Raw genomic sequence first — 144,179 nt, 5'->3', positions numbered from 1 at the left:
CGCAGAAAAACTGAGTGTCATCCCTGGCATTTCCATTGGAGATTTTGAGCTGGAAGCTGCTGAACTGAAGGCGTCAGATATGTGGCTGTCAAAATTTTTAACTTTGAATTCCGAACTGGAAAGCCTTGCTCGTCAGAGGGCAGAACTGGCAAAGCAGCATAAGTGGGCAGATATGAGAAAACTCCAACGTGAAGACAATCTCATCCTGAAAACTTGGAACGAACTCCCAGCCACTTTCAGCACAATGCATCGTGTCAGTGTTGCTGTGCTTACAATGTTTGGCTCAACATACACATGTGAGCAGTCCTTCTCACATCTAAACAACATTAAAACCAACCTGCGCTCAAGGTTAACGGATGAAAGCCTGAATGCCTGCATGAAGTTGAATCTCACCAGTTACGACCCCAACTTCAAAGCACTCAGCAAAATGATGCAGCAACAAAAATCTCATTAATGCAAGTATAAGGTACAATACTTCTTGTTAATCGCTTGTTTATGCTGCCCGTTTCTCTTTTTTTTTTTGTAAGAAATCAGCACAATGTCAGTGAACAAAATATAGTGCTTTGTATATATTGTGTAATCGTTTGTTTGGGTTACTGAAAAAAACCCTGCATTTTTGCCACCTACTGGTGTTCTATACAACTACCAGAACTACTAACATTGCAAGTGGTATGTTAATGCTGTTGTTATTACATTAAAATGCATAAAAATGTGCAAATATTTCTAATAAACAAGTGTAAATTTTGCTGTGGCTCTTTTGAAAAATGTCTCAGTTTTTTTTTTTTTTTTGGCTCTTCTTGGTAAAAAGGTTCCCGACCCCTGGTCTAAGAGGAGTTCTAAAAAGTAGGTTTTTAAAGAAATTCAAAATGGTGGACAGGAAGTTTGGCTGACTATGGCAAATTTGTTATCTTTGTTCTCGGCATGACTCAAGGAATCTATTAAAACCATCATTTCAATAGGCTGATACAATCAAAAGTTATTAGCATTGGAAATGTCATTATAATTTTTGAACACAAGGTGGCGCTGCACCAAAGACACATACCGAGTTTTGTAACGATACGCCAATGCGTTCATAAAATACAGCATTTTATGACAAAATTCAAAATGGCCGATATGGGAAAATTGGGTATTGTATGACTCGGCATGATGCACCGAATCTAAAGAGACCATTTCTTATACCGTTCAGAAGTTATAAGGAAAATGTTTAATTTTTCATATCTTCTGACCACTAGGTGGCGCTGCACCAAAACTGTACAGGTGACTTCAAGTCATGGTTGTTATAACACACACCAAGTTTGGTCAGAATACGCTAAAGCATTGTGGAGATATAGCCTCACGTTCATTTTGGCGGACACTTCGTTGAATTTGTTTGCACGTTATTCGAGAACGGTTTGACAAATTTGACATAACTTTTTGTCGCTATGGTCTGAAGATGATCTGGTTCAATTTTTGTGTAAATCAGAGCAACGGCCGAGGGAAAAAGTATTTTTTTGGGAAAATTCTAAATGGTGGAAAAATTTTCATGATGGAAAAACATTTCTAGCCCTTACGGTTCAACAGTTATTAGCACAAACGTGAGTCAAACTTTGGACATGTGGTGGCGCTAGAGCGATTGAGTTAGAGACTCCAAATTTGCTCTGGTGACAGTTCAGACTGTCCTCTACCAGTGTACCAAATTTCATAACTTTCCCGCAAGCGGATCTATGGGCGGCCATGACTTCTAAAGCAGATGATTTATTTGAAAATTAAATATTTTGTAATATTATAAATGTCTTTAATGTCCCTTTTGATCAATTTAATGCATCCTTGCTGAATGGAAGTATACATTTCTTTTAAAAACAACACCTTTTGAACGGTAGTGCATTCATGAATAAGACTTTCATTTTATAATTCAGTTTAAATTTATGCATAAAGCCTGACAGACATTTCACAACGCTCTCAGAGTGAGCACATCCCAAAGGAATATTGCTCTTAATTTAATCTCATATATATGAGTTTATATATATATATATATATATATTAGGGGTGAACGGTACACAAAACTGACGGTTCGGTACCTCGGTTTTGAAGTCACGGTTCGGTACGAGTTTGGTACAGCAGTTTTACAAAATTGCTTTTTATTTATTTTTATTAAACAGTGGTTTACTGAAGAAGAAAAAGTGTCTGTCCTTAAATTAATTAAATTATATCTAAAAGTTTATTGAAGGTATTTCTGTAAATTATTTAGGGAGCCCTTACTTGCACATTAATATTAAAGGTTAACAACAGAGCCCAAACTATTAGCCTAAATCCAGCTGCTATTTATTTGTAGGTATAATAATCAACACTCAAATAACACACAGTACGCAAACATGTAAACTTCACATTAGGCAGTTTTTGCATTAACTTCTAAATCTAATTATAAAATAGTTGTTTCTCCAATTCGTTGTTGAAATATAATCATTTATACACAGTGTGTGACATTTTCATGACAGACATGAAATAATCAAGACATCACTAACAGGTTAAGTAGAATATAATGAATATAACGGCTAATATAGAGCATATATTTAGTGAAAGAGTTCATCTCTCTAGTGAACTCACAGCTGTGGACACTGAATGACTGCCTGAGGTAAATGTGATGCTACATTGTTTAGTTTACAGCAGTTATATTGACGTCTTTCCGCCGTTGAAACACTGATTGAGCGATTACACCACATGTGAGATGTGACAGTAAGTTGTAATGTATCCTCAGCATACCTTCAGATGTTCATTCATGTTTATTCTTTAGGAAGAGATGATCGATCGCCTTCACAGATGAAGAGCGTCAAAACGGCATTTATGGTTTGAATTTCGTGATAAAATGGACTGAATACTTAATGTGTTTGTGTGGGAACTCGGATTGAAGTGTGTTTCGCGCTTAAAACAAGCCGACTGTAAACTGTTAAAGATTGCACTCGGAAACCGTTCGGTACACACACGCACCGAACCCAAAGCCCTGTACTGTAACGGTTCGGTACGAATTCGTGCACCGTTACACCCCTAATATATATATATATATATATATATATATATATATACATAAAACAAGTCATAAGGGTCCATTTTTAGAAGAAAATCTCCTCTAAAGTTGTCCAGATAATAATAATAATAATTTGTTACATTTATATAGCGCTTTTCTAGGCACTCAAAGCGCTTTACATAGAAGGGGGGAATCTCCTCAAACCACCACCAATGTGCAGCATCCACCTGGATGATGCGACGGCAGCCATATTGCGCCAGTACGCCCACCACACACCAGCTGATTGGTGGAGAGGAGACTGAGGGATGATACCAATCGTATATATATATGGGGATGATTAGGAGGCCATGATGGATAGGGGCCAATGGGCAAATTTGGCCAGGATGCCGGGGTTACACCCCTACTCCTTATCGAAGGACATCCTGGGATTTTTAATGACCACAGAGAGTCAGGACCTCGGTTTAACGTCTCATCCGAAAGACGGTGCTTGTTACAGTATAGTGTCCCGATCACTATACTGGGGTGTTAGGACCCACACAGACCACAGGGTGAGCACCCCCTGCTGGCCTCACTAACACCTCTCCCAGCAGCAACCTAGTTTTCCCAGTTGGTCTCCCATCCAGGTACTAACCAGGCTCAGCCCTGCTTAGCTTCAGTGGGAAACCAGTCTTGGGCTACAGGGTGATATGGCTGCAGATGAAGTCCTTAGCAATGCATATTACTAATAATAATACATTTATGATATATTTACGGTAGGACATTTACAAAATATCTTCATGGAACATGATCCTAATATCCTAATGATTTTTGGCATAAAAGAAAAATGTATCATTTTGACCCAAACAATGTATTGTAGGCTATTGCCACAGACGCACGACTGCTGTTGAGCTCCAGGGTCATATTAAAGACATCTCATTTGGGATTCTATATTATTCTTACAAGAAACTCTTGTCAGTTATTAAATCTCTGGCTTCTATTTTTCCACTGTTTTTATCCACAGCTGACAGTCGGGATCTTGCAATGTGCCGACCTGATTTCCATGGACTCTGGCGGAACGTCCGATCCTTACGTGAAAGTGTTCATCCTACCAGATAAGAAGAAGAAGTTTGACACCAAGGTGCACAAGAAGACCCTCAACCCTGTGTTCAATGAAACCTTTGTCTTCAAGGTAAGCCATTTTGTTGGTCAAATATTAATGTGTAAAGAATGGCCTATTATAATAATACCCTAAAAGACAGCACATGTTCCAATTAATCAAGTGAAATATAAACCCCCCTGAATGACTGCTAAGCCTCCAGTGATGCTGGTCTGTCATTAGCGCTCATTGGCCGTTTCTGCTACGCCAGCGCTTTGCTCCGAACGCCTCCAGCGGCTCCTGAATGAGCTTTAGTTTCCCAGAGTCAGTAATGAGCTCCGGAGGGGCCGCACATCCTCTGGTGGAGGAAACTGATCTAGGACAGCCCCAGCCGTACAGTGAGAACGGCCGACTGTCTTTCTAAAAATGGATCGGCCGAATCCGCACACGTTACGAGTGAGAAAACACAGGTTTTTCATGTCTTTATCCTTCACATCGTTTGCAAGAACAGATGATTAGAAGAATGTACTGTGTAATATATACACTAATCAGGCATAACATTATGACGTGAATAACACTGATGATCTGTTAGTGGGTGGAATATATTAGGCAGCAAGTGAACATTTTGTCCTCAGAGTTGATGTGTTAGAAGCAGGAAAAATGGGCAAGCGTAAGGATTTGAGCGAGTTTGACAAGGGCCAGATTGTGACGGCTAGACGACCGGGTCATGCTGCGTTCACACCAGACTTGAATGAAGCGTTAAGCGCGAGTGATTTACATGTTAAGTCAATGCAAAGACGCAAATAGACGCACGTAACGCATGCTTCGCGTGAATCGCGCGAGTTGAAAAATCTGAACTTTGACGGATATTCGTGGCGTGTTAATCAATCAGGAGCTTGCTCCAGTAGTGACAACAATAAGGACACAATCATATGTGGATACCCGGAGCTGTACATCTTCGTACTTTATACGGAATATACAGGAATATAAAGGATCTTGCTCGGAAGAAAGTGGGTGAGGAGGTCGGACAGTCTGTTAATTTGTAAAAAGCGCTCTTTACTCAATTTGAGCTATATATATATATATATATATATATATATATATATATATATATATATATACTGTATATACATACATATTGAGACTACAAGATAGTTAAAGCCAGCAAACTGAGCTTATTAGTCGTATTTTAAAACGATCCATGTCAGCCATTTCACAACGAGACTTGAGCAGAAGCAGAAGCCCCTTCCATGACGCGAATTCGCGTCTGTTGTGAAGTGAATGTCACGCACGAATGAAGCTCAAAATGTTCAAGCGTTCAACTACACGCGAATAGCATGATTTATTCACACAAGTCGCGTCTGGTGTGAACGCACAGTCAGAGCATCTCCAAAACTGCAGCTCTTGTGGGCTGTTCCCGGTCTGCAGTGGTCAGTCTCTATCAGAAGTGCTCAGAGGAAGAACCAGTGGAGAACCGGCCACAGGGTCATGGAGGACCAGTGGAGAACCGGCCACAGGGTCATGAAGGACCAGTGGAGAACCGGCCACAGGGTTATGAAGGACCAGTGGAGAACCAGACACAGGGTCATGGAGGACCAGTGGAGAACCGGCCACAGGGTTATGAAGGACCAGTGGAGAACCGGCCACAGGGTCATGGAGGACCAGTGGAGAACCGGCCACAGGGTCATGAAGGACCAGTGGAGAACCGGCCACAGGGTCATGGAGGACCAGTGGAGAACCGGCCACAGGGTTATGAAGGACCAGTGGAGAACCAGACACAGGGTCATGGAGGACCAGTGGAGAACCGGCCACAGGGTTATGAAGGACCAGTGGAGAACCGGCCACAGGGTCATGGAGGACCAGTGGAGAACCGGCCACAGGGTCATGAAGGACCAGTGGAGAACCGGCCACAGGGTCATGAAGGACCAGTGGAGAACCGGCCACAGGGTCATGAAGGACCAGTGGAGAACCGGCCACAGGGTCATGAAGGACCAGTGGAGAACCGGCCACAGGGTCATGAAGGACCAGTGGAGAACCGGCCACAGGGTCATGAAGGACCAGTGGAGAACCGGCCACAGGGTCATGGAGGACCAGTGGAGAACCGGCCACAGGGTCATGAAGGACCAGTGGAGAACCGGCCACAGGGTCATGAAGGACCAGTGGAGAACCGGCCACAGGGTCATGAAGAACCAGTGGAGAACCGGCCACAGGGTCATGGAGGACCAGTGGAGAACTGGCCACAGGGTCATGGAGGACCAGTGGAGAACTGGCCACAGGGTCATGAAGGACCAGTGGAGAACCGGCCACAGGGTCATGGAGGACCAGTGGAGAACCGGCCACAGGGTCATGGAGGACCAGTGGAGAACCGGCCACAGGGTCATGGAGGACCAGTGGAGAACCGGCCACAGGGTCATGGAGGACCAGTGGAGAACCGGCCACAGGGTCATGAAGGACCAGTGGAGAACCGGCCACAGGGTCATGGAGGACCAGTGGAGAACCGGCCACAGGGTCATGGAGGACCAGTGGAGAACCGGCCACAGGGTCATGGAGGACCAGTGGAGAACCGGCCACAGGGTCATGAAGGACCAGTGGAGAACCGGCCCCAGGATCATGAAGGACCAGTGGAGAACCGGCCACAGGGTCATGAAGGACCAGTGGAGAACCGGCCACAGGGTCATGGAGGACCAGTGGAGAACCGGCCACAGGGTCATGAAGGACCAGTGGAGAACCGGCCACAGGGTCATGGAGGACCAGTGGAGAACCGGCCACAGGGTCATGGAGGACCAGTGGAGAACCGGCCACAGGGTCATGAAGGACCAGTGGAGAACCGGCCACAGGGTCATGGAGGACCAGTGGAGAACCGGCCACAGGGTCATGAAGGACCAGTGGAGAACCGGCCACAGGGTCATGGAGGACCAGTGGAGAACCGGCCACAGGGTCATGAAGGACCAGTGGAGAACCGGCCACAGGGTCATGAAGGACCAGTGGAGAACCGGCCACAGGGTCATGAAGGACCAGTGGAGAACCGGCCACAGGGTCATGAAGGACCAGTGGAGAACCGGCCACAGGGTCATGAAGGACCAGTGGAGAACCGGCCACAGGGTCATGGAGGACCAGTGGAGAACTGGCCACAGGGTCATGGAGGACCAGTGGAGAACTGGCCACAGGGTCATGAAGGACCAGTGGAGAACCGGCCACAGGGTCATGAAGGACCAGTGGAGAACCGGCCACAGGGTCATGGAGGACCAGTGGAGAACCGGCCACAGGGTCATGGAGGACCAGTGGAGAACCGGCCACAGGGTCATGGAGGACCAGTGGAGAACCGGCCACAGGGTCATGGAGGACCAGTGGAGAACCGGCCACAGGGTCATGGAGGACCAGTGGAGAACCGGCCACAGGGTCATGGAGGACCAGTGGAGAACCGGCCACAGGGTCATGAAGGACCAGTGGAGAACCGGCCACAGGGTCATGGAGGACCAGTGGAGAACCGGCCACAGGGTCATGGAGGACCAGTGGAGAACCGGCCACAGGGTCATGGAGGACCAGTGGAGAACCGGCCACAGGGTCATGAAGGACCAGTGGAGAACCGGCCCCAGGATCATGAAGGACCAGTGGAGAACCGGCCACAGGGTCATGAAGGACCAGTGGAGAACCGGCCACAGGGTCATGGAGGACCAGTGGAGAACCGGCCACAGGGTCATGAAGGACCAGTGGAGAACCGGCCACAGGGTCATGGAGGACCAGTGGAGAACCGGCCACAGGGTCATGGAGGACCAGTGGAGAACCGGCCACAGGGTCATGAAGGACCAGTGGAGAACCGGCCACAGGGTTATGAAGGACCAGTGGAGAACCGGCCACAGGGTCATGAAGAACCAGTGGAGAACTGGCCACAGGGTCATGAAGGACCAGTGGAGAACCGGCCACAGGGTCATGAAGGACCAGTGGAGAACCGGCCACAGGGTCATGAAGGACCAGTGGAGAACCGGCCACAGGGTCATGAAGGACCAGTGGAGAACCGGCCACAGGGTCATGAAGGACCAGTGGAGAACCGGCCACAGGGTCATGAAGGACCAGTGGAGAACCGGCCACAGGGTCATGGAGGACCAGTGGAGAACCGGCCACAGGGTCATGAAGGACCAGTGGAGAACCGGCCACAGGGTCATGAAGGACCAGTGGAGAACCGGCCACAGGGTCATGGGCGGCCGAGGCTCATTGATGCCCGTGTGGTCCGATCAAACAGACGAGCTACTGGAGCTCAAACTGCTCAAGAAGTTAAAGCTGGTTCTGATAGAAAGGGCTCAGAATACACAGAGCATCTCAGTTTGTTGTGTATGGGGCGGCACAGCCGCTGACCAGTGCCCATGCTGACCCCCATATCTGTCTATCTATGGCAGAACAGTTTACATCTCAAAGGACTATAGCTATGTTTCAATCCTAGGGTTGTGCCGATGGACGATATGTGAAATGCGCTATTCAAATAAACTTGACGCGCCTTACCAAGTCAAATAACAAGCACAAACTGTGTTAAATAAAATTAAGTAAAAAGGTAGCCTATTCGTCCTACAGTGTTTTTCTACTTTCCCACAGTAAAGGATGTGAATGGGTATAATAGACTTAATTATAAACAAACAAAAGGAAGAAACGTTTATAATTCCCTGCGAAAATGGGTGTGACGTGAGTGAAGATTTGAGAAAAGAAACGAGATGTCCATGTGGGATAAAATGGACTAACATTAGGCCTATTGTTAAAATTCACGGAAATCGCAAAACAGAATAAAAAAGCTGACAAATCTTAAATTGGGCTCAGCCTGCCTCTCTCATTCGGCATGAATCCATTCATGGCTGCGAATTTATTTCCTTTGTAAACAAAGCTTTGTACTTCACTTCTGTGGTATTATTTACGTAAAACAGCATTAACATACAAAACACTGGGTTAGTAACGAAATTATAGTTTTGAAGTAGAAAATAGTATTTATGTAAAGAGATATATTAAAATAAAAAGTGCACAACTCTTCTTAAGTGGAAGGAAGCTACTTTTTTCCCTCATGTGCAACCTAGCGGATGAGACATTATTTGGGTAAGTAAAATAACGAAATTATATAGTTTTTGAGTAGAAAATAGTATTTATGTAAAGAGATAGTCAAATACAGATATAGTAAATTATATATTTGTATTAATAAAAAAAAACGATGATATCATCGTCCATCACGATGTTTTACTGTAAACATAGTCAACTGCCAATTTAGGAGACATCGCCCAACCCTACTCCATCCACCTATTTTATGTGCATTTTGGGATATTGCATCAAAAAATGCTGAATGGAAACGCCAAGATGCGCATAAATTTGAAAAATGCGCATAAAAACGCGTGCGCTCGTTTGAGTCGGATACATTTTCTATCCGATACGAAAACATGCGCATAAACTACGATGGAAACGCATTTACCGAATAAATTCATCGATGCACATAAAGAAATCATGTGACTTTCGCGATGTAACAGCATAACTGTACTAACCAGCGGGAAAATCTTGTTTGCACAGCATCTGAAATGCTGTTTTGGTCTTTCAGAAGTGTGTTGTCAAAGATGCTAAGTATATTTCCCTCCTGTCTTACACGACTGCGTTCCCAAACCGCACATCTGCCTCTGAAAGCATGACAACACATTTATTGAGACGCACGAGTTTCTCTGAGACGTAAATAACTTATTATATACGGAAATTATTATATATGGTGGCTTCTCCTGTGTTTCTCAGTGATTTTTTAGCGGTAGTTTATCAGGAAGTGGCGATTATGTTCTCTTCGACTCACTGGATGGAAACGGTGCTTTATTCGCAAATGTTTTATGCAATGTTGCATTTTTGCGCATAAATTACACTCACCTAACGGATTCTTAGGAACACCTGTTCAATTTCTCATTAATGCAATTATCTAATCAACCAATCACATGGCAGTTTCTTCAATGCATTTAGGGGTGTGGTCCTGGTCAAGACAATCTCCTGAACTCCACACTGAATGTCGGAATGGGAAAGAAAGGAGATTTAAGCAAGTTTGAGCGTGGCATGGTTGTTGGTCTGAGTATTTCACAATCTGCTCAGTTACTGGGATTTTCACGCACAACCATTTCTAGGGTTTACAAAGAATGGTGTGAAAAGGGAAAAGCATCCAGTATGCGGCAGTCCTGTGGGAGAAAATGCCGTGTTGATGCTAGAGGTCAGAGGTCATGGGCCGACTGATTCAAGCTGATAGAAGAGCAACTTTGACTGAAATAACCACTCGTTACAACAGAGGTCTGCAGCAAAGCATTTGTGAAGCCACAACACACACAACCTTGAGGCGGATGGGCTACAACAGCAGAAGACCCCACCGGGTACCACTCATCTCCACTACAAAGAGGAAAAAGAGGCGACAATTTACACCAGCTCACCAAAATTGGACAGTTGAAGACTGGAAAAATGTTGCCTGGTCTGATGAGTCTGGATTTCTGTTGAGACATTCAGATGGTAGAGTCAGAATTTGGCGTAAACAGAATGAGAACATGGATCCATCATGCCTTGTTACCACTGTGCAGGCTGGTGGTGGTGGTGTAATGGTGTGGGGGATGTTTTCTTGGCACACTTTAGGCCCCTTAGTGCCAATTGGGCATGGTTTAAATGCCACGGCCTACCTGAGCATTGTTTCTGCCCATGTCCATCCCTTTATGAGCACCATGTCCCCATCCTCTGATGGCTACTTCCAGCAGGATAATGCACCGTCACAAAGCTCCAATCATTTCAAATTGGTTTCTTGAACATGACAATGAGTTCACTGGACTAAAATGGCCCCCACAGTCACCAGATCTCAACCCAATAGAGCATCTTTGGGATGTGGTGGAACGGGAGCTTCGTGCCCTGGATGTGCATCCCACAAATCTCCATCAACTGCAAGATGCTCTCCTATCAATATGGGCCAACATTTCTAAAGAATGCTTTCAGCAGCTTGTTGAATCAATGCCACGTAGAATTAAGGCAGTCAAACGGGGGGTCAAACACAGTATTACTATGGTGTTCCTAATAATCCTTTAGGTGAGTGTATATTCGCAACTTTGGATGGAAACATAGCCAGTGTGTTCTACGCAAAAACTGTTTTACATGTCAGATGGTTTCCTTGTTAGATGCCGTACGAGGAGCTGGGTGGGAAGACGCTGGTCATGTGTGTGTATGACTACGACCGCTTCTCCAAACACGACATCATCGGCGAGGTAAAACTACCCATGAACACTCTGGATCTGGGTCAGCCCATTGAAGAGTGGAGGGACCTGGAGAGCGCTGAGAAAGAGGAGGTGAGTATTCAACCAGCTGATGTCATGATCCTCCAGGTTTGAGAGGAAGTAAGCATTCGTTAGATCGCTCTTCTCTTCTTCCACACAGCCTGAGAAGCTCGGTGACATCTGCATCTCCCTGCGTTACGTTCCCACGGCGGGAAAACTGACCGTCTGTATCCTCGAGGCCAAGAACCTGAAGAAGATGGACGTCGGCGGCCTATCTGGTGAGAGCTGAGACATAGGAGACTCCAGCAGGAAATGTGTGTTATATATTTGATGATGTTAACTCCTCATTTGACCTTTGGCAGACCCGTATGTGAAGATCCAGCTTCTGCAGAACGGGAAGCGCCTGAAGAAGAAGAAGACGACGGTGAAGAAGAACACACTGAACCCGTACTACAACGAGTCCTTCAGCTTTGAGATCCCTCTGGAGCAAATGCAGGTACAGCTTCTATTTTTTTATATATTAAATTATTATATTGCTTATTTTAATATTTAAAATAATGTTTATTGGTGATTTGATTTGTCTCAAAGTTATATATTTATGGGTTAGGGTTCAGATATAATATCTGATTGTATATTTTAAAATATTATACTATTTAAAGCTGCACTATGTAACATTTTCTTCAGTCAAATATCCAAACACCACTAGGCCAGTGTTATATATTGTGTTCAGTCGAGTACTTACAACATCCCAAATGTTTCCGACTATTTGTAAATTGTGAGATGCTATTTTACCCGAGGAACTGGGACGTGTGAGTGCGTGGCCTGTCGATGACATCATATCTGCGTTAGTTTGCGGTTTTATTCTGCAGAAGCGCTTTACTCTCACTGCAAGTGTCATAGCAGCGGCTGAGAGAACGCACAGAGTAACGCCATCCCATCATCAACACACTCAGATGTGTGTAATATGATCAACAGAGCTGCGTTACCTCACACTCATGAGCGGAAGTGGCGACTGTGGCATAATAAAAGTCCCGCTGCTCGCGAGGCGTGTGTTGTGTTCTTCTCATTAACAATCGCTCCAGCGGTTCCTCAGCTCCACAACACTCGCTCCTGCTCTGCTTCACTACAGTAACGTTAATAATCACATCAACATGATTTCTGCCCGAGTCCTATCCCGATTCTTTCCCACCGGCTGAGGTGAAGACCACATGTCCCGAGATTCTGCGCTCAAACGGGACATCATCAAACTACACCTTTGATTTGAACAGGCGACCTCTAGCGGACGGAAAACTTACATAATGCAGCTTTAAATATACATATATAAAATATATATATAAAAAATATATATATATTTATAGTATTTGATTCAAAATAAAAGTTGAATATGAATGAAAATGCATTTAAAAACCTCAACCACAAAAATTAGTTTTTAGTGCCATATTTGTACAACCAGTGTTAATTTTGACAGCAAATTTAGATTTAGTTGTTTAGTTTCGTTTTAGTCGACTATAATCTAATGAGTTTAGTTAAATTATAATTACATAATTGACTGTTACTGAATACATGACAAAACTCATTGTGCTTTTGACCGTTCAAGCGCAAAAATACACGAAAGAGCTCAATTCACTTTTTTTGCTTCTTTTTTTAAAAACATCTATATAGTTTTTATAATATTGTATTTCTGTTTTAGTTAGTATATCAGGTTAAGCTAAAGCTTCAAATAAGTTTTTTTTTAATTTTTTTATTTCAGTTAACATTTATTTAATTTCAAGTAATGAAGATTTTTAGTGAACTATTATAACCCTGATACTTTATTGAATATGTGTCAAATACTGGTCTTTCCTCCTGACTATGAATTAAATGGGAATTAAATTAAATATAGTTTATTGTGTAAGCAAAAACGAATATATAATGCGTGACTTTTAATGATAAACAAGCTGGAAATACACCAGGACTCTTATTTTGAAATGTCTGCGCCTCTATTACAGTTGCAGGAGCTCATTCAAGTTCAGATGAGGAGATAAATATGCATTATTACAACCGTCTAAAACATATTACTAAATAAACATGGTGAAGTAAAGATTGTGATTATTCATCAGCATTAGTTGATAAACACTGGTCTGGCATAAATGTGTGTTATTGATTGAGCCGCTCTGGAGCTGGATTGGGTGTGTGTGTGTGTGTGTGTGTGTGTGTGTGTGTGTGTGTGTGTGTGTGTTATTGATTGAGCCGCTCTGGAGCTGGATTGGGTGTGTGTGTGTGTGTGTGTGTGTGTGTGTGTGTGTGTGTGTGTTATTGATTGACCCGCTCTGGAGCTGGATTGGGTGTGTGTGTGTGTGTGTGTGTGTGTGTGTGTGTTATTGATTGAGCCGCTCTGGAGCTGGATTGGGTGTGTGTGTGTGTGTGTGTGTGTGTGTGTTATTGATTGAGCCGCTCTGGAGCTGGATTGTGTGTGTGTGTGTGTGTGTGTGTGTGTGTGTGTGTTATTGATTGAGCCGCTCTGGAGCTGGATTGGGTGTGTGTGTGTGTGTGTGTGTGTGTGTGTGTTATTGATTGAGCCGCTCTGGAGCTGGATTGGGTGTGTGTGTGTGTGTGTGTGTGTGTGTGTGTGTGTGTGTGTGTGTGTGTGTGTGTGTGTGTGTGTGTGTGTGTGTGTGTGTGTGTGTGTGTGTGTGTGTGTGGGTGTGTGTGTGTGTGTGTGTGTGTGTGTGTGTGTGTGTGTGTGTGTGTGTGTTATTGATTGAGCCGCTCTGGAGCTGGATTGGGTGTGTGTGTGTGTGTGTGTGTGTGTGTGTGTGTGTGTGTGTGTGTGTGTGTGTGTGTGTGTGTGTTATTGATTGAGCCGCTCTGGAGCTGGATTGGGTGTGTGTGTGTGTGTGTGTGTGTGTGTGTGTGTGTGTGTGTGTGTGTGTGTGTGTGTGTGTGTGTCAATAACACGACAAATGTTTGTCCTGAAAGTAACCATCTGCACGCCACTTGGCCGAACTTTGAACAGTACAATCGCCCACTTTCTGATCAAGAGTGGATGCACTTTCAGGTACAGGAGAGAGAGTTCAGGAAAACCCTGGATGTGAAACTAATTAATGACAGACAAACAGTACAATTCACCGGAAACAACCCGCGTCACTGGACTAAACTTATAACCATCCTATGTGGAGTATACTACAGGAATGGATCCTACACACCAACTCATAAAGATGGGAGAGCATTAGGAATACCTTTGCTAAAGTACACCGTAAGAATTCTTCGGAAATTCCCCCTCTGTAGAACGCTCTCACCGAGGCCCGATCCAGAGACGCTCACTGAATGGATAAATCAGCAGCTGCGCTTCGTACGGGAAACCATCCAGCCGGCGCTCAATAAAGCGACGAATTCCAGCAGCACGAGAGAAACCAGAGTGGTGAGCGGAAACGAACTAGCTTATCTTTGGGATCACCGTAGGAGTAAGGCAATTGATATCATTCTAAATAACAGCACTTACCCAGATCCCCCACCTGCGATAAACGACGTCAATAACGTTTATGAGTATTATGTTGCGAAATGCCAACCAGCACAGATACACCAGCAGACCAGCAGTCCTCCGTGGAGCGGCGCTCTTGACCTGGAAGACCCGAGGTGTTATCCCGTAAGCTCGGATTTCACCGCGGAGGAGATTTCAGCCGTGCTCTGCAGCCTCCCGAACAACAAAGCATGCGGCGCAGACGGTGTCACCTATGAAGTACTTAAGGCAACAAAACAATTCTCAATAGTGACACTCAGATTTTTAATGTCTGTTTAAACAACCGGAAAGTTCCCGATTCCTGGAAGGGGGCTATTATATATAGGATCCCCAAGAAAAACAACGTTCCAGAAGATCCCTCCACCTGGAGGGATATATCGCTGCTCCCCGCTATATACAAGGTATTTATGAAGTGCATTTTATGCAGGATTTTACCTTGGCTAGTGGAATCAGGAACATTGTCACCCAAACAGAAAGCATATATAGAGAGGCAGGGAATGAATGAGCACGTATTCTGCTTGAAAACTGCCATTGATGATTTTAAACATGAATCCTCCCGCTTCTATGCGGTATTCCTCGATTTTCGAGACGCCTTTGGTTCCCTACCACATAGCGTAATGCTTCACTCCCTTGAAGAAATAAAGCTGCCGGAACAGTATATACATATAATCAAGAATGTGTACGATAATTCATTTTTACAAGTGATTTGCGGACATCAACTAACGAAACCGGTTAAACTCGAAGTTGGCATTAAGACGGGGTGTCCGTGGAGTGCCGTGAATTTCGTACTGGCCTTAAACCAATGGCTGAAGTGGTTATGTTCTCTTGCCCCGCTTGACATTACATCTCCAAACCCAGTTCAGGCTTTTGCCGATGACGTCCTCATAGTATCAAGAGAGGAGAATGTCATTACACACATGCTGTCATACACCGATCGCTTCCTGCAATGGTCTGGACTTGGAGTTAAGAACAACAAATGTGCGGTGTTCTATGAGCGACGCAGCGGGGGCAATAGATGGTATAGGGCCAAGTATGATCAGCCTCCATCATTTACAATCGCCGGAAGCACAATTAGAGTCTATTCAAGACATGAATCGTACAGTTATCTAGGACATTTGTTTAATGTTGCAGGAGAATGGCAAGAGCAAGTGAACGATATCTGTAAAGAATACTGCAGCAGACTGGACCTGATAGACCAGTGTCCTCTACCGATCTGCATGAAACTCCAGGCCATTCGGGACATAGCACTATCTAAGATCCAACATCTGTTTGCCAACGTCCACATCGCTAAAAAACATCTGACGGAGCTGAACAATAAGACCGTGCAACTGGTAAGAAAATGGTTAAATCTCAATACACACACGACAAGAAGTATTCTCTTTATCAGCAAATCCGAAGGGGGACTGGGGATCCCCAACATTGAATGGATTTATACAGCGACCAGAGTACAGCATCTACTGCATATGTTGAATAACGACGACCTTACAGTTGGTGAAGTTGCCCGGCGCTCATTGGTGCTGGATCTGAGCAAACGTAAGGTCCCCTTTTCTGCAGTCGGAGAATCGGGCTTCCTCGGCTTCCGAAAGAAACCTAGCGGAAAGCTGGACACCAGGGCTACGGGATTCGGAGTACGTTCGGATTGGCCCGATCTGAATGACTTGTGCAGCAACAATAATATGCAGTTGAACTGGGCACATACTGGCGGGGAGCAGGTGAACATCAGCCATGCACAGATTATGGATCTTAATGTGTATGCTGAGGCGACTCTTCATCACGGTAAGAAGCTGAACAGCCGGACGTGCAGGTATGAAATCCTTCAGTACTTTCAAACACAACAGCGCGATTACTGGCTTAACCTGCGCCTTCAAGGAAAGCTGGCATGCTTGCAGAGCGCGGACCATACAGTCTCTCACTCTGCGTTACAAAACTCAGCCGTAAACGACGGTATCCTAAAGTTTGTTATTAAAGCCAGGCTACAAACACTCCCGACCAAATACAATCTCTCCCTGTGGTTTCCAAAACATCACGAACCATTCTGCTTACTACACCGAGATAAGATCATGGAATCTACAGCGCACATAATGAACGGATGCCCTGCGTTCAAAGGACTTTACATCGCGCGCCACGATCGCATCGTAAACACAATAGCTCAAGAACTGCGCAAAGTTTCTGGACAAAGTGCAATACACGTAAATAAGACTGTTCAAACCAGCTGGTTCTCAAACCTGAACGATAATATCAACTTTCTTAAAAGTGCTCTAAGTGAACACCCAAATACTCCAGACATTGTAGTCATTGATGAACTTTCTAAAGATATCGTGATTCTAGAAGTAGGCTGTTGTTTTGATGCTTACATGGACTTGTGTTTTTCTGAGAAAATGTTAAAGTACCAGCCGTTAACAAATGCTATGGCAGTGTGTGGCTACAGGACCAAACTAACTGTTCTTATCTTGGGTAGCTTAGGGCATGTGCACAGATTATGTGTCCGAGGCTTGCAGATTGCTGGACTGAGTAAAAAGAGCTCTAAGCAAATAGCCAGATATTGCTCTGTTTCAGCAATCATAGGCCGTCTGCATGTTTGGAGAAGACGATGTTATCTTTACCCATAGCCCATTGACTGATGTGGTCGGGACTGTTTACATTGTCTGTATTGCCAGGTTAAACATGATAAGCTCTTTATGAATATTTGGATGCTGTGTTGCTTTAATCAGTATTTGTCATTCCAAATAAAATAATTAAATGTGTGTGTGTTATTGATTGAGCCGCTCTGGAGCTGGATTGGGTGTGTGTGTGTGTGTGTGTGTGTGTGTGTGTGTGTGTGTGTGTGTGTGTGTGTGTGTGTGTGTGTGTGTGTGTGTGTGTTATTGATTGAGCCGCTCTGGAGCTGGATTGGGTGTGTGTGTGTGTGTGTGTGTGTTATTGATTGAGCCGCTCTGGAGCTGGATTGGGTGTGTGTGTGTGTGTGTGTGTGTGTGTGTGTGTTATTGATTGAGCCGCTCTGGAGCTGGATTGGGTGTGTGTGAGCCTGTAGATCGTGTGTTTTCCAGAGGTTAGATCAGTTCAGATCAAATGTGTTCATCTGTGACACAGGACATCAGTTCTGACCCCATCTCTGCCCTAATCCACCCTCACTAACCTCACTATTCTCCTCTCGCTTTTATTTGTTGACGAAAATGACAGTAGGTTTTCCTCATAGTTTTGGTCATCCAACACTAGTTTTTATTTAGTTATCGTCTCGTTTTCTTTACTGAAAAAAGGTCGTTGATAAGCTCGGCTAAATGATTTTTCTTGTTTCAGAAAATCATTGTGGTGGTGACGGTCTTCGACTACGACAAGATCGGCAAGAACGATGCCATCGGGAAGATCTTCATCGGAAGCAAAGCCCAAAGCACGGCGCTCAAACACTGGTCCGACATGCTGGCCAACCCGCGCCGCCCCATCGCCCAGTGGCATCCCCTCCAACCAGAGGAGGATATCGATGGCGCTCTGGCCGCCCTCAATGCCAAGAAGTAACACTCACATCTCAGCCCGACTAACCAACTAACCCACCCATCCTCCCTCACTGCATGACACACACACCCCTACGCGCCGCCAGCTCGTTTCACCACAGAATATACTTGAAAAAGATCACATGTTCGTAAACCGAGGCAGGAGAAAGAACGGAAAGATTCGCCAATATAAAAGTGCACCTAAAAAAGTGAACCCAATACACACCAAATTCAAAAGTGCAAGAGGTTTTGATTTCATCATCAGGAAGTTTGTGCCTAATCGAACGTGCAAATGAGTTTGAGTGAATCAGGAGCTGAAACGCGGCCAAAAGAAGATTCAGGTTTTGCAATAGTGCCGTTAGATAGGACTGAGACGCTGCAATACACATTAATGTTAAACTAATGTTACACACAGCCCGTGTGACGATGTACAGTAGATCTGCCAAACGCTCATCTCTCTCTCTCATGTTCACTGAAGCCGTTCCGTGGGATCCGGCGTGTATCTCACACACATCTCGACGGCATAATAACGAACGCCTTGAGCCGGTAACCTCATGCCAAAGTGTTGAGCGGAGCGCAACACACACAATAAAGCAATCCCATCCATGCTTGTGTAAATATGCATTGATCAAATCGGTTTCTACAGCATGTCCCTATAAATTGATGTACATAGAAGCATGTTTTAAACAAAATAGAGCATAATTATATTGTGTACGTGTGGCATTTGTCATTTTGATAATAAAATGTAGAGAAAAGATATAATGCACTGAATGCACATTTTATGAAATTGCCCTGAAAGGGTGTAAGACACTTAAGAATATATTAATATTGAGTTTTTCAGAAGATATGATAAAAGAGCTGTGAGTGTTAGACTCGTTTCCTTTTTATTGTCCAGTCAACGTGTGTGTGTGTGTGTGTGTGTGTGTTTCACGTTTCTGTGTTTGTTCTGTGAAAATGCTCAGTTTGTGAATTTACAGGAATGTGTCGTTAGGGTGAATCGCACAGGTCAAAGGTCACCGCAAAATCACAAGAGTGTATGTTATATGCTGGAAATTAATGCGAGACTGCAACTCATAACGCTATAAGTATAATACAATGTTCATAATGTAATAACAATTTTACATAAACTCACCAAAAACATGTCATATTTGTATTATTGTAATATTGCAAACATAAAATATTGATATTCCCTTACAGAACATTTTTAAATCGTGATTAATCGCATACAAAATAAAAGTGTGTTTAAATATGTGTGTGTACTGTGTACAATTATTATGTATATTTGAATACACACACACATGCATGTAAATATTTCAGAAATATTGCATTTATATACTGTAAACATATTTATATCATTTATATTATATATATATGTATATGTATATATATATTAAAAATTCTTAAATATTTACATGCATGTGTGTGTGTGTACTCAAATATATATATATATATATATATATATATATATATTAATTATACACTGTACACGCACATATATAAACACACTTTTATTTTGGATGTGATTCATCAAATTGACGGAACTAGTAATAAATATGACATTATTATTATAATAAAATGTTCGTAATGTAATAATTTTCTCAAAATGTAATAAAATTGTGAGCTCATAATGTAATATTTTTACATTATAAACTCACCAAAAACATGTCATTTTAACTACAGTACCTGTGAAATGCAACATTTAAATATGCATGCTATTATTATTAAACATAAAGCATTGTTATTCATTTACAGTATATTGTTAAAAAAAATCTAAATCCAGAATAAAAATGTACACCTTTAAACTAAGACTAATGTCAGTAATCTGGAGGATTTCATAGTTTACTGTAAAGGAATAAAAATGCTTTGTTTATTAATAATAATAATAATAGTATGAATATTTAAATGTTGCATTTCGTAGGTACTGTAGTTTAAGACTGGATTTAGGTTTTTAAAAATGTACTGTAAGGGAATACTTATATTTTTTATGTTTTAAAAGCTATTACAATAATGAAAATATGAGTTTATAAAGTAATAATTTTCACATAATGTACATTTTTTATTACACTATGAGCTCAAGATTTTATTACGTTTTGCATTATTATTACATTACGCACATTTAATTGCAATAATAATGTGATACTTATTACTTTATGTGGAGTTATTAAATGATGTGCAGTTATGAAATGGTGTGCAGTTATGACATTATGAGTTGCTGATGTGAAATATTGCTCATTTCTCTGCTGATTTCGGCGTGAACCATGACCTGAGCGCTTCATCTGATAATGTACAGTGTGTAAAAGCGCTTTCTGAAACTAGAAGCCATATGCATGGGCCCTCGCAAGAGCTCAGCGTTTCTGGACACCTCGACAGAAATCAATAATAATAATAATAATAATAACCACCGTCACACATTGAGCCAGAACGATGAGCGCAACTGTCTGTTCAAAGACGGCTTTGTGATCCAGCAGGATATCCACAGGTACCCTCATGTTTTCATAAGGACATATATTCTCACAATCGCTTGCAAAAAAGTAGTAAGAGACGTGTTATGGTGATCCACATGTGCAATGGCATGACTTTATTATGCAATGTGTGTACAGTTGACAACCAGCTCATGTTTTTAAGAGAGTTTGCATATGATTTTCTGAATAACTACACTTTAGTTTTCCATATTTCAGACGGGTCTGTCAATCAAAGTACATCGCCGGTCAAATGTTTCTGATCTGTATGATTTTTTATGTTTTTAGAAGTCTCTTCTGCTCACCAAAGCTGCATTTATTTGATTAAAAATACACACTTATATTGTGAGATATTATTAAAATGTAAAATATCTGTTTTCTATGTGAATATATTTAAAAATCGAATTATTCCTGTGATCTTCAGCATTACTCCAGTCTTCAGTGTCACATGATCCTTCACTCATCATTCTCATATGAGGATTTATGATTATTATCAGTGTTCATATTTCTGTGGAAACCATCATACGTTTTATTTCTCAGGATTATTTGATGAATAGAAAGTCATTTATGAGAAATAGAATCTTTTTTAACATTATAATTGTCACTTTTGATCAATTTAATGCGTCCTTGATTAATAAAAGTATTAATTTCTTTAAGTTCTTTCCCAAAAAATCAATCAATTCTTATTAAATCGGTTGTACGATGTTGGAAAAGCTTTATATTTCAGATAAATACTGTACTTTTGAACTTTTCAACAGTGATAATAATCATAAATCATCATATTAGAGTGATTTCTGGAGGATCTATGATTATTATCAGTGTTCATATTTCTGTGGAAACCATCATGCATTTTATTTCTCAGGATTTGATGAATAGAAAGTAATTTATGAGAAATAGAATCTTTTGTAACATTATAAATGTCACTTTTGATCAATTTAATGCGTCCTTGATTAATAAAAGTATTAATTTCTTTAAGTTCTTTCCCAAAAAATAAATCAATCAATCAATTTTTATTCAATCGGTTGTACGATGTTGGAAAAGCTTTATATTTCAGATAAATACTGTACTTTTGAACTTATATTCATCAAAGAATCTGTTTTCAACACTGATAATAATCATAAATCATCATATTAGAGTGATTTCTGAAGGATCATATGACACTGAAGACTGGAGAAATTATGCTTTGATCACAGGAATAATTACATTTGAACATATAATCAAACAGAAAACATAAACTTGGTATTTTTAATCAAATAAATGCAGTCTTTTAAAAGCATTATAAATCTTCCCGTGTGTAGAGGTCAAGATGATCAAAGATTCTGTCAATGTTCTCCGATTTATTGTGTCCAGCTTCGGTTCCTTCATTGAATGTTGTGTGTAATATTTTGATTTTGTATATGACTCTCAGCCTTGGACTGTCTAACTGCTGCTTAGGAATATCTGTCTGCTTCTGTGTGTTGTACTTCGCAATAGGACCAATGTAGAATAATGTCTAGTTAGTGTTTCTTCTGTGGACGTGAATCAAACTGCAGGGGTCTGGTGTTCCTCGGCAGAGCAAGCAACAAAATCCCAGTCTTCCCTGGGACACTGTGGATGGACGCCAGTCGACTGGCCCGCTTCCCTCTCTGTGTTCGGACAGGTTTCCATTCTAATATCGGACCATATAAGACCTTCCCAATGCAATACTGCCAACATCTCCGCTTACTAACATCTCCTAACACATGGTGTAAAGACTCTTCCAAAGAACTGATGCCTTCCTTCCCCTTTCCGTTCGTCCCGGTGTTGTCGATTCCTTTCTTGGATGCTTTGGCATGCTTTGAATTCCCCTTCTACAAATCGACCAGTGAAGAAAAAGAAAGCCTTTCCTCTGGCGATTCATGTAGCTTCTTGTCATCCTGTGAAAACCAACCAATAGAGCGTCTACATGCAGATTTATCCATGAGTTATCAATTAGTTAATCATAGGAAATAAAGATCTTTTAAATATATTGTTTGTTTGCCGTGTGTGTGTGTGTGTGTCAGTCCTTGAATGTCCCTTACAAAAAAATACAGCAGTTTTTACATGTAGAAAAATGCTGTTTTTTTGGACACGAAAAAACGGCAATATTGCCGTTTTACTTCAATGTACTGCATTTATATTGCATCTATACTACATTATACTGCAAATCTACAGTTGTTCTTCATTATACTGCAGTTTTACTTCAATGTACTGCATTTATATTGCATCTATACTTCATTATACTGCAAATCTACAGTTTTTCTTCATTATACTGCAGTTTTACTTCAATGTACTGCATTTATATTGCATCTATACTACATTATACTGCAAATCTACAGTTGTTCTTCATTATACTGCAGTTTTACTTCAATGTACTGCATTTATATTGCATCTATACTTCATTATACTGCAAATCTACAGTTTTAATTTAATGTACTGCAGTTATTTTTTGTAAGGGAGACACTTTTGAATTTGTTTCTTGTACACTAAGGTACTGTTAAGATGACCATGTTTTAACCAGAACGATATAACTATCTAATCGTATTAAACTGGGTCACTTTTTGACGATGAACAATGTTAAACAAAATGGACGACGCACCTTCACGCCGCCACTGTCCCAATATGGCGCCGACATCTTCACGAGTCTGAGCGTGAAGAGGAGCCGCGGGAACAAAGCCCCGCCCACACTCCCGCGAAATCGGTTAGTACAGTTCACCACAGAAAACAACTCATCATGTGTGTGTGTGTGTGTGTGTGTGTGTGTGTGTGTGTGTGTGTGTGTGTGTGTGTGTGTGTGTGTGTGTGTGTGTGTGTGTGTGTGTGTGTGTGTGTGTGTGTGAAATAAACAGGTGTGGAATTGTAGAAATTAAAGTTGAAGCTTAAATCTCCTCCTAAAAATCCCGAAAAAAGTCAGTTGGTGCCTCAGTGACGACTTCACTCAGAGCTGTCAATCACAGCTGTCAATCATGACGCCACACCCCCCGTTTTTATAGCATAACTAAAACTAAACTTATTAAAAAAACGAACACTTTATCTAACACCAGCGTGATAAAAACTGCCTATAGAAACTATCTTTGGAGAAAAAAAATATTTGAAGTGTAATTTGATTTGTTTAGTTTGTCTCATGTGCAGAGGGCGGGGTTTATGAGCTATACTGGGACCAGCCACCAGGGGGCGATCGAGACGCTTTGGCTTCACTTTTTCGCGCCTGATTACACAATCATGTTATGATAAATGCTGTTTCAACTACTTTATAATGACCATTTATGTCTGTGTTAGTTATCTTAAATACTAGCTTAGCATATAGATAAGCAATTATACCCTGATAGCTTAGTTTATACACACATTTGTACTTACGCTACATATATTCTCAATCATCTTTAATCGAATTAAGTGTTAAATTAAGTGTTAAATGTCCAAATATTTAAATAAAACCAAATTATGTTAAGTTATTCACTTAATAGGCTATTATTATTAATTAATTAACAGTTAATCAAGTTAAATTGTTTTTATTATGCACTAATGTGTTTTCGTACGCATTATAGTAAGTAATGTTTATTTTAAATTAACATCATTTGTTACGTGTATACTGCGCGATATCTAACGGTAAGTTTTGATGGGTGACTGAATTAAATATTTGTCTTCATATAATCTACAGTGGGATTTGTTTATAAAACGCTAAAATACTTTTTAGATCACCATCTTTTAACCAGAACGATATTAATATTGTCATATCTAGTCGTATATTACAGTTTTTTACAATCGCTATGACAATTTTTTCAACACTTTTAACAAATTTCCTAAACTCTTAACGCACCACCACACCTTCCACACACAATTGGCAAAACGGTTAATTTCATGTTCAAAATCACACATTGTAACCTAAACTCTAACACTTATTTTCTAAATAAAATAACACACTAACACAATACACCAGCATATGTTCTCTTCCAACAGGAGCATTCAGTCAATCATAGCACAATGTTATAAAAACACCAACACTAGATGAATTACAGAATCTGCATTATTGTATGTGTCAGGTCTGCCCTTATACAATAGACTGTATATTTCATTGATCATAGATTGTGTGCCGTTTGAAGATTTGTGTTTTGTTGGGTTTAGTAAATGCATGCATTTTGATTCTTTTGCTGCAGAAATTCAATACACAAAATGAATAACATCATATCAACACCTGAACAATTCCTAGATGGGAATCAGCAGTGATTTATATATTTGCATAACTTCATAACTTCAATCAGCTGTTTCTCAGTAACTATGGAATAAAATACAGGGGATATATGTGTGTTTCAATGCACAATATAAACAGCAGTTTACCTTTACTTTAGTCTATAAGGTTAGGGTTTAGAACATGGTGTTATCGGTTCTGACATGCAGTGTTAAAGCACTGGTAAATTTGGCAGTAAAAATCCAGTGTTTTGGTCTTGGTTGAGCTTGTCTGTATAAGAAGTTCAAGCATTTTAAATTTGTGTTAACTATATGCATTTTGTGTAAAAGCAACATTAAATGTGTTAATTGTATAGCCTACACAGACAGATGTTGTGCTAACTGCGTTAAGAGTTTAGCAAATTTGTTAAAAGTATTGAATAAATAGTCATAGCGATTGTAAAAAACTGTAAATGAGGTCACGTTTTGACAATGAAAACTTAATAAATGTTCAAACGATTCATGCCTGACACGCAAATGAAAATCTGTCCCTGAAATCTGTAAAATAAAAATTAATTATATACAATAATATATATATATATATATTTTAAACGTTTTAATTACTACTATAGAATTCAATTTTACAAACATTCAGCCATCACAGTCAACAAATATTATAGGCTAGATCAAATAATTACAAACAACATAATATAAAAAAAACAAGTATGAAATTAATAATAATAATAAAAAAAAGACTTACAAACTTAATTATAGCTTTGTTGTTGTTGTTTTTTTTAACCAATTTAAGGCTCAATATATGTCAGTTTCCATTTGGAATAATTTAAAACATGGTCTTGATTCAGAAACTTCTGCTTTATGAATATGGCACTTACCTAATAAAATAAAGAGATTTATAATATTACATACATTTACATAATCTGTTTCCCTTCCAGTGTGATTGTGTTGTTTTAGATGCCAGATAATTTCCAACACTTTTCCAGTATCTAATACAAAATGAACAACCATAAAAGAGACGGGACGATTCTTGTTCTGTTGTTCAAAACTACAATAATTATAAACAGGCGTGAATATACAACAATAATTAAAAACAGACAGTGACAGTTGATGACGTTGACTTTGTGATTTGGCGCTGAGAAAAGTAACAGCGACCACGTGACAAAGCCCGTCTACTTCAGCTGCTCTAATCAACAATTACACCTGAAAAATGGCGCCAATTAGCTTAAATATTGATATTGAATTTAAATCATCCATCATTAAATATGAGGTGTGTTATTAAAACCTGCCGGTTAACCCATTTGTAACGCGTGTCCTCCAGTGCGGCAGGAGGCGCTGGAGCGCGATAAAGACAGAGCCCCGGATGTGCTGACCTTAAATCTGACAACAAACAGAATTCCGCCGTCTGAAGACTCAGTTTGACATTAATATCCAGCGGTAAGTGTTGTGTGTTGTGTGTTGTGTGTTGTGTGTTGTGTGTTGTGTGTTGTGTGTTGTGTGTTGTGTGTTGTGTGCTGTGTGCGCTTGATGTCCAGATGTATATAATGTGTTTAACTCAGAGTAGCGTGTGTTTATCCGCAGATCATGTCGGATCTGGACCTGTCTCCGCCGGAGGTTCCCGAGCCGACTCTATTCGAGAGTCTCCTGCGTTATGGATTATTCCTCGGGGCAATTTTCCAACTCCTCTGCGTTTTGGCTATAATTATACCCACATCCAAGAGCCACGAACAGGTACAGCTTTACTACAGTATCTGTACAGTGAAGAGCGGCAAACAGAGTCAAACCCTTCGACAGTGAAGCTAAAAACAAACTGGACACGCAGGACTGAATACAAGTGTTAAATAATCATATAACAAGCGATTTAATAATGAATCATAACTGCAGAGTTAAACAATTAATGGAAGTCGATGTTGATGGATGGATGCACTTTTATGATGGTGGATGGATGCACTTTTATGATGGTGGATGGATGCACTTTTATGTTGGTGGATGGATGCACTTTTATGTTGATGGATGGATGCACTTTTATGTTGATGGATGGATGCACTTTTATGATGGTGGATGGATGCACTTTTATGATGGTGGATGGATGCACTTTTTTTGTCATGATGGATGCACTTTTTTATGATGATGGATGGATGCACTTTTTTATGAATGGATGGATGCACTTTTTTTGTCATGATGGATGCACTTTTATGATGATGGATGGATGCACTTTTTTATGTTGATGGATGGATGCACTTTTTTATGAATGGATGGATGCACTTTTATGATGGTGGATGGATGCACTTTTTTTGTCATGATGGATGCACTTTTATGATGATGGATGGATGCACTTTTTTTGTCATGATGGATGCACTTTTATGATGATGGATGGATGCACTTTTTTTGTCATGATGGATGCACTTTTATGATGATGGATGGATGCACTTTTTTATGTTGATGGATGGATGCACTTTTATGATGATGGATGGATGCACTTTTTTATGTTGATGGATGGATGCACTTTTATGATGATGGATGGATGCACTTTTTTATGTTGATGGATGGATGCACTTTTATGATGATGGATGGATGCACTTTTTTATGTTGATGGATGGATGCACTTTTATGATGGTGGATGGATGCACTTTTTTATGATGATGGATGGATGCACTTTTTTATGATGATGGATGGATGCACTTTTTTATGATGATGGATGGATGCGCTTTTATGTTGATGGATGGATGCACTTTTTTATGAATGGATGGATGCACTTTTATGATGGTGGATGGATGCACTTTTTTATGAATGGATGGATGCACTTTTATGATGATGGATGGATGCACTTTTATGATGGTGGATGGATGCACTTTTTTATGATGATGGATGGATGCGCTTTTATGTTGATGGATGGATGTACTTTTTTATGAATGGATGGATGCACTTTTATGATGGTGGATGGATGCACTTTTTTATGAATGGATGGATGCACTTTTATGATGGTGGATGGATGCACTTTTTTATGAATGGATGGATGCACTTTTATGATGGTGGATGGATGCACTTTTTTATGAATGGATGGATGCACTTTTATGATGATGGATGGATGCACTTTTTTATGATGATGGATGGATGCACTTTTTTATGATGATGGATGGATGCGCTTTTATGTTGATGGATGGATGTACTTTTTTATGATGGTGGATGGATGCAGTTTTATGATGGTGGATGGATGCACTTTTTCATGATGATGGATGGATGCAGTTTTATGATGGTGGATGGATGTACTTTATGTTGATGGATGGATGTACTTTTTTATGATGGTGGATGGATGCACTTTTTTATGATGGTGGATGGATGCACTTTTATGTTGATGGATGGATGTACTTTTTTATGATGGTGGATGGATGCACTTTTTCATGATGATGGATGGATGCAGTTTTATGATGGTGGATGGATACACTTTTTTATGATGGATGGATGCACTTTTATGATGATGGATGGATGCACTTTTATGATGGTGGATGGATGCACTTTTATGATGATGGATGGATGCACTTTTATGATGATGGATGGATGTACTTTTATGTTGATGGATGGATACACTTTTTTATGATGGTGGATGGATGCACTTTTATGTTGATGGATGGATACACTTTTTTATGATGGTGGATGGATGCACTTTTATGATGATGGATGGATGCACTTTTTTATGATGGTGGATGGATGCACTTTTATGTTGATGGATGGATACACTTTTTTATGATGGATGGATGCACTTTTATGATGATGGATGGATGCACTTTTATGATGGTGGATGGATGCACTTTTATGATGATGGATGGATGCACTTTTATGTTGATGGATGGATGCACTTTTATGGTGATGGATGGATGCACTTTTATGATGATGGATGGATGCACTTTTATGATGGTGGATGGATGCACTTTTATGATGGTGGATGGATGCACTTTTATGATGGTGGATGGATGCACTTTTATGATGATGGATGGATGCACTTTTATGATGATGGATGGATGCACTTTTATGATGGTGGATGGATGCACTTTTATGTTGATGGATGGATGCACTTTTATGTTGATGGATGGATGCACTTTTATGTTGATGGATGGATGCACTTTTATGATGGTGGATGGATGCACTTTTATGATGATGGATGGATGCACTTTTATGATGATGGATGGATGCACTTTTATGATGGTGGATGGATGCACTTTTATGATGGTGGATGGATGCACTTTTATGATGATGGATGGATGCACTTTTATGATGGTGGATGGATGCACTTTTATGTTGGTGGATGGATGCACTTTTATGTTGGTGGATGGATGCACTTTCATGATGGTGGATGGATGCACTTTTATGATGATGGATGGATGCACTTTTATGTTGATGGATGGATGCACTTTTATGATGGTGGATGGATGCACTTTTATGATGGTGGATGGATGCACTTTTATGATGATGGATGGATGCACTTTTATGATGGTGGATGGATGCACTTTTATGATGGTGGATGGATGCACTTTTTTATGTTGATGGATGGATGCACTTTTTTATGAATGGATGGATGCACTTTTATGATGGTGGATGGATGCACTTTTTTGTCATGATGGATGCACTTTTATGATGATGGATGGATGCACTTTTTTATGTTGATGGATGGATGCACTTTTATGATGGTGGATGGATGCACTTTTTTATGAATGGATGGATGCACTTTTATGATGGTGGATGGATGCACTTTTTTTGTCATGATGGATGCACTTTTATGATGATGGATGGATGCACTTTTTTATGTTGATGGATGGATGCACTTTTTTATGAATGGATGGATGCACTTTTATGATGGTGGATGGATGCACTTTTTTTGTCATGATGGATGCACTTTTATGATGATGGATGGATGCACTTTTTTATGTTGATGGATGGATGCACTTTTATGATGATGGATGGATGCACTTTTTTATGTTGATGGATGGATGCACTTTTATGATGATGGATGGATGCACTTTTTTATGTTGATGGATGGATGCACTTTTATGATGGTGGATGGATGCACTTTATGTTGATGGATGGATGCACTTTTTTTATGAATGGATGGATGCACTTTTATGATGATGGATAGATGCACTTTTATGATGGTGGATGGATGCACTTTTTTATGATGATGGATGGATGCACTTTTTTATGATGATGGATGGATGCACTTTTTTATGATGATGGATGGATGCGCTTTTATGTTGATGGATGGATGCACTTTTTTATGAATGGATGGATGCACTTTTATGATGGTGGATGGATGCACTTTTTTATGAATGGATGGATGCACTTTTATGATGATGGATGGATGCACTTTTATGATGGTGGATGGATGCACTTTTTTATGATGATGGATGGATGCGCTTTTATGTTGATGGATGGATGTACTTTTTTATGAATGGATGGATGCACTTTTATGATGGTGGATGGATGCACTTTTTTATGAATGGATGGATGCACTTTTATGATGGTGGATGGATGCACTTTTTTATGAATGGATGGATGCACTTTTATGATGGTGGATGGATGCACTTTTTTATGAATGGATGGATGCACTTTTATGATGATGGATGGATGCACTTTTTTATGATGATGGATGGATGCACTTTTTTATGATGATGGATGGATGCGCTTTTATGTTGATGGATGGATGTACTTTTTTATGATGGTGGATGGATGCAGTTTTATGATGGTGGATGGATGCACTTTTTCATGATGATGGATGGATGCAGTTTTATGATGGTGGATGGATGTACTTTATGTTGATGGATGGATGTACTTTTTTATGATGGTGGATGGATGCACTTTTTTATGATGGTGGATGGATGCACTTTTATGTTGATGGATGGATGTACTTTTTTATGATGGTGGATGGATGCACTTTTTCATGATGATGGATGGATGCAGTTTTATGATGGTGGATGGATGTACTTTATGTTGATGGATGGATACACTTTTTTATGATGGATGGATGCACTTTTATGATGATGGATGGATGCACTTTTATGATGGTGGATGGATGCACTTTTATGATGATGGATGGATGCACTTTTATGATGATGGATGGATGTACTTTATGTTGATGGATGGATGCACTTTTATGGTGATGGATGGATGCACTTTTATGATGATGGATGGATGCACTTTTATGATGGTGGATGGATGCACTTTTATGATGGTGGATGGATGCACTTTTATGATGGTGGATGGATGCACTTTTATGATGATGGATGGATGCACTTTTATGATGATGGATGGATGCACTTTTATGATGGTGGATGGATGCACTTTTATGTTGATGGATGGATGCACTTTTATGTTGATGGATGGATGCACTTTTATGTTGATGGATGGATGCACTTTTATGATGGTGGATGGATGCACTTTTATGATGATGGATGGATGCACTTTTATGATGATGGATGGATGCACTTATGATGGTGGATGGATGCACTTTTATGATGGTGGATGGATGCACTTTTATGATGATGGATGGATGCACTTTTATGATGGTGGATGGATGCACTTTTATGTTGGTGGATGGATGCACTTTTATGTTGGTGGATGGATGCACTTTCATGATGGTGGATGGATGCACTTTTATGATGATGGATGGATGCACTTTTATGTTGATGGATGGATGCACTTTTATGATGGTGGATGGATGCACTTTTATGATGGTGGATGGATGCACTTTTATGATGATGGATGGATGCACTTTTATGATGGTGGATGGATGCACTTTTATGATGGTGGATGGATGCACTTTTATGATGATGGATGGATGCACTTTTATGTTGATGGATGGATGCACTTTTATGTTGATGGATGGATGCACTTTTATGATGGTGGATGGATGCACTTTTATGTTGGTGGATGGATGCACTTTTATGTTGGTGGATGGATGCACTTTTATGTTGGTGGATGGATGCACTTTTATGTTGGTGGATGGATGCACTTTTATGTTGATGGATGGATGCACTTTTATGTTGATGGATGGATGCACTTTTATGATGGTGGATGGATGCACTTTTATGTTGGTGGATGGATGCACTTTTATGTTGGTGGATGGATGCACTTTTATGATGGTGGATGGATGCACTTTTATGATGGTGGATGGATGCACTTTTATGTTGATGGATGGATGCACTTTTATGATGGTGGATGGATGCACTTTTATGATGATGGATGGATGCACTTTTATGATGGTGGATGGATGCACTTTTATGATGGTGGATGGATGCACTTTTATGATGATGGATGGATGCACTTTGTTGATGGATGGAGACACTTTTATGTTGATGGATGGATGCACTTTTATGATGGTGGATGGATGCACTTTTATGTTGATGGATGGATGCACTTTTATGATGGTGGATGGATGCACTTTTATGTTGATGGATGGATGCACTTTTATGATGGATGGATGCACTTTTATGATGGTGGATGGATGCACTTTTATGATGATGGATGGATGTACTTTTTTATGTTGATGGATGGATACGCTTTTTTATGATGATGGATGGATGCACTTTTATGATGATGGATGGATGCACTTTTATGATGGTGGATGGATGCACTTTTATGATGATGGATGGATGTACTTTATGTTGATGGATGGATGCACTTTTATGATGGATGGATGCACTTTTATGATGGTGGATGGATGCACTTTTTTATGTTGATGGATGGATGCACTTTTATGATGGATGGATGCACTTTGTTGATGGATGGATGCACTTTTATGATGGATAGATGCACTTTGTTGATGGATGGATGCACTTTTATGATGATGGATGGATGTACTTTATGTTGATGGATGGATGCACTTTTATGATGATGGATGGATGCACTTTTATGATGGTGGATGGATGCACTTTTTTATGTTGATGGATGGATGCACTTTTATGATGGATGGATGCACTTTGTTGATGGATGGATACACTATTATGATGGATGGATGCACTTTGTTGATGGATGGATACACTTTTATGATGATGGATGGATGCACTTTTATGTTGGTGGATGGATGCACTTTTATGTTGATGGATGGATGCACTTTTATGTTGGTGGATGGATGCACTTTTATGTTGATGGATGGATGCACTTTTATGTTGGTGGATGGATGCACTTTTATGTTGATGGATGGATGCACTTTTATGATGGTGGATGGATGCACTTTTATGTTGATGGATGGATGCACTTTTTTGTTGATGGTAGTGTTGTAGTACTCGAGATCGGTCTTGGTCTCGAGACCGGTCTCGAGACCACTTTTTAAAGGTCTTGGTCTCGTCTCGGAATCGACCATATTTTTACTCGGTCTCGTCTCGGTCTCTGACTCAGAGGACTCGGGATTTAATTTCAAGACCGGTCAAGACCACAACTGAGAGCATATCACGAAATTATTTGTTAACATCATTACTGTGATGATTAGACAAAAAACTTCAGACCAAAAGCTTGACTCGTGTCTAATTTGAAATACTTTTAGTTTTTACTCCCCTCCCCTCCCTGCGCTGCGCCGCGCCGCCAACCCCCACATCGCATCACACACACTCCACACGTGAATGCTTGGAGAGCAAGCTGTGCCGTCACCGTGGCTGTTGGAGAGATGTCAGCCAAATCTTCTGTTATACAATTTGGCTACCTAAACCACAAAGAGTTCATCTGCAAAAATGCATCCAAAAGAAAACATACAGCAGTGTGTAAGTTCTGCAACGCGACGCTTACTGAGACGGCTGGGACCACGTCAAACTTCTATCGACATTTGCACTAATATGCATTAATTCACACTTAACTAATGCACAGATAATCATGAGTTAATGTATTACTAATGGTGAACTAACCCATTTATTAATGATTACTGCATCAGCAACTAATGAAGATTCAGCATGATTAATATATTAAGTAATCATTAAATTGTTATTAGTTAAATGTGTCAATGTATTAATTCCTTAATAACATTATATGAACTAATAATGTAAAGCAACGTGTTAATTACCTCAATGGGTCAAAGCCATGCATTTCAACTTCCAGTTGTCTGCTTTAATGAATCATTAGCTAATGATTTACAAAGGTATCATTGTGTTATGACTTTACTTGTTGGGGCACATGACTATTAACTAATTCAAAATTAATTCAAAACCCATAACCACAAGTAAATATTACTTAATCAATTAGTTAATAGTCATGTGCCTCAACAAGTCATAACATAATGACACATTTGTAAATCATTAGCTAATGATTAATTAAAGCAGACAACTGGAAGTTGAAATGCGTGGCTTTGACCCGTTGTGGTAATTAATTTAAATGATTAGTTAGTATAATATGTTATTAAGGAATTAATACATTATGATATATTTAACTGATAACAATTTAATGATGACTTAATCTATTAATCATGTAGAATCTTCATTAGTTGCTGATGCAGTGATCATTAATAAATGGGTTAGTTCACCATTAGTAATACATTAACTCATGATTATCTGTGCATTAATTAAGGATGAATTAATGCATACTAGTGCACCCGTATTGTAAAGTTTTACCCACTTTTCCCATTGATCAGATTTTATTTAATTTTTCTCATTAACTACAGCTTTATGTTTTGTCCTTGGTGGCAAGCTTGTTAGAAGTGTTTTGCCACGGCAGTTCATTCAGGTCTGGCATATAATGTCATCAATGTTTGAGGTTCTCCCAATTACAATTTTTGTAATTTTTTTGGCCAAAATGCCTGCATCGTGTTAGGTGGATGGCAAACCATTGAAAAGGAGTTCTGAATAAATGGTTAAGTTCATTTCAGCTCTTAAGTGTTTATTCGCATTTATTTGCTAAAAAGATAAATTCCCACATATCAGCAATGCCTGTTGATTATTTTATCAAAACTTCTCTCTTACACACCCACACACACGAGAGAAGTGCCAATCGTATGCATATTCCACATTTTATCAGAAGTGTGTCATGCAATGTGGGGATTTGCACTGGTCTTGGTCTTGACTCGGTCTCGGCCTGTCTTGGTCTCGACCCTTCAAAGTCTTGGTCTTGTCTTGGTCTCGGTTTAGGTGGTCTTGACTACAACACTAGTTGATGGATACACTTTTTTGTTGATGGATGGATGCACTTTATGTTGATGGATGGATGCACTTTTTTATGTTGATGGATGGATACACTTTTTTGTTGATGGATACACTTTTTTGTTGATGGATGGATGCACTTTATGTTGATGGATGGATACACTTTTATGTTGATGGATGGATGCACTTTTATGATGGTGGATGGATGCACTTTTATGATGGTGGATGGATGCACTTTTATGTTGATGGATGGATACACTTTTTTGTTGATGGATGGATGCACTTTATGTTGATGGATGGATGCACTTTTTTATGTTGATGGATGGATACACTTTTTTGTTGATGGATGGATGTACTTTTATGATGATGGATGGATGCACTTTTTTATGTTGATGGATGGATACACTTTTTTGTTGATGGATGGATGCACTTTTATGATGATGGATGGATGTACTTTATGTTGATGGATGGATGCACTTTTTTATGTTGATGGATGGATGCACTTTTATGATGGTGGATGGATGCACTTTTATGTTGGTGGATGGATGCACTTTTATGTTGATGGATGGATGCACTTTTATGATGGTGGATGGATGCACTTTTATGTTGATGGATGGATACACTTTTTTGTTGATGGATACACTTTTTTGTTGATGGATGGATGCACTTTATGTTGATGGATGGATGCACTTTTTTGTTGATGGATGCACTTTATGTTGATGGATGGATACACTTTTTTGTTGATGGATACACTTTTATGTTGATGGATGGATGCACTTTTTTATGTTGATGGATGGATACACTTTTATGATGATGGATGGATGTACTTTATGTTGATGGATGGATGCACTTTTTTATGTTGATGGATGGATGCACTTTTATGTTGATGGATACACTTTTTTGTTGATGGATACACTTTTATGATGATGGATGGATGTACTTTATGTTGATGGATGGATGCACTTTTTTATGATGATGGATGGATGCACTTTTATGATGGATGGATGCACTTTTATGATGATGGATGGATGTACTTTATGTTGATGGATGGATGCACTTTTATGATGATGGATGGATGCACTTTTTTGTCATGATGGATGGATGCACTTTTATGATGGTGGATGGATGCACTTTTATGTTGATGGATGGATGCACTTTTATGTTGATGGATGGATGCACTTTTTTGTTGATGGATGGATACACTTTTTTGTTGATGGATACACTTTTTTGTTGATGGATGGATGCACTTTATGTTGATGGATGGATGCACTTTTTTATGTTGATGGATGCACTTTGTTGATGGATGGAGACACTTTTTTGTCATGATGGATGGATGCACTTTTATGATGGTGGATGGATGCACTTTTATGATGATGGATGGATGCACTTTTATGTTGATGGATGGATGCACTTTTTTGTTGATGGATGGATACACTTTTTTGTTGATGGATACACTTTTTTGTTGATGGATGGATGCACTTTTTTATGTTGATGGATGCACTTTGTTGATGGATGGATGCACTTTTTTATGTTGATGGATGGATACACTTTTTTGTTGATGGATACACTTTTATGATGATGGATGGATGTACTTTATGTTGATGGATGGATGCACTTTTTTATGATGATGGATGGATGCACTTTTATGATGGATGGATGCACTTTGTTGATGGATGGATGCACTTTTTTGTCATGATGGATGGATGCACTTTTATGATGGTGGATGGATGCACTTTTATGTTGATGGATGGATGCACTTTTATGTTGATGGATGGATGCACTTTTTTGTTGATGGATGGATACACTTTTTTGTTGATGGATACACTTTTTTGTTGATGGATGGATGCACTTTATGTTGATGGATGGATGCACTTTTTTATGTTGATGGATGCACTTTGTTGATGGATGGAGACACTTTTTTGTCATGATGGATGGATGCACTTTTATGATGATGGATGGATGCACTTTTTTGTTGATGGATGGATGCACTTTATGTTGATGGATGGATGCACTTTTTTATGTTGATGGATGGATGCACTTTGTTGATGGATGGAGACACTTTTTTGTCATGATGGATGGATGCACTTTTATGATGATGGATGGATGCACTTTGTTGATGGATGGAGACACTTTTTTGTCATGATGGATGGATGCACTTTTATGATGATGGATGGATGCACTTTGTTGATGGATGGAGACACTTTTTTGTCATGATGGATGGATGCACTTTTATGATGGTGGATGGATGCACTTTTATGATGATGGATGGATGCACTTTTATGTTGATGGATGGATACACTTTTTTGTTGATGGATACACTTTTTTGTTGATGGATGGATGCACTTTATGTTGATGGATGGATGCACTTTTATGATGGATGGATGCACTTTGTTGATGGATGGATGCACTTTTATGATGATGGATGGATGTACTTTATGATGATGGATGGATGCACTTTTTTGTCATGATGGATGGATGCACTTTTATGATGGTGGATGGATGCACTTTTATGTTGATGGATGGATGCACTTTTATGTTGATGGATGGATGCACTTTTTTGTTGATGGATGGATACACTTTTTTGTTGATGGATACACTTTTTTGTTGATGGATGGATGCACTTTATGTTGATGGATGGATGCACTTTTTTATGTTGATGGATGCACTTTGTTGATGGATGGAGACACTTTTTTGTCATGATGGATGGATGCACTTTTATGATGATGGATGGATGCACTTTTTTGTTGATGGATGGATGCACTTTATGTTGATGGATGGATGCACTTTTTTATGTTGATGGATGGATGCACTTTGTTGATGGATGGAGACACTTTTTTGTCATGATGGATGGATGCACTTTTATGATGATGGATGGATGCACTTTGTTGATGGATGGAGACACTTTTTTGTCATGATGGATGGATGCACTTTTATGATGATGGATGGATGCACTTTGTTGATGGATGGAGACACTTTTTTGTCATGATGGATGGATGCACTTTTATGATGGTGGATGGATGCACTTTTATGATGATGGATGGATGCACTTTTTTGTTGATGGATGGATACACTTTTTTGTTGATGGATACACTTTTTTGTTGATGGATGGATGCACTTTATGTTGATGGATGGATGCACTTTTTTATGTTGATGGATGCACTTTGTTGATGGATGGAGACACTTTTTTGTCATGATGGATGGATGCACTTTTATGATGATGGATGGATGCACTTTTTTGTTGATGGATGGATGCACTTTATGTTGATGGATGGATGCACTTTTTTATGTTGATGGATGGATGCACTTTGTTGATGGATGGAGACACTTTTTTGTCATGATGGATGGATGCACTTTTATGATGATGGATGGATGCACTTTTATGATGGTGGATGGATGCACTTTTATGATGGTGGATGGATGCACTTTTATGTTGGTGGATGGATGCACTTTTATGTTGATGGATGGATGCACTTTTATGTTGATGGATGGATACACTTTTTTGTTGATGGATACACTTTTATGTTGATGGATGCACTTTTATGATGGATGGATGCACTTTGTTGATGGATGGATGCACTTTTATGATGATGGATGGATGTACTTTATGTTGATGGATGGAGACACTTTTATGATGATGGATGGATGCACTTTTTTGTCATGATGGATGGATGCACTTTTATGATGGTGGATGGATGCACTTTTATGATGATGGATGGATGCACTTTTTTGTTGATGGATGGATGCACTTTTTTGTTGATGGATGGATGCACTTTTTTGTTGATGGATGGATGCACTTTTTTGTTGATGGATGGATGCACTTTATGTTGATGGATGGATGCACTTTTTTATGTTGATGGATGGATGCACTTTGTTGATGGATGGATGCACTTTTATGATGGTGGATGGATGCACTTTTATGATGGTGGATGGATGCACTTTATGTTGATGGATGGATGCACTTTTTTGTTGATGGATGCACTTTTATGATGGTGGATGGATGTACTTTATGTTGATGGATGGATGCACTTTTATGATGATGGATGGATGCACTTTTTTGTTGATGGATGGATATACTTTTTTATGAATGGATGGATGCACTTTTTTGTTGATGGATGCACTTTTATGATGGTGGATGGATGTACTTTATGATGATGGATGGATACACTTTTATGAATGGATGGATGCACTTTTATGATGATGGATGGATGCACTTTATGTTGATGGATGGAGACACTTTTATGATGGTGGATGGATGCACTTTTTTGTCATGATGGATGGATGCACTTTTTTGTTGATGGATGGATACACTTTTTTATGAATGGATGGATGCACTTTTATGTTGATGGATGCACTTTTATGTTGATGGATGCACTTTTATGATGATGGATGGATGCACTTTTATGATGGTGGATGGATGCACTTTTATGATGATGGATGGATGCACTTTTATGTTGATGGATGGATGCACTTTTATGATGGTGGATGGATGCACTTTTATGATGATGGATGGATGCACTTTTATGTTGATGGATGCACTTTTATGTTGATGGATGCACTTTTATGATGGTGGATGGATGTACTTTATGATGATGGATGGATGCACTTTATGTTGATGGATGGAGACACTTTTATGATGGTGGATGGATGCACTTTTTTGTCATGATGGATGGATGCACTTTTTTGTTGATGGATGGATACACTTTTTTATGAATGGATGGATGCACTTTTATGTTGATGGATGCACTTTTATGATGATGGATGGATACACTTTTATGATGGTGGATGGATGCACTTTTATGATGATGGATGCACTTTTATGATGATGGATGGATACACTTTTATGATGGTGGATGGATGCACTTTTATGATGATGGATGGATGCACTTTTATGATTATGGATGGATGCACTTTTATGATGGTGGATGGATGCACTTTTATGATGATGGATGGATGCACTTTTATGATGGTGGATGGATGTACTTTATGTTGATGGATGGATGCACTTTTATGATGATGGATGGATACACTTTTATGATTATGGATGGATGCACTTTTATGATGGTGGATGGATGGATGCACTTTTATGATGGTGGATGGATGTACTTTATGTTGATGGATGGATACACTTTTTTGTTGATGGATGGATGCACTTTATGTTGATGGATGGATGCACTTTTTTATGTTGATGGATGGATACACTTTTTTGTTGATGGATACACTTTTATGATGATGGATGGATGTACTTTATGTTGATGGATGGATGCACTTTTTTATGTTGATGGATGGATGCACTTTTATGTTGATGGATGGATACACTTTTTTGTTGATGGATACACTTTTTTGTTGATGGATGGATGCACTTTATGTTGATGGATGGATGCACTTTTTTATGTTGATGGATGGATACACTTTTTTGTTGATGGATACACTTTTTTGTTGATGGATGGATGCACTTTATGTTGATGGATGGATGCACTTTTTTATGTTGATGGATGGATACACTTTTTTGTTGATGGATACACTTTTTTGTTGATGGATGGATGCACTTTATGTTGATGGATGGATGCACTTTTTTATGATGATGGATGGATGTACTTTATGTTGATGGATGGATGCACTTTTTTATGATGATGGATGGATGCACTTTGTTGATGGATGGATGCACTTTTATGATGATGGATGGATGCACTTTTATGATGGTGGATGGATGCACTTTTATGATGATGGATGGATGCACTTTTTTGTTGATGGATGGATGCACTTTATGTTGATGGATGGATGCACTTTTTTATGTTGATGGATGGATGCACTTTTATGATGGTGGATGGATGCACTTTTATGATGGTGGATGGATGCACTTTTATGTTGATGGATGGATGCACTTTTATGTTGATGGATGGATGCACTTTTTTGTTGATGGATGGATGCACTTTTTTGTTGATGGATGGATACACTTTTTTGTTGATGGATACACTTTTTTGTTGATGGATGGATGCACTTTTATGTTGATGGATGGATGCACTTTTTTGTTGATGGATGGATGCACTTTTATGTTGATGGATGGATGCACTTTTATGTTGATGGATGGATGCACTTTTTTGTTGATGGATGGATGCACTTTTATGTTGATGGATGGATGCACTTTTTTGTTGATGGATGGATACACTTTTTTGTTGATGGATACACTTTTTTGTTGATGGATGGATGCACTTTATGTTGATGGATGGATGCACTTTTTTATGTTGATGGATGGATGCACTTTTATGATGGTGGATGGATGCACTTTTATGATGGTGGATGGATACACTTTTTTGTTGATGGATGGATGCACTTTGTTGATGGATGGAGACACTTTTTTGTCATGATGGATGGATGCACTTTTATGATGGTGGATGGATGCACTTTTATGATGATGGATGGATGCACTTTTTTGTTGATGGATGGATGCACTTTATGTTGATGGATGGATGCACTTTTTTATGTTGATGGATGGATGCACTTTGTTGATGGATGGAGACACTTTTTTGTCATGATGGATGGATGCACTTTTATGATGATGGATGGATGCACTTTTATGTTGATGGATGGATGCACTTTTTTGTTGATGGATGGATGCACTTTTTTGTTGATGGATGGATGCACTTTTTTGTTGATGGATGGATACACTTTTTTGTTGATGGATACACTTTTTTGTTGATGGATGGATGCACTTTATGTTGATGGATGGATGCACTTTTTTATGTTGATGGATGGATGCACTTTTATGATGGTGGATGGATGCACTTTTATGATGGTGGATGGATACACTTTTTTGTTGATGGATGGATGCACTTTGTTGATGGATGGAGACACTTTTTTGTCATGATGGATGGATGCACTTTTATGATGGTGGATGGATGCACTTTTATGATGATGGATGGATGCACTTTTTTGTTGATGGATGGATGCACTTTATGTTGATGGATGGATGCACTTTTTTATGTTGATGGATGGATGCACTTTGTTGATGGATGGAGACACTTTTTTGTCATGATGGATGGATGCACTTTTATGATGATGGATGGATGCACTTTTATGATGGTGGATGGATGCACTTTTATGATGGTGGATGGATGCACTTTTATGATGGTGGATGGATGCACTTTTATGATGGTGGATGGATGCACTTTTATGTTGATGGATGGATACACTTTTTTGTTGATGGATACACTTTTTTGTCATGATGGATGGATGCACTTTTATGATGATGGATGGATGCACTTTGTTGATGGATGGAGACACTTTTTTGTCATGATGGATGGATGCACTTTTATGATGATGGATGGATGCACTTTTATGATGGTGGATGGATGCACTTTTATGATGGTGGATGGATGCACTTTTATGTTGATGGATGGATGCACTTTTATGATGGTGGATGGATGCACTTTTATGTTGATGGATACACTTTTATGTTGATGGATGCACTTTTATGATGGATGGATGCACTTTGTTGATGGATGGATGCACTTTTATGATGATGGATGCACTTTTATGATGGATGGATGCACTTTGTTGATGGATGGATGCACTTTTATGATGGTGGATGGATGCACTTTTATGATGATGGATGGATGCACTTTTATGATGGTGGATGGATGCACTTTTATGATGGTGGATGGATGCACTTTTATGATGATGGATGGATGCACTTTTATGATGGTGGATGGATGCACTTTTATGTTGGTGGATGGATGCACTTTTATGTTGATGGATGGATGCACTTTTATGATGGTGGATGGATGCACTTTTATGTTGATGGATGGATGCACTTTTATGTTGATGGATGGATGCACTTTTATGATGGTGGATGGATGCACTTTTATGTTGGTGGATGGATGCACTTTTATGTTGATGGATGGATGCACTTTTATGATGGTGGATGGATGCACTTTTATGTTGGTGGATGGATGCACTTTTATGTTGATGGATGGATGCACTTTTATGTTGATGGATGGATGCACTTTTATGATGGTGGATGGATGCACTTTTATGTTGGTGGATGGATGCACTTTTATGTTGATGGATGGATGCACTTTTATGATGGTGGATGGATGCACTTTTATGTTGATGGATGGATGCACTTTTATGTTGATGGATGGATGCACTTTTATGATGGTGGATGGATGCACTTTTATGTTGGTGGATGGATGCACTTTTATGTTGATGGATGGATGCACTTTTATGATGGTGGATGGATGCACTTTTATGTTGATGGATGGATGCACTTTTATGTTGATGGATGGATGCACTTTTATGATGGTGGATGGATACACTTTTATGTTGATGGATGGATGCACTTTTATGATGGTGGATGGATGCACTTTTATGTTGGTGGATGGATGCACTTTTATGTTGATGGATGGATGCACTTTTATGTTGATGGATGGATGCACTTTTATGTTGATGGATGGATGCACTTTTATGATGGTGGATGGATACACTTTTATGTTGATGGATGGATGCACTTTTATGATGGTGGATGGATACACCTTTTTGTTGATGGATGGATGCACTTTTATGATGGTGGATGGATGCACTTTTATGATGGTGGATGGATGCACTTTTATGTTGGTGGATGGATGCACTTTTATGTTGATGGATGGATGCACTTTTATGATGGTGGATGGATGCACTTTTATGTTGGTGGATGGATGCACTTTTATGTTGATGGATGGATGCACTTTTATGATGGTGGATGGATGCACTTTTATGTTGATGGATGGATGCACTTTTATGTTGATGGATGGATGCACTTTTATGTTGATGGATGGATGCACTTTTATGATGGTGGATGGATGCACTTTTATGTTGATGGATGGATGCACTTTTATGTTGATGGATGGATGCACTTTTATGTTGATGGATGGATGCACTTTTATGTTGATGGATGGATGCACTTTTATGATGGTGGATGGATGCACTTTTATGTTGGTGGATGGATGCACTTTTATGATGGTGGATGGATGCACTTTTATGTTGATGGATGGATGCACTTTTATGATGGTGGATGGATACACTTTTATGATGGTGGATGGATGCACTTTTATGATGGTGGATGGATACACTTTTTTGTTGATGGATGGATGCACTTTTATGTTGGTGGATGGATACACTTTTATGTTGGTGGATGGATACACTTTTTTGTTGATGGATGGATGCACTTTTATGATGGTGGATGGATACACTTTTTTGTTGATGGATGGATGCACTTTTATGATGGTGGATGGATACACTTTTTTGTTGATGGATGGATGCACTTTTATGTTGGTGGATGGATACACTTTTATGTTGGTGGATGGATACACTTTTTTGTTGATGGATGGATGCACTTTTATGATGGTGGATGGATCCACTTTTTTGTTGATGGATGGATGCACTTTTATGTTGATGGATGGATGCACTTTTATGTTGATGGATGGATGCACTTTTATGATGGTGGATGGATGCACTTTTATGATGGTGGATGGATACACTTTTTTGTTGATGGATGGATGCACTTTTATGTTGGTGGATGGATACACTTTTTTGTTGATGGATGGATGCACTTTTATGATGGTGGATGGATGCACTTTTATGTTGGTGGATGGATGCACTTTTATGTTGGTGGATGGATGCACTTTTATGTTGGTGGATGGATGCACTTTTTTATGTTGATGGATGGATACACTTTTTTGTTGATGGATACACTTTTTTGTTGATGGATGGATGCACTTTTTTATGTTGATGGATGGATGCACTTGTAAGAGCCAGGACATGTATTAATATAACTCTGTAGCAATAATTAATCAACTGGGGAAGTATGGTAATATATATTTGAATAATAATTTTGTTGTTGTTGCATTTTTTTAATTGTAGGTGGAGGCGTCAGAGCCGGTCGACACTCGCAGCTCCGAGCAGAACCGGAAGCCGAAGGGACCCGTTCAACAAATCCGGCAGAAACTGAAGAAGGAGAGCAAGAAGAAGCGATAGAGAGTGTGTGTGTGTGTGTGTATCGACTGACTGAGGGAACCACTACAGGATGCATCAGTGGGTCTGACACACTCACTGGTGATGGGTTTATTTACGCTGCATTCACACGGGGCGTTGGCCTTAACACTTCTCTGCCAAGTTGAAATATCAGCCAATCAGATCGCCTATGCAAATACCCCAGTGCAGACCCTAGCCAATTGCGTTCAGGCAACACCAGAAGAGTAACGTGATTGGCTGCTGTCACTATACTGGTCGCTACAGACACGCCCCATGTGGATCAAGATCATGTGCAGCCATCAGAACATCAGTTTGGATGTTAGTGTTTTTATATCACATTATGTATGTATTGTTTTTTTTATTAATCTTTAGTGTTATTTCTATGGCTTTCATCTGAATAAACGGTTGACCGTCTGTTTGTTTCTGTGGTGATAACTATACACCGGGATTACACTATTATGATGTTCAAATGGCACATTTACAATATTTTTTTTCTCAAATGTATTCCCAAATTAATATTCAAAATAGATTGTTCCCATATGGGTAATGAGCTATATATAAAACAGGTGCAAGAACCAATATGTGAACCCTTTGCAGAATCTCGATAATCTCCAACAAATAAACAGCCACAAATGTTTAAAACACTTTATTTGAAATGCACAGTGATAAATATCTCTTTGGTTAAAAACATGATTTGAGAAAATAGGCATCACATAATAAAACACACTGATAATATGTCTAACATGATCTCTTTGTGTACAAATCATAGATATGAAAAGCAATTTAAATAGATATCAATGCCCAGGCGTCTTCATGAGGATGGATCCGTCTTCCACATTAGAGCTTATTTTTATGAACGAGGTCCCGTCTTATAACCGCATTCACTGCAGAGAAACACAAACACGTCATTAGTGCGGCTCAAAGTGTGCATTACTATTACTAGCATTAATGATGTGGTCAAATCTCTACCCTTCCTGTGTGTGTAACTTTACTAGACATTTTATGACACAGGATAAGGCAAGCCATTGTATCATTTATTCCTTAACGTCATTAAAGTCTTAACGAATAAGCACTAGTGTCTGACGAATGAGCGCTAGTGTCTGACGAATGAGCGCTAGTGTCTGACGAATGAGCACTAGTGTCTAACGAATAAGCACTAGTGTCTGACGAATGAGCACTAGTGTCTGACGAATGAGCACTAGTGTCTAACGAATAAGCACTAGTGTCTAACAAATAAGCACTAGTGTCTAACGAATAAGCACTAGTGTCTAACGAATAAGCACTAGTGTCTAACAAATAAGCACTAGTGTCTAACGAATAAGCACTAGTGTCTAACGAATAAGCACTAGTGTCTAACGAATAAGCACTAGTGTCTAACGAATAAGTACTAGTGTCTGATGAATAAGCACTAGTGTCTGACGAATGAGCACTAGTGTCTAACGAATAAGCACTAGTGTCTAACGAATAAGCACTAGTGTCTAACGAATAAGCACTAGTGTCTAACGAATAAGCACTAGTGTCTAACGAATAAGCACTAGTGTCTGATGAATAAGCACTAGTGTCTGACGAATGAGCACTAGTGTCTAACGAATAAGCACTAGTGTCTAACGAATAAGCACTAGTGTCTAACGAATAAGCACTAGTGTCTAACGAATAAGCACTAGTGTCTAACAAATAAGCACTAGTGTCTAACGAATAAGTACTAGTGTCTGATGAATAAGCACTAGTGTCTGACGAATGAGCACTAGTGTCTAACGAATAAGCACTAGTGTCTAACGAATAAGCACTAGTGTCTAACGAATAAGCACTACTGTCTAACGAATAAGCACTAGTGTCTGATGAATGAGCACTAGTGTCTAACGAATAAGCACTAGTGTCTAACGAATAAGCACTAGGGTCTAACAAATAAGCACTAGTGTCTAACGAATAAGCACTAGTGTCTAACGAATAAGCACTAGTGTCTGATGAATGAGCACTAGTGTCTAACGAATAAGCACTAGTGTCTAACGAATAAGCACTAGTGTCTAACGAATAAGCACTAGTGTCTAACGAATAAGCACTAGTGTCTAACGAATAAGCACTAGTGTCTAACGAATAAGCACTAGTGTCTAACGAATAAGCACTAGTGTCTAACGAATAAGCACTAGTGTCTGATGAATAAGCACTAGTGTCTGATGAATGAGCACTAGTGTCTAACGAATAAGCACTAGTGTCTAACGAATAAGCACTAGTGTCTAACGAATAAGCACTAGTGTCTAACGAATAAGCACTAGTGTCTAACGAATAAGCACTAGTGTCTAACGAATAAGCACTAGTGTCTAACGAATAAGCACTAGTGTCTGATGAATAAGCACTAGTGTCTGACGAATGAGCACTAGTGTCTAACGAATAAGCACTAGTGTCTAACGAATAAGCACTAGTGTCTAACGAATAAGCACTAGTGTCTAACGAATAAGCACTAGTGTCTAACGAATAAGCACTAGTGTCTGATGAATGAGCACTAGTGTCTAACGAATAAGCACTAGTGTCTAACGAATAAGCACTAGTGTCTAACGAATAAGCACTAGTGTCTAACGAATAAGCACTAGTGTCTAACGAATAAGCACTAGTGTCTAACGAATAAGCACTAGTGTCTAACGAATAAGCACTAGTGTCTGATGAATGAGCACTAGTGTCTAACGAATAAGCACTAGTGTCTAACGAATAAGCACTAGTGTCTAACGAATAAGCACTAGTGTCTAACGAATAAGCACTAGTGTCTAACGAATAAGCACTAGTGTCTAACGAATAAGCACTAGTGTCTAACGAATAAGCACTAGTGTCTGATGAATAAGCACTAGTGTCTGATGAATGAGCACTAGTGTCTAACGAATAAGCACTAGTGTCTAACGAATAAGCACTAGTGTCTAACGAATAAGCACTAGTGTCTAACGAATAAGCACTAGTGTCTAACGAATAAGCACTAGTGTCTAACGAATAAGCACTAGTGTCTAACGAATAAGCACTAGTGTCTGATGAATAAGCACTAGTGTCTGACGAATGAGCACTAGTGTCTAACGAATAAGCACTAGTGTCTAACGAATAAGCACTAGTGTCTAACGAATAAGCACTAGTGTCTAACGAATAAGCACTAGTGTCTAACGAATAAGCACTAGTGTCTAACGAATAAGCACTAGTGTCTAACGAATAAGCACTAGTGTCTAACGAATAAGCACTAGTGTCTGATGAATAAGCACTAGTATCTAACGAATAAGCACTAGTGTCTAACAAATAAGCACTAGTGTCTAACGAATAAGCACTAGTGTCTGATGAATGAGCACTAGTGTCTAACGAATAAGCACTAGTGTCTAACGAATAAGCACTAGTGTCTGATGAATAAGCACTAGTGTCTGATGAATGAGCACTAGTGTCTAACGAATAAGCACTAGTGTCTAACGAATAAGCACTAGTGTCTAACGAATAAGCACTAGTGTCTAACGAATAAGCACTAGTGTCTAACGAATAAGCACTAGTGTCTAACGAATAAGCACTAGTGTCTAACGAATAAGCACTAGTGTCTAACGAATAAGCACTAGTGTCTAACGAATAAGCACTAGTGTCTGATGAATAAGCACTAGTATCTAACGAATAAGCACTAGTGTCTAACAAATAAGCACTAGTGTCTAACGAATAAGCACTAGTGTCTGATGAATAAGCACTAGTGTCTAACGAATAAGCACTAGTATCTAACGAATAAGCACTAGTGTCTGATGAATGAGCACTAGTGTCTAACGAATAAGCACTAGTGTCTAACGAATAAGCACTAGTGTCTAAGGAATAAGCACTAGTGTCTAACGAATAAGCACTAGTGTCTAACGAATAAGCACTAGTGTCTAACGAATAAGCACTAGTGTCTAACGAATAAGCACTAGTGTCTAACGAATAAGCACTAGTGTCTAACGAATAAGCACTAGTGTCTAACGAATAAGCACTAGTGTCTAACGAATAAGCACTAGGGTCTAACGAATAAGCACTAGTGTCTAACGAATAAGCACTAGTGTCTAACGAATAAGCACTAGTGTCTAACGAATAAGCACTAGTGTCTAACGAATAAGCACTAGTGTCTAACGAATAAGCACTAGTGTCTAACGAATAAGCACTAGTGTCTAACGAATAAGCACTAGTGTCTAACGAATAAGCACTAGTGTCTAACGAATAAGCACTAGGGTCTAACAAATAAGCACTAGTGTCTAACGAATAAGCACTAGTGTCTAACGAATAAGCACTAGTGTCTGATGAATGAGCACTAGTGTCTAACGAATAAGCACTAGTGTCTAACGAATAAGCACTAGTGTCTGATGAATGAGCACTAGTGTCTGACGAATGAGCACTAGTGTCTAACGAATAAGCACTAGTGTCTAACGAATAAGCACTAGTGTCTGATGAATGAGCACTAGTGTCTAACGAATAAGCACTAGTGTCTAACGAATAAGCACTAGTGTCTGATGAATAAGCACTAGTGTCTGATGAATGAGCACTAGTGTCTAACGAATAAGCACTAGTGTCTAACGAATAAGCACTAGGGTCTAACAAATAAGCACTAGTGTCTAACGAATAAGCACTAGTGTCTAACGAATAAGCACTAGTGTCTGATGAATAAGCACTAGTGTCTAACGAATAAGCACTAGTGTCTAACGAATAAGCACTAGTGTCTAACGAATAAGCACTAGTGTCTAACGAATAAGCACTAGTGTCTAACGAATAAGCACTAGTGTCTGATGAATGAGCACTAGTGTCTTACTAATAAGCACTAGTGTCTAACGAATAAGCACTAGTGTCTAACAAATAAGCACTAGTGTCTAACAAATAAGCACTAGTGTCTAACGAATAAGCACTAGTGTCTAACAAATAAGCACTAGTGTCTAACGAATAAGCACTAGTGTCTAACGAATAAGCACTAGTGTCTAACGAATAAGCACTAGTGTCTGATGAATAAGCACTAGTATCTAACGAATAAGCACTAGTGTCTAACGAATAAGCACTAGTGTCTAACGAATAAGCACTAGTGTCTTACGAATAAGCACTAGTATCTAACGAATAAGCACTAGTGTCTAACGAATAAGCACTAGTGTCTAACGAATAAGCACTAGTGTCTGATGAATAAGCACTAGTGTCTAACGAATAAGCACTAGTGTCTTACGAATAAGCACTAGTATCTAACGAATAAGCACTAGTGTCTAACGAATAAGCACTAGTGTCTAACGAATAAGCACTAGTGTCTGATGAATAAGCACTAGTGTCTAACGAATAAGCACTAGTGTCTTACGAATAAGCACTAGTATCTAACGAATAAGCACTAGTGTCTAACGAATAAGCACTAGTGTCTGATGAATAAGCACTAGTGTCTAACGAATAAGCACTAGTGTCTAACGAATAAGCACTAGTGTCTAACGAATAAGCACTAGTGTCTGATGAATGAGCACTAGTGTCTTACTAATAAGCACTAGTGTCTAACGAATAAGCACTAGTGTCTGATGAATGAGCACTAGTGTCTTACGAATAAGCACTAGTATCTAACGAATAAGCACTAGTGTCTAACGAATAAGCACTAGTGTCTAACAAATAAGCACTAGTGTCTGATGAATAAGCACTAGTGTCTAACGAATAAGCACTAGTGTCTAACGAATAAGCACTAGTGTCTAACGAATAAGCACTAGTGTCTAACGAATAAGCACTAGTGTCTGATGAATGAGCACTAGTGTCTTACTAATAAGCACTAGTGTCTAACGAATAAGCACAAGTGTCTGATGAATGAGCACTTGTGTCTTACGAATAAGCACTAGTATCTGATGAATAAGCACTAGTGTCTGATGAATAAGCACTAGTGTCTAACGAATAAGCACTAGTGTCTAACGAAAAAGCACTAGTGTCTAACGAATAAGCATTAGTGTGAATAAGCACTAGTGTCTAACGAATAAGCACTAGTATCTAACGAATAAGCACTAGTGTCTAACGAATAAGCACTAGTATCTAACGAATAAGCATTAGTGTGAATAAGCACTAGTGTCTAACGAATAAGCACTAGTATCTAACGAATAAGCACTAGTGTCTAACGAATAAGCACTAGTGTCTAACGAATAAGCACTAGTGTCTAACGAATAAGCACTAGTATCTAACGAATAAGCATTAGTGTGAATAAGCACTAGTGTCTAACGAATAAGCACTAGTATCTAACGAATAAGCACTAGTGTCTAACGAATAAGCACTAGTGTCTAACGAATAAGCACTAGTGTCTAACGAATAAGCACTAGTGTCTAACGAATGAGCACTAGTGTCTGATGAATGAGCACTAGTGTCTAACGAATAAGCACTAGTGTCTAACGAATAAGCACTAGTGTCTAACGAATAAGCACTAGTGTCTAACGAATAAGCACTAGTGTCTAACGAATAAGCACTAGTGTCTGATGAATGAGCACTAGTGTCTAACGAATAAGCACTAGTGTCTGATGAATAAGCACTAGTGTCTAACGAATAAGCACTAGTGTCTAACGAATAAGCACTAGTGTCTAACGAATAAGCACTAGTGTCTAACGAATAAGCACTAGTGTCTAACGAATAAGCACTAGTGTCTAACGAATAAGCACTAGTGTCTAACGAATAAGCACTAGTGTCTAACGAATAAGCACTAGTGTCTAACGAATAAGCACTAGTGTCTAACGAATAAGCACTAGTGTCTGATGAATGAGCACTAGTGTCTTACGAATAAGCACTAGTATCTAACGAATAAGCACTAGTGTCTAACGAATAAGCACTAGTGTCTAACGAATAAGCACTAGTGTCTAACGAATAAGCATTAGTGTGAATAAGCACTAGTGTCTAACGAATAAGCACTAGTATCTAACGAATAAGCACTAGTGTCTAACGAATAAGCACTAGTATCTAACGAATAAGCACTAGTGTCTAACGAATAAGCACTAGTGTCTAACGAATAAGCACTAGTGTCTAACAAATAAGCACTAGTGTCTGATGAATGAGCACTAGTGTCTAACGAATAAGCACTAGTGTCTGATGAATAAGCACTAGTGTCTAACGAATAAGCACTAGTGTCTAACGAATAAGCACTAGTGTCTAACGAATAAGCACTAGTGTCTTACGAATAAGCATTAGTGTGAATAAGCACTAGTGTCTAACGAATAAGCACTAGTATCTAACGAATAAGCACTAGTGTCTAACGAATAAGCACTAGTATCTAACGAATAAGCACTAGTGTCTTACTAATAAGCATTAGTGTGAATAAGCACTAGTGTCTAACAAATAAGCATTAGTGTGAATAAGCACTAGTGTCTAACGAATAGGCACTAGTGTCTTACTAATAAGCATTAGTGTGAATAAGCACTAGTGTCTTACTAATAAGCATTAGTGTGAATAAGCACTAGTGTCTAACGAATAGGCACTAGTGTCTTACTAATAAGCATTAGTGTGAATAAGCACTAGTATCTAACGAATAAGCATTAGTGTGAATAAGCACTAGTGTCTAACGAATAGGCACTAGTGTCTTACTAATAAGCATTAGTGTGAATAAGCACTAGTGTCTAACAAATAAGCATTAGTGTGAATAAGCACTAGTGTCTAACAAATAAGCATTAGTGTGAATAAGCACTAGTGTCTAACGAATAGGCACTAGTGTCTTACTAATAAGCATTAGTGTGAATAAGCACTAGTGTCTTACTAATAAGCATTAGTGTGAATAAGCACTAGTGTCTAACGAATAGGCACTAGTGTCTTACTAATAAGCATTAGTGTGAATAAGCACTAGTATCTAACGAATAAGCATTAGTGTGAATAAGCACTAGTATCTAACGAATAAGCATTAGTGTGAATAAGCACTAGTATCTAACGAATAAGCACTAGTGTCTTACTAATAAGCATTAGTGCGAATAAGCATAGTGTCTAACGAATAAGCATTAAGGCCTGTACACACCGGGACGAATATCGCGCGCGCTTATCGCCAGCGTTTTTCGTGCCGTTTTTCGGCGCGTCTTGAGTGTTCACACCCAAGCGATTTTCACTGGCGCTGCGCCGAGTGAACGTGCACATTCAGTCGATGCGCTCCCGGTACACAAGATGGTGCTGCGGCACTTTAAGCCTCTGACACTCGCTTGTCACACAGAAGGAGAAGAGAGACAGTATTTACGTGCTTGCCAAAACCATAGACATATTATGTATATGGACAAAACCATTCACACACTTTTTGCTGACTGGCAAGCAGCATTAGCAGTTCATCTTCTTCTTTGTCTACTTACTTCGTCGTGTCAATGTGTGCTCGGCAAGAGCGTTTTGTGCTTGAGCGCCACCAAGTCGTGTTTTACTGTCACTTCAGCAGCTCCAGGCACGTGAACAAAAGCGGCGATCTCATTGGGTGGCCAGTTTTTTACGCGCCGCGTCAAAATAAAAAAACGAACCCGAGGCGTTTTTTTAAAAATGACGCTTTTACGCCTGCCGTTTTGCGCGTCGGTGTGAACACTCACATTGGCGCCCATTGTTTAGTCCCGAGGCGTTAAACGTCGGCGATAAACGCGTGCGAAAATCGTCCCGGTGTGAACAGGCCTTTAGTGTGAATAAGCACTAGTATCTAACGAATAAGCACTAGTGTCTTACTAATAAGCATTAGTGTGAATAAGCACTAGTGTCTAACAAATAAGCATTAGTGTGAATAAGCACTAGTGTCTAACAAATAAGCATTAGTGTGAATAAGCACTAGTGTCTAACAAATAAGCATTTGTGTGAATAAGCACTAGTGTCTAACGAATAGGCACTAGTGTCTTACTAATAAGCATTAGTGTGAATAAGCACTAGTGTCTAAAGAATAAGCACTAGTGTCTAACGAATAAGCTTTAGTGTGAATAAGCACTAGTGTCTTACTAATAAGCATTAGTGTGAATAAGCACTAGTGTCTAAAGAATAAGCACTAGTGTCTAACGAATAAGCACTAGTGTCTAACGAATAAGCACTAGTGTGAATAAGCACTAGTGTCTAACGAATAAGCACTAGTGTCTAACGAATAAGCACTAGTATCCAACGAATAAGCACTAACGAATAAGCACTAGTGTCTAACGAATAAGCACTAGTGTCTAACGAATAAGCATTAGTGTGAATAAGCACTAGTGTCTAACGAATAAGCACTAGTATCTAACGAATAAGCATTAGTGTGAATAAGCACTAGTGTCTAACGAATAAGCACTAGTATCTAACGAATAAGCACTAGTGTCTAACGAATAAGCACTAGTGTCTGATGAATGAGCACTAGTGTCTAACGAATAAGCACTAGTGTCTAACGAATAAGCACTAGTGTCTAACAAATAAGCACTAGTGTCTAACGAATAAGCACTAGTGTGAATAAGCACTAGTGTCTAACGAATAAGCACTAGTGTCTAACGAATAAGCACTAGTATCTAACGAATAAGCACTAGTGTCTAACGAATAAGCACTAGTATCTAACGAATAAGCATTAGTGTGAATAAGCACTAGTGTCCAACGAATAAGCACTAGTATCTAACGAATAAGCACTAGTGTCTAACGAATAAGCACTAGTGTCTGATGAATGAGCACAAGTGTCTAACGAATAAGCACTAGTGTCTAACGAATAAGCACTAGTGTCTAACAAATAAGCACTAGTGTCTAACGAATAAGCACTAGTATCTAACGAATAAGCACTAGTGTCTAACGAATAAGCACTAGTATCTAACGAATAAGCACTAGTGTCTTACTAATAAGCATTAGTGTGAATAAGCACTAGTGTCTAACGAATAAGCACTAGTGTCTTACGAATAAGCATTAGTGTGAATAAGCACTAGTGTCTAACGAATAAGCACTAGTATCTAACGAATAAGCACTAGTGTCTAACGAATAAGCACTAGTATCTAACGAATAAGCACTAGTGCCTTACTAATAAGCATTAGTGTGAATAAGCACTAGTGTCTAACAAATAAGCATTAGTGTGAATAAGCACTAGTGTCTAACGAATAAGCACTAGTGTCTAACGAATAAGCTTTAGTGTGAATAAGCACTAGTGTCTTACTAATAAGCATTAGTGTGAATAAGCACTAGTGTCTAAAGAATAAGCACTAGTGTCTAACGAATAAGCACTAGTGTCTAACGAATAAGCACTAGTGTGAATAAGCACTAGTGTCTAACGAATAAGCACTAGTGTGAATAAGCACTAGTGTCTAACGAATAAGCACTAGTGTGAATAAGCACTAGTGTCTAACGAATAAGCACTAGTGTGAATAAGCACTAGTGTCTAACGAATAAGCACTAGTGTCTAACGAATAAGCACTAGTATCCAACGAATAAGCACTAACGAATAAGCACTAGTGTCTAACGAATAAGCACTAGTATCTAACGAATAAGCACTAGTATCTAACGAATAAGCATTAGTGTGAATAAGCACTAGTATCTAAAGAATAAGCACTAGTGTCTAACGAATAAGCTTTAGTGTGAATAAGCACTAGTGTCTTACTAATAAGCATTAGTGTGAATAAGCACTAGTGTCTAAAGAATAAGCACTAGTGTCTAACGAATAAGCACTAGTGTCTTACTAATAAGCATTAGTGTGAATAAGCACTAGTGTCTAAAGAATAAGCACTAGTGTCTAACGAATAAGCTTTAGTGTGAATAAGCACTAGTGTCTTACCAATAAGCATTAGTGTGAATAAGCACTAGTGTCTAAAGAATAAGCACTAATGTCTAACGAATAAGCACTAGTGTGAATAAGCACTAGTGTCTAACGAATAAGCACTAGTGTCTAACGAATAAGCACTAGTATCCAACGAATAAGCACTAACGAATAAGCACTAGTGTCTAACGAATAAGCACTAGTATCTAACGAATAAGCACTAGTATCCAACGAATAAGCACTAGTGTCTAACGAATAAGCACTAGTATCCAACGAATAAGCACTAGTATCTAAAGAATAAGCACTAGTGTCTAACGAATAAGCTTTAGTGTGAATAAGCACTAGTGTCTTACTAATAAGCATTAGTGTGAATAAGCACTAGTGTCTAAAGAATAAGCACTAGTGTCTAACGAATAAGCACTAGTGTCTTACTAATAAGCATTAGTGTGAATAAGCACTAGTGTCTAACGAATAAGCACTAGTGTCTTACTAATAAGCATTAGTGTGAATAAGCACTAGTGTCTAACGAATAAGCACTAGTGTCTTACTAATAAGCATTAGTGTGAATAAGCACTAGTGTCTAAAGAATAAGCACTAGTGTCTAACGAATAAGCTTTAGTGTGAATAAGCACTAGTGTCTTACCAATAAGCATTAGTGTGAATAAGCACTAGTGTCTAAAGAATAAGCACTAATGTCTAACGAATAAGCACTAGTGTCTAACGAATAAGCACTAGTGTGAATAAGCACTAGTGTCTAACGAATAAGCACTAGTGTGAATAAGCACTAGTGTCTAACGAATAAGCACTAGTGTCTAACGAATAAGCACTAGTGTCTAACGAATAAGCACTAGTGTCTAACGAATAAGCACTAGTATCCAACAAATAAGCACTAACAAATAAGCACTAGTATCTAACGAATAAGCACTAGTATCCAACGAATAAGCACTAACGAATAAGCACTAGTGTCTAACGAATAAGCACTAGTATCTAACGAATAAGCACTAGTGTCTAACGAATAAGCATTAGTGTGAATAAGCACTAGTATCTAACGAATAAGCACTAGTATCCAACGAATAAGCACTAACGAATAAGCACTAGTGTCTAACAAATAAGTACTAGTATCAAACGAATAAGCTTTAGTAGCATGAAAATAGATACTAGTACGCTCTAAGGATTAAATGTTAACACAGCTTGCCATACACAGGAAGGTCTGATGCTGTGACTAGCCCTCCACTAGCTGGCAGCACAGAGTCTCACATGAGCACTTCCTGTTGTTCTGCTGAGACAAGTTAGTGGGCTATAAATGGAAAGTTTTCAGTCTAAAATTAGATTAGGGACAGCATTTACAGGTATAATCAGCTTGAAATAGAATTTAAAGCGTTGGTGGGATGCTTTGTAACACCCACGCCGTCCACCGCAAACACAAACAAATCTACATCTGTGGTGTAATATTAAAACATGGCTCACAACATCAACTGTACAGTGACTTAACAGCACAATTCAAGTGTGTTTACGAGTGCTTTTGTGCCTGAATGCTATCCTACAGATCAATAGTGTGTCCTGTTTGTCCCTGTGTGTGTTTTAGGTCTGCTAGCTCAATATTTAACAGGCTTTAGCAGAACCGGAGGCACTGACCCATATAGTGGCGCCTGATAAGAGTGGCATACATTAGAGACTAGAAATACACTACTACATATCAACACACAACTGTGTGACATGCTTCTTGTTCGGCTTTTTAAGGCCTTAAAAATGTCTTGAATTGGATCAGAAAGTCTTAAATTCAATGTCATGGCATTAAAATCAGGACCCTGTGATTATTGCGATGCAGAAGATGTGGACAAAATGGCAGAATCCATTCATAAATATGAATGATAATGCAAAATGTAAATCACAGAATTTGTCAAATTTTGGAGGAATAAATCAAAAGTAGGTCAGAACACTTAAAGGGACAGTTCTCCCAAAAATGACAATCCTGACCTCGTTTATTACTTTCCTTCATCATATAAAGCCATCGAGTCTCTTCACTAAAGCTTCTCCTGAAACGCAGCCGTTCTCACTTATCGGGATCACAACTTGTAAGCATGTCTTATTATTTCTAGTTGTGTTTTCTATTAACAGGTCCATTGATAAGTTTTATGTTGTTGCTGTGATGTAAACAAACGCGCTAGTGCACTGCAAAAAATGCTTTTCTTACTCAGTATTTTTGTCTTGTTTTCAGTCCAGATATCTAAAAAATCTTACATTAAGAAGCATCTACTAGATAAGCTAAATTTTTTGTCTTGTTTTGGGGGAAAATAACTCAAAATTAAGTGAGTTTTTGCTTAAAATGAGCAAAATAATCTGCCAATGGGGTAAGCAAAATAATCTTAATTCAAATTGAAAACAAGATTATTTTGCTTACCCCATTGGCAGACCATTTTGCTAATTTTAAGCAAAAACTAAATTGAGTGATTTCCACCCAAAACAAGACAATAATTTTTATTTGGCTAGTAAATGCTTCTTGTTTTGAGAATTTTTAGATGTTTGGACCAGAAACAAAACATAAATACTAAGTAAGAAAAGCATTTTTTTCAGTGTGTTCACTGGAACATTGACCATGGGTAGTGTTGCTTTCGTCAATGAAAAGTATGACTAAATATCGTCGTCAACGAACCTTTATTGCGTGACGAAAACGAGACGAGACGTAAATGCTGGTCATGTGACGATGACTAGAGTTAAATGTATAATGCAATATTAACGAGACTAAATGTGGTTCACAAAATAAAAACTATGCTAAAATGTCTTCATTTTCGTTGACGAAAATGAGACGAGATGAAATGTTAAAACGTTATTTTGTCTCGTTTAGTCGCGTTATTATTATTATTTTGCAGTATTTCTGTGCGTCTCGTTCAGGGGCTGCATCAGGTCGACAGTTAATCAGTCGATCAGTTAACCTCAACAAACTAAGTGAAGTCTGACACAGAGAAAGGGGCCAGTCGGGGTTCTTACGCTCTATTCGGACGGTAATTGTGTCTCCTGCGGTCGTAAGGTGTTTTCATCATTTACAGGGACTCGTCTGTGATTTTATTGTCGTCTGAACCCACATCTCTGAATTCTGAATTGATATATTATTGAAAAATCACTGTTTATATCCTTTTTGACCCCTGTAGAGCACCGTACGGTTGCGCTTCGCTGTCATTTGGTTGCATTTTAAAGATCTAGACTTTTATTACTGAAATGCTGGCGAGTATTTACAAGAGCAAGATATTTCATCACAGCTCAAAAAATACAAATAAAAGCACGTAAACATTCGAAATGGGCCGTTATTACGACAGTGATTATATCTGTTAAAATAACAGCAGCTTTATGTTTCCCTCATGTCAATAAGAGGCTGTATTCACTTATTTCCGCTTAATTCCATGTGGAATAAAATTACATCCTTTATTTTGAGATAAAATACAGACAAAAGAAAAAGACAGAAACCCATTTTAACTATAATGTGGGTATCATTTTAAACAGATTTCAATAATTACATAATAATTAGGATATTATTTTCCTATTATTAAATTAAATATGCATTTATTCTTATTACGACATTTGGAAAAACTTGTTGTGGTGTTGTGGAAAAAGATGGGCCACAAAATCACAGAATTAAGGTTTGTGGTGTTTTTTCCTGTCATCATTTAAGTTGTTCCAAACCTGTGTGAGTTTCTTTGTTCTGCTGAACACAAAAGAAGATATTTAGAAGAATGTTTGTAACTAAGCAGAGAGAGCAACTATTGACTACCATAGTAGGGGAAAAAATACTATGATAGTCAATAGTTGCTCTCTCTGCTTAGTTACAAACATTCTTCTAAATATCTTCTTTTGTGTTCAGCAGAACAAAGAAACTCACACAGGTTTGGAACAACTTGAGGGTGAGTAAATGATGACAGTTTTCATTTTTGGGTGAACTATCCCTTTATTTAATTTAAATTTATGTGTGTGTACTTATGTAAATAAATATGTTGTAAATTCAAATCAGAGCGTCTTCCGTGTCTGGAATGGATGTATTCTTGAGTCTATAAGGTAACAGTAATATAATAAGATAACCTGGTTTGAAATGGGTTTGGCTAAAAGAAGATTTTGGTTTTATACCACTAGCTACTTATACTATACTAACTGGGTTAAATAGAATTGCGTTACTAAAAAAAGACTAAAACTAGATGAAAATAGTCATGGATAATTCTGACTAAAATGCTCAGACTAAATCTTGACTAGACTAAAAAGAGTATGAACGTGACTAAAACTAATAAAAGCTCAAATGACAGCTTGACACAAAGACTAGACTAAAACTAAAATTAAAACAGGCTGCCAGAAACAACACTAACCATGGGTTTGTGATCATTATGGTTTGTATTAACATAGTTTTCCGACAGGTATTGGCTTGAATTGGTTTGAAATTGATGCCATTCTTAATATTTACATCTGAGCTGGCGTTTTACTTATACTTTTGTATTATTGATCAAACATAAACTTGCATTTAACAAAAAGAGACTGGGTTGTGTTTCATGTCATGTAATGTTATCACAGTGATAATCATATTGTCTGAACCAGATATTAATATACAGATTTTCTCCTCATTGTTGTCACTACTAGAGCAAGCTCCTGATTGGTTAACGCGGCGCGAAATATCCGCCTAAGTTCAGATTTTTCAACTTGAGCGATTCGCGCAATTCCTGCGATTCGCGCGTTAAAAACGCTCAATTCGCGCCGCCTCATTCGTGCGAATCACGCTGCAGAATGCCATTTCGCGTCTCTGCATTGACTTAACAAGTAAATCACTCGCGCGAATCGCGTCCGGTGTGAACGCACCATAATGATCATAGTCTTTGAACTAAATAAAAAAATCGTGTTTTTGTCATAGTCTTTTGACTAAAACGTCATTTAGTTTTAGTCATATTTTAGTCCGCCAGTTTTGTGTACTGTCACACCCCTAGTCACAGGATATACATGCATATATGTGTAACGGTGAGCATGTCTGTTGTGTGTAATGGTAATTTGTGGGAAGCTTTGATGCTTTTAATGAGAGCGAAATAAAATCAGAAGCCGTGTTGTCAGTGTCCCCTCGACTCCGCCCACTCCGCAGCTTAACCACGCCCACTTTTCTAGCATTTTTCCAAACTGTGGTGAGAACTTGCGGCTGCTGAACAGAGTGTTTATTAGGGATGCACCGGTTGACCGGCCAAAGACCGGAACCGGCCGGTTTTCTTTGTATTTTTCTGCCGATTTTTCCGGAAGTGTGCCCGCGTGCACACACGCCTATATTGCAATCATTCGCGAACATGTCACTTGTGTGTTACAAACGGAAACTGGAGAACTGAGGGAAGAGACGAGATACGCTGAAGGGAATGAAGAGCCGCTTTCCTGCGCGAGCTGAAGTTGCGCGAGCTGAAGTTGCGCGAGCTGAAGCTGAAGTTGCGCGAGCTGAAGTTGCGCGAGGTGAAGTTACGCGAGCTGAAGTTGCGCAAGCTGAAGTTGCGCGAGCTGAAGTTGCGCGAGCTGAAGTTGAGCGAGCTGAAGTTGCGCGAGCTGAAGTTGCGCGAGCTGACCTCTCCGCCTGCTCAAGTGTAGATGTGAACGTTTGTTCAGCTCAGCTTCTCACGTGTTGGATCGGATGAGAGCGAAACAGACTAACTTGTGACAAAGCCGAAATACTTATTTTTGTAGCCTAAAGAAGAACATGCTGCACTTTAGAAATGAAATACTATCAGTTCTGTATAGGATGATCATTTTTATTTTACCTTAAAATTACATTGACTTAATTTTGATTTAAAAAGCACCTGCTGTAGCATCTTAGTTTTTTTTCGTTGCTCTAAACATTATTTGATTTAACATTTTGGAACAATTATATACTTTGGTTTTATTTAATGTCACTTTTTTTCTTTACACTGAATTTAAAAACAAATGCTGATTTAAGTAACATCTTTGTTTGGATTGCAGAATATGCAGTTGTTGCCTTTAATTTCACCTTTCAGCCTTTTATTTTCCAATTCAATTTCCCGTTAATTTCAGATTGAGGACTTTTCATTAGCCAAAAGCCAATTTAGCCTGTTAAATACCAAATAAACATCTTGTTCATGTATACTTTCGTTCTTTTATTGTGTAAAAAAAAAAAAAAAATCGGAAATCGGTATCGGAATCGGCCAGTTTTATTGAAAAAAAAAAATCGGTATCGGAATCGGCCAGTTTTATTGAAAAAAAAAAATCGGTATCGGAATCGGCCATGTAAAATCATGATCGGTGCATCACTAGTGTTTATCATCACATACACTGAATGATCAGAGTAATGAAGTGCACAAACCATCATCCAGATAGGCCTGATCCAGGTTCTCCTGCTTGATGGCGACTCTCACCGGACTGGGGTTTCTCTGGTACGTGTGTGGATGTCCGGGGGCCGGTGGGGAGGCCCTGGAGCCGAACGCCTTCGGATGGGCCCCGGCGGAGCACAGCTCCGACACATCGAGGGTGGGGAATAGCGAGGCGGCGGATTGGATGCTGTCTCCTGCTATGGTGTGCTGGTAGGCGTTGGGCAGGAACGAGGGCGCGCTGTGTGCGGCCCCCATACAGGAAGCATGACCCGGGGAGCCGGACTGAATCCCTGGCCCCTGGTAGCGGATGGAGGCGTGATGGAGGTGGTGTTGTGGGGTGTTGTACAGGCCGGATTGCGGTCGCTGGTATGATGGTGCGGTGGGCATCATACAACCGTCTACAAGATGGCACGAGGGAGGAGAAATGCCCATGATGGGGCGCGCGGTACAGCCAAACTGAGTGTAGTGGTATTCTTCAACCGGCTCTGCTTTAATCTGTGGCACTGGAAAGGAAATACAAATCATTTGGACGAGTTTTAAACACTAGGTAATAAAGCTGGGTATTGATTCGATTATTTTGGATATCAGGTTCAATGACAAATTTCCTCAAGGAAAACAAATCTCTGAACTAATGCTGTGAACTAGGAGAGTCAGTTGTAGCCGACTATAATATTAAAGGTAAAAATTAACTGATTTGGTGTGAAAACTTACATAATTGAATTGAACTTTGTCCATTTTGTTTGTCACAGAACAGAAATGTATCTTTGACACTGGTGACATACACAAATTCACATCACACATTTACAAAACAAATACAAAAAATAAAATTAAACAATTTGATATTGTTTCAAAGAAAGAAATTTTATACTACTTTAAAAAACTGCGATTTAAAATAATCACTGCCATTGGGACAAACGATTTTTTATACACATTCCTTCTGGCCAGAGGAATTTTTAGTCTACGTCCGGATGGAAGCAATTCAAAGGTAGAATGAAGCGGATGACAGGATGAGTATGATCTTTAAAAATCACAATTGCTGTTTTTTCCATAAAACAGTCAAACAAGCCCTGAAGAGGCTGTTGTTTGTGCCCAGTAATCTTATTAGCTTGGTTAATTATTTGTGAAAGCTTTCTCTTTATTTTAATGTTAAATTACCGTACCATGTAACAATATTATATGTAAGAATATTCTCAATCATCGATCGATATAGCATGGATAAGGTGTGCGTGCTAACGTTAAAACTTCTCCGTTTTCTAAGAAGACTCAGACGTTGTCTTGCCTTTTTATGGATATAATCTACGTTACTTTCAAAGTTAAGTTTCTCATCAATAATAGTACCCAAGTATTTAAAATTCGAGACCTGCTCTACGGTTTTTCCTTTTATGACAACTGGTTTATATACAGAGGCGGTCTCTACTTTTGACTGATTTCTCAGACATAACTCTTTTGTCTTCTCAATATTAAGATGTAAGAAACTATTTTCAAACCAACCGATTATACGATCAATGTACTCAAAGTATGGAGAGCAATACTTTGAGTTCATTTCATATTTTTCATAATCATATTTTTATTTGTTAAATATAAACATTGAAATGGTGGCTGTCATAAAAACTTGCCAGATTTATTCATACATGCATTAAATATTGAAGAATATTTAGAAAGTATGTAATATGGTGCATGTATTTAGCAAAAGGCTCCTCTCTAGAGTTAATTTTCCGAGTTTAGTGGAGCAAGAACAATGAGCGATAATGAAATTCAGCGCTCACGACCAGCTCGGAGGACACAGATATCGTTGACACGAAAGGTCACTCAACTTTAGTGGTTTGGAGATATTTTGGCTATTTGCAATCGGACATAAAACAGAGCGACGTGCACTTCACCACACAGTCATATAATTATTCAGTTGCTTCTTCGAAGTTCTTCCATAGAGCATTGAACACAGCGCTAATGCTACATTAGCCCAATATCAGCTCACGCAGAGGCTTATCGCCTTGTTAGTTCGTTACCAAACTATAATCACTAAAACACCGGACTTATGGAAAAAATACATTGGTATTATAATTTGTCTTTGGTAATTTATTAATAAATTGGCATCGCCTGTATTAAAAGAGAAATAAAATCATTTAATCCGAAGTTTAAAGTGAATAAAATAGACTTGACAGCCCTTACTGGAGTTCCACAACTACATTTGTGTTGGTGAGGTGTGTGTGTGTGTGTGTGTGTGTGTGTGTGTGTGTGTGTGTGTGTGTGTGTGTGTGTGTGTGTGTGTGTGAGAGTGTGGGCATGTTTTTGTGTGATATCAGGACACAAATGTGTATAATGACATGGGTATTACAAAAAGAGGGTGAAATATGAGGACGTTCCCCATGTCCTCACTTTTCAAAATGCTTATAAATCACAGAATGAGGTTTTTTTCACAGAAAGTGAACTGCACAGTGTGTGTGTGTGTGTGTGTGTGTTTGTGTGTGTGTGTGTGTGTGTGTGTGTGTGTGTGTGTGTGTGTGTGTGTGTGTGTGTGTGTGTGTGTGTGAGATGGTAGGTTTAGGGGCAGTGTGTGTGTGTGTGTGTGTGTGTGTGTGTGTGTGTGTGTGTGTGTGTGTGTGTGTGTGTGTGTGTGTGTGTGTGTGTGTGTGTGTGTGATGGTAGGTTTAGGGGCAGTGTGTGTGTGTGTGTGTGTGTGTGTGTGTGTGTGTGTGTGTGTGTGTGTGTGTGTGTGTGTGTGTGTGTGTGTGTGTGTGTGTGTGTGTGTGATGGTAGGTTTAGGGGCAGTGTGTGTGTGTGTGTGTGTGTGTGTGTGTGTGTGTGTGTGTGTGTGTGTGTGTGTGTGTGTGTGTGTGTGTATGTGTATGTGTGTGTGTGTGTGTGTGTGTGTGTGTGTGTGTGTGATGGGTAGGTTTAGGGGCAGTGTGTGTGTGTGTGTGTGTGTGTGTGGACTGGTAATCAAAATGTCCCCACAAAGATGGCAATATCCGAAATCCTCATCCTTGTGGGGACATTTTTAGGTCCCCATGAGGAAAACATCTTATAAATCAGACTAAGTGATGTTTTTTGAAAATGTAAAATTGCAGAATGTCTCCTGTGAGGGTTAGGTTTAGGGGCAGGGGCAGTGTAGGGGGATAGAATATACGGTATGTACGGTATAAAAACCATTACGCCTATGGAAAGTCCCCATAAAAGATGAAAACACTACATGTATGTATGTGTGTGTGTGTGTGTGTGTGTGTGTGTGTGTGTGTGTGTGTGTGTGTGTGTGTGTGTGTGTGTGTGTGTGTGTGTGTGTGTGTGTGTGTGTGTGTGTGTGTGTGTGTGTGTGTGTGTGTGTGATGGGTAGGTTTAGGGGCAGTGTAAGGGGATAGAAAATACGGTTTGTACGGTATAAAAACCATTACGCCTATGGAATGTCCTCACATTTCACAAAAACAAACGTGTGTGTGTGTGTGTGTGTGTGTGTGTGTCGGTGCGCGGTGGATCAATCCACTGTAAGGCAAGAGAGAGGGGACTCAAAATGTTTCTAAATTTAAAACGCTTTTTTTGCCCGTTTGATTTTTATTGTTTTACTACTTAAACAATTATTTTAATTAAGTATATATATATATATTATTATATTATTGATATATAGATATTGATATTGTCAATGTCATTTATTTATAAGGTTTGGTATGCTGACCAGAATTTTTTTTTTTTATTCTATTTTTGTTAATTGACAAACATTATCTTTAAAGCACTTTAACTTTGCATTTGCAGTCAGCAGAGCCAAATGTTATATCATTACAGTTCTAGATTTTACTATAGATATTTATTTTATATATTCTATTTATATTAATAATGTTCTACTCTATTAATAACAGTTTTGATCAATTGTTGACCTGTTTGGGAAGTGTTTGTCATGTTTTGACAATAAAGGATAGTTTAAAACCACAGTTAACTCTGTTTTCTACACGACATTTATCGTGATAATTATCGATATCGTGATAATTTCTTTGGGCCACATGGCCCAGCCCTACCTGAGAGGGGCGTGTAGGTGAAGTTTTGAGGCTGGCTGCTTTTCTTCTTCCCATTCAGCACGTGAAAGCGGACTTTGACCGGGTGGTAGATGTTGGGGTCCCGGTACGGAGGGATCTCCAAGAACAGCAGGTTCTGATGGAAACAACACTCACATTACACCACTACTGAAGAACATTATGCATTATTCTACTCTGCAAATGATTTGAAGTGCTTACAGACGTGCTTTTGTCTCTGTAAACCTTTGCCTCCGCCTCCCATAACTGCAAGTCAACTAAAGACAATAAAAGAGAAAACATGGGAACAATAAATATCTCAAACATATAATGACACAGCAGCTTTGATCACAGGAATAAATGACACTTTACTATATCTACAACCCCAAATCAGAAAAAGTTGGGACAGGAGCAATTTAGGGCTAGTAATGAGGTAAAATGGTTAAATAATGATGTGATTTGAAACAGGTGATTGTAATTATGATTTGGTACAAAAGCAGCATCCAAGAAAGGTCTAATCCTTTAGGAGCAAAGATGGGCCGAGGATCACCAGTTTGCCAACAAATACGTGAGAAAACTATTGAAATGTTTAAAAACAATGTTCCTCAAAGAAAGATAGGAAGAGATTTGGATATTTCACATTCAACAGTGCATAAAATAATTAATGGTCTTTAAAAACTGCTGACGTTAATGTTTAGCACTCTTATGGAAATATGATAATATTTTTTAATTATAATTTAAATCTGATTAATTTTCAAATTGTTTGTTATAAATCAACATCTCAGGAAAATGTTATGTGGTTTCTGATCAAAATATGACTTTCTGTTACAGAACAGGGCATTGATTTCATAAATGTCCACTGTAGAGACGCCAGGAGTTAAATCATGATTATCAGGCATTTTGGAGATATAACAAGTGAATAGAGAAATATTAGATATTATTATGAAAATATTGCCAATTATTACTCCAATTTTTACATATTCATTACATGTTGCACCAAGAACACATTAATATTAGGGCTGTCAAAAGATTAATCGCGATTAATCGCATCCAAAATAAAAGTTTGTGTTTACATAATATATGTGTGTGTACTCTGTTAATTATTATTTAAATATAAAAACACACACAAGCATGTATATATTTAAGAAAAAAATATTTTTATATATAAAACTTTATATTTATATATATTATAGATTATATAAATGTATATACATGCAAATATTTCTTAAATATATACATGCTTGTGTGTGTATTTATATATAAATAATAATTAACAGAGTACACACACATATATTATGCAAACACAAACTTTTATTTTGGATGCGATTAATCTTTTGACAGCCCTAATTAATATGCAAATTAGATGCATTGTATTGAATGGGAAAATCCAAGGCCATTTTACCCACATATTGCATAAAGTAAAATGGTATATCAATTATATCTTTCATAACATGGTTCAGAATCATCTTTAAACAAAGTTAGTTTAAAAAAAAAATCCTGAAACCTACAAATGTATTGGTGAATTAAAAATAAATCCCATTGTTTTTGCCTGTACATGCAATTTCATGTCATTTTATTTTTTAAACAACTGAGTCCTGGTGTCCACTACAGATCATAACACGAATAAAATATAATTCCCTCCCAAAAAAAATTTCCATTTGTTTCTTATGCTCTAAAGAATGTAATGACATGAAAAAATACTAAATTCAAAACACCAGGTACTGGAGTAATATTACACAATATTGTTGTTGCATACTTTAGAACTTTTTTTAATTGACATCCGTTCGCATACACACGCCCTTCTGCACTATTTATTGTTCGTAGCCACAACAAATATCTGGTCGGTGACTTCCACGCAAGCAGCAGAGAAAGTTTGAAGCGTTGTGGATGAACTCCCACTCTCTGCACCATCTCTGAGTACAGGAAGGGAAAGCGACTCTGTGCTTGTAGATGCTATCTGTGCAGCGCTAACCACATCCTCTAGCATCGCACCGCACACCGAAATGGAAAGAGCGGCTCGAAACTCGGCTTGCGTCAGAGCTATAGGATGTCGATGTGAGTCAGGGCTGATGTAGGCTATTGTCCTCATGGCCGATCTGTGACACTGAGATTTCTCTCAGCCTGTGCCGTCACGGACAGAAGTGCTCATTCTGACAGCTACGCTTAAAATCACAGTCTTTTGACTAAAATGCCCTTTAGTTTTAGTCGTATTTTAGTCACCTGGAGCCAGATTCACGAAACAGTCTTAAGAATCAAATTATTTTCAACTACCAATTTCTTCTTATTTTCTAACTCAAGAAAAAATATTTGAATATTTTGTGTTCCCAAAAATTTTTCTTAAGCATGTTCTTATCTTATATATTTATAAATATAGGTATTCTTCAAGCAAAATGGCTAATTTCTTTACATTGGAAAAGTATTTGTGCTCCAAGTATAGGACGTTGGCTAAAAGAAATGGTAACAAATATGTCAATGGAAAAGATAACTTATATTTTAAGGAATAAATATACAGTTTTTGATGGAGTTTGGGGACCTTTCCGATCATTCTTAAAACATGGTGGAGTTGGAAAGGTGTAAATTGAAGACTAAGAAAAGAGGGAGTATTGAATATCAATGTAAAAAAAGCTTTGTTGTTTTTTTGTTTGTTTGTTTTTGTTCTCATTGTTAAAAAAAAAAAAAAAAAAAAAAGAATGTTCTTATAAAAGAATGTTCTTAAGAAAATTAATTGCTATTCACGAAAAAAGAATGTTCTTAAAAATCAACGTAAATAACTTCTTAAAGTTAGGATAACCTCCAACCTATCTTAAATACCCAAATGTAAGATGTTTAACGAATTTATTGAGTTGTTTCAAATATTAAGCATTAAAACATAACAGTAGCTAGCTAAATATATTACTTATAACTAATAGTACCATATGGACGAGTATAAAACCAGCAACCAGCTCGCACCAACCAGCAAGTGTCAATAGTGGACGAGAAACCCAGCGTAATTTAAAAATACTACTGTTAATGTGTCACTAATTGTAGTTTTTAATGGTGCGTTCACACCTGACGCGATTCGCGCGAGTGATTTACATGTTAAGTCAATGCAGAGACGCGAAATGGCATTCTGCAGCGCGATTCGCGCGATTGAGGCAACGCGAAGGACGTGAATTGAGCGTTTTGAACGCGTATGAAATTATTACGGGTATGAAATTATTTGTGTGAATCGCGTCCGGAGTGAACGCCACAAGACGTTTACAGCCGAAAATGTACTTTTTATAGATTAAACCTGTGGTTTATTTATAAAGAAAGCGCCTATTTGACAATTTTATCTGCCGTTTTGGAGTTGTGAGATCCAGGCGATCTACGGTAATCTGCAGGAAACGCAAAAAGACGGGCTTTGAGGTGTTTTTCATTCAGCGAGTCTTCAGTAATACCTTTCAATGAATTAACACCAAATAACACCTTTTATTTTCTTCTTAAGTAAAAAATGTATATGTTCTTAAGAAAATATTTGAGAACTTCTTAAGAATTTTTCAAGAATTGCACTTAGTAACATTCTTACAAACTTCTTAGAATTTATCTTAAGAATTTTCTTAACTTCTTTCTTAAGAAGATTTTCGTGAATCCGGCCACTGGATTGTTTTTAGTTTTAATCGACTATAATCTAATGAGTTTAGTTCAATTGTAATTTCATAACCAACTGTTACTGAATACATGACAAAACTGACATTCTGACATCATTGTGCTTTTGACCGTTCAAGCGCAAAAATACACAAAAGAGCTCAATTCAAATTTTTTGTGTTTTTTAAAAACATCTATATCGTTTTTATAATGTTGTATTTCTGTTAGTATATCAGGTCAAGCTAAAGCTTCAAAGCAAATCATTCAGTTAACATTTATTTAATTTCAAGTAATTAATATGTTTTAATGGTTTTAGTGAACTATTATAACCTTAGGTGACCAGATTTCTGAAATTGAAACCGGGGACATTTCCTATTTGAGTGCTCAAAATATCACTAAAATCTCATTTGTTATTATCTTTTAATTAAAAAACAGGGACAATAAATTTTTTAATGATTTTGTTGTTGTTGTTGTTGTGGGCTCCCTATATTATTATTAACATTAATAATTATTATGATTTAGTGATTATTAGGATTTTTGGTCTGGATTTAATACAATTCAACGCACCCGCAAAAAAAGAAAAAAGAAAACAGTTAATAGCCATTGTCAATAATAAGCAACAAACAATATTATAACATGACTTAACAAAAACGCAAATAAAACAACACAAATATGATGAATAATCATTTTATAATTGTATTTAAATTTCACAAGTTTATACTAATATATTGAATATCATTTAATATTTAATTACATTAAAAATGTAGTACTTAAGTAAAAGTAATTCAAAGTTTTACTTGAGTACAAGTAAGAAAGTACTACATTTGTAATGCAATTAAGTATTAAAGGTAAAAAAAACGTTTATTTATGAAACGTAGTGCAGTAAAAAGTACGACATTATGCTTTGGAATGTAGAGAAATAAACGTTTTTTTGGATAAAGTTTATACTAAAATTCACTACTGTAAATATTCATCACTTTGGACCATCTCCACAAACCAGTCAATTCACTAATTTTATTAAATTTAAATATTTACATGGTTTTATCTATACATTTTTTATTTATTTTAATTTTCACTCTATATTTAGCATCTGCCGGTTACATTTCATGCGTCTACTTCCATATTATTTCAGTGTTTATGTTCATGGATTATATATAAAAATGCTATGTTGGTTACACTTTATTTCACAGTGTGATTATATATTTAAGCACTGAGTAATATTAATGAACTACATATACTTACTATAGGGTTAGGCATGTAATTATGCATAATTTACTGTTATTACTACGGTAGGTAGATTTAACATATGTAACACTGTAAAATAAAGTGTTACCAAAATGTTTTAGTTGCCTTTACGTATAATAAAATTAGATTTAAAGTTTATCACATTTAAGTCTAGCAGGTCTAGAATTGACGTTATGTACAGTGCGTAGGTGTTGGTTGAGGTTTCTGACGTCTTTAAACACTGTCAGACAAACTGACGTGTGTGTGTGTGTGTGTGTGTGTGTGTGTGTGTGTGCGCGATTATGCAAGCTTTGCAAGGCTTATCTTTTTTTTCACTCTTGTGTGATTGCAAAGGTTGGCCAAACTAGACTGCAGTCTGGACCACCATTTTTCTCAGCATATGCAAAGCACATCAATACGACTTCAAACAAATCACATGCTAATTGTCTCCACAGATGGCTGATAGTGCCTGGAGAAGTCAAATATTAAAAGAGTTCTGTGTTGATGGTTGGAGCTGTTAACACGCTACAGCACAAAACTAGCCCTTTTGTAAACTTCTGAAAGAAATCCATGAGATTAGGATCTGAATGTATAGCGTCAGCGATGGGTTTTCAGAAACTGTAGACATTCAGTCCAGAGATACTATTTTATAACGGTTCGGATTCAGTACAACAGGGGAGAGGAAACTAAATATAAATGAGCTTTTTTATTATTATGAAACAGTGTTTACTCCAAAAATATGTTTCTGTCCTTAAATGAATTCAATTATAACTAAAGATAATGCTGTAAACTATAGGAGCCGTTACTCACACATTACTGTAATATTAAAGGACAGAGCCCAAACTGATATTCATGTTTAGATATAATTATCAACACTCAAATAACACATTGTGTGCAAACATGTGAACTTCACATCAGTGTTGATATTCAGACATCAGTCACAGGTTCAGTAGAATATAATGAATATAACGGCTAATTTAACGACTAATATAATGAATATAACGGCTAATTTAACGACTAATATAATGAATATAACGGCTAATATAACGACTAATATAATGAATATAACGGCTAATTTAACGACTAATATAATGAATATAACGGCTAATTTAACGACTAATATAATGAATATAACGGCTAATTTAACGACTAATATAATGAATATAACGGCTAATTTAACGACTAATATAATGAATATAACGGCTAATTTAACGACTAATATAATGAATATAACGGCTAATTTAACGACTAATATAATGAATATAACGGCTAATTTAACGACTAATATAATGGCTAATTTAACGACTAATATAATGAATATAATGGCTAATATAACGACTAATATAATGAATATAACGGCTAATTTAACGACTAATATAATGAATATAACGGCTAATATAACGACTAATATAATGAATATAACGGCTAATTTAACGACTAATATAATGAATATAACGGCTAATTTAACGACTAATATAATGGCTAATTTAACGACTAATATAATGAATATAATGGCTAATATAACGACTAATATAATGAATATAACGGCTAATTTAACGACTAATATAATGAATATAACGGCTAATATAACGACTAATATAATGAATATAACGGCTAATTTAACGACTAATATAATGAATATAACGGCTAATATAACGACTTATATAATGAATATAACGGCTAATTTAACGACTAATATAATGAATATAACGGCTAATATAACGACTAATATAATGAATATAACGGCTAATTTAACGACTAATATAATGAATATAACGGCTAATTTAACGACTAATATAATGAATATAACGGCTAATTTAACGACTAATATAATGAATATAACGGCTAATTTAACGACTAATATAATGAATATAACGGCTAATTTAACGACTAATATAATGAATATAACGGCTAATTTAACGACTAATATAATGGCTAATTTAACGACTAATATAATGAATATAATGGCTAATATAACGACTAATATAATGAATATAACGGCTAATTTAACGACTAATATAATGAATATAACGGCTAATATAACGACTAATATAATGAATATAACGGCTAATTTAACGACTAATATAATGAATATAACGGCTAATTTAACGACTAATATAATGGCTAATTTAACGACTAATATAATGAATATAATGGCTAATATAACGACTAATATAATGAATATAACGGCTAATTTAACGACTAATATAATGAATATAACGGCTAATATAACGACTAATATAATGAATATAACGGCTAATTTAACGACTAATATAATGAATATAACGGCTAATATAACGACTTATATAATGAATATAACGGCTAATTTAACGACTAATATAATGAATATAACGGCTAATATAACGACTAATATAATGAATATAACGGCTAATTTAACGACTAATATAATGAATATAACGGCTAATATAACGACTAATATAATGAATATAACGGCTAATATAACGACTAATATAATGAATATAACGGCTAATTTAACGACTAATATAATGAATATAACGGCTAATTTAACGACTAATATAATGGCTAATTTAACGACTAATATAATGAATATAATGGCTAATATAACGACTAATATAATGAATATAACGGCTAATTTAACGACTAATATAATGAATATAACGGCTAATATAACGACTAATATAATGAATATAACGGCTAATTTAACGACTAATATAATGAATATAACGGCTAATATAACGACTAATATAATGAATATAACGGCTAATTTAACGACTAATATAATGAATATAACGGCTAATATAACGACTAATATAATGAATATAACGGCTAATTTAACGACTAATATAACGACTAATATAATGAATATAACGGCTAATTTAACGACTAATATAATGAATATAACGGCTAATTTAACGACTAATATAATGAATATAACGGCTAATTTAACGACTAATATAATGAATATAACGGCTAATATAACGACTAATATAATGAATATAACGGCTAATATAACGACTAATATAATGAATATAACGGCTAATTTAACGACTAATATAATGAATATAACGGCTAATTTAACGACTAAGATAATGAATATAACGGCTAATATAACGACTAATATAATTTAGATCGAACGACTAATATAATGAATATAACGGCTAATTTAACGACTAATATAATGAATATAACGGCTAATATAACGACTAATTAAATGAATATAACGGCTAATTTAACGACTAATATAATGAATATAACGGCTAATATAACGAATGTAACGGCTAATATAACGAATGTAACGGCTAATATAACGACTAATATAATGAATATAACGGCTAATATAACGAATGTAACGGCTAATATAACGACTAATATAATGAATATAACGACTAATATAATGAATATAACGACTAATATAACGAATGTAACGGCTAATATAACGAATGTAACGGCTAATATAACGACTAATATAATGAATATAACGACTAATATAATGAATATAACGACTAATATAATGAATATAACGGCTAATATAATGAATGTAACGGCTAATATAACAAATGTAACGGCTAATATAATGAATATAACAGCTAATGTAATGAATATAATGAATATAACAGCTAATATAATGAATATAACATAATTAATATAACGGCTAATATAATGAATATAACAATGAATATAACGACTAATATAATGACTAATATAATGAATATAACGGCAAATATAAAGAATATAATGAATATAACAGCTAATATAATGAATATAACGGCTAATATAATAAATATAACGGCTAATATAATGAATATAACATAATGAATGTAACAGCTAATATAATGACTAATATAATGAATATAACGGCTAATATAATGACTAATATAATGAATATAACGGCTAATATAACGACTAATATAACGGCTAATATAATGAATATAACATAATGAATGTAACAGCTAATATAATGACTAATATAATGAATATAACGGCTAATATAATGACTAATATAATGAATATAACGGCTAATATAATGAATATAACGGCTAATATAATGACAGTAAAGCATTTACCACTTTGTAATGTTGCCATTCCTTTTCAAAACACTTAAAAGACGTTTAGGGACTGAAGACACCAAGTGATGAAGTGTTTCAGGTGTAATTTTGTCCCATTCTTCCTGCAAACAAGTACCCGAACCCTCTTCCTCCGCAGCCAGGACTGCAGAATGTGTGCAGAATGTGCTTTTGCATTGTCTTGTTGAAATATGCATGGACGTCCCTGGAAAAGATGTCTTCTTGAAGGCAGCATATTATGCTCCAAAATCTCTATGTACTTTTCAGCATTAATGGCGCCTTCACAGAAGAGCAAGTTACCTTTGCCAAGGGCACTGACACAAGCCCATACCATGACAGACCCTGGCTTTTGGACTTGTTGCTGGTAACAGTCTGGATGATCCTTTTCTTCTTTGGTCCGGAGCACACGGCGTCCATTCCTCCCAAAAAACACCTGAAATACTGCTTCATCTGAGCACAGTACACGTTTCCACAGTGTGATGGTCCAACCCAGATGCCTCGAGCCCAGAGAAGTCGACGGCGCTTCTGGACACTGTTAACATAGGGCTTCCTTTTGGCACAGTACAGTTTTAACTGGCATTTGTGGATGTAACTACGTATTGTGGTACTTGACAAAGGTTTGCCAAAGTAGTCCTGAGCCCATGTGGTGATATGGCTTCTAGATGATGACGATTCTTGATGCAGTGCCGCCTGAGGGATCGGAGATCACGGTTGTTCAGCTTAGGCTTGAGCCCTTGTCCTTTACGCACTGAAATTCCTCCAGATTCCTTGAATCTCTTAATTATGTTATGCACTGTTGAATGTGAAATATCCAAATCTCTTCCTATCTTTCTTTGAGGAACATTGTTTTTAAACATTTCAATAATTTTCTCACGTATTTGTTGGCAAACTGGCGATCCTCGGCCCATCTTTGCTCCTAAAGGATTAGACCTTTCTTGGATGCTGCTTTTGTTCCAAATCATAATTACAATCACCTGTTTCAAATCACATCATTATTTAACCATTTTACCTCATTACTAGCCCTAAATTGCTCCTGTCCCAACTTTTTTTGAAATGTGTTGCAGGTCTGAATGACAGGAAAGGATGCATATTTACAAATGACATGAAGATGACCAGACAAAACATGAAATATTTTGTGTTCATATTGTCTGCAATGAAATACAAGTCAAAGTAAATTTAGAAATCATTTCTTTTTTATTTATTTGCCTTTTCCATACTGTCCCAACTTTTTCTGATTTGGGATTGTACTCTCATAAATACATCTAGTCATTTTTTTTTTTTAAATGAGAAAAGTTGTGGACTGAAGCTGATAGCCTAAATATTAAATCAAGAACTCATACAGGGGCTTTTTTAAATTATTATTTAGTAATTAATTTTTGCCCCAAGCCCCCGTTAATTTCCGACCTTGTTTATGATAATCCAAATGTGGTATTTCTAGTTAATTTGGATTTGGCTGCAAATTTTAGTCAATCATCTAATGCAATAACATTCAAACATATTTAAGTGTGCCTTGAGTGTCTGAATATTGACTCTGGCGATGAACTCTCTAATCGGCCGGTTAGCCACTCCACTTATAATCAGTAAAAGTGTTTCCCTCACCGTGCGTCTTCTCAAAGAAGATAACTTTGGACTCTGAGGTGAAGTTCTGTCCCCTGAGGATCATCTGCAGTCCGCCCAGAGCTGAAGAGTGATCCACATCCTGCCGCTCCACCGCCGGCTGCTCATGGGCCGACCTCTGAGCTGTAAAGCAACACAAGGCATTGACAAAATTACATTTGACCATTTGGATATCATCATAACCGACAAATAACAGAAGTGCACATTCAACATGGCACACTTCAAATCTACAGATCTAAAATATTATAATGAAATACGGACTGACATATCCGCCATCTTTGTTGTGGCACTCACTTAAACTATATATTGCGTTGTTCAATCTCTCCCATTCCTCTGAATATTAAATATTATTATTGACCAATGCACTCTACATAAATCACATTTATTTCAGACTTATTAGAAGATGAAAGTGCATTGTCACAACACTTTATTTTAAGATGTCTAATTATTAGGGATGCACTGATATGAACATTTTGGCCGATAACCGATAATTCTTTATAACCGATATATCAGCCGATAAATCTAAATCCCAATTTGTATGTCATTTTTGAGAGCCTGATTACAAAACAACAAACAGCTCTGAACTGTTTTTATCTTTTTTTAATGATTGCAATCATATTTCCAGCGATTCAAACCCATCATGATGAACAGTGAAGTGTCTCAGCTGAAGGAAATAACACATTATTTATCAGCTTTAAGATATCGGACCGATAGCGATAACATTAAAAATTAACATATATCGGCCGATACCGAGTATTATTAATTAAAGTCCCCCTGTAGTCAATCATTTGATCCCTTAAAACTCATCTTTGATCACCAAAATGACATATTTAAATGTTATTTCCCCTGTGAAAAAAAATTACTTGAATGTAACTCGACACTCTTGTTTCATTAGAATATGCAAATGAGCCCCGCCTCCACTCACTCACTCCAGCTTAACTCGCTCAACTTTACTGTAGTAAACGCTGCACAATGGCACAACGCCGGACACATAACGCTAATTAATATAATTAGCCTTTAGCTTGACTACATTAACAGCTAATAATGTGTTGCTAATGTTAGCATGTTCCCGTTCGCCATCTCAGAAACGCTTTGAACATCATAGAGCGTCAGTGGAGAAAGGCATATAGTTCATCATAATATCATAATATACATAATTCACCCAGTATAATGATAAATAGACCTGATTTTTCATATCAACAGAAGAATATAGTGGGATAACCTGCTTCTCTTGAGACTCACTGCTTCAGAGAATAGTTAATGATATGCTAAAGCCCCGCCCACAGCAGTCATAGCTAATGATATGCTAAAGCCCCGCCCACAGCAGTCATAGCTAATGATATGCTAAAGCCCTGCCCACAGCAGTCATAGCTAATGATATGCTAAAGCCCCGCCCACAGCAGTCATAGCTAATGATATGCTAAAGCCCCGCCCACAGCAGTCATAGCTAATGATATGCTAAAGCCCCGCCCACAGCAGTCATAGCTAATGATATGCTAAAGCCCCGCCCACAGCAGTCATAGCTAATGATATGCTAAAGCCCCGCCCACAGCAGTCATAGCTAATGATATGCTAAAGCCCCGCCCACAGCAGTCATAGCTAATGATATGCTAAAGCCCCGCCCACAGCAGTCATAGCTAATGATATGCTAAAGCCCCGCCCACAGCAGTCATAGCTAATGATATGCTAAAGCCCCGCCCACAGCAGTCATAGCTAATGATATGCTAAAGCCCCGCCCACAGCAGTCATAGCTAATGATACGCTGACGTGATTGGTTACAAGGTAGTTTGTGACATCAGAAACACCGGCGATTTCAAACAGTGTTTTTGAGACTGTCTTTGGTTCAGTTTTAAAGAGAAAATACTCAGCAATGGTGTTGACTTATGAATATGCACATGGTTTGTCTGAAAGCATATTAAAAACTCCACATAGACACATAAACAACATTAAAAACTTGTTTTTTTTATACTTTTAGGGTTAGTGTTAGTTGCATGTAGTTATGTATAATTTACTGTTACTACAATAGCAATTACACGTAACAAAGACACTACAAAATGAAGTGTTACCTAAAATATATGACTACAAAACCAGTCATAAGGGTACATTTTTTTAAATATACATAATCTGAAATCTGAATAATAATCTGTCCATTGATGTGTGGTTTATTAGGACAATATTTAGCCAAACTATGAAAATCTGGAATCTGAGGGTGCAAAAAAAATCTAAATATTGAGAAAATCTCCCCTAAAGTTGTCCAAATGAAGTCATTAGCAATGCATTTTACTACTAATAATACATTTATAATATGAAAATGTACTAAATATCTTCATGGAACATGATCTTAATATCCTGATGATTTTTGGCACAATTTGTTTAAATAATTTTGACCCACACAATGTATTGTTGGCTATTGGCACAGAGAAACCCGTGAGACGCACGACTGCACTGCAAAAAATGCTTTTCTTACTTAGTATTTTTGTCTTGTTTTCAGTCCAGATATCTAAAAAATCTTACATTAAGAAGCATTTACTAGACAAGCAAACATTTTAGTCTTGTTTTGGGGGAAAATAACTAATAATTAAGGGAGTTTTTGCTTAAAATAAGCAAAATAATCTGCCTATGCGGTAGGCAAAATAATCTTAATTCAAACAGAAAACAACATTATTTTGCTTACCCCATTGGCAGATTATTTTGCTTATTTTAAGGAAAAACTCCCTTAATTTTGAGTTATTTTCCCCCAAAATAAGACGAAAACTTTTGCTTGTCTAGTAAATGCTTCTTAATGTAAGACTTTTTAGATATTTGGACTGAAAACAAGACAAAAATACTAAGTAAGAAAAGCATTTTTTGCCGTGTGCTGTTGAGCTCCACATATAATAATATAACTAATACGGATATAAAACTATAATAATACAGATCTTATAATGGGTTGACCACTAGTCAAGCCAGCACAAGCATGCATTAGATGTATGGTTATAATAGTGTGAAAGCGTACAGCACTCAATGGTCTGCGAGGCCACTTGGAGAGAGAGCCACTGGCCTCCGGGTTGAGGAACATGGACACGGAAGACCAGTCTCACACGCGTGTTTTTGCGTCCCACATCCGTCTCTCCTTTCTTCAGCTCGATGTCTGCGTTTCTCAGCTTCAGGATGCCAGCGCAGTCAACTCTGGAAATGAGAGCATAGATTTAGCAGGTAGAGCACTGGATGTGTGTCAAACATGATGAGGTGAATAAATTATATTTACAACACACACAAAATAAATCCAATTTATTTTCCTAGGCAAGCACAAGTTTCACTCGGACAATGAATGACCGGTTTACTTGCCCGAAGTACAAAGCCCTGGGCTATTTCATAGGTACACATTTAAACAAATATGAAGCGTAAACGCGGCAGAGCCACTGCTTTATAACTGAATAAAATTATTTTCATAATTGACCAATTTTGCAATATTGAACTAGAGCTGCTCGTTTCATAACTGATTAATGTCTTTATAGAGAATGATTTGTCTCATGAAGTTTGCATCATTAGGTGTGTTTACATGGAGCACTGTAATCGGTTTAAGGGTCAATGACAAATAAGGAAAAAAATGTTTAAAAAAAATACTTATTTTAAGCAAAAGAGTTTTAAAATGCAATTTTATGTCCCAAAAATGTTTGGATATTGGTTTTACAGCTTTTAAGACAACATTAATTCATTATTAAACAAGATTTCTGATTTTACCACCCAGAAAATGTCATGTGGTGCGACCATATATTCATTTAAAATAATATACATATACAATATATGACATGGTAAATTCCCTTTCCCTTTTCTATGTATTGCCCTTTTAGTCCAATTCATATAAACGGACACTTTTCTATGTGTTCAGAACACAATTTTCCATAAGTCCACCGAATCTTTCAATCGGAATTATTTTAATCGTAATGACAAAAGAGTGCGCATGTAAACGTGGCTAGTGATTCTGTAATTTTCCTCTCTAAAGCGGCTTTAAACCAATCTGTACTAAAGCTCTATATAGATCAACGTTTGACTTGAACTGAGGACGCGAGCATTTGTACAACTTTAGTGAAGGTACATTTAAGAGCTTTTTAAGAAAATGTAAGGATTAAATTGAAGGGAACAACCCGTCAATATGTTCTCTAAATGTAAAAGCTACAATTTCCAACACAATCTTTTTACTTATCTAATGAATTTATGATTAAAAGAAGAACACATTTCTGCCAATGGGTTCATAAAAATTGTTACAATGGTTATTTTCATCTCCATTGACAGATATTTGTTCTTGTTTTAAGCATAAACTCACTTAATTTTGTACAATGTCTCTCAATAATTTCTTCATTTTGCATCTGAAGTAAACATCTCTTGATTTAAGGATGTTTAGAGATTTGTGCTGGAAAACACAAATCCTAGATATGCATTTTATTGCAGTGCATGCTATTTAATTTAAGGCCTTATGAAACCGGTCTCGTTCATTTATTTGTTGTTTTATAGTTTATTCTGTTTTAATTTTTCTGGGCTGTTTTACCAGCAATTTATTAATAAATGTTACAAATTATAAATTTTTTAGGGCTCTATGAAATTTTATTTTCACTTTTATTCCATTTTTATGAATGGATTCTGCAGGTCCGTCCATGTTTTCTGCATCGCAATAATCACAGGGTCATAATTTAATGCCATGATAGTGAATTTAAGACTTTCTGCTCAAATCTCAGACATTTCACTGCAAAAAATGCTTTTCTTACTTAGTATTTTTGTCTTGTTTTCAGTCCAGATATCTAAAAAATCTTACATTAAGAAGCATTTACTAGACAAGCAACATTTTTTGTCTTGTTTTAGGGGAAAATAACTCAAAATTAACTTTATCATGGCCGCTTCCGCACTTACTTTCAAATGTCCGTGGGACAATTTGAGGAGCTCCTCCAGACAGAGACGGTAGCAGCGCATCTTACGACACACACACACACACACACACACACACACACACACTTCAGGAACGGCTCGATCCGGAGCTGCTGTGTTTCCAGTTGAGTCACAATGTAAACATTTCAGTGCCACAGACACAGTCGTACTGACGGAAACACATTCACTTTCTATAGTCGCGGACACAATTAGATAAAAAAAAAAAAAATCAACGTATTGATTAGAATATCGTAATCTGTAGCCTATAGTGGGCAAACACAACTACAGCTGTAATCTCGTGAGAAATGCGACACCTGGCAAAGGTTAATGTTGATTGAATGGCTAGTGACATCAACTGGACATTTCGTGGCCTTTGTTTCCTTGTATGTGATTGGGTTAAGCCTTTTCTGTCGCTGCCAGTGTTAAAAAAAATCGACATCGAAACGGAAAAAATAAACATCGTTTTTTCACCACAGCACATTCGCGTTCGGTGTGAAAGCACTCCTTACACAAACAGCTGATCAAAACATAAAACCATCGCGCGCATTATTCGCGCGTCAAAATCGCGTCCAGTGTGAAAGGACCTTAAGGCCTTAAATTGTGGAAGGTCACTTTTTTAAGAGCTATTGAGATGCGTGTGACCACTAGCCCTGGTCTTCTGCATCCTCATCCGCTTACACAACTCTCATGTTGTCCGTGGGCTCCAGCGGCACCTCTAGGATCTTGGTTCCGCTCAGCATCCGCTCCTGGCTGTTGGTGGAGACGGTTTTGCCGGTGATCCGGTGGACCTGGTAGAAGGCGTGCGGTCTGAGGCTCCGGTCGTCAGCCGTGCCGATGAAGACCTGCAGAGCCAGCGGCTCCGTCCCGGTGTATCCTCGCAACTGAGACAAAACACAGATTAGACCTGCACAGCTAACATTTCACATATAGATAGATAAATAGATAGATATCAGTGCCCGGTTGCATAAAGCACCTTAAGTGTACTTTTCCCTTAAGTTCGCCCTTATGTTTCCCTTAAACCTAAGGGTGTTGCAGAAAAAACCCTTAAGTGTTACTTAAGGGTTTCTTTAAGTGAAACGTCATAAACACTTAGAATTCCCCTTAAATGCTGTTTTTTCACTTAAGTAATCCCTTAAAAAGCATTAAGTGTTGCAATAAACCCCTTAACGGTAATTTTCCTAAGTATAACTTAATGTTTGGAAATCGTAACCTTAAGAGTAACGCGGACAAAAATAAGACGACATGGCTGAACCAGCTGAAGATCATTATGTGCCAAGAAGAGTTTTTAGGGATAGGGAGAACCCTTTGGACCATCTTAGCGATGAACAATTGTTGCAAGAATACACCGATTTGACCATCACACATCGCAACCACTGACACTGAACACTTGCAGTCACACGTACATTTCTGAATGAGATGAAGAAAAACTCACAGAATTAAAGAAGTCGTTTGATGTTATAAGTCATTAATGTCTTTTATCGAATAGAACCGAAGCTATAGATTGTGAATTTAAACATGTCTGGTTTACCAGCGGCAGAAGTCCGGAGGACTAGCCGAGGTGAGGCTGTTCCAGGCAGGATCTCACAACATCTTTAAATAGGTGCGATCTTTACAAATAAACCACAGATTTGAGCTTTAAACTACTACATTCTCGACTGAACTACATTTCCTGACACGATAACAGTAGTATTTTTCAATTGCGCGGCCGCACACTGAAAAGCCCAAAAGGACGCGCGTCAATTTCTCTTCAAGCGCTTTGCTTCATACGCGTGTCCATCTCGCTTTGGACGCGCGAATGCATTCAAAGTTCAAGCGTCAAACTAGACGTGAATTTGACGCTCTATTCACGTTTGGTGTGAACGCAGCATTAGTGTTAGTGTTTTGCGTATCTATGGTAACAGGACTTTAATTACGTGAATCCAGGATCGCTGTCGTGAAACACTTAAATGTTCCCCTCACCTAAGAGAACCGTTTAAGAGATGATATGCAACACCCTTAAGTTATTCTCTTAGGTAAGGGGAAATCGCCCCTTAAGTTCATACTTGAGGGAAAAACTTAAGGTGCTTTATGCCCCCGGGCTACTCGCATAGACGTGTGTGAACTGTACAGTGCATTTCGGAGCATGTGTGCGAATAAAAAACCCCTGCGGATCGGTTCTCTTAACGCTAGAACCGCCAGGGGTCTTTCGTTGAACACCGAAAACCGCAGGTCAAATTTACCCACGCACATGATTACTGTTTTGATTACATTAAGAATATGAGGAAAGGTGAGGTGATCCTTCCGTTTGATAATTGTATCATGCCACTGTCTTTACAAAGTAATGTCTAGAATCATGAAATTATTATTAGTAAGCAGGCTACACTAATCACTGAATATAGGCTAAACAAACCTACAACGACAACTAGAAGGAAATAAACACATTTGTGTGGTGTAATATTATCCATTGTGGCTAAAACGGAATACCGCAATCTCATTGGGTGAAAGGCATTGCCTAGTAACATAGAGCATTAAAAAAATGAGCAGCGTGAAAATGACAGCTCAATAATAAAGGCATTATATAGGACCGCTGGCACTTATATGCCCCGTTTTTAATCTGGTTTTAAAAATTTAACAACAGGGGATTGTAAATAACACAATTATTGCAAACGTCAATGACTGGGAGACTTGGATATTTTATTGAAAATCTGTTATGTACATTAAAATGCCCAATTTATTCTTTTATTTTTATTCTCCTTTACAGCAGAAGAACACGTTTACAGTCTGTTCAGGCACGCGCACATTAATGCCAAACGACACTAATGATCAATCATGACGGTGTTTACTGTACGTGTTTATACTGTAATATGTTGTGTACGGGTGTATGAACACACATTTTATCTCCTCGTCTGAATCTGATTGAGTTCCTGCAATAATAAAGCATAGATATTTCAAAATAAGAGTCCTGGTGTATTTCAGGCTTGTTTATTAAATAAAAGTCACGCTGTGTGTCCGATTTACACCCCGGTTATTATTCGCTTACGCAAACTTTATGTAATTTAATTTCCACTTAATTTAAAGTAAACTATTGTAGCTTCTGTCTGTGATGCCCCATCACAGGAAAGACAAAAAAATTATTTGATGCACATTATTAAAGGCCTACTGAAGTGCCTTGAAACGCGTAGAATTATTCAATATGCTGACGTGATTTCCCCTGAAACGGCTCCAGCTGTAAACAGCTCCTCCCCCTTTTTAAAACAGCCAATAGCGTTTCGTTTTCTGTTTGGTAAAGCCACAGTTTCCTCCTAATCTCTAACAGTTTATCATCATAATCTCCTCCATATCGCTTTGAAATACAACATTCTGTGCAGAATTCAAATGGTCCAATATGTTTTGTTTTGTCACGCATATGATCCGCTCTGCGCTCTCGTGTCTCTAGTCTGTAGTTGGTGTGTGTGTGTGTGTGTGTTCATGTGTAAAGCATGTGATCGCTCCCGCGATTATTGTCTGCTATAGACTATTTGCTTCTTATTTATTAAATCCAGGCAATTATCTGATGAAACATTGATTAAAATTAAGATACAATTTATACGAAACGAAATTCACATTAAAGAAAGGCTTTCTACGCAAAATCATACAACATTTCTTTCAAAATTATTTCTGACCTTCTGTCTTCAGACATATTGCGCATCTTTTTTAACGGAAGTGAGAGACTAAGTTTTGAATGCTTATATCTCCTAAATGTAAATTTTGTCATTGTTTTTGATCGCACTACACTCAAAAAAAAAAAAAAAAAAAAGGTGCATATGGCACTAAAAGTGGTTCTGGTGCTGTATAGCACCATATCTTAACAGGTTCTGTATATGGCAGCGGTGCTATATAGCACCTCAGTCATCCTAAAGAACTGCTGAAGAACCACTGAAGAACCAAGATTTGGTGCTATACAGCACTTAAAGTGGTTCCCCTATGATTACGAACCAAAGAACAACTTTTAGTGTCATATAGCACCATTTTTTTTTTGTGTAGCTTATTCATGACCTTAAAGGCTAATATAGTCATACTAAACGCTAAAAAAAACTTTGATTTCAGGGGGCTTTTAAATATATACATATATATGACTAGTATCAGTGATATTATAGTCAACCAAAACTAAAACCATTAAAAAATCTCTTTCCTTGAAATAAATAAATGTTAACTGGCATAGAATAAAATATAAAAAACCTGTTATTTATTGTCATTAACCTGATGTACCAAACTAAACCTGAAATAAGAATTAATTACGGACAATTGTAAAAAAATTACAAAAACTAAAAAATTACAAAATTACAAAAAAATTTAAATTTAAATTGAATTCAACATATCAGTGATACTAAAACAACACTAGCATGGCAAACTCTGTTTATTATTAGTGCGTTTTATGTGTTTATAAAGGCTAATAGTTAGTAGCGCCCCTAAAGTTTCTAAATGCACAACCTAAATTTTTAGTTTGGCTTTCTCTCGCAGCGCATAATCAAACAAAGCCTAAAGTTCTTGACCCTGCAGAAGATAAATTCGCTGTTCACAACTTTTACTACAATTATTAGTTTTGGTACATCAGGAGAAAACATGAAGATATTAGAAAAGCGATGCTCTTTCCTGCTCGTGTATCTCTTCCCTCGCAAAGCATATGAGCACCTCTGTGGGGAAATATAAAACCAATATATTAACTAATAATTAACTTTCTTATATAATTTATATTACCATTATTTACTGATATTTATTTATAGGGTAACTTCAGAGATTTAGCATTAAGCTTTTTATCAGTAGAAACCTGGTAGTATATTCGAATTATGGTACTTTCCCCCCTCATGTCCTCCTGAGACGAGAGAATTATGCATTTTATTTCTGGAAAAAATCCTCAAAATATTGTCATTTTGCGTCATTGGAGGATTTTTTGGCCAGAGGCTAAAGACTACAGCCACTAGATGGAGCTGTTCCGCCCATAGGGGAGAGATCTCACACACAGACTGTAAATGAGCTCGGCCGCTCGGATCGGGCATTAATAACGGAGCGGTGCAGAGCAAAGTGAGTGTTTCAACTCGTCAATGAATTCCTGTGATAGTTTAGCTTCCATATGCGATCAGATAACGCTCCAGACTGGATAATGTTCCCTCAGCTCTTCGTGAAGAATGAAATCTGATCCTGCTGCGTCTGTGACTCTCGTTCGGCTCACTCACACTTTATTGAAAACACACGTTCAGTTTTTAATTGTAGTGTTTATTCTCTAACTGAACGAAATGATTGTATTACTATGAAGATCAAACGACGGAGGGGGCGGAGCCGCGGTGGGCAAGTGATAACCAATAGCCGTGGCTTTGGGAGTGGCCTCGTAGGGCAGCGAAGCAAGTGCATTCTGGGAGTTGTTGCCTTTCATCCACATTTCACATTTTCTGTCTTTTCTCAGGGCGTTTTCACACCTGAAAGTCCGCACCAAGGTCCGAACCGAAGTTCATGTTTTGATACATTTTATACATTCGGTTAGTTTTGGTTTGGTTTCACATTGCAATTATGCGAGCGGACTAAAGAACTGAACATGACACAGTTGTGTCCACTCGTCTTCATCATGTGAGCGGCATCTGGACACTGATTGGTTTGTAAACGGACGAGCGTCTGACACGTCTTTGACAAGAGTGAATGAACGGACGCATTTCGTTTCCACTATTGAACACTGGCATTGCTGGACTATTTTCTTTTCGTTACGTTTAATAGTGGACATTTCAAGCTTTATATTCACATATTCCTCATGTTTGTGAGACGAGTATCTGCTGAGTTTGGGTTTATTTGAGCCGCTCCAGTTCATGTGTAAAGCATGTGATCGCTCCCGTGATTATTGTCTGCTATAGACTATTTGCTTCTTATTTATTAAATTCAGGCAATTATCTGATGAAACATTGATTAAAATTAAGATACAATTTATACGAAACGAAATTCACATTAAAGAAAGGCTTTCTACGCAAAATCATACAACATTTCTTTCAAAATCATTTCTGACCTTCTGTCTTCAGACATATTGGTCATCTTTTCACTTTTCATAATCAATGTAGCCGAGATTGAATTTAAAAATAACATTATAATATTTAAACATAAACAGGAACTTCCTGTAAATGCTCTGAAAGTCTGAACCGTACAGAAAATGCTTTCACACTAGACACGAACCGAACCTTTGTTCAGTTTGATCCGGACTGAGACGACCTCTTTTCGTCAGACCACATTTCGTCTGTTTGGTCCAGACTGTGGTCAGGGGAAGTTTCACACCTGTGATTTTGATTCGGACCAAACTGAGAAGTCAGAAAATTCGGACCAAACAAGGTGTGTGTGAAAACGGCCTCAGTCTAGAAGGCACCAAATAAAAAAATTTCTACTACATAAATGACCCAGTTTAAGCACACATTCAACTTCCCAGCGCTGAAGTGCCCCTTTAAATGTTTTATGGGCTGTAGTATTGTTTCACCGCATAAGGCTCGTTTAATTTTTTTTATTTTCAAAATGTAGGTTATATATACATACACACATCCTACATTTTGTATGTATCTTAAATTAATCTTAAACTTTCTCAAATTTCTTTCAAATGTTCATTATTTTCATTCAGTGTGAGCCATTTAATCAAACATTGAATCAAGTTTAACTGCTTATTTGCTGAAATCCTTCAACTGTTGTTATATGTGTAGCCTAAAGCACGATTTAAACCAATGTGTTTCATACATTACAACACTTTCCAGATCCTCTTTTGCAACCAACATGCGCAGAACCTGTTCTATAGAAAAATCTATAGGTGTTTTGGTGATTTTTAGTGTATGCATGCAGTGTTTTTATCTTCATTTACAGCAGTAATGACGCTCTGTGTGAGATATGACCACAAGCTCAGTGTAGATGATATGGCATACTGGCTCATTTCCCTAAAGCTGGACAGGGAAATAACGTCTCCACAATCATCGCATTATCTCTCTCTCTGTCTCTCTCTTTATCTCTATCTCTTTATCTCTCTCTCTCTCTCATGGTGTTATTGCAGTGAATGCTTTTACCTCTGTTTTAAATCCTGGAAGTACTGATAAGTGTCCTTTTTGTGATGATAGAGAGACTATTTTTCATACTTTTTTAAACCGTCACAGACTTGAACCACTGTTTTCTGTTTTAAAAGGTGTTTTTAAAAAATGTAATGAAGTATTCACACACACATGAGATTTGTATTTTAGGTTGCAAATATGTTTTAAAGAAAAGGTTTGTGTGCCAGCTGCTTAATTTTGTGGTGGGAAAAGCAAAAATGGCGATTTATTTGAGCAGGAGAGAGAAAATAGAACATGATACAGTACAAAACCTTGTCATATTGTTTTTTAAATTTGGTGCAATCTAGAATCTTAATTGATTTCTATTACTATAAATATATTGATGATCTACATTTACATTTACATTTATGCATTTGGCAGACGCTTTTATCCAAAGCATTGAAGATACACATTTTACATTTTGTCAGTTCTTGCTTTCCCTGGGAATCGAACCCATGACCTTGGTGTTGCAAGCGCCATGCTTTACTTTTTGAGCTACAGGAAAGCCGTGATCTATTTTTTTTAATTTTTATATTTGGTGTTGTAATGATGCTTTATGTACAATTTTTGAAGATGAATTAATTTTCACACTGTACTGATTTGTATTGAGTTACCTGAAGGTGTTTTTGTTGTTGTTCTTTTCTTTTAATGTTATACAATGATGATTTTATGTAAAGCTCTCTCAACAAATCTCTCTCTCTCTCTCTCTCTCTCGTCTCAGTTTCGCAGACACAGTTTTCAAAGCGTTTTCACACACAGCGATTCTCAAGAATTGTCATATTCGCTCCCCACGCCAAGCAAAACCAACCTTTCCGCCCTCCCACAGCTTTGCTTCTGGTAAATACTCAGCTCTCAGCTCTGTCCTGAATTTACCTGCACGATAGGATGGCCCCCAGAGGATGCTTTGACGGCCCCTCGGCTGCCCTCGGTCTCATAATGGGCCCGGTGGTGCTGTCTGGGCTGGACCTCGATCCGGAGCTCGCACTGGTCTCTGCTACTGGGAAGCGGCCAGTCCAGCGCCGGCAACACAGACGCCGGCATGCTAACAGATGACATGTGTTTAGTCACAGTAACCTGCACAGATCACTCATTTAACAACTTCTGGGAAGAGAGTCCTTGACTGTAGATGTGCTTAAAGGGTTAGTTCACCCAAAAATGTACATTGTGTGATTAATGACTGAGCCTCATGTGGTTGGACACCCGTCAGACCTCCGTTCATCTTCAGACACAAATGAAGATATTTTAGTGTAAAGCTGATGCTCTGAAAGGCCTCCATTGGCTCAACTTTACACTCTCAAGACCCTTAAAAGACACTAAAGACTAAAGTTACAAAGTCCATCTCACTACAGCGGCTCTACAATAACTTTATGAAGACGAGAATAGTTTTTGTGCGCAAAAAAACCCTAAATAACGACTTATATAGTGATGACGATTTCAAAACACGGCATCATGAAGCTTCGAAGCGTTATGAATCTGAGTCGATTCATGATTCGGATCGCGTGTCAAACTGCTGAAATTTGGCGATCCAAACCGCTGAATCAACTCACTGATTCATAACGCTCTGAACCGCTGAATCGACTCACTGATTCATAACGCTCTGAACCGCTGAATCAACTCACTGATTCATAACGCTCTGAACCGCTGAATCGACTCACTGATTCATAACGCTCTGAACCGCTGAATCGACTCGCTGATTCATAACGCTCTGAACCGCTGAATCGACTCGCTGATTCATACCGCTCTGAACCGCTGAATCGACTCACTGATTCATACCGCTCTGAACCGCTGAATCGACTCACTGATTCATAATGCTCTGAACCACTGAATCGACTCACTGATTCATAACGCTCTGAACCGCTGAATCGACTCACTGATTCATAATGCTCTGAACCACTGAATCGACTCACTGATTCATAACGCTCTGAACCGCTGAATCGACTCACTGATTCATAACGCTTTGAAGCTTCATGAGGCCGTGTTTTGAAATCGTCATCACTATATAAGTCGTTATTTAGGGGTTTTTTGCGCACAAAAACTATTGTCGCCGATTCATAAAGTTATTGTAGAGCCGCTGTAGTGAGATGGACTTTGTAACTTTAGTCTTTAGTGTCTTTTAAGGGTCTTGAGAGTGTAAAGTTGAGCCAATGGAGGCCTTTCAGAGCATCAGATTTACACTAAAATATCTTCATTTGTGTCTGAAGATGAACGGAGGTCTGACGGGTGTCCAACCACATGAGGCTCAGTCATTAATGACACAATTTACATTTTTGGCTGAACTAACCCTTTAATCTTCCCAAATGAAACGTGTATTGCTCTAAGGTGGCTCTTTCTCAGGAGACTGTGACAGATGTTGCTCCTAAACTGCATTATAACAACAGACACAATGAGAAACTAAGAGCTCCATTAAAGGGAGAGTTCAGCCAAAAATGAAGATTAGCCCATGATTTACTCTCCTAGGTGTGCGTGACATTCTTCTTTCAGACGAACACAATCTGAGTTATATTGATATATATCCTAGCTCTTCCAAGCTTTAAAATGGCAGGCCAAAATGTGACAAAACTTCTATTTTTGTGATCAACTTCAAATTTGGAACACAACTTGGTTTTACTTTATAGTAACTTTAGAGTAAATAATATTTTGTAAAATATATTATGACGATGACGTTGGGCGTAGCGTAAGCGTTTTTAACTGTGAGAGGCGTTAGATATGCATTAGATATGTTAGATATTTTACTTTATAACGTGTTAAATATGGATATTTTTCTTACACAGACCCATCGATTCGCTTCAGAAGTCCTTTATTAACCCCTGGAGCCGTGTGGAGGCACTTATATGATGGATAGATGCACTTATATGATGGATGGATGGCACTATTATGATGGATGGATGCACTATTAAGATGGATGGATGCACAATTGTGATGGATGGATGCACTTTTATGATGGATGGGTGCACTATTTAGATGGATGGATGCACTATTATTATGGATGGATGCACTATTATGATGGATGGATGCAAAATTGTGATGGATGGATGCACTTTTATAATGGATGGATGCACTATTATGATGGATGGATGCACTATTATGATGGATAGATGCACTTTTATAATGGATGGAGGCACTTTTATGATGGATAGATGCACTTTTATGATGGATGGAGGCACTTTTATGATGGATAGATGCACTATTATGATGGATAGATGCACTTTTATGATGGATGGAGGCACTTTTATGATGGATAGATGCACTATTATGATGGACCGATGCACTTTTATGATGGATAGATGCACTATTATGATGGATGGGTGCACAATTGTGATGGATGGATGCACTTTTATAATGGATGGATGCACTATTATGATGGATGGATGCACTATTATTATGGATGGATGCACTTTTATAATGGATGGATGCACTATTATGATGGGTGGATGCACTATTATTATGGGTGGATGCACTAGATTCAAGATTCAAGATTCAAGAGTTTTATTTGTCACATACACAGTTATATACACAATATACAACTGGCAGTGAAATGTAAACAGGTCCGCTCCATGGACAGTGCAAATAACAGTTACAAGAAATTAAATAGAAATAGAATAAAGTTAGAATAAAAAGTATTAACATAAGTAGAATTATAAATAAATCAAGTAAAAGATAAAAATAGGAAATAAGATAAAAATAAAAATATAAAAAATATGTGGATGATAAGTGAGATAAACTGTAGACTTAAAAATAAGTGGTTAACATAAAATATATAATATGTATATATAAAGAAGTATAATGTGCAAGGTTTATTACAGGTTGTTACGCAGTAACAATAGGGACGTAAAGTAAAGTGCAGTGCAATTGCAGTATGTGGATGTTAATGTTGAAAGACCGTATGTTTATGCGTGTGCGGGGGTGAAGTGAGTCACGTGACTGAGTTCAGGAGTCTGATGGCCTGGGGGAAGAAACTCCTCCTGAGTCTTTCAGTCTTTGCCATCAGGCTACGGAAGCGCTTACCAGATGGCAGCAGGGTGAAGTGAGAGTTTGCAGGGTGATTAATGTCTCTGATGATTTTAGTAGTTATGATGGATAGATGCACTATTATTATGATGGATAGATGCACTATTATTATGGATGGATGCACTTTTATAATGGATGGATGCACTATTATGATGGATGGATGCACTATTATTATGGATGGATGCACTTTTATAATGGATGGATGCACTATTTAGATGGATGGATGCACTATTATTATGGATGGATGCACTTTTATAATGGATGGATGCACTATTATGATGGATAGATGCACTATTATTATGGATGGATGCACTTTTATAATGGATGGATGCACTATTATGATGGATGGATGCACTATTATTATGGATGGATGCACTTTTATAATGGATGGATGCACTATTATGATGGATGGATGCACTATTATTATGGATGGATGCACTTTTATAATGGATGGATGCACTATTATGATGGATGGATGCACTATTATTATGGATGGATGCACTTTTATAATGGATGGATGCACTATTATGATGGATGGATGCACTATTATTATGGATGGATGCACTTTTATAATGGATGGATGCACTATTATGATGGATGGATGCACTATTATTATGGATGGATGGCACTTTTATAATGGATGGATGCACTATTATGATGGATGGATGCACTATTATTATGGATGGATGCACTTTTATAATGGATGGATGCACTATTATGATGGATGGATGCACTATTATTATGGATGGATGCACTTTTATAATGGATGGATGCACTATTATGATGGATGGATGCACTATTATTATGGATGGATGCACTTTTATAATGGATGGATGCACTATTATGATGGATGGATGCACTATTATTATGGATGGATGCACTTTTATAATGGATGGATGCACTATTTAGATGGATGGATGCACTATTATTATGGATGGATGCACTATTATGATGGATGGATGCAAAATTGTGATGGATGGATGCACTTTTATAATGGATGGATGCACTATTATTATGGATGGATGCACTTTTATAATGGATGGATGCACTATTTAGATGGATGGATGCACTATTATTATGGATGGATGCACTATTATGATGGATGGATGCAAAATTGTGATGGATGGATGCACTATTATTATGGATGGATGCACTATTATGATGGATGGATGCACTTTTAGGTTGTTCATGGAATCCTTCATTGAATTATTAAACAAAATTAACTATATAAACTTAATTACTGATCTACACATTGTCACTGTATGATAATTGAAATGAACTGATGACATCACCGTTTTCTCCAGAACATCTGAATAAAACTATGCTGCATTATTTTCCTGTTTAACACTGTAAAGCTGCTTTGAAACAATCTGCATTGTTAAAAGCGCTATATAAATAAAGCTGACTTGACTATTGTAATGTTATACGACTCTCCGGATGCACTGGGGGAATCAGTTGTTTGCGAGAGGATAGAAGCATCTGCTAGATTAATAAACGTAAGATTGTTGGTTATTTCATACCTACAAACCCCAGCGAGAGCCGGACTGGACCAGTTGGCGGGCACGAAATAGCAAGACTCCATCGTGAACTCTTTCTTCACTTCCGCCATGGTCGGGAACAGGTTCTCCGTGTACACAGAATACTCTAGATTGGGTCTGATAATCTTAGTAGGGACGGGTTTAGCCAAGTTGCCGAGGTTGTTCATGGAATCCTCCAGCGCGTAGAACTCGGTGGGTTCGTCTCGGACAAAATGGAGGTTCTGAGTCTGACCATATGTGCGCTTGCCCTGTGGAGAGGCGGAGCGGGAGCGCGGAGAGGATGGGCGGAGGTCCAGGGCGGAGTCTTCTGTGATGCTGGTGCGGGGGGATGTGTTAGGAGAACCTGAGGCTTGGATGGCCTGCAACATCGGGCAAAGGTCAGCTGCGGTTACTCCGCCCAGACCTCCGTCTGCGCCTCCAGGAGAGATGCAGGGCGAGTATGTTCCTGGAGAATAGCCATCTGAGTGCCAGCTGGTGGAGGAGGTGCTGCTCGCCGGACTCAGGCATTGGCTCTCCCTGTAGGGCATGTCGTAGCCTGGCACGGTGAGCATGGGCCGATTGATGTTCACGGGGTTGGTGAGGATATGGTCATGGTGGTGTAGGTCAGGGCAGGTGATCTCAATTCTGGGGCTGTTGCCTTGGTGAGCTCCAGCGAGATCCAGCGGCTCGTAGGTGAGAAGGCCATCGGGAGGGAGATGGTGGGAATGATGGGATATGGAGTCTTCACCGTAAAGAGAAGCGTCTTGAGGAATGAATGAGGAAGCTTGATTGGTGCCATGGCCGGAGGGGACGCAAGACTCATCAGCTACAACAAAACAACAAGAGAAGACACATTATTAGCTTAATGAGTAGTTGGCAAATGTTTGTTTTTGTAAAACACCATTTAAGAAGAAAAAATGCATAGAGTTATGAAGTGTGTCATTAATCGTTCCAAAACCGTAGATGGACAGATGCACTTTTATGATGGAGGCACTTTTATGATGGACAGATGCACTTTTATGATGGATAGATGCACTTTTATGATGGATGGATGCACTATTGTGATGGATGGATGCATTTTTTTGATGGATGGATGCACTTTTATGATGGAGGCACTTTTATGATGGAGGCACTATTATTATGGATGGATGCACTATTGTGATGGATGGATGCATTTTTTTGATGGATGGATGCACTTTTATGATGCATAGATGCACTTTTATGATGGATAGATGCACTTTTATGATGGATGGATGCACTTTCATGATGGATGGATGCACTTTTATGATGGATGGATGGCACGATTATGATGGATGGATGCACTATTATGATGGATGGATGCACTATTATGATGGACGGATGGATGGATGTTTTATGATGGATAGATGCACTATTATGATGGATGGATGCGCTTTTATGATGGATAGATGCGCTTTTATGATGGATGGATGGCACTATTATGATGGATGGATGCACTATTATGATGGATGGATGCACTATTATGATGGATGGATGCACTTTTATGATGGATGGATGCACTTTTATGATAGATAGATGCACTTTTATGATGGACCGATGCACTTTTATGATGGATGCACTATTATGATGGATGGATGCACTATTATGATGGATGGATGCACTTTTATGATGGATGGATGCACTTTTATGATGGACCGATGCACTTTTATGATGGATGCACTATTATGATGGATGGATGCACTATTATGATGGATGGATGCACTATTATGATGGATGGATGCACTTTTATGATGGATGGATGCACTTTTATGATGGATGCACTATTATGATGGATGGATGCACTTTTATGATGGATGGATGCACTTTTATGATGGATAGATGCGCTTTTATGATGGATGGATGGCACTTTTATGATGGATGGATGCACTATTATGATGGATGGATGCACTATTATGATGGATGGATGCACTTTTATGATGGACCGATGCACTATTATGATGGACCGATGCACTTTTATGATGGACCGATGCACTTTTATGATGGATGGATGCACTTTTATGATGGATAGATGCACTTTTATGACGGATGGATGCACTTTTATGATGGATAGATGCACTTTTATGATGGATGGATGCACTTTTATGATGGATAGATGCACTTTTATGATGGACCGATGCACTATTATGATGGACCGATGCACTTTTATGATGGACCGATGCACTTTTATGATGGATGGATGCACTTTTATGATGGATAGATGCACTTTTATGACGGATGGATGCACTTTTATGATGGATAGATGCACTTTTATGATGGATGGATGCACTTTTATGATGGATAGATGCACTTTTATGATGGATAGATGCACTTTTATGATGGATGGATGCACTTTTATGATGGATAGATGCGCTTTTATGATGGATAGATGCACTTTTATGATGGATGGATGCACTTTTATGATGGATAGATGCACTTTTATGATGGATGGATGCACTTTTATGATGGATAGATGCGCTTTTATGATGGATAGATGCACTTTTATGATGGATAGATGCACTTTTATGATGGATAGATGCACTTTTATGATGGATAGATGCACTTTTATGATGGATAGATGCGCTTTTATGATGGATAGATGCGCTTTTATGATGGATAGATGCACTTTTATGATGGATAGATGCACTTTTATGATGGATAGATGCGCTTTTATGATGGATAGATGCACTTTTATGATGGATAGATGCACTTTTATGATGGATAGATGCGCTTTTATGATGGATAGATGCACTTTTATGATGGATAGATGCACTTTTATGATGGATAGATGCACTTTTATGATGGATAGATGCACTTTTATGATGCACTTTTATGATGGATAGATGCACTTTTATGATGGATGGATGCACTTTTATGATGGATAGATGCACTTTTATGATGGATGGATGCACTTTTATGATGGATGGATGCACTTTTATGATGGATAGATGCACTTTTATGATGTGTCATAGTGTTATGAAGTGTGTCATTAATCGTTCCAAAACCGTCTGACCTTCCAGTAATGCTGCGTTCACACCAAACGCAAATAGAGCATCAGGAGCGAGTGATTTCAATGTTAAGTCAATGGAAAGGCGCGTTGACACTATTGTGTTACAAAATGTAGTTCTAAGACTTTTTCAGGTGAGAATGTAGTTGTTTAAAGCTCAAATCAGTGGTTTATTTATAAATAGAGCGCCTATTTAAAAAAATAATCTTGTGTTTTTGGAGTTGGTAGCTCCAGTGGATCAGCGGCGCTCAGCTCATTAACCCCAGCGAGAGCAGCCTTTCCTCAGCTAGTCCTTCTGACGTTTGTTGTGGTTCATCTTGTGTGGATCTAACGGCCAATCTTTGCTCTCATGAATCATAATTTGTTGTCTGCCAAATCGTTTTGACTGAGGGCAAAGAGAAGTTTCATAACTATTTTTTAAGGATATTTAAATACACATGCAGTGAAGATAATCTAGGAGTTGCCTGGACCACATTTGTGTGGCTATCAATGTTTAAAATATATTTTTTATGAAAATGAAAAGAGGCAAAGTGGTGTTTTATTATATATTTCTCCTGGAGCGCCATGAACGCGCATCTGTTTCGCTTCAAACGCTCGATTTATATGCACGTCCAATTCACTGTGGATGCGCGAATGGATTCACGCGTCAAACTAGACATGATTTTGACGCTCTATTCGCGTTTGGTGTGAACGCAGCATTAAACCTGTTCATGTGCTTGTCCTTCGGACAAATAAATCTGTCATTCAATTGTCTGAGTAAAAAATTTGCTTGTCCGGAAATTAAATTAAATTATTTTGTTGTACATATAATTTATTCTGAAGCAATATTCTGACCAGTGTTCAATCAGCTTTGACATATTTAAATCTGCATATCTGTGGTATTTTTACCTTTTTATAAAGGGCAATTTTTCCATAATCTTATTAAATATAGGCTATGCTTCAGCTATATTTTTAAATATGATCTATAAATTAAATTACACTGTAAAAAAATTCAAGTCTCCAATTGAAAAATGTCTAGTGACCGATCACATCTACATTTTTTAGTTGGCAAAATTGAATTTATGTGAATTAAATTGCATCAATTCAAAGAAATTCAATTTGGCCAACTGAAAAATTTAGATGTGATCAGTCACTAGAAAATTTTCAATTGGAGACCTGAGTGTAGAAGAAGACACTATAGGGCTGTTACCAATTAAATTAAATAATTTACACTGAAAAATTACAACTGCATTAAATAATGTTATGAGATTGTTTTAAATATTTTTGAATATACAAATAATAAAAGTTGGAAAGAATGTTTAAACATGAAACTTAACCGCAGTAGGTGGCGCAGGTGACCGTCTGAATGAGTGAATCACTGAGTCGATTCGTTCAAACGGATGAACAGGTCGTTTACGAACAGGTCATTGAATCTTTGATTCAACCGATTCATTCAAACACTGAATCATTCACTAACACACACTGTTGCTGTGAGATGTGTTATGGTTCTGCTGTGATCTTTGTTTGGAACTATTTTCGGTGCTGAAACAGAACAAAAACACTCAATATTGCGTCTAAAATGTAAGTGACTTGATCATTTATAACTTGATAAATTGTTTATGGAGCTGGCGTATAAAATCAGTGTCATTTTCAGTCATGATGGCATTCAGGAAAACAGCACTCTTGTTTGTGTGATGTTGCTTAACTGGATCATGTTATAAATATAAAAACACAATTTGTCATTTTAACCATGTATGCTAACTGAGTTTCTGTGTGAGCGGCGCTCATTTGTTTACGTTATACATTATATATTATATATTATTATCCACTATCGATCGCCACTTACACTAATAAATGCAGAATCATTATTGCATTTTGGTGATTCCCTAGTTATTTTTTGTTAATGATGTTTTATCAGGACACTTGTCCGTCGGGCAAGTAAAATTCTCTTTCACTTGCCCCTTCAAAAAAATCCACTTGTCCCGGACAAGCGTTAATGTCGAGCCCTGCCTTCGTTCATCTTCGGAACACAACTGAAGATATTTCAGATGAAATCTGATTAATTAACACTTTCAAGGACCAGAAAGGCAGTAAAGACATCGTAAAAATAGCCCATGTGACGCCAGTGGTTCAGCCTTAATGTTATGAAGCGTCGAGAATACGACGAATACAAAAACAAACAAAACTAACGACTTAATTAAACTATTTCTCTTGCCGTTTTGACGTTGGCCAGCATCACACGCATGTGTCACATGATCAGCATCGGCCAATGGTGAGCCGGCGTTCTGGCGTAGCTCTGACGTAAGTCGGAAGCACTGCATTGTATTTACTACGTCAACAGTGTAATAGACGTGAAGAAATTGTTGAATAAAGTCGTTATTTGTGTTTGTTTTTGCGCACTAAAGTATTCTCAACGCTTCATAACATTACGGCTGAACCACTGGAGTCACATGACTATTTAACGATGTCTTTTCTGCGGTCTACGGAGGGGTCTCGGATTTCATCAGAAATATCTTCATTTGTGTTCTGAAGATGAACGAAGGTCTTACGGGTTTGGAACGAACATGAGGGCGAGGAATTAATTACAGAATTTACATTTTTGGATGAACTAACCCTTGAAGTCTGATGTTGGAGAAAATACAAGGGGTCACTAACTTTGTCAATTCTTCATTTTTGGAAAAATCTTACTGAAATGTGTCCTATGGTGGTGTGACAGAATTAATTATAAATATAGGGGCGTCGCATCAAAGGACAACAAAAATATTTAAATATTTGAAAAGTGAAATATTTGATATTCTGAGACAAAATAATAGTTTATGATGTGATTTATTAAACCAAGCTTTAGACAGTCACACCATAGGACAATTTTGAAATTTGGCTCAAAAATGTAAAACAAAATAAATAAAGACAAAGCAGTTTTTATATCAACAGGTCCATTTACTGCATTTTAAATGATGACAATACTAACTATATTAATTTTTCTCTTGTGTGACAGTGAAAATGCCATGTCACTACACAAACACAACATTATAACCAACTGAGTATTTAGAATAATGCTGGATGTTTCCTGTAAACTAAGTAGGCTACTAGAAAACAAAACAGTTCGGCTGCAGTGAAAGTTTCCACTACATCTTTGGTTTCACATTATGTGTGTAACCCACTTTTGAACATAGTGTATCTACTCCAACTCAAACTCCTTTGTTAACAATATTTCGATGGTAATATTTTATTATATGGGGATCGTATGTACTTTGGAGTACAGTTGTAATCGATTACGTACTTTGTATACAGTTACAAACAGGTTTATCAACAATATTTTGATTGTAATAATTTATTCTTTGAATGAGTAGCAATTGTACAGTACCATGGTATGATAAAATACTGTATTATAGTTCTATTTTTGTGAGGTAAATGACAATTATGTACTTTGTATACAGTTACAAACTGGTTTATCAACAATATTTTGATGGTAATAATTTATTCTTTGAATGAGTAGCAATCGTACAGTACCATGGTATGATAAAATACTGTATTATAGTTCTATTTTTGTGAGGTAAATGACAATTATGTACTTTGTATACAGTTACCAACTAGTTTATCAACAATATATTTTAATGGTAATTTATTCTTTGAATGAGTATAATCGTACAGTACCATGGTATGATAAAGTATGTTACTGTATTATATGTCTGAGGTAAATTACTAATACAAAGACAACTATGCACTTTGTATACAATTAAAATAGTTAGGCTAAGTAATAAGAAGCTAGAAAAAAACACTTGTTATGAGAGGAAAGTATTTCAAAAGGTCTAAATAAAACAATTAACTAACCTTGGTCATCAGGTTGGTTGTACAAGAAAAGTAATGGAAAGTCCAGTTCGTCTTGAACGTCGATATTTTCGTATAAATTACTCATTGGACAAGTTTTCAATCAAACGCTCCTTTGAAAAAAAAGTTATTAGAAAGGTAAAAAGAAACGAAAAGGTTGCAATTAATCGATCCCACGGTAGTTTCTACCGAATAAAAACGGTTGGCGACGGTTACGCTTGTTTCTAAGGCAACGGAACGAACTGTCAGTCAGCCGCGCTCGCGCTCTACTGATGATTCGATTGCGTGTGAGCGCGGGAGATGCTGAGCTGCTTCCTGTTTGTGAAGAAACCCCCTCAGAAACCTCTGCGACCGAAACTAACAATAAACCAAACATTTTTAGTCAGAATGTTATAGAAAATGGTCCTCAGAGCTACAGAACACAATAATAATGTCTAAACGTGTAAAGTCGGGACATATTAGGTCGTATAATGAGGCTCAAACACCCTCTCCAGACGTATAAACCTAGAGATTATAAGTGTTTTCACATCTAAATAACAGGCATATGTAAAGAGTATCGAGTTAACCTGTAAAGTAAAACTTATTTTCCCTCTTAAAGGCGCCGCGCGGGTATTTTTAGAATGACAGATGCAAATGATGCGAGTCTGTTTTCCTCGATTCCTGCCGCGTAAACCTGTCCATCCTCACCTCAACCGGGTTCCTAAGCAACAACAATGGCGCCATCTTCTGGACTGCCCTTGGAAAGCGTCTTCTTAATCCAAACGAGCACTTGATTTAACATTTTAAGCATTTTAACCATACCAAAGTTTGGAGGATTCAACTTCTCGGTCTTTAAAAATGACTGACATGATCAAATTTAGCACTATTATGGAAATATGATCATTTTTGTTAGTCGTAAATCAACATCCCAGGGAAATGTTATGGGGTTTCTAATCAAAATAGGACTTTCTGTTACAAAACAGACCATTCAGGGCTTTTTTTGGGAGACACAAGTGAATAGGGAAATATTTTATATAGTAATATATATTAATTAGATATTATTATGAAAATGTTGACAGTTATAACTCCCATTATTACACTTATTTCATTACATGTTGCTCCAAGAACACATTCAATATAGTGATGCACAAATGGAGAAACCCATGTATGGCCATTTTACCCACATATTGCATAAAGTAAAATGGTATATTAATTAATTCCATTACATCTTTCATAACATAGTTGAGAATCATCTTAGGTTAAAGAAATCCTGAAACCTACAAATTGATTAGGGAATGGGGGAAAAAAAAATCCCACTGTTTTTGCCTATACTATTTTTTTAACCTCTTAAACTCTGCGGACCCTGATAAATGTTAAATGTCTGTGAGGAGCTCTGACCTCTGACCTCATATATGGGTCCATTTGAAAGTGTAGAGTCTCTACTTTCTAGAGATATGCATCACTTTGGTAGTTGTTTTACACAAAGTAACTTATTTACACTAAATTACTCTGATTTCTTTGGTTATAAATTAATTGTTGAAAGTGTGTAACTCCGGCCCTGTGAGCTCTAGCACCCTGCAGACAGTTTGGGCCGTTTCCACTAGATTACAGAAAATACTGGAAAAAAGATTGTATGCAAGATGTATTCAAATGAATCTGAAGGGAGGAATATGACCTTTTTTTTATGTAATTATTTTCTGTAATCTAGTGAAAACAGCCCAAACTGTCTGCAGGGTGCTAGAGCTCACAGGGCCTGAGTTACACACTTTCAACAATGAATTTATAACCAAAAAAAAATCTAAAAGCATCTCTTTTTTGGGGGGGATTATTACAGCTCAGACAACATATCCTCACATGTTTATCACTTTTAGCAGTGGTTTATGAAACTTCAGAGGGTTTCCTTTGAAATTACAACAAAAATGTGTATTTAGAGACACTGTGTGTGTGTGTGTGTGTGTGTGTGTGTGTGTGTGTGTGTGTGTGTGTGTGTGTGTGTGTGTGTGTGTGTGTGTGTGTGTGTGTGTGTGTGTGTGTGTGTGTGTGTGTGTGTGTGTGTGTGTGTGTGTGTGTGTGTGTGTGTGTGTGTGTGTGTGTGTGTGTGTGGAAAGCTTTTACATTTGGGTCGGCCAAATCGAGGCGGAAATCCCAGAAAATGGTCCCAGAGCGACATAGGGTATCACATGAAAATATAAAATATTTTTTCAAAAATGTTTCTAAATGCTCTAAACAATGTAAAGACATGAAAAAATACTAAATACACTCAACTTTTGAAACATCTCGCGCTGCATGATAAAGTGTACTATTAAAAATGAATTTTCTTACCACAGAACTGCAGAAAAGTATGGGCTTAGGGTAGGTTGGGGTAAGATGACCATAGATGACAAATGAATGGCTACGCTATTTTTAATTTTGATCACAGATTCTGTCAAGTTTATTACGAAATTCAAACAATAACGTTTCCTTACGAGAACGTTCTCTCGTACTGCGTTGCGAATGCTGTGGGAAAACTCCTTAGGCTAACTTACCGAAATGTATATTCATCATGCATAATATCAATCAATCAGTGTTTTTCAACCGCGGAAAGGGTCAATAAAACAGCTGGAGAACAATTATGTCACATAACATTTAGCCTACCTCAGGAAAGCCATTTAATGAGCATAATATAGGCCATAGCACGTTAGTTGGCTAGAGAAAAAGAGCTATAGAGAGTATTTAGCTAAATATGTGTCGCCTGCTATATTACATATTTATTATATTTATACTTATATCATTAGATAAAATTATAATAAATAAGATATGATAAGGCTCTCTGTATGTTTACAGCATTAGGTGAGTTTTTTTTTCTTGAGAAAAATGAATGCCTATCTTGTGTACCTAATATTTATCCAAATTAGTCAATATTAAATCAAATCACAAGAATTTAACTGAATTGAAATCCTGAAATTTGTTTCAAGCAATAATAAAAAAAACGTAGCTTACCAGAAATTGTACCATATAAACATTGTAACATGTTGTCACTAAACCTAATAAAATTCAGTTTAGATACTAAAATGTTTTGACAATCACAATACACTTATTGTGATGCAAGATAATTTTTTTAAATCCCAACAACAAAATCTCACTCCAAGCAAAACAAAGGTCTTGGGATCAGGAGTTAGTCCTATAATCTCTGTTTTTTCCAGAATTAAGTAGTAGGAATCTCATTGACCACACACACCTCCAGTGTGGAATAGCTGAATGCCCAATGTGTTGATCTTCTACTCCTGAGATCTCCAACTCCTGGCTCCGCTCCTTCTGAGAATACCTGTAAGATAAGACAGCAATATCACCATATTCATCAGCGATCTAAAGGTGTGTGTGTGGTGCGACGTACCCATTCGGACCATTATCCTCATCTTCACTATTTGATCTTCTGCATAATCCACTTCACGTCAATTAACTGCTTTATATTGAGTCTGTGTAGAAACATGACAGAAAAAGTTTGCTACTACCACAATTTCTATGGGAAAGTGGAAGCTTGCATAGCTATGGAAAAAATAAAGGTAATTGCGACTTTTTAATCTCAATTCAGATTTTTTTTTTCCCTCAGAATTGCTAGTTTGTATCTTGTAATTCGGACTATATTTTGTATTAACTCACAAAAAAAGTAGAACAAACACAACTAGAAATGCATCTTGTTTCCTTTCTATCAAAACAATTGCATTCAACATACTTGAGTGCCTTTTTGAAGGATTAGTTCACTTCAAAATGAACATTTCCTGATTATTTACTCATCCCAGATGTTCACGTCTTTCTTTCTTCAGTAGAAAAAAAGTTTTTTTGAGGAAAACATTCCAGGATTTTTCTGCACATAATGGACTTCAATGGGAACCAACAGCTGAAGATCCAAATCACTGCAGTTTCAGAGGCTCTGACCAATCCCAGAGGAGGAATAGAGTCTGAAACAATCTGTCATTTAAAAAAACAGAAAAAAGACAATTTTATATACTTTTTAACCTAAATTGCTCATCTTGCGCTGCTCTGATTATCACGTTGAGACGTCACACTAGATGTAATACAAAGTGTTGGTGATTGGCACAAATATAGATTTCGATCTTGATTCAGTATCCATTCGTATTTAGCCTACTGTACATTTAAGAAAAGATAAGTTTGTCTTTTTAGCACTATTTCTTGGGTTAAATTATATTAGCTCGCATTCATTAATATTCACTCATGTGTGCTTATATAAGTATCATTAAAAATATTAGGATGCAAGTTATTAACTTTTTAAAATTTCCCATTTCAAGAAATCTAGTGTTTGATCACGTCTAAATATTTATTCAAATGCAAAACCTAAAAATAAGTAAGCGGTTATGATCTGCAATACTTTTTTGAGCCAGCAGACTAGACATGTATATTTATTAAAGAGCCATGCAAGCACCTAGTATGTAAACCATGGCTTTACAAATGAAAATGATTATTTTTCCAGCCACAAAATGACTCTAATTTGCCTCTTTGCATTGGAATTCTCTATTTTAACCTTAACCCTCTGGGGCTCTTCCGTCATTTCTGACCCAAATTTTTTTAAATAACATTTTTTAAAAATCGTAGCTTCATCGGAATGGTCCGAAACTTGGTGACTTTATTGGTCCTTGGTATATGAACACCCAAAAAATGAATGGGAAATTGGCAAAAAAAATATGAAAATACAGTTTTTTGTGCGTACAATCTACAAATCAGGCAGGATGAGGAAAAAAAGGACTCAACAGTGAAGGGGCGAATCTCTAAAACATCACGAGTGCAAAACAGACAAAAAAAACTCACACACACAAAAACACTATTAGCTTTTGGAATGGCACGCGTTAATGTGTGTGTGCGTGTTGTACAAACAAACTAATTTCCCATTCATTTCCTATGGGGGTAATTTTTGACCCGAAGGTCCTGAGTGTGACTTTTTTTTTACGACCACTTAAGGCCTTTGCACACTGAGTCCGAAATTTGCATGCGAAATTTTCGCACGTCAAAAAATAAAAATCGGAACAGGTTCGATTTTCTGCGTTTTTCGCATCCATTTTTCCCATCTACAGTGCTGATGTCCAACCTAAACCTGCTGGCAGTGCTGGGGAATGAATCGCCAGTGCTCAGATACCTACAATTATATATACAAATATTATTGTATCAAAAATACTACAATATCACAGCTATAATTATAGCACACCAACTCCCTGTAAACCGCGCGCGCGTGTGTGTGTGTGTGTGTGTGCGCGCGCTCTGTTCAGGATTGGAAATTGGTGGTCTTTTTTTTAATATGTGGCTCCAGTATCGCTAGCAAAGCATCAAACGGAGCCACTGACATTCAACTTTGAATTGGTCTGGATAATCCGCAGCTCCTTGAGGTGGAAGACGGCATTTTGTGTTGTTTTGCGGGGTTTTTTCGTAACGCATTCATTAATACGCATCGGACTCAGTGTGCAAGGTCTCTGTGTGACAAATTTTTCGGATCACGAATACGAAAAAACGCATGCAAAAATTTCGTACTCAGTGTGCAAAGGCCTTTAGACTTTTAAAATCCTGTCCCCAATTTTTTTTGGGTGTTCAGACCGCGGGCCGGTCTTTGGACACCCCTACCCTAGCCTGAATATTGTCCCCAAGTGGCTAGAAATTTTGATCTGTGTAAACCGAGTTCTGGCTGTCTTTCTCTGCCTTTGAGAAAATGACAGCCCAGACGAGCTGATCTTGAATTCTCCTGTTATGACATCATAACAGGAACGGTTCCCTCCCTTTCCTCCGCCCAGAGAATTTGCCACGCCCATGCGAGCGCCATATTTGTTTGTCCTGGAGAGATCATGGCTTGTGAGCGAGCGAATGCTGGCAGTTTCTCAGTGTTTGGATGTACAAATTAAAACAGAAGTCTTTTTTCAGTTCCTTCTGATCTGTGATCAGTGATTTCTGATGTGTAGCTAATTATTCAAGTTCACACAGAACTGTATTATTCGTGCTGCGGCTTCTCTCACTGCCGACAGAACGGTGTTTTCGTGTTTTCTATCTTGTGAGTCAGTGTTTTTGTACGTCCTCGTCACGTCTATCTGATGTCAGCCAATCACAACAGTGGGCGTTTTCACTGAATTCTCACAGCAGACACGCCCCTTGAAACAGGGCATTCAGCCAGAGGGCAAACATCAGTATAGAAAAAAATGCCTTTGTTTCTAAATTCTGACATTTTATGATGTAAAAATCATACTAACAATATAAGTACACCTCAGAATACATTGTAAAATAAAATAAATCCATTAGTGAACCGGCTCGACCGCTTACTTGCTGAGAACCGGCTCAATTCGTTCAAGAACCGAACATCAGTAATAGGGGACCGCCATACGCTGGTGAAAATCGGGCCGACTCTTCGAATTTTTTTAACATGTTTAAAAATTAAACGTCACGCTCACACACAAACACCATACGAGCATCCACGATGTTCACACGATTTTTCCCAAGAGAAAAAAAATCGTCTGCGAGCTCGTACGACAGCAAAAACACAGTGAACAGAACAATTTAAACATGGTACAACTGACCCAACTTCAGAAAAAAAAAAGTGTTATTAATAGATTGACTATCTGTATAAAAACACAAAGGCATTCAAACTAAATTTGGAGTTAGTTGAAACAGTTTTGGTTGAGCTCACGAGTCCTACAGTGAAATATGTATTGCTGTAAATCCCAGTTAGTTATCGTTCCCCACAGCTCTATGGCAGAGAGCCAGAAATATGTATTTGCAAGATGTTACAGTAGATTTACTCATTTGTTCCTTGCATCACCTGTTGACATGAAGCTCTGCAGTTACATCACAAAACTTTGATCATGCAGAGACTTTCTCACAAAACTTTTCCTCCTCTTCAGCCAATAACAGGCTTGTTGACCCAAAAGAATCGCAACAATTGGTTGTGTCCAAATGTCCCTTGAGAGAGACACTAAACTAAGGACACGTCTAAGTTCTGTGATGGTCAGAGAGCCTTTGGCGGAGACATCGTGGGGATCATACGGAGCGAGCAGTGGGTGAGCTATCCCAATATTTCATATTTATCATCATTTAAAGGGGTCATGCCTTTTATTTTAATATTTATTTGCAAAAAATGATGTCTGTCAACAAGGTTTCCTTTAAGGCTTGTTCCTTCAACTGATTAGCAAATATGATTGACTGAAGGGCCGTAGTGAGTAACGGTATGTGTCCTCAGTAGAGTTGGTGTTTGTGTGGATTCTATGCACGAGTGCTTATGCGTTTAGTCTCTGTGGAAGCTCTGCGCTGCGTACACTGTCTCGTAAATATTACACACAGAACTACATCTGGAGGACAACTGGACAAAGCTAGATCCATCGCTACACTAAAGGTATTTAAAGCTTCTAGAACTCATACAAACATGTTATGTTTTATTATAATACTAAAATGTTAGGTTTACTGGACTGCACTCTTAAAAGTAAAGGTTCTTCATTGATGGTTCCCTGAAGAAACTTTTATATCCATGGAACCTTTCTATTGGTTCTTTATAGTGGAAAAATGATCTTTAGGTTATTAAATAGAGGAAGAAAACATGGTTCTGTTTCAGAACTGTTCACGTAGGGTGTGTTCTCACTTGTAGTTTGGTTCGCTTGGTTTGTTTGGTCCGGACTACGCACATGACATGCAGGAAAAAACTAGCAGACTAAATCATGCGCACGATTATTAAATAAAGGGAACAAAGCAGTAAATCGAGTGGACGTTTTGGTAGTAAGTCGAGGGAACGAATTAGTAAATCGAGTGGACGTTTTGGTAGTAAGTCGAGGGAACGAATTAGTAAATCGAGTGGACGTTTTGGCAAGTCGAGGGAACGAATTAGTAAATCGAGTGGACGTTTTGGCAAGTCGAGGGAACGAATTAGTAAATCGAGTGGACGTTTTGGTAGTAAGTTGAGGGAACGAATTAGTAAATCGAGTGGACGGTTTGGCAAGTCGAGGGAACAAAATAGTAAATCGAGTGGACGTTTTGGCAAGTCGAGGGAACAAAGCAGTAAATCTAGTGGACGGTTTGGCAAGTCGAGGGAACAAAGCAGTAAATCGAGTGGACGTTTTGGCAAGTCGAGGGAACAAAGCAGTAAATCGAGTGGACATTTTGGCAAGTCGAGGGAACAAAGCAGTAAATCGAGTGGACGTTTTGGCAAGTCGAGGGAACAAAGCAGTAAATCTAGTGGACGGTTTGGCAAGTCGAGGGAACAAAGCAGTAAATCGAGTGGACGTTTTGGCAAGTCGAGGGAACAAAGCAGTAAATCGAGTGGACGTTTTGGCAAGTCGAGGGAACAAAGCAGTAAATCGAGTGGATGGTTTGGCAAGTCGAGGGAACAAAGCAGTAAATCGAGTGGATGGTTTGGCAAGTCGAGGGAACAAAGCAGTAAATCTAGTGGACGGTTTGGCAAGTCGAGGGAACAAAGCAGTAAATCTAGTGGACGGTTTGGCAAGTCGAGGGAACAAAGCAGTAAATCGAGTGGACGTTTTGGCAAGTCGAGGGAACAAAGCAGTAAATCTAGTGGACGGTTTGGCAAGTCGAGGGAACAAAGCAGTAAATCGAGTGGACGTTTTGGCAAGTCGAGGGAACAAAGCAGTAAATCGAGTGGACGTTTTGGCAAGTCGAGGGAACAAAGCAGTAAATCGAGTGGACGTTTTGGCAAGTCGAGGGAACAAAGCAGTCAATCTAGTGGACGGTTTGGCAAGTCGAGGGAACAAAGCAGTAAATCTAGTGGACGGTTTGGCAAGTCGAGGGAACAAAGCAGTAAATCGAGTGGACGTTTTGGCAAGTCGAGGGAACAAAGCAGTAAATCTAGTGGACGGTTTGGCAAGTCGAGGGAACAAAGCAGTAAATCGAGTGGACGTTTTGGCAAGTCGAGGGAACGAAGCAGTAAATCGAGTGGACGTTTTGGCAAGTCGAGGGAACAAAGCAGTAAATCGAGTGGACGTTTTGGCAAGTCGAGGGAACAAAGCAGTAAATCTAGTGGACGGTTTGGCAAGTCGAGGGAACAAAGCAGTAAATCTAGTGGACGGTTTGGCAAGTCGAGGGAACAAAGCAGTAAATCTAGTGGACGGTTTGGCAAGTCGAGGGAACAAAGCAGTAAATCGAGTGGACGGTTTGGCAAGTCGAGGGAACAAAGCAGTAAATCGAGTGGACGTTTTGGCAAGTCGAGGGAACAAAGCAGTAAATCGAGTGGACGGTTTGGCAAGTCGAGGGAACAAAGCAGTAAATCGAGTGGACGTTTTGGCAAGTCGAGGGAACAAAGCAGTAAATCGAGTGGACGGTTTGGCAAGTCGAGGGAACAAAGCAGTAAATCTAGTGGACGGTTTGGCAAGTCGAGGGAACAAAATAGTAAATCGAGTGGACGTTTTGGCAAGTCGAGGGAACAAAGCAGTAAATCTAGTGGACGGTTTGGTAGTAAGTTGAGGGAACGAATTAGTAAATCGAGTGGACGTTTTGGTAGTAAGTTGAGGGAACGAATTAGTAAATCGAGTGGACGGTTTGGCAAGTCGAGGGAACGAATTAGTAAATCGAGTGGACGTTTTGGTAGTAAGTTGAGGGAACGAATTAGTAAATCGAGTGGACGTTTTGGTAGTAAGTTGAGGGAACGAATTAGTAAATCGAGTGGACGGTTTGGCAAGTCGAGGGAACAAAATAGTAAATCGAGTGGACGTTTTGGCAAGTCGAGGGAACAAAGCAGTAAATCGAGTGGACGGTTTGGCAAGTCGAGGGAACAAAATAGTAAATCGAGTGGACGTTTTGGCAAGTCGAGGGAACAAAGCAGTAAATCTAGTGGACGGTTTGGTAGTAAGTTGAGGGAACGAATTAGTAAATCGAGTGGACGTTTTGGTAGTAAGTTGAGGGAACGAATTAGTAAATCGAGTGGACGGTTTGGCAAGTCGAGGGAACGAATTAGTAAATCGAGTGGACGTTTTGGTAGTAAGTTGAGGGAACGAATTAGTAAATCGAGTGGACGTTTTGGTAGTAAGTTGAGGGAACGAATTAGTAAATCGAGTGGACGGTTTGGCAAGTCGAGGGAACAAAATAGTAAATCGAGTGGACGTTTTGGCAAGTCGAGGGAACAAAGCAGTAAATCGAGTGGACGGTTTGGCAAGTCGAGGGAACAAAATAGTAAATCGAGTGGACGTTTTGGCAAGTCGAGGGAACAAAGCAGTAAATCGAGTGGACGGTTTGGCAAGTCGAGGGAACAAAGCAGTAAATCGAGTGGACGTTTTGGCAAGTCGAGGGAACAAAGCAGTAAATCGAGTGGACGTTTTGGCAAGTCGAGGGAACGAATTAGTAAATCGAGTGGACGTTTTGGTAGTAAGTTGAGGGAACGAATTAGTAAATCGAGTGGACGGTTTGGCAAGTCGAGGGAACAAAATAGTAAATCGAGTGGACGTTTTGGCAAGTCGAGGGAACAAAGCAGTAAATCTAGTGGACGTTTTGGCAAGTCGAGGGAACAAAGCAGTAAATCGAGTGGACATTTTGGCAAGTCGAGGGAACAAAGCAGTAAATCTAGTGGACGTTTTGGCAAGTCGAGGGAACAAAGCAGTAAATCTAGTGGACGTTTTGGCAAGTCGAGGGAACAAAGCAGTAAATCGAGTGGACGGTTTGGCAAGTCGAGGGAACAAAATAGTAAATCGAGTGGACGTTTTGGCAAGTCGAGGGAACAAAGCAGTAAATCGAGTGGACGGTTTGGCAAGTCGAGGGAACAAAGCAGTAAATCGAGTGGACGTTTTGGCAAGTCGAGGGAACAAAGCAGTAAATCGAGTGGACGTTTTGGCAAGTCGAGGGAACGAATTAGTAAATCGAGTGGACGTTTTGGTAGTAAGTTGAGGGAACGAATTAGTAAATCGAGTGGACGGTTTGGCAAGTCGAGGGAACAAAATAGTAAATCGAGTGGACGTTTTGGCAAGTCGAGGGAACAAAGCAGTAAATCTAGTGGACGTTTTGGCAAGTCGAGGGAACAAAGCAGTAAATCGAGTGGACATTTTGGCAAGTCGAGGGAACAAAGCAGTAAATCGAGTGGACGTTTTGGCAAGTCGAGGGAACAAAGCAGTAAATCTAGTGGACGGTTTGGCAAGTCGAGGGAACAAAGCAGTAAATCTAGTGGACGGTTTGGCAAGTCGAGGGAACAAAGCAGTAAATCGAGTGGACGTTTTGGCAAGTCGAGGGAACAAAGCAGTAAATCTAGTGGACGGTTTGGCAAGTCGAGGGAACAAAGCAGTAAATCTAGTGGACGGTTTGGCAAGTCGAGGGAACAAAGCAGTAAATCTAGTGGACGGTTTGGCAAGTCGAGGGAACAAAGTAGTAAATCGAGTGGACGTTTTGGCAAGTCGAGGGAACAAAGCAGTAAATCGAGTGGACGTTTTGGCAAGTCGAGGGAACAAAGCAGTAAATCTAGTGGACGGTTTGGCAAGTCGAGGGAACAAAGCAGTAAATCTAGTGGACGGTTTGGCAAGTCGAGGGAACAAAGCAGTAAATCGAGTGGACGTTTTGGCAAGTCGAGGGAACAAAGCAGTAAATCGAGTGGATGGTTTGGCAAGTCGAGGGAACAAAGCAGTAAATCGAGTGGACGTTTTGGCAAGTCGAGGGAACAAAGCAGTAAATCGAGTGGATGGTTTGGCAAGTCGAGGGAACAAAGCAGTAAATCTAGTGGACGGTTTGGCAAGTCGAGGGAACAAAGCAGTAAATCTAGTGGACGGTTTGGCAAGTCGAGGGAACAAAGCAGTAAATCGAGTGGACGTTTTGGCAAGTCGAGGGAACAAAGCAGTAAATCGAGTGGATGGTTTGGCAAGTCGAGGGAACAAAGCAGTAAATCGAGTGGACGGTTTGGCAAGTCGAGGGAACAAAGCAGTAAATCGAGTGGACGTTTTGGTAGTAAGTCGAGGGAACAAAGCAGTAAATCGAGTGGATGGTTTGGCAAGTCGAGGGAACAAAGCAGTAAATCGAGTGGACGGTTTGGTAGTAAGTCGAGGGAACAAAGCAGTAAATCGAGTGGATGGTTTGGCAAGTCGAGGGAACAAAGCAGTAAATCGAGTGGATGGTTTGGCAAGTCGAGGGAACGAAGTAGTAAATCGAGTGGACGTTTTGGTAGTAAGTCGAGGGAACAAAGCAGTAAATCGAGTGGACGTTTTGGTAGTAAGTCGAGGGAACAAAGCAGTAAATCGAGTGGATGGTTTGGCAAGTCGAGGGAACAAAGCAGTAAATCGAGTGGACGGTTTGGCAAGTCGAGGGAACAAAGCAGTAAATCGAGTGGACGTTTTGGCAAGTCGAGGGAACAAAGCAGTAAATCTAGTGGACGTTTTGGCAAGTCGAGGGAACAAAGCAGTAAATCTAGTGGACGTTTTGGCAAGTCGAGGGAACAAAGCAGTAAATCGAGTGGACGGTTTGGCAAGTCGAGGGAACGAAGTAGTAAATCGAGTGGACGTTTTGGCAAGTCGAGGGAACGAAGTAGTAAATCGAGTGGACGTTTTGGCAAGTCGAGGGAACAAAGCAGTAAATCGAGTGGACGTTTTGGCAAGTCGAGGGAACGAAGTAGTAAATCGAGTGGACGTTTTGGCAAGTCGAGGGAACGAAGTAGTAAATCGAGTGGACGTTTTGGCAAGTCGAGGGAACAAAGCAGTAAATCGAGTGGACGTTTTGGCAAGTCGAGGGAACGAAGTAGTAAATCGAGTGGACGTTTTGGCAAGTCGAGGGAACGAAGTAGTAAATCGAGTGGACGTTTTGGCAAGTCGAGGGAACAAAGCAGTAAATCGAGTGGACGTTTTGGCAAGTCGAGGGAACGAAGCAGTAAATCGAGTGGACGTTTTGGCAAGTCGAGGGAACAAAGCAGTAAATCGAGTGGACGTTTTGGCAAGTCGAGGGAACGAAGTAGTAAATCGAGTGGACGTTTTGGCAAGTCGAGGGAACGAAGTAGTAAATCGAGTGGACGTTTTGGCAAGTCGAGGGAACAAAGCAGTAAATCGAGTGGACGTTTTGGCAAGTCGAGGGAACGAAGCAGTAAATCGAGTGGACGTTTTGGCAAGTCGAGGGAACGAAGCAGTAAATCGAGTGGACGTTTTGGCAAGTCGAGGGAACGAAGCAGTAAATCGAGTGGACGTTTTGGCAAGTCGAGGGAACAAAGCAGTAAATCGAGTGGACGTTTTGGCAAGTCGAGGGAACGAAGTAGTAAATCGAGTGGACGTTTTGGCAAGTCGAGGGAACGAAGTAGTAAATCGAGTGGACGTTTTGGCAAGTCGAGGGAACAAAGCAGTAAATCGAGTGGACGTTTTGGCAAGTCGAGGGAACGAAGTAGTAAATCGAGTGGACGTTTTGGCAAGTCGAGGGAACGAAGTAGTAAATCGAGTGGACGTTTTGGCAAGTCGAGGGAACAAAGCAGTAAATCGAGTGGACGTTTTGGCAAGTCGAGGGAACGAAGTAGTAAATCGAGTGGACGTTTTGGCAAGTCGAGGGAACGAAGTAGTAAATCGAGTGGACGTTTTGGCAAGTCGAGGGAACAAAGCAGTAAATCGAGTGGACGTTTTGGCAAGTCGAGGGAACAAAGCAGTAAATCGAGTGGACGTTTTGGCAAGTCGAGGGAACAAAGCAGTAAATCGAGTGGACGTTTTGGCAAGTCGAGGGAACAAAGCAGTAAATCGAGTGGACGTTTTGGCAAGTCGAGGGAACGAAGTAGTAAATCGAGTGGACGTTTTGGCAAGTCGAGGGAACGAAGCAGTAAATCGAGTGGACGTTTTGGCAAGTCGAGGGAACGAAGCAGTAAATCGAGTGGACGTTTTGGCAAGTCGAGGGAACGAAGCAGTAAATCGAGTGGACGTTTTGGCAAGTCGAGGGAACAAAGCAGTAAATCGAGTGGACGTTTTGGCAAGTCGAGGGAACAAAGCAGTAAATCGAGTGGACGTTTTGGCAAGTCGAGGGAACGAAGCAGTAAATTGAGTGGACGTTTTGGCAAGTCGAGGGAACGAAGTAGTAAATCGAGTGGACGTTTTGGCAAGTCGAGGGAACGAAGCAGTAAATCGAGTGGACGTTTTGGCAAGTCGAGGGAACGAAGCAGTAAATCGAGTGGACGTTTTGGCAAGTCGAGGGAACAAAGCAGTAAATCGAGTGGACGTTTTGGCAAGTCGAGGGAACGAAGTAGTAAATCGAGTGGACGTTTTGGCAAGTCGAGGGAACGAAGTAGTAAATCGAGTGGACGTTTTGGCAAGTCGAGGGAACGAAGTAGTAAATCGAGTGGACGTTTTGGCAAGTCGAGGGAACAAAGCAGTAAATCGAGTGGACGTTTTGGCAAGTCGAGGGAACAAAGCAGTAAATCGAGTGGACGTTTTGGCAAGTCGAGGGAACAAAGCAGTAAATCTAGTGGACGTTTTGGCAAGTCGAGGGAACAAAGCAGTAAATCGAGTGGACGTTTTGGCAAGTCGAGGGAACAAAGCAGTAAATCGAGTGGACGTTTTGGCAAGTCGAGGGAACGAAGTAGTAAATCGAGTGGACGTTTTGGCAAGTCGAGGGAACGAAGTAGTAAATCGAGTGGACGTTTTGGCAAGTCGAGGGAACGAAGTAGTAAATCGAGTGGACGTTTTGGCAAGTCGAGGGAACAAAGCAGTAAATCGAGTGGACGTTTTGGCAAGTCGAGGGAACAAAGCAGTAAATCGAGTGGACGTTTTGGCAAGTCGAGGGAACAAAGCAGTAAATTGAGTGGACGTTTTGGCAAGTCGAGGGAACGAAGTAGTAAATTGAGTGGACGTTTTGGCAAGTCGAGGGAACAAAGTAGTAAATTGAGTGGACGTTTTGGCAAGTCGAGGGAACAAAGTAGTAAATTGAGTGGACGTTTTGGCAAGTCGAGGGAACGAAGTAGTAAATTGAGTGGACGTTTTGGCAAGTCGAGGGAACAAAGTAGTAAATCGAGTGGACGTTTTGGTAGTAAGCCGAAGGAACTAAATGGTCAATTATGCACATGATTTAGAAATCGAGGGATCTAAATAGTAAATTGTTTGCACGATGTACTCTTTTTTTCTTGCACTTCATGTGCAGTTTCTGTATCGGACCAAAAAACAAAACAAAAACTAATTTAGTCCTAGTCCGTTTAGCGCATTGGCATTTTAACACTGAACCTAAAGGCATTGGGATACATTCCCAACCTTATTGGTCGGCTTTTATTACTCATCTCTGACCCTGGAGCACAAAAGCAGTCGTGCGTCTCACGGGTTTCTCTGTGCCAATAGCCAACAATACATTGAGTTGGTCAAAATTATCAATTTTTCTTTTATGCCAAAAATCATGTATATTAAGATCATGTTCCATGAAGATATTTAGTACATTTCCTGCTGTATATTAAAAAAAAAATTTCAAATTGTTGTATCTCGGCCAAATATTTTCCTATCCTTCATCAATGGAAAGCTTATTTATTCAGCTTAAATAGCATAAACTGATGTAAAAATTAATTTTTCACAAAAATGACCCTTATGTAAATGACTGGTTTTGTGGTCCAGGGTAGAGGTTATCTTCATCCGCTCCCGCCAGCTTCTATTCCGCAACATTTAGACCTCTTTCCAGATTTAAAGAAAGAGAGTGACTGGGATAACAAATATAAAATGTTGGCTATGCGATTTGTTATTTTTGACTGTAAAAAATGTCTAAATCAACTAAATCAAAAATCAAAAAAATAAACTAAATCAAATACGACATCGGTCACTCAAAATTATAAGCCAAAAATACAAATAAACGAATAAACTAGCTATAGCTACTGCACAATGAAAGATTTCTTTAACATCCGGGTAAGAACAGATTGTTGCTGACTGATTTTCATCCCCGAACGTCTCTCCTCTAAAGTGCGAGCACAAAGGCTGTTCTCTCATGGACAGGATGTAAAGAACATATATTGCCAGGTTCAGGGAACTGGGAACTGTGTGAACGCCACCATTGCAGAAAGTTTTGTTCACTTCAAGTTCAAGATTTAATAATGTAATATAATTATTTTTGATCAACAGTTATTAGAAACATGACACAGCAATGGCAGCTTTTTTCCGTCACTTTATTCTCATAATTGCAAGTTTATATCTCACAATTTGGACTTTGGAAGACAGAATTGTGAGATAAAAAGGTCACAATTACCTTTTTTTATTCTGTGGTGAAAACAAGCTTCCATACAGAGATTTTTGCGGAAATCTAGAGTCCATTTATTTCTCCGGGAGCCGAACTCTGGGATTGGCAGCGAAACGGAGAAACCTTGAAGTCGCTATGAAATCAAAATGGCCAATTCTTATTTTTATAATGTAATATCGCAGTGTTTATTATAAATACTGCTTATTATAATTTTGCCTGTGCACTTCATAATTTTTTTTAAATGTATGTACTCTCATAATTGTTATTCAAGAACATTAACCTTCCCTCGCCCTCTTCCTGTCATGGCGTGAGGGCGGGGTCTCGTTTCTGCCTCCATTTTGTTAGCAACAATCCAAACAATTCTCGAAGGACAAAATCATGCCCCGCCCCCAAAAAAATTCTAATTTCAAAAGCGGTTTCACAAGGATATACATCACAATAGGGAAAAAAGAATCGCAGCTTTTTTCATGCCGACTTTAAAATAGTGTTTGAGAAATTTTTTTTAAACGAAACAAGTTTCTTGCGAAGCCTGCTTTACGCTGTGCAATACGAGATTTCAAAGCGTTCGCGTAAATTACAACTTGAAATCTGTGAATTTTCGGAGAGATCCCGTTTGCCATAGAAAAGCATAATTCCCAGTTCGGATTACGGTAATTACGACATTGTGAACGCAGCATTAGTCTACTATTAAAGCATGAATTTAATGTAAACAAAAGATCTACACAATATTCGCATATGCAGTTCATATGGGGCATGATAACAATTAAACATTTTTATCTCACAATTACGAGTTTTTATCCTCCAATCCAGACTTTATAACTCATAATTGTAAGTATCACAATTCTGAGGAAAATAGAAATCAAGTTTATATCTCGCAATTCAGATTTTTCTTCTCTGAATTGCAAGATAAAAGCCAGAATTGTGAGTAAGAGTCTAGACACGACAAAACCAATAACAGCCAATCAGCAGAGTGTGGGCGGAGTCTCTAATCATATTCATAAATATAACACCGTTATCAAAAATGCGTAGCCAACGGAGTGACTGATGCAGGCTTTTGACGTAGAAAACACTTGTTTGTTAACATTCTTTTGACCTTTTGTTTATTTACAAGTAGTAAAAGTAAAAGTTTGCGTTAACATAATATATGTGTACTGTTGAATACACACACATGTATATATTTAAGAAATATTTGCATGTATATACTTTAAATATATTTATATTATATATACACACAGTACACACATATATATTATGTAAACATTAACTTTTATTTTGGATGCGATACATCATCGCTTTCAGTGCAGCTCTAAAGTAATATTCAAACTCACATTAAATTATTTTAACATTAAGTAAAGCACATAAACTGTACCTGAGATTATCACTTTCATACTTTGTGGCGTCGCAGAAATAGAAACCGTCTGTCGCACCATCGTTAAGCCCGTCTAGCTCCACCCATTACGTCCAGTGAGGGGGGGGGGGGGGCTTGATGTCAAGCTCCACCCTTTGGCTCTGCAGTGAGCAGCCTCTCTGAGTTGGGATGCATATTCATATCTGGTAAAATGTCTCCAGTATGAGCCTGAATAAAAATGGAATTGCACATCAAAAACGTGAAACGGAGAGGTTTAATGCTTCAGATACAAAGCAGTCATTCAAATAAAATAAAACTTTTGTGTTTAACTGGTATTAGAAGGAAATGAGTAATGACATTCGTTAGTGTTGTTTGTGTGTTAGTGCAGGTTAACTCGTGGCATTAAAGTAACCGTCCACAAGCTGGCAGTGTTGCATCACAGCTCAGATCAGCGGTGGATGTTCGGCTCTTTACTGAACACTTCTCTTAAATCAGACATGAGACGTGTGCACATCGAGATACTGTTTTTATAGAGCCTCAACATACACGATATTGCCAGAAGTATTGAGCCCTCCTCCACATCCCTGAGTTCAGGTGTTCAATCCCTTCATGGCCACAGGTGTATAACTCCAGCTCTAGCAGACGCTTCTACACACATTAGTGAGAGAATGGGCCGCTCTCAGGAGTGTGTGTGTGTGTGTGTGTGTTCGCTTCTACACACATTAGTGAGAGAATGGGCCGCCCTCAGGAGTGTGTGTGTGTGTGTGTGTGTGTGTGTGTGTGTGTGTTCGCTTCTACACACATTAGTGAGAGAATGGGCCGCCCTCAGGAGTGTGTGTGTGTGTGTGTGTGTGTGTGTGTGTTCACTTCTACACACATTAGTGAGAGAATGGGCCGCTCTCAGGAGTGTGTGTGTGTGTGTGTGTGTGTGTGTTCGCTTCTACACACATTAGTGAGAGAATGGGCCGCTCTCAGGAGTGTGTGTGTGTGTGTGTGTGTGTGTGTGTGTGTGTTCACTTCTACACACATTAGAGAGAGAATGGGCCGCTCTCAGGAGTGTGTGTGTGTGTGTGTGTGTGTGTGTGTGTGTGTGTGTGTGTTCGCTTCTACACACATTAGAGAGAGAATGGGCCGCTCTCAGGAGTGTGTGTGTGTGTGTGTGTGTGTGTGTGTTCACTTCTACACACATTAGAGAGAGAATGGGCCGCTCTCAGGAGTGTGTGTGTGTGTGTGTGTGTGTGTGTGTTCGCTTCTACACACATTAGTGAGAGAATGGGCCGCTCTCAGGAGTGTGTGTGTGTGTGTGTTCACTTCTACACACATTAGAGAGAGAATGGGCCGCTCTCAGGAGTGAGAGTGTGTGTGTGTGTGTGTGCTTCTACACACTTTAGTGAGAGAATGGGCCGCTCTCAGGAGTGTGTGTGTGTGTGTGTGTGTGTGTGTGTGTGTGTGCTTCTACACACTTTAGTGAGAGAATGGGCCGCTCTCAGGAGTGTGTGTGTGTGTGTGTGTGTGTGTGTGTGTGTGTGTGTGTTCGCTTCTACACACATTAGAGAGAGAATGGGCCGCTCTCAGGAGTGTGTGTGTGTGTGTGTGTGTTCGCTTCTACACACATTAGAGAGAGAATGGGCCGCTCTCAGGAGTGTGTGTGTGTAGTTGTTCGCTTCTACACACATTAGAGAATGGGCCGCTCTCAGGAGTGAGTGAGTGTGTGTGTGTGTGTGTGTGTGTGTGTGTGTGTGTGTTCGCTTCTACACACATTAGTGAGAGAATGGGCCGCTCTCAGGAGTGTGTGTGTGTGTGTGTGTGTGTGTTCGCTTCTACACACATTAGTGAGAGAATGGGCCGCTCTCAGGAGTGTGTGTGTGTGTGTGTGTGTGTGTTCGCTTCTACACACATTAGTGAGAGAATGGGCCGCTCTCAGGAGTGTGTGTGTGTGTGTGTGTGTGTGTTCACTTCTACACACATTAGAGAGAGAATGGGCCGCTCTCAGGAGTGAGTGAGTGTGTGTGTGTGTGTGTGTGTGTGTGTGTGTGTGTGTGTGTGTGTGTTCGCTTCTACACACATTAGTGAGAGAATGGGCCGCTCTCAGGAGTGTGTGTGTGTGTGTGTGTGTGTTCGCTTCTACACACATTAGTGAGAGAATGGGCCGCTCTCAGGAGTGTGTGTGTGTGTGTGTGTGTGTGTGTGTTCGCTTCTACACACATTAGTGAGAGAATGGGCCGCTCTCAGGAGTGTGTGTGTGTGTGTGTGTGTGTGTTCACTTCTACACACATTAGAGAGAGAATGGGCCGCTCTCAGGAGTGAGTGAGTGTGTGTGTGTGTGTGTGTGTGTGTGTGTGTGTGTGTGTGTGTGTGTGTGTGTGTGTGTGTGTTCGCTTCTACACACATTAGTGAGAGAATGGGCCGCTCTCAGGAGTGTGTGTGTGTGTGTGTGTGTGTGTGTTCGCTTCTACACACATTAGTGAGAGAATGGGCCGCTCTCAGGAGTGTGTGTGTGTGTGTGTGTGTGTGTGTGTGTGTGTGTGTGTGTGTGTTCGCTTCTACACACATTAGTGAGAGAATGGGCCGCTCTCAGGAGTGTGTGTGTGTGTGTGTGTGTTCGCTTCTACACACATTAGTGAGAGAATGGGCCGCTCTCAGGAGTGTGTGTGTGTGTGTGTGTGTGTGTGTGTGTGTGTGCTTTCGCTTCTACACACATTAGTGAGAGAATGGGCCGCTCTCAGGAGTGTGTGTGTGTGTGTGTTTGTGTGTGTGTGTGTGTTCGCTTCTACACACATTAGTGAGAGAATGGGCCGCTCTCAGGAGCTCAGAGAACTCAAGCCTGTGCAATAAGGCCAAATATTACACTAAATATTCCACACTCAACTGTTAGTGGGATTATAACAAAGTGGAAGCGATTGGGAACAACAGCAACTCAGCCACAAAGAGCGGGGTCAGCGCATGCTGAGGGTCACAGAGCGGGGTCAGCACATGCTGAGGGTCACAGAGCGGGGTCAGCACATGCTGAGGGTCACAGAGCGGGGTCAGCACATGCTGAGGGTCACAGAGCGGGGTCAGCACATGCTGAGGGTCACAGAGCGGGGTCAGCACATGCTGAGGGTCACAGAGCGGGGTCAGCACATGCTGAGGGTCACAGAGCGGGGTCAGCACATGCTGAGGGTCACAGAGCGGGGTCAGCACATGCTGAGGGTCACAGAGCGGGGTCAGCACATGCTGAGGGTCACAGAGCGGGGTCAGCACATGCTGAGGGTCACAGAGCGGGGTCAGCACATGCTGAGGGTCACAGAGCGGGGTCAGCACATGCTGAGGGTCACAGAGCGGGGTCAGCACATGCTGAGGGTCACAGAGCGGGGTCAGCACATGCTGAGGGTCACAGAGCGGGGTCAGCGCATGCTGAGGGTCACAGAGCGGGGTCAGCGCATGCTGAGGGTCACAGAGCGGGGTCAGCGCATGCTGAGGGTCACAGAGCGGGGTCAGCGCATGCTGAGGGTCACAGAGCGGGGTCAGCTCATGCTGAGGGTCACAGAGCGGGGTCAGCGCATGCTGAGGGTCACAGAGCGGGGTCAGCGCATGCTGAGGGTCACAGAGCGGGGTCAGCACATGCTGAGGGTCACAGAGCGGGGTCAGCGCATGCTGAGGGTCACAGAGCGGGGTCAGCACATGCTGAGGGTCACAGAGCGGGGTCAGCGCATGCTGAGGGTCACAGAGCGGGGTCAGCTCATGCTGAGGGTCACAGAGCGGGGTCAGCACATGCTGAGGGTCACAGAGCGGGGTCAGCGCATGCTGAGGGTCACAGAGCGGGGTCAGCGCATGCTGAGGGTCACAGAGCGGGGTCAGCTCATGCTGAGGGTCACAGAGCGGGGTCAGCTCATGCTGAGGGTCACAGAGCGGGGTCAGCGCATGCTGAGGGTCACAGAGCGGGGTCAGCACATGCTGAGGGTCACAGAAGTGGCCAACTTTCTGCAGAGTCAAGAGCTCCAGACCTCCAAACTTCTGTGGCCTTCAGATGAGCTCAAGAACAGTGTGTAGAGCTTCATGGAATGGGTTTCCATGGCCGAGCAGCTCATCCAAGCCTTACATCACCAAGAGCAATGCAAAGCGTGGGATGCAGTGGGGTAAAGTGCGCCGCCACTGGACTCTAGAGCAGTAGAGACGTGTTCTCTGAGTGACCAATCACGCTTCTCTGCATGACAATCCCAATCATTTTTGGTTAAGTTTTAGCATGTATAGTTTGAATTTTGAGAATTTTTAGGCTTTTCTATGTGTACTGAACATTCCTCTCATACACAGGGGGTCAAATTGACCCGTGAGGGGAGGATTTGTTACTTTTTTTCAATTTCAACCACAAAACTTCTCAATTCCAAGTTTTTTGTATGCATTCGTGGATCAAATGGGACAAAAGTTCTAGGGTCTTGGACCACTCCGATAAACACTCAACTAATAAAAAGTGTTTCGGGTCAAAATGACCCGAGGGAAGGATGATTAACGTATGGCCACAGGATACATCTACTCTGCAACAAAGCGGTCTGTTAAAAATGCAATTTTTTGACATGGTCGTATGTCCTAAAACGAGCTTACTCTTTTGCTACACACTCAAAAACATGCTTTTTCTTTCACAAAAAAAAGAGAAGATACTTCTAGGGCAGAGCTCGACATTAAGCTTGTTCACGAGCTTGTCCTTTGGACAAGTAAATCTGTCATTCACTTGTCCGAGTAAAAAATGTGCTTGCCCGGAAAAAAATATTTTTTTTGTGTGTTGTAAATAAAATTGATTCTGAAGCAATATTCTCACCAGTGTTCATTCAGCTTTGACATATTTAAATCCGCATATTTGTGATATTTTTACCTTTTATAAAGGTAATTTTTCCCTAATCTTATTAAATATAGGCTATGCTTCAGCTTTCTTCTTATATTCTTACTAGGGATGTCAATTTACACAAATTTCCATGATCGATCGTCGTTTAAATTAACGATCAATTAAACGGACGAGGCGTTTATTCTTGACGCACTCGCCGTTGTGCTATTCTTTGAAACGACAGAGGGCGACTGAGTAATTGTTTTACAAACCATCAGGAAAGAGTGTTGAGAAGTTGGCTAATGTACTCAGGTGATGATATTTATTTTAGTACACTTCACCAAAAACCACACAACAAAATAATTGTGTAAAACTCAGTAAACCTTGTTATTATTACTTGTGACATGAGAACAAAATGTATGTACAGATGTATACAACTAAATTAACAATCTCTTAAATATTTCCTAATTTCACTAAACATTTTCATTAAGTTTTGTGATTTTTTTTTTTTATTAAACATGGAAATTATTCCTCGTGTCTGATTTACAGTACATGTTTTGTGGTTGAGCAGCACGCATGACCCTGATTAATCGATGATCGATAGGTGTTATCGATTAAATGTATTATCGACAATTAATCGATCATCGATTAATCATTAACATCCCTAATTCTTACATTTGATCAATACATTTAATTAGAAGAAGACACTATAGGGCTGTTACCAATCAAATTAAATAATTTACACTGAACAATTACAACTGCATTAAATAATGTTATGAGATTGTTTTAAATATTTTTTTAATATACAAATAAGAAAAGTTGGAAAGAAAGTTTAAACATGAAACTAAACCGCAGTAGGTGGCGCAGGAATCGCAGAGTCGATTCGTTCAAACGGATGATTCGTTCAGTAATGAGGCAGTCGTTTACGAACAGGTAATTGAATCTTTGATTCAACCGATTCATTCAAACACTGAATCATTCACTAACACACACTGATGCTGTGAGATGTGTTATGGTTCTGCTGTGATCTTTGTTTGGAATGATTTTCGCTGCTGAAACAGAACAAAAACACTCAATATTGCATCTAAAATGTAAGTGACTTAATGTTAATAATTGATTATGGAACGGTCATATGAAATCAGTGTCATGTTCAGTCGTGATGTTATTCAGGAAAACAGCACTCTTGGTACGGTGACGTTGCAACTGTATCATATGTTATAAATATAAATAAACTCCACATTTCTACAGGTTTACTGCAGTGTGTGACGGAGTTTCTCTGTGTGAGCGCCGCACATTTGTTGTGAGAGGCTGCGCGAGTCAGTTCATTATACATTATATATTATCCACTATCGATCGCCACTTACACTAATAAATGCAGAATCAGTCTTGCCTTTTGATGATTACCTAGTTATTTTTTGTTAATGACGTTTTATCAGTCAGGCAAGTAAAAATCTCTTTCACTTGAACCTTCAAAAAATCCACTCATCCCAGACAAGTGTTAATGTCGAGCCCTATAGGGTATAGTATAATGCGGCAAATTGGGGAAGTTTTGGCTGCTAGATGCTCTTTTTACATTCAGGAGGAGTTTTTGAAGTATGCTTTAATAGTACAGTATTTGGATTGGATTCCTCATGTTATGACCCCTTTAACCCTTTTAAAAGCATTGTTAGATATGGCTTTTGATTTTTACGTTTCTCGTTCACAGGTTATTTCATCATCATCCCTCATGGAAAACATCTCGGCTTTGAACCTGAACTCCACCGCCTCTGGGTGGCAACGCCCATTGTGGTACCAGTATGATTCATGTGCGACGGCTCCTCATTGGTTTATCTTCTACTTTGGTGTTAAAGTAGTAAACCTGTTTGCGGGATTCCCAATGAATGCTCTCGTGATGTGGCAGATTCTGAAGAAGAAGCGCGAGGGCTCGACGTCCGACATCTTCATTTTCAACCTCTCGGTTCTGGATGCTTATTTCAGCCTCATGACGCCAGTGGACATGGTCAACCGGCTGTACTTCAACAATCCCAGGATCTGGTACTCCCAACGTTTCGCCTACGGGCTGAAAGACGTGACCCCGTTATTTCTCACCTGTATCTGTCTGGACAGGTATGTCGCTGTGGTCCATCCCATCGTTTTCACCGGAATCCGTGACAATCGCATCCGAATCGGCATCTCTATGGCGGTGTGGGGACTCATCCTGGCCTACTCTTTGACCAAATGCATCTTGGGCGTCCTGAGTGTGAACGAGGTCTTCAGCGGCGTCATCCTCGCCGCCTTCTTCATCATGGTGTTCTGCAACCTGTCCATCATCTGGGTCCTCAGGAAAAGCGTCGCGGGGAAAGAAGTCATGAACCCGGTGAAGAAGAGGGCCTTCAAAACGGTGGTCATCATCCTTGCCATCATCGTGGTGAACTATCTACCTCCAGTGGCTCTGTTGCCATTCGCATCCACTTACTCGTTTGTGACGCTTCACTGTAAGGTTCTTCTCGCCGTGTTCTCCATCATGGACTTGAGCTGCACCATCGAGCCTTTGCTCTACATCTCTAAGATGGAGCGATCCGAGTTCTGTCCCTGCCTGGAGAGTCCCTCCAAACCAGTCAATGTTAGCGTCTGAAGCGAAGCAAACCGTCTGAATAGACTCTTGGGTGTCTGTGTATTTGTCTAATCCAGTGGTTCTCAACAGGTCTGTCACGATTGGTCTCTGAAAGTAGAGAAAAACACATCATTGAATGCAAATAATGAAGCAAAACTAAGCTAAATAGATCAATCAACCCATATCTCTACAGTATTTCAGCGCTTATCAAATTAATATTTATTTTTACATGGACAGGGTGATACTCTAATGCTGCGTTCACACCAAACGCAAATTGAGCGTCAAATTGGCGTCTAGTTTTGAATCCATTTGCGCGTCTACAGCGAATTGGACGCATGTATAAATCGAGCATTCGATGCGAAATAGACACACGTTCAACACCACTATACCCCTTTTCATTAAAAAAAAAATGTAAACATTAATAGCCACACAAATGTAGTTCAGGCTCTCAACTCCACACACACCACATCACATGTTCAAAAAGACGCTCTCTTTATAAACAAACCACAGATTTGAGCTTTAAACAACTACATCCTCGCCTGAAAAAGTCTTAAAACTACATTTTGTGACACAATAACATTAGTATTTTTAAAATCACGCAGGGTTTCTCGTGAATTCACGTGACAGCAGCAAGCAGGCTCCTGATTGGTTAAAGTGCCGCGGACAGACACCAAAGTTTAGATTTTTCAACTCGGGCGTCAGACACGAATTCGCCTCAAAAGTGTGAATGCACAAAAAGCTCCAAATAAAATCACGTGCGCGAAGGAGCCGAAATCGTGTCTATCGCGCCGTCAACATGCCTTTGGCATGGAAATCACTTGCTCCAGACGCTCTGTTCGCTTTCGGTGTGAACGCAGCATCATACTCAAAAACCATAAAGTCAAGAAAATATGACATTGAATACATGAATTGAGCTGAACGCACTTGAAACCACTTCTATTTTTCTATTCAGTTTAAGTCATGTTAATAATTTTGCATCTGACTTGGTCTTTTCAGGGTCTACCCATTTAATGGCAGTCAATTTTAATGTTTAATGTGTACATTTCAGTACTGTGATGTATGACTGTGGGGTTTGGGTTAATGCTGTTGTTTGTAATGGTCCAGTTTAGAAACACTGATGTAATGAACTGCTCATTATTAACATGTTGACTTTATGAACGTGTGCATCGTGTTTCCCCAGACGTCTCTGGTTTGCCTCTTTCTGCGCCGACTTTCTTCTCATCACTGTTATGTGTCTTTCTTTTACGTCTCACAGATTAGAAACCAAGTGTCCAGGTGCATAATTAAGAACATAACGCACCACTAATTAAGATGTTAATTAAAATACCGAGGGATTAATTAGGAACGGACTGGGTTGACGCAGATGGTACGAGCTTGTAATTGTGTAACTAGATGAAGCTACGAGATTAATTAGCATGAAAAACATTTACAGAGAGCTTGTGTTGTCATCGATCTCTGGCTACTGGAGACGGTTTTATTGACCAGGGCAAGAAATATCAATATTTGTTGTATTTATGATGCATAAAGGAACTCCAAAAACGTATGTACTTACATGTCTGTGTTCATTTATTCTTCCAGCAGCCGTGTGCAAATACTCTGAAATATCAAAAGAGAGATTTATCTTTATTTGACACAGGTTTGACACACAGCCGTGTATGAAACCCCTCACAAAACTCCACAGCTTTACATGAGATGAACACCAAGTATGTAAATGAGAGCAAAAGAGACTACACTCATGTTGCTTTTGGTTCAGAAAATTTTAATTGCACTTGAAATAATAAGGATCTGCCAAATGCATGTGACAAGAGGATTACCATTAAAACCTCCTGGATTCAAATGAAATCCGAGTGAAATGCATGAATACACAGTATCTGAATGAAACGAAACGTGAACGAAAGTCTTTAAACATTTGCACCAAATACTGATATTCGACCGTACGGTGTGTGTGAGATGGGAATGTAAACGTTCACTGAATGGAGAATCTGTATACAAACTAAATGAGTTGAAACTAATGTTTTGCTTGACTGAAATGAAACTGTTTTGGTACAGTGAAATATTTATTGCTGTAAATCAGTCGTAGGCTCAGTTATCATTCCCCACAGAGCCAGAAATATGTATTTGCAAGATGTTACAGTAGATTTACTCATTTGTTCCTTGCATCACCTGTTTACATAAGGCTCTACAGTTGCATCACAAAACTTTGATCAACCCCTTCCATCGAATTGCAGACTTCCTCACAAACTTTTCAACCAATCACAGATGAGTTCTTCTTGTTGACCAAAATGAACCGCGACAATTGGTTGCGCCCGTAACGCCCCACCCCTGTCTCCCGCGGGATACGCTTTTCTTGGAGCGCCCCGAGAGAGGCGCTAAACTGAGGACGCGTCTAAGTTGGGTGATGGTCAGAGAAACGTCGGCGGAGATTTCAGTTTGGAATAACGTGATTGTGTGATGAGGTTTTCATAGACAAACCTTTGAACGGTCGATACAAGGAGCTCAGCTCATCATCCCTCATGGAAAACATCACGGCTTTGAACCTGAACTCCACCGTCTCTGGGTGGCAACGCCCGTTGTGGTACCTTTTCGAGGCATGTGCGGAGTCTCCTCATTGGTTTATCTTCTACTTTGGTGTTAAAGTATTAAACCTGGTTGCAGGAGTCCCATTAAACGTCCTCGTGATGTGGAAGATTCTGAAGAAGAGCGAGGGCTCGACGTCCGACATCTTCATTTTCAACCTCTCAGTTCTGGATGCTTATTTCGGCCTTATGACGCCAGTGGACCTGGCAAACCGGCTGTATCTCAGCGATGACACCATCTGGTACTCCGTGCGCTTCGCCTACGGGCTGAAAGACGTGACCCCGTTATTTCTCACCTGTATCTGTCTGGACAGGTATGTCGCTGTGGTCCATCCCATCCTATTCACCGGAATCCGTGACAATCGCATCCGAATCGGCATCTCTATGGCGGTGTGGGGACTCATCCTGGCCTACTCTTTGACCAAATGCATCTTGGGCGTCCTGAGTGTGAACGAGGTCTTCAGCGGCGTCATCCTCGCCGCCTTCTTCATCATGGTGTTCTGCAACCTGTCCATCATCTGGGTCCTCAGGAAAAGCGTCGCGGGGAAAGAAGTCATGAACCCGGTGAAGAAGAGGGCCTTCAAAATGGTGTCTATCGTCCTTGCCATCATCGTGGTGAACTATCTACCTCCAGTGGCTCTGTTGCCATTCGCATCCACTTACTCGTTTGTGGCGTTTCGGTGTAAGATCAGCCTCGCCGTGTTCTCCATCATGGACTTGAGCTGCACCATCGAGCCTTTGCTCTACATCTCTAAGATGGAGCGATCCGAGTTCTGTCCCTGCCTGGAGAGTCCCTCCAAACCAGTCAATGTTAGCGTCTGAAGCGAAGCATTTGAGACTCTTGGACTGTCTGTGTCTCAGTGGTTCAAAGCTGGTGGCTTGTGAGGCAAAATGGTCTGTTGTGATAGATTTGTGAATGTCAGATACGATACAATACAATAAAACTAACCCTATATAACCAAGGCCTAACATTAACAGAGTAAAAATTGGCGTTGGCGAGTATATGAAACGCGTCACTCGCCAGTCAACTGGTAACATTTTTATTAGGGCTGTCAATCGGCACATTTTTAATCGTGATTAATCGCATGATTGTCATGAGTTAACTTGCGATTAAATCGCACATTTTATCCTTTCTAAATGTACCTTATATTTATATTTTTCAAGTTTTTAATGTGCATAATAATATGCATGCGGTAACACTTTAGAATAATGGTCATTAGTTAACATTAACTAATAATGAACTGCACTTATAAAGCCTTTATTAATCTTTGTTAATTTCAACATTTACTAATGCATTATTAAAATCTTGCTAACATTAGTTAATGCACTGTGAACTAACATGAACAAACCATGAACAGATGTATTTATATTAAATAACGTTAACAAAGCTGAACAAATACAGTAACGAATGTACTGCTCATGGTTAGTTCATGTTAGTTAATACATTAACTAATGTTACCTAATGACCATTATTCTAAATGTATGTTTATTATTAGTGAAACCAGACAGAGCATGAAGACTAGACATGTATCAAAGATCATAGATGTTTTTTCAAATAACTTTTTCATGTCTCTTAAGCCTAAGCTGTGATTTCTCTCATTTTAAGAATAAAAATAAAGGCCGTTTTTACACTGGCAGTTTAGTTCAGAACGGGGCACGGTTCAGATGAAAAATTGGTAATGTGAAAGCTGTCATGCGGCTAGAGGAGTTGCACTCGAACTGTGCCGCAATTCACGTGAACATTTTGAGAAACACGAACTCGGGAGCGCGCTTGTTCAGAAAAGTAACCTGCGCATTCGTTTTAGCCGATTGTAATGTATAGTTCAATAAAACACATAAGTGGTGATGGGGTTAATGATTTACCTCGGATATGAGCGAGGGCGAGCTTGCAGTTTATTCGCGCATCAAGTCCATTTGCAAGCATGCAACAGAAAGTAACCCTTTATCCAATATATTGACCCGCGTTCTGTTTTCGATCATACATAAATCACAAACGCACAGGGTAAGATGGACGCAAATGCACCAGGGTTCAATAAAATCAGCGTTCAATAGAATCAAGGAATCAATCCCAGCGCTGCGGGGGAAACCGAGAACTATCCCCTTGGACTTGGACTGTAGCAAACGTGCTCAGTGTAAAAACGCCCTTCTCTTTCATTTAGACCTGGAGTCTAATAAAGGTAAATGGTAGCTTATGTAGGCTATAACGTCACTTGTTTCAGAATAGTAATTAGCCCTATTTCTGTTGGCTGCTGCATCCTTTCTGTCTATGGCTACTCTACTATTGGGATCAAACAGAAAATGCGGGCTGCGATAAGGCCTTTGCACACGGAGTCCGAAATATTCGCATGCGATTTTTCGTATTTGTGATCGTCGCGCACAGAGACCTTGCACACTGAGTCCGATGCGTATTAATGAAGGCGTTACGAACAAAAACGCAAAACAATACAAAATGCCGTCTTCAAGTAGTGAGGATGAAAGAGGAAATAATGGGTCCATCATCCACTCCTGTGATCGTGTAGAGGCGAAGGAGAGCTCCACCTCCTTATCAAGGATCTGCGGGATTATCCAGACCGATCCGAAGTTTACTTTAGACTGTCAGTGGCTCAGTTTGAGGCTTTGCTAGCGATACTGGAGCCACATATTCAAAAAAGAAGACCGCCAATTTCATTCACCAGCATTGCCAGCAGTTTTAGGTTAGGCATCAGCACTGTAGATGCGAAAAACGCAGAAAATCGAACCTGTTCCGAATTTTTTTTTGACGGACGAAAGTTTCGGAGGCAGTGTGCAAGCGTGATTGACATAACGTGAGGTCGAATTTATTTTTTGACGTGCGAAAATTTTGCATGCGATTTTCGGACTCAGTGTACAAAGGCCTTTAATCGCGCGTTAATAAAATTAGTGCTGTTAAAATTAATTTGCGTTAACGCGCTAATTTTGACAGCCCTCATTTGTATGAATCCTAACAAAGCATGAACGTGAACGGGACAGTTGACGGGGCCACCATAAAGAAAGTTTAAGCCTTGCCAATTTAAATATTAAAGTGCAAGAAGACGCAAAAAGCTCATTCGTTACTCACGCACGCAGAAAGCTGCGTCTCAGACGAGCACTAAACTGAGTTCTCCTTCACGTATTCTTGCACGTGAGTAAGGGGTGGGCGATATAGCCTCAAAATTATATTACGATATTTTAAGAAATTTGCGATATTACGAATATATGGAACACAGTTTTATTGGTGTTGCAGCTGGTAGGGATGTCACAAGTACGTACTGTCGGTACTGAAATTATAAAAATGTGACGATATCAGCATTTCTGTAGTACCGACTCCGAGTATATTCGGTACCCGCAGCTGCACTCAGTGGCTTCCGTGTTTCTCTTAGCGCAGGGTTCCAGACTCTAGCCAAATATATACTAGTGTCTGTGGATATTAGGGCTGCGCAACATATCGAAATATCACAAATGTACATATTGTAATATGCATATCGCAAGGGCACGCAATATCTGAATGATTTTAATAGGCTACTTCAACATTGTGAAAAGTGTATGTTTTAGGTCGACGCGTATAGCAGAGAATACACTGAGCACACGACTGATACTCATGTGACTTGCTTGACGTTAAAAAGAGTTATTAAACACATTTCTTTTCCCAGAAAGAATGTGAAACAACACACAAATTATATCATTCTGTTTTTAAATATTTGTTTTAAAAATATAATTTAAATAGATTTTACACACTTAAAGCAATATCGTATCGCATATCAAATATCGCATTATTTAACAAGGATATCGCATATTTCATCAATATCGCACAGCCCTAGTGGATATTAAACTGCAAAATACTATTTAAATATTACTCGTTCATGTTCTGCGTGTCTGTATGAATGACGGGGCGCACAGGCGCACAGGCGCACACACACACACACACACACACACACACACACGTGTGTGACACTCGCTCGCTGTCTTTGTAGTCTCTGCGGTGTGTCACTATATGAGGACATAAACCGCCACTTCATGAGAATTTATCATTTCATTTGAGAAAACTGTCATATCATGAACACAGACACTCAAAGGTCTTCACAGCAACCCGTCAAAATAAAAGTTTGATTTAAAAAAAATTAAATTGGCAATATATTAGGCTACGGTTGCCTACAGTAGATTTAGCGCCATCTCTATGTAATAATAATACGTCTCTACTAATAATAATAATGCCTAGATGATTGATTTTTTTTTTAATAAACAATATTTAATTTTAAACAGCATACAGCCTTTAAATGTTTATGTATTATTTACTTATAATGATTATCAACATAAATAATAAACTTATTACATTTTTTTGAAGTATTGGTACCGACTACTGGAATTTTGAATCCCTACTGAATCCCTAGCAGCCGCATTTATTAGTGCAAACAAAATGGAGGGCATTTTCCCTCCTTTTCCAATGAGCTACTGTCATTGAAGACAGAATACTTCTAATAAATCCATTGTCATAAGGCATTGATAGCACGAGTCAAATTTAAGCAAAGTGAAAAAGTACCCTTGGTACATGTTTTCACTGGAAATCTTAAGTAAAAGTATAACTCCTTAACATTTTAGTTTAATAATAACTCATGTATATTATGCCATGGTTATGCGCAAACACATCACTCGTATAGAGCGGAGATCAAGGGCACAGAAACTGGTTATCAACGCAACTTTTAGCAATAAAAATGCTAAGCTACTGAATCACTACATTATATTTCTCAGCAACGATGGGGTTTCATCGCTATTTTTAAGTAATAAACGCACATCTTCATTAAGAGAGACGCTGAACAGACGCAGTCACAAATCTCTTCTTCGATAATCGTACGCACTACTTTATCTCTGTGTCTGATTCAAAGCGCGCAGAATGCTAGATCTCACGAGCCGCAACTGACGAAAATAACCGATATATATCAAATATTGCGCTGCAAACATCAATAACAGCTTATCAATGTTTTTTCAGTTGTCAAGAGGTCTGGCCGCTCCCTTTGTAGATACTAAATCATCATCGGAGGCTGATCTGCTGCTCACAGGTGATGTTGTTGTGCGCGCTAGCGAACGTTAAATGCGCCATTCGTCATTGAAATTGTAAAAATTCTTCCCGGTGTTATCGTGGACGGTATGATATGGCACACCCCTAACGTGAGTGGACAAATACACACACGATGTCAAAAATAGTGAGTATCCGAGTAGACATAATCTGTAAACATTTGAGAAAATAAACAGTGTATATATCCGTGCCTCCGCTCTTAAAGTGACAGCAGCCTAATATTCCTGCTGTCTGTGTTTATAATGGTAAAGAAATGAGAAAGTTGTGTAACGTGGACTAATTATTAAGGATGTTTGATTTATACAGTGAAAACTATAAATCTTACTTTATTACATTTCTGTACCTGAAAACTATTGTCGGACTCCTGAAAAGCACTGTTTATTTCATTTGTATCTGTTATATTGTATTTATTGGTTTGCTTTGCTTCTAATTTGAGTATTTGTTCTTGTTTTATTACAGACTGTTTACTTGTCTTTAAAGGATGAGTTCACCTCAAAATGAACATCTCTTGATGATTTACTCTCCTCCATCTCATCCCAGATGTTCATGTCTTTCTTTCTTCAGTGGAAAAGAAATTAAGTTTTTTTGAGGAAAACATTCCAGGATTTTTCTGCTCATAATGGACTTCAATGGGAACCAACGGCTGAAGGTCCAAATCTCTGCAGTTTCAGAGGCTCTGACCAATCCCAGACGAGGAATAGAGTCTGATCTATTGAAACGATCAGCCATTTTCTAAAAAAAAATTCAAATGTATATACTTTTTACCCACAATTGATCATCTTGCGTTGGTCTGCGACGAGCCAGGCATTACGTAATGTACGTTGAAGTACCGCCCCATTGTTTACAAAGCGAATGTTCGCAGACTAATACAAACGCTTTTTTAACAAAACAGGTAAAACAATGAGAAATTAAATACTATAAATATGTCAAAATAATACGAAATTTGAACGATCCTCCAAGTTCGGCGTGAACTTTTCAACATACGTTACCTAATGCCTGGTTCGTTACAGACCTGCAAAGTCCTCATTATTAGATAAAAAGTCAAAAATATTATTTTAAAAGTAATAGTATGTCGTATATTCAACTTTTTATCTAATAATGAGGACTTTTAAAATCATACTTTCAACATTTTCTCTTAATTATGACTGGATAGTGAGATATAATTATGACAGTGTCGTATTTTTTAATATAAAATATTGAAAATATGATTTTAAAAGTCCTCATTATTAGATAAAAGTCAAAAATATGATTTTAAAAGTCATAACAGTAAGAAAAAAACGAAAATATGATTTTAAAAGTCATCATTATTAGATAAAAAGTCAAAAACATGATTTTAAAAGTCATAGTATGTTGTATTTTTGACTTATTATCTAACTATTATGACTTAATATCATTTTTTAATCTAATAATGAGGACTTTTAAAATCATACTTTCAACATTTGATCTCTTAATTATGACTTAGTATGTCGTATTTTTGACTTCTCACTATTAAGTCATAATTAAGAGATCAAATGTTGAAAATATGATTTTAAAAGTCCTCATTATTAGATAAAAAGTCAAAATAAGACTTAATTTCTTTTCCACTGAAGAAAGAAAGACATGAACATCTTGGATGAGATGGGGTGAGTGTTAATCATCAGGACATTTTCATTTTGAGGTGAACTAATCCTTTAATAATGATTTAAATCTATATTTGTTAGGCTAGTAGTTTTAGCTGTGGTATTGAAATTGGAAGAGAGATTTGTGAATATTAACTTGTAGCTAAAATTTTGGTGCGATTATTTCATGGCCGGTAAAAACTACTTATATCCGGTACATTTCCTTAAGGCAGGAGTGGCAAAAAGTTAGTTTTAGGCCTACATATAAGCATAGTGACAACAAAACTAACTTCATAAAGGAAGCAGGAAATGCATTGTGTCCATCAAACTCCACCTTATTTATGCGTAATGTTGATCTGTTCCCAGATTACAGATGGAAGGACATGGGCAGGGTGTGCCACATCATCCTCAAACACTGAACAATACAACAAGTCAAAGAAAACACAACATTAAACTCACTCACAGAAAATGTGTTATGAAGGTTTCAATGCAGTTCATGTACGCAAGTCTGCATCTTCCCAGGCCTATTTAGAGTCTACTTACTATAATATTAAAGCCTTCAGTGTTTGCGTGTTACTATTGTACTGATGTAACATCTCGACTCTGATTTCCCAGATTTAATGAACTTCACTCTGTTTTGTTTTGAGTTATTGTCAGATCACCTGATTCTCTAAACCTCTCACAGGTTTCCAGGTGCATAATTAAGAACATAACGCACCACTAATTAAGATGTTAATTAAAATACCGAGGGATTAATTAGGAACGGACTGGGTTGACGCAGATGGTACGAGCTTATAATTGTGTAACTAGATGATGCTACGAGATTAATTAGCATGAAAAACATTTACAGTAGATGGTCATGTGACCTTGTGTTATATTTGGGCAAGATGTGTGATATATAAATGAACTCCTTTATCAATATACTTACATGTGTGTGTTCATTTCTTCTTCCGTTCTGAACTGCAGCAGCCGTGTGCAAATACTCTGAAATATCAGAAGAGAGATTATCTTCATTTTCACACAGGCCTGTATGAAACTACACAGCTTCACATGAGATGAACAGTAATTATGGAAATTAATACTTACAATCCTGTGTTTATTGTTCTCATGTTCCATCAGTCAAAACGTATCCATCAGCTTTTTATTCAGTTTATCTGTCCTGGACCACTAAATATTCAACTATATTACGGATCAGCTCATTTCAATTATCATAAAGTCATAATTAAGAGATAAAATGTTGACAATATGATTTTAAAAGTCCTCATTATTAGATAAAAAAGTCAAAACTATGATTTTAAAAGTCCTCATTATTAGATAAAGACAAAAATATGATTTTTGAAGTCCTCATCATTAGATAAAAAGTCAAAAAAATATATTAAAAGTCATAACAGTGAGATAAATAGTCAAAAATATGATTTTAAAAGTCCTCATTATTAGATAAACAGTCAAAAATATGATTTTAGAAGTCCTCGTTATTAGATAAAAATATGATTTTAAAAGTCCTCATTATTAGATAAAAATTAAAAAATATGATTTTAAAAGTCCTCATTATTAGATAAAGGCAAAAATATGATTTTGAAGTCCTCATCATTAGATAAAAAGTCAAAAATATATATTAAAAGTCATAACAGTGAGATAAATAGTCAAAACTATGATTTTAAAAGTTCTCATTATTAGATAAAAAGTCAAAAAAAATATTTTAAAAGTCTTCATAACAGTGAGAGTCAAAACTATGATTTTAAAAGTTCTCATTATTAGATAAAAAGTCAAAAATTATTTTAAAAGTCATAACAGTGAGAGTCAAAAACATGATTTTAAAAGTCCTCATTATTAGATAAAAATTAAAAAAATATGATTTTAAAAGTCCTCATTATTAGATAAAAATTAAAAAAATATGATTTTAAAAGTCCTCATTATTAGATAAAAAGTAAAAAATATGATTTTAAAAGTCCTCATTATTAGATAAAAAGTAAAAAATATGATTTTAAAAGTCCTAATTATTAGATAAAGGCAAAAATATTATTTTAAAAGTCATAAATATGACATGCCAAGTCATTGTGAGATGAACAGTTGAAAATAGGACTTTAAAATTCTGAGATATTTTGGATTTAAAGACAAAATTATGACTTAAAAATCTAAATTATGATTAAAAGTCGTAATTACTAGATAAAAAGCTGAAATTAGACACACACTAAGACATTTAAGAAATGAAATCATGCATGTTTTTTAATACGCTTTTTATTTTTTGATTCACACGTTTGATTCACATAATATTTACATTATTGTTTTCATTTTGTGCAATATATTTTTTTACATGTTTTTACATTTTGAAATCAGTTTTTAGAACAGAAATGAATCAATCAAAAACTTACTTTAGCTTTTGATGTGAAACAACATTAATCTCCTCATCAGTGTAAAGCGTGTGTGTGTGTGTGTGTGTGTGTGTGTGTGTGTGTGTGTGTGTGTGTGAGAGCTGGAGAGATAAACCTGACCTGACCATCACGTGTTTCATGACCAGTCTGATGTGAGCACTTCCTGCGCGAGCGCGCCCTCCGGCGTCCAGTATGAATGAAACAGACATTACCAGTGTTTATAGCGCTTCATAATAAAAAAATAATACTCCTTACGAAATAATTTTGAAGTAAACATAAAACATCCCATTGATATTTCTCCAAACGGCCGCACTTTTGTGTTGAAGTCCTGAGGGATTGTCTCGTCACGGCCATTGTGTAGCCGAGGCTCGTATTTCATATTCAAGTGGGATTTTCTTCCTGTTTGTGTCAAACTAACCAATACTACGGACATCAGTGAATGTTAAAACACAACGAAAAAATTAGACGGACGAAAGAAACCGCGACACAATCGGCGTTATCGTACATTTCAGTAACATTTAATTCATGTTTCAGCAGTTATAAATATTTATAACGAAATAAATACATCTCACTGCATCCCATTCGTTAATCCGCGTGCACTTTTCTAGTCTTTTTACCGAATAATTACCTCAGAAATCGTTAAGTACTCACCGGACGCAAACGACAGCCGGACCGGATGAATCCAGAATGACAGCTCATTAGTTATGCGGAATTCTAACGATCTCATTGGCCAACTGCTATATTCGTTTTTCTTTTTTAATACTGAAACATAATACCTTTATAATCAACATGGAGTAAATAATCACATTTAATTTATTCGTCAGCAAAAACAAAATTTAATATAAAAAGCGTTCTTATTGGTTTGATTTATTATGATTAGTTATAATACATAAAACACAAATAAAGTCCATTATATTACATTATATGTTGAAAGATCAAATGTAATAGTCAATTCATCCATCCATCGATCTATCATCCATCCATCTACCCATCAATCAATCAGTCAATCAATCAATCAATCAATCAATCAATCCATCTATCAATCATCCATCCATCCATCCATCCATCCATCTACCCATCTATACATCCATCTGCCAATCAATCCATCATCCATCCATATCTACCCATTCATCAATCCATCCATCCATCCATCCATCCATCATCTATCCATCTACCCATCCATCCATCTATCCATCCATCATCCATATCTACCCATCCATCTATCATCTATCTACCCATCCATCCATCATCTATCCATCTACCCATCCATCCATCTATCCATCCATCATCCATATCTACCCATCCATCCACCCATTCATCAATCCATCCATCCATCCATCCATCTATCCATCCATCATCCATATCTACCCATCCATCTATCATCTATCTACCCATCCATCCACCCATTCATCAATCCATCCAGCCATACATCTATCTATCCACCCATCCATCTATCTATCCACCCACCCATCCATCCATCCATCCATCTACCCATCCATCAATCCATCCAGCCATACATCATTCTACCCATCCATCTATCATCTATCTACCCATCCATCCACCCATTCATCAATCCATCCAGCCATACATCTATCTATCCACCCATCCATCTATCTATCCACCCACCCATCCATCCATCCATCCATCCATCTACCCATCCATCAATCCATCAATCCATCCATCCATCCATCCATCCATCCATCCATCCATCCATCAATCCATCCATCCATCCATCCATCCATCCATCCATCCATCCATCCATCCATCAATCCATCCATCCATCCATCCATCCATCCATCCATCCATCCATCCATCCATCCATCCATCAATCCATCCATCCATCCATCCATCCATCCATCAATCCATCCATCCATCCATCCATCAATCCATCCATCCATCCATCCATCAATCCATCCATCCATCCATCCATCCATCCATCCATCCATCCATCCATCAATCCATCCAGCCATACATCATTCTACCCATCCATCCATCCATCCATCCATCAATCCATCCATCCATCCATCCATCCATCCATCCATCCATCCATCCATCCATCCATCCATCCATCAATCCATCCATCCATCCATCCATCCATCCATCCATCCATCAATCCATCCATCCATCCATCAATCCATCCATCATTCTACCCATCCATCAATCCATCCATCCATCCATCAATCCATCCATCCATCCATCAATCCATCAATCCATCCATCCATCCATCCATCAATCCATCCATCCATCCATCAATCCATCCATCATTCTACCCATCCATCAATCCATCCATCCATCCATCAATCCATCCATCATTCTACCCATCCATCCATCCATCCATCAATCCATCAATCCATCCATCCATCCATCCATCCATCCATCCATCCATCCATCAATCCATCCATCATTCTACCCATCCATCCATCCATCCATCCATCAATCCTTCCATCCATCAATCCATCAATCCTTCCATCCATCAATCCATCCATCCATCAATCCATGCTTCAAAAATGAAGATCTCAAAACAATAATTTCACAGTTGTCTGTATACGGAGATGTTATGACTATATATTAGGGCTGTAACGATTTGACCAAAAATAAAAACCTTGATTAATTGAACATTTGACCTTGATTACGATTAATGAACGATTATTTTTCTTCTTCTTTTGCCCTCATAAGGTTGAGTAAGTTCACTGATAAGGTTTCTACTGTAAATATTTTCTACTATTAAATGTGGATTTTTTTTTCTAATGAAAAAGTGCATTGTGATTTTAAAACAGTTGAAGGAAACGGTTCTCTTTCAGCAGTTGTTGTCTATGGGGCAGATTTCTGCTTGTTGTACATCAGATACATTAACACTGTAGGCCTACAGTACATTTATCTGAATGCATTAATGAGAGAGAGATTGTGTGTGAATTACTCTTACTGTCTCTATTCATTATGAAGCTGTGGTTTGTACTTCAAAGGTATTAAAATGTAAGACTATAACGGTTGAGTTTCTGAGCTACTTTAGTGACTTTACTTTAGTCACAGGACAGCGTTGAGACTGCGTTTCTGCGCGCGATCTTCATGTGATGTGCGAGCTTCTGTCTGAGTGTTCGTTTGTCACAATATATCAGGCATTAGTTCAACATAACACACATCTGATGGCCGAAACTCGCTTTAATGTTCAAACTGACAGGCCTTAAACCACATACAAATAACAAGCTCTGTGAGGACGCAGGTGAAAGATCTGCCTTCAGGGCGCGCGCGTTATCAGAGACGCGACTCGGCTCTGAGTCACTGAAAAAAGCTGAGCACTGAACGGAGAAGTTTTCCGTATTGTTGTTGTTGTTGAATAGTTCACAATCGCTTTAAATGTTGAAACTGGCAAGCCTTTAAACGCATTTACTTGACAAACTTTATGAGCACGAAAGTGAAAGCGGCTTCGGGGCTTGCGCGCGCCGTGTGTGTGTCAGCGCGTAGGCTATAAGAACAGCGATTAACTGACCTGTATAAACTGTGTAAAACATGCAGTTGCTATAGTGATTCTGGTATAGTGATAACTGCTCCTGCATCTGTGTGTGTGTCTGCAAACTGCACTTGATGTGACTGACGGGGCGGAGTCACGTGAAAACCCAAATAACCCACATGGGAAAAATACGTCGGTTAGAGGCTCTGAATGTCGGTTTTGGTTATTTTTCGATTAATCGTACAGCCCTACTATATATATGTATAGATGGAGAGGTTATATAAACCCGTGATGGCTCAGCTCTGGGCAATTCTGGCCCAGATCTCCTGCAGGCGTTCCCTGTCGGCGGGCGGCCCACAGACGGACGTCACGTAACCCGGATACCGCTCGAAGAACTCATGAGCTGGACAAACCTCAGCCTCATCAGGACCGGCCTCAGCCTCATCTGGACAAACCTCGGCCTCATCAGGACCGGCCTCAGCCTCATCTGGACAAACCTCGGCCTCATCAGGACCGGCCTCGGCCTCATCAGGACCGGCCTCGGCCTCATCAGGACCGGCCTCGGCCTCATCAGGACCGGCCTCGGCCTCATCAGGCGAGGGGACCAGCGGGATCAGTTTGGCATGAGCGTAATCAATCTCAAAGCCCTCAAAAATAAGCCCCACCCCCCGTGCCCCAAGCCCCGCCCCCAGGAGGCGGGCCACCGTGCGAGCGGCCAGCACCAGCCGTCTGTAGTCGTCCTCCTCCAGCCGGAACACATCACTGGACAAAGGCTTCCTGGGAACCAGCACCGTGAGTCCAGGGGTGTTGGGGAACGGGGTGAGGAAAGCCACATGAGCCTCATCCTCCCAGACCCGCCACTGCTCCTCTTCCCCGCGGACGATCCGAGGGAAGAGCCCGGGGTCACAGGGGTCGCCCAGGAAGCTGAAGTCCGGAGCGGCGTCCGGATCGGGAAGATGAGCGCGGATCCGCCTCCTCACGGCCTCCAGGTCGGAGTTCGCCCAGCGCGGGCCGCTCTTAGAGCTGATGTACCCGGGGTCAAACGCATTGAACTCCTCCTCCGGGGCGAGGTGCGGTTTCCACGGCGACTGCAGGCCGTGCAGCGGCACCACGTGAAGCCCCGCCCCTTCCTGTGGCGCGTGGACGAGGGCGCAGCGCTGGACGGACAGACGCTCACACAGCAGCAGCGCCAGCGCCCGCGCGCCCACCAGCACACGCAGGAACGCCTCCTCGGGCATCAGGAAGAGGCCGCCCGCGCCAACACAGCGCTGAGGGGTCACCACGGCGACCCCTGGTGTCCATGGCGACGGGTGAGGGGTCACCACGGCGACCCCTGGTGTCCATGGCGACGGGTGCAGGTACGCCAGCAGATCGGGCGTCTCCCAGATCACACGCCTCTCCTGCAGCCCAGACGACACACACCACATCCTGGGAAACAGAGGAACACGAACACACACACACACACACACACACACACACACACACACACACACACACACACACACACACACACACACACACACACACACACACACACGGCTTTACTCATAACAACACCAAAGACTAAAGGCAATTGTGAAAATAATAATAAAGCTTATTAACAAAAGTACAAATATAGAGAAGGCAAGTATTATGTGCACTAAGTGATCCAGATTGTAAGGAGATATTTTACATTACAGTGGAACTCATGAGTGTTCACAACAATCACCAGAACAACATTCAGAGAATAGCAACATTATTTATTTTTTGTAAATCTATCCTTCACAAACACACACACACACACACTCACACACTCACTCACTCACTTTCAAACTCACTCTCACACACACTCTCACACACACACACACACACACTCACTCTCATACTCTCAAACTCACTCTCACCCACACACAAGCTCTCCCTGACACACACACACACACACACACACACACACACACACACACACACACACACACACACACACACACACACACACACACACACACACACACACACACACACACACACACACACACACACACACACACACACACACACACACACACACACACACACACACACACAGTACCTGGCCAGTATCCCCGCGCACCCGTTGATTAGCCGCCGCCGGCTGATCTTCATCAGTGCTGATGCTCCAGTAACGGCTCGACTTCCGCGTGACTTCCAACTTTCAACATCAACATCATCACGCGGTACAGCGCCTCTGCTGGCCGGAAGCGGAAGTGCGCTGCGAGTTTAATCTGGTCCAGCAGATGGCGCCAAAGCCTCAGAGAGCAGCGCCTCACAGATGAAGGCCCAGAACACCATCACAAACACTAACACAAGCTCCAAAATACGAAATGCTGTGTACAAATAATCAGTAAGTGAGGGATTCCCGCGTTAATGCTCTCTCTATGGCTCTGGTTCTCCTTTAGCCAATCTCGAGTTTATTATGGAGAACAAAATGGCCACCCAATCACAATTCGTTATCGATTAACTCGCAGTTCCTGAGTGCGGGGTATTAGAGAGTTACGATAAAACAATAGACTAATAACAATAATAATGATAGCCTATTTAATCAGAACAATATCTGTACTAAAAGTGTGCAGTGACACCATGACTCATGAGTTCCTGCTGTTTGCGTGACTGAACCGGTGCGATCCGGTTTGAGCGGGTTAACACACACACACACACACACACACCCCAGGAGTGAATCACACACTCCCTAATGACTCTCTGACTTTTCAGTCCTAATGTGGTTTGTTGGGATAACACACGTTATAATCACATTCAAAGCACTTGCAAATACACATTTCCCCTCATCCGTGATGCAGTAACCGTTACTCTATCCTGACTACGGTTTTACAGTAACGAGTAATCTAACGCGTTACTATTTCCAAACCAGTAATCAGATTAAAGTAATTTATCCAAGCCACTGTGAGTTACTATTTTTGTCATTTTCCTTAGTAAAAATATATATATTTGCTTTCTTCTTGCGTCTCGGGGAGAGTATTTATGTTAAGTGAAGTCAAGAAAGACAGTCTTTATTACATTTTTTATTAAAACATTTTTTTTTCAACTTAAAATGTCAGGAGATACATTGTTGACGTTACTGTTAAAAATGCACTTCCAATAAAGTGAGTGTTGGCTAAAACGGTTGTCATTTCTATGTTGAGGCGGCAGGGGTGTTGTCGGCAACTGCTGAATGTAACTAATAAAGTAACTTATCTAACTTAGTTACTTTTAAAATAAGTAAATCAAGTAATCTGTAAAGTAACTAAGTTACTTTTTAAAGGAGTAATCAGATTACTTTTTCAAAGTAACTGTGGCAACACTGCCCCTCATAAACATCATAATGAGAAAAAAGACCAAACACACAGTAGCTCGAGCGGCCTTCGGTGAGAATCAGACTTTACTGTAGAAAACAATACATTTAATGTAAATAAAAATACAATCATCA

At 39.0% G+C, this 144,179-nt stretch overlaps 6 protein-coding genes across 7 annotated transcripts in view; 4 read left to right on the top strand and 2 right to left on the bottom strand.

Moving 5' to 3' along the window:
- The window catches only part of syt2b (synaptotagmin IIb), a 105,827-nt gene extending 86,651 nt beyond the window's left edge, over positions 1-19,176 (top strand). Inside the window, exons 5-9 of the mRNA XM_079841028.1 lie at positions 4,002-4,169; positions 11,225-11,392; positions 11,481-11,598; positions 11,683-11,816; positions 18,117-19,176. Of these exons, the coding sequence (XP_079697154.1) occupies positions 4,002-4,169; positions 11,225-11,392; positions 11,481-11,598; positions 11,683-11,816; positions 18,117-18,332 (804 nt within the window). The 3' untranslated portion in view covers positions 18,333-19,176. The remainder of the gene's footprint in view (positions 1-4,001; positions 4,170-11,224; positions 11,393-11,480; positions 11,599-11,682; positions 11,817-18,116) is intronic.
- A 7,088-nt stretch (positions 19,177-26,264) lies between these two features.
- Positions 26,265-45,476, top strand: manbal (mannosidase beta like). 2 transcript variants are annotated; one of them, XM_079841029.1, is made up of 3 exons: positions 26,265-26,379; positions 26,524-26,673; positions 44,952-45,476. In XM_079841029.1, the coding sequence occupies exons 2-3, from the start codon at positions 26,527-26,529 to the stop codon at positions 45,063-45,065; spliced, it is 261 nt and encodes an 86-aa protein (XP_079697155.1). In that variant the 5' UTR covers positions 26,265-26,379; positions 26,524-26,526; the 3' UTR covers positions 45,066-45,476. The 2 variants fall into 2 exon arrangements, with proteins under 2 accessions (XP_079697155.1, XP_079697156.1); XM_079841030.1 differs by having other exon boundaries at positions 26,334-26,379; positions 26,507-26,673.
- Positions 45,477-45,693: 217 nt separating this feature from the next.
- Positions 45,694-101,139, bottom strand: nfatc2b (nuclear factor of activated T cells 2b). Its single transcript, XM_079841025.1, has 10 exons — positions 100,854-101,139; positions 94,025-94,847; positions 89,370-89,538; positions 82,117-82,319; positions 79,532-79,704; positions 76,519-76,659; positions 66,266-66,321; positions 66,050-66,182; positions 62,039-62,548; positions 45,694-45,946 (listed from the first exon to the last, which is right to left on the bottom strand). Exons 1-10 carry the CDS (start codon positions 100,936-100,938, stop codon positions 45,900-45,902), a joined length of 2,340 nt encoding a protein of 779 aa, XP_079697151.1. The 5' UTR covers positions 100,939-101,139; the 3' UTR covers positions 45,694-45,899.
- A 23,672-nt stretch (positions 101,140-124,811) lies between these two features.
- Positions 124,812-125,699, top strand: LOC307140576 (P2Y purinoceptor 1-like; the record flags this gene model as incomplete). The annotated part of the gene is made up of 1 exon (XM_079840182.1): positions 124,812-125,699. The coding sequence occupies one exon, from the start codon at positions 124,812-124,814 to the stop codon at positions 125,697-125,699; it is 888 nt and encodes a 295-aa protein (XP_079696308.1).
- Positions 125,700-128,191: 2,492 nt separating this feature from the next.
- LOC307141245 (G-protein coupled receptor 35-like) lies at positions 128,192-129,076 on the top strand (the record flags this gene model as incomplete). Its single annotated transcript, XM_079841301.1, has 1 exon — positions 128,192-129,076. One exon carries the CDS (start codon positions 128,192-128,194, stop codon positions 129,074-129,076), a length of 885 nt encoding a protein of 294 aa, XP_079697427.1.
- Positions 129,077-139,610: 10,534 nt separating this feature from the next.
- LOC307140451 (uncharacterized protein) lies at positions 139,611-142,928 on the bottom strand. The gene is made up of 2 exons (XM_079840008.1): positions 142,809-142,928; positions 139,611-142,168 (listed from the first exon to the last, which is right to left on the bottom strand). The coding sequence occupies exons 1-2, from the start codon at positions 142,859-142,861 to the stop codon at positions 141,037-141,039; spliced, it is 1,185 nt and encodes a 394-aa protein (XP_079696134.1). The 5' UTR covers positions 142,862-142,928; the 3' UTR covers positions 139,611-141,036.
- Between the last annotated feature and the right edge of the window lie 1,251 nt (positions 142,929-144,179).

This window comes from Gobio gobio (genome assembly GCF_949357685.1).
Source record: "Gobio gobio genome assembly, chromosome: 17".
Classification (NCBI taxonomy): Eukaryota; Metazoa; Chordata; class Actinopteri; order Cypriniformes; family Gobionidae; genus Gobio; species Gobio gobio.
The sequence above is the reverse complement of the archived record's forward strand: the minus strand, read 5'-3'. Positions and strand labels throughout refer to the sequence as shown.

Bases quoted from the DNA above. Each gene is read 5' to 3' on its own strand.
- LOC307140451 (XM_079840008.1), bottom strand. From the start codon at position 142,861: ATGAAGATCAGCCGGCGGCGGCTAATCAACGGGTGCGCGGGGATACTG. The intron at 142,169-142,808 runs GTACTGTGTGTG...TCTGTTTCCCAG, and splicing joins TGCGCGGGGATACTGGCCAG to GATGTGGTGTGTGTCGTCTG.
- nfatc2b (XM_079841025.1), bottom strand. From the start codon at position 100,938: ATGAGTAATTTATACGAAAATATCGACGTTCAAGACGAACTGGACTTT. The intron at 94,848-100,853 runs GTTAGTTAATTG...GTTTTGTTGTAG, and splicing joins CAACCAACCTGATGACCAAG to CTGATGAGTCTTGCGTCCCC. The intron at 76,660-79,531 runs GTACGCTTTCAC...GTTGCTTTACAG, and splicing joins CTCGCAGACCATTGAGTGCT to CTCAGAGGTCGGCCCATGAG.
- manbal (XM_079841029.1), top strand. From the start codon at position 26,527: ATGTCGGATCTGGACCTGTCTCCGCCGGAGGTTCCCGAGCCGACTCTA. The intron at 26,674-44,951 runs GTACAGCTTTAC...TTTTAATTGTAG, and splicing joins CATCCAAGAGCCACGAACAG to GTGGAGGCGTCAGAGCCGGT.